The sequence below is a fragment of the Pezoporus wallicus genome, unplaced genomic scaffold, assembly GCF_028554395.1.
Source record: "Pezoporus wallicus isolate ANWC-B61680 ecotype Strahan unplaced genomic scaffold, APGP_CSIRO_Pwel_v1 contig_6814, whole genome shotgun sequence".
NCBI lineage: Eukaryota > Metazoa > Chordata > Aves > Psittaciformes > Psittacidae > Pezoporus > Pezoporus wallicus.
In genome coordinates, this window is record NW_026639755.1 from 851,732 (window position 1) to 966,966 (window position 115,235).

At 40.1% G+C, this 115,235-nt stretch overlaps 1 protein-coding gene across 1 annotated transcript; it reads left to right on the top strand.

Annotated features, from left to right (window-relative positions):
* The first annotated feature begins 12,344 nt into the window (after positions 1 to 12,344).
* Positions 12,345 to 111,223, top strand: SPAG17 (sperm associated antigen 17). The gene is made up of 47 exons (XM_057415889.1): positions 12,345 to 12,444; positions 20,472 to 20,612; positions 21,021 to 21,080; positions 36,509 to 36,640; positions 40,878 to 41,082; positions 45,061 to 45,255; positions 49,359 to 49,540; positions 50,827 to 50,982; positions 51,738 to 51,819; positions 52,170 to 52,279; positions 53,180 to 53,317; positions 53,401 to 53,514; positions 55,015 to 55,165; positions 56,772 to 56,888; positions 60,171 to 60,265; positions 60,891 to 61,007; positions 62,506 to 62,660; positions 67,023 to 67,189; positions 68,729 to 68,823; positions 70,434 to 70,658; positions 71,831 to 71,942; positions 72,492 to 72,620; positions 74,173 to 74,286; positions 78,254 to 78,459; positions 81,329 to 81,449; positions 83,228 to 83,580; positions 84,565 to 84,694; positions 86,173 to 86,396; positions 86,681 to 86,825; positions 87,990 to 88,144; positions 88,560 to 88,736; positions 91,106 to 91,233; positions 91,397 to 91,527; positions 92,742 to 92,872; positions 93,242 to 93,424; positions 95,225 to 95,338; positions 97,460 to 97,505; positions 98,911 to 99,013; positions 99,453 to 99,506; positions 101,184 to 101,286; positions 101,876 to 101,972; positions 103,185 to 103,280; positions 105,182 to 105,333; positions 106,274 to 106,443; positions 108,817 to 108,877; positions 110,080 to 110,224; positions 111,034 to 111,223. The coding sequence occupies exons 1-47, from the start codon at positions 12,349 to 12,351 to the stop codon at positions 111,168 to 111,170; spliced, it is 6,450 nt and encodes a 2,149-aa protein (XP_057271872.1). The 5' UTR covers positions 12,345 to 12,348; the 3' UTR covers positions 111,171 to 111,223.
* The last annotated feature ends 4,012 nt before the right edge of the window (positions 111,224 to 115,235 follow it).

The following is a 115,235-nucleotide window of genomic DNA, read 5'->3' on the forward strand; positions in this document are numbered from 1 at the left end:
TATTTATAGTCTGCTCAACTCCAGGCATGGAATGCAGCCACAGACTTGGCTTGGTTATCTTTGCTTTGGTTGCACCAACACATATAAAAGAAACAAAAACCCCATAAGAGGGTTTCTGATCTTAACCACTGCTGAGCTTTTGCCCAGCTTTGCAACCTCTTGCTTTCCCTCAGATAATTATGGAAGGAGCAGAGGTCTGATCTCCAGTCATATATGAATATCCTCTTCTGCAGAAGGGGGAAAAATCATTCTTAAGATGAGCCAAACAAGACCAGAGGATATGCTGTATGGAACAGCAATGCATGGTGCCCAAGCAGGCATTAGGCAGGGCTGGCTGGCGTTGTTTGCTTATATTACAGATGATAAAGCCAGAAGAAGCCATCTTTTGATCCAGCCTTCTGCATAATACAAGGTATAGGACTTCTCTAAATTAGCTTATCTTCAAGCTACAGCATGTGTTACAGGAGGAAAAAACCTCCAGTCTCGCCTGGAAGCTTTTCAGAGAAGGGCATTCACCACAGTGCTTGCTGATTGTCCCCAGCCATTAGCTGTGTTCCACATTAAATATGTGGGCTTTGTTTCCAGTCTGAACCAGTCTGTCTTCAGCTTTGCCCACTGCATATCATCACGCATTTGCTGTAGTGAAGAGATCCAGCCCCAGGTCTGCCATACCTGTTGTTCTTGAATCACGGGGTGACTCCACTGAGTGGTGTTACCTCAGCAGCACAGCTCTGTGGAAGACCATGGACCAGAACACCAGCCATGAAGGAAAATTCCTGCCTCCTTACCGAGGGTTGCAGCGCATCGCTGGAGCCCCCATTTCTTTTGAAGTCTGTGGGGACTCCTAGTGGGAAAGACACGATGACTTTTCAAAACACTGAAAATTATTTATAATCAAAGTGGTCTCCTATAAATAGCTCTCGCTCGTTGTCATGGGGCCAGCTTAACTGAGTCGTGCAGAGTGTGTGCGGTCACTCACCTCAGATAGCAAAATCTGTGTTGGGCTTTCACCCTGATGTGAATTTCCTGACCTGACAGATGGGGATTGAGTGTCTGTTTATGCCAAGAGGAGTTTGCTAACATTTTTCCTCTAATTACTAATTATACCAGTGAAAGGGGCTTCACGGTCAGAGTCCCGGCAATGTGAAACTCGATCACCAGAGATTTGCAGGAGGGATGGAAGATTGATGGGTGACACCAAACAGCTGACCAGGAGGCCCGGGCAGCCAGACAGACAGCAGCTGCTCCAACATGCTTGCTTTGTGGGGGGACAAGGGCCCTCCAATGGAGGAGCTGGTTGAACAGTTCAGTCCCCCAGATACGAATGGGTCTAATCTCCTTGGGCTCGAGCTGCCTGTGAGCATCCATCCACTAACAGGTGGCAAGGCAAAGCAGCAAGGACGAAGGCAGCTGCTGCCGCAGAGGGGCACCAGCTCCAGCTATGGCAGAGGGCTCCATATGCTGCTGAGAACACTGGGCAGAGAAAGAGGAGGTGGAGGATGTAAATCAGCCAGCTATGCAGTGAGGCCAAGGTCACTGTGAAGAGAGCCCTGGAGGGCAGTTTCCTTCTCTGAAGGAGATAGGAGTTGCATCAGTGGTAATGGGCTCAAACTGAAGGGAACAGGGGAAGTTCGGGTTGGATATAAGGAAGAAGGTCTTTAAACTGTGAGAGTGGTGAGGCACTGACACAGGCTGGCCAAAGAAGTGGTAAATGCTCCATCCCTGGCAGTGTTCAAGGCCAGGATGGACAGAGCCTTGGAGCAACCTGGTCTAGTGGAAGGTGTCCCTGCCCATGGCAGGGGGTTGGAACTGGATGATCTTAAGGTCCTTTCCAGCTCAAACCATTCTGTGATTCTCTCAAGCTGCATTGATTCCTGTTCAGAAGTCCAAACCCCAATAACCCTAGTCGTCTCTGACTTGATAATGGGATCAGCACATTGCCTGATTCTCCGAAAGATGTGTGACCCAGGCTGGGCTGTGGTGTCCCTACCCTAGCAGCACCCAGCAGGCTGGAGACTGGTACTGCGCTGCAGCACTTCTACAGGCTCATTCTGCAGTGGTCTGGTCATGGCGTACTTTGCATGGTCTCTAAACCACTGGGTTCTTTGGGATTCTTGGAAATCACAGGAATCGGCTGCCAGAGCTTCCCCTACATGCTCTCTTGTCTAAACTACAATTACAGCCTTCTGCTAGTGTGACTGTCCACATGGAGACTCCTGTGCCAATGGGAGGCTTCTTCTGCCAGAGGAGTTAAACCACCATCTCGAACAACATTCCCAGAGTGGTCATGAGTCCTGGTGCTGTCACAGCTACTCCAGCTTCCAGCATTACTGCCAGCTCGCTGGTGCCACCCTGAAGGCAATTATCATGCCATAAGCCCACATCACTACACCAGCAAACTGCAGCCCAAACCCACTACTGCAGAGAGTAAGCAGAGTGACCACTGGAAATGCATAAATCGGGAATCTACTGGGAAGCTGAGAGAAAACAGACCTTCACTGTCCCAGAGCAGTAGGAATCTGGTTTATTTGTACAAGATTAATTACAACTTTGTTCTTGAAGAGGGCCAAATGAATGGTGTCTGGTTTTGCACTTCACAAATGCAAAGCATGTCAATCGTTAGTGAGCCATCGTTATGAAAATGGCGTTTTGCTGGATATAAGAGAGTGCCCAGGGGCAGCAGAATATGGATGAGCAGATCTGTGACAGCAGGAACTTGTTCACCAGGACAGTGAGCTGAGTTTCAAACTGTAAAACGTGCACATGTGTATTAATTCAGACATAACATTTACTACCACCTCGCCAGTAACGGAGGTACCTACCACAGGCTCCCTCAGCTCACAAGCCTGCCTTTCACCAGACTGGGCATATTATAATAATCACGAGTGTTTTCCACAGTTCCAAGCAATGAGTGTAAGTCTGAAACAACCAAATAATCATATAGGAAACATGACAGTTTCATGGTTCAGTATGTACATCTCATCCCACTGTTTCTGGTCCAGGTGCGTAGACTTCACCTGAAGTATAGCTGAAGAGATAGCACAGGGGATAACTTTGTAACACACACATTCTCTTCCATGTGGGAGCCTAGTTATCTATTCTACCTAGGAAAGGTTGTAGTTTCCCACACTGATGTTTGCGTATCTATGTCTGTACTTTTCTTCTCATAGACACAAAGTACTGAGCATCTGTCAGCTTAGAGAGCAATCTTGATCTTTCACTTTGTAGAATATTGCTATCGAGAATCTAGCCTGAGTTTTGCACCTCCAGTTTTACAAATGAGTATAGAACCACACTGAAAAAATACAGATATTTAACATTACAACTAGCTTTATATTGTCTTATTCTATCTTTTCTTCCTTGAAATTTTATTTTAGACACACTACTGTACAGAATTGTCTTACATTCCTTGGGGAAAAAAGAAAAACAAAAACAAAGCAACAAAAAAACAGCAAACACAGCCTTTTTGAAGCACCCAACATCAAATAATCATAGAAAGCAGCTGGGCAAGACATCCCCAGCTTGATCCTTATCAGACTGATTAGCTATTCTTTTAAAAAGTCTAATGCAAACGATTTCCAGGCTTCCTTCTAGGTCAGGAGCCTTTCAAAACTCGATTAGAACATTCTCCGTCCCTACTGACTTGAGAATAACAAATGGATGAAAGTCAGCGCATAATGTTTCCTCCCTTCAACAATTCTTTAAATTCCAAATACATAAGTGGAGCCCAGCATGGGAGGATTGGCAAACAAATGGGTTAAGGCAGGTCAAGGTACCTCAGTTTAAAAAGACATGAAACACATAGTGCAGGCTCTAAAGGTAATATTGCCATGCCCCACCAGCAGTGTATTTGCATGGAGAAAACTGGAATTATTTTCTCCCAGCTTCAAATGCCTGCATTTAGTGCCAGCTCACACTTCATCACACTTCCAGCTCCATGGTCTGCTTGTCTGTGTGCAGCAGCAGCGATGCAGTGTGCCCCAGGGTTCTGAGCTCTGCCCCTCCTTGGTTCTCCCCAGGCCTTTGCATCCCCTCCATAGATAGAATCAGGAAAAGGAACGCACTCATTCTTTCAGAAAACCACAGTGTTGCTGGCTAATTGATGAAATATTGACGATGGCATAAATGCAGCTTTGAGGAATGTCTCCCAAAGGCCAAGCTGCATTATCAATAGTTCTTTTTCATGAACACTCAAAGAATGTGGTTTATGGCACTGTGAAGCTTTCCATAATTTTGCCCTATTTCTGAAAAACAAAAAGGATAGAGCTTTCTGCAAGGAACTCTGCTGTGTTTGGCAGTAAAGGTCTCCAAGCCTCTGATTTGAACAGCATCCTAGTACATGATCGACTGACTAATGTTTCATTAAAATCTAATCGAATCACTGGAGGAGAAGTTCTGCCAATCGCATCTGCATGTTGCTAATCTACTCATTTTGGGCAGAAAAGAAGTGTAAGCCAGCTCAGTCTACCCTGCTTTGTCCTATTAGACAGCCTTCTAATTAGATGTGAGTATACCTCCTCTGAGCCAGGATGTGTGGCCAAAGGTGAGTGAGCCAGGTACACAAGCTCAGATGGCTCAAGGTACCTGGGGAGCTAACTGTCTACAGATCTGGGCCTCAGCTTGCTGTTACAAGCAGCTAGAATTACTCACTCCGATGGAAAGGTCTGAATGAGGTAAGTGTTGACCTTCAGTAGTCAGGATTTTCCTTGCTTCAAAACTGATCAGCTTTTCCCACAGCTAACTCACTGCCCCAGAATAACAGCAGTATATTTGCACCAGGTTGGAAACCCAAGTACTAAGCTCTAAAAAGGAACATGAAGCGCTGATTGAACCTTTTGTGCAGAAGCTATGTTATGATCTCTGAAATACAATTCCATCACCTCTGAAATGAAAACTACCTTAGGAGTGATTCAGTTTCAGAGTAGCCTTTTATTACATCCAAACCCTCACACTTCTTGGTGGCATAGCTCTGTCATTCTAGTGTTTTCTAAACATCGTTAGACCAGGAGACAGCCTTTCAATTTCAGTTCATTAATTTTCTGCCCTGGAAAGCAATAGTTGCTGTTGCAAAATCCAAAACCAGTTTAAATAAATCTTGCAACTTGTCAGACTTCTGTATAAGCGGAAACCAGACAAGTTGCACTTCATTGATACCCACTGGTAGTAATGGCACTCCAGGTTTGCTGATGGGAGTTTGCAGTAAAAAGAACTAATTCATCACTGCTTTCTTTAAATTTTTATGGCTTAGTCATCATAGGAGTTTGTGAGATGAAGAAAAGAATTCAAGGCAAACAGAAGCAGACAGACAGGTTCACCAGAAAAAGTTTTTTGTTGGCATTTAACATATTTTAAAGAAAGCCAAGAAATTCTGCTTCCTTTCATTTTGCTGTCTTGCTTTGCCACACCTGATGACGGTCACAATGACTTTATGATGTTTGTGTACTCAGAAAACAGCCATGTAGAAGAGGATGAGGTTTTAGACACCACAGTCAGTACATGGGGCTCAACTGCTGAGCTCAGCTGTTTATTTTAAATCTCTGCACATTATTTTCAAACATTGATGAGTACCTCTCTTAAAATTCACTGCATACAAAACAACATCACAGATGGCATGATCTGAAAACACTGGCACAGGCAGGTCAATATGTTGGGAGTATGGCCAAATTTTAGCTAACTCATGTTCCTTTTCCATTGACGGCCTTCAGCATTTTGCAGCCCTGCCACAGTAAATGTTTTGCTTTGTCTAAATTAATGATGGAAAGAGATGGAGAAAAGCCTGATTTTTCTTTCTGAGCACTGTTAATGGGAATGAAGGAATTTGGCTGATGGGAATTAGTGCTAACACAGTTTGTTAACTAAGGCAAGTGCTAATTAGAAATCCTTTTAAACTTGATCTCACTAATGCTATAATGTAAACATTTGCTGAATTTTATTTTCTTAAAACTTACTGAATCCATCTGAATGGCTGCTCATGGCAGAAGCTGTATAGTGTTGATGATAAGGTGTTACAGATTCTGCTTTGCAAGCTTTATTTATTGCACAATCCCTGCCAGTAGTAAGGGGAGTTTTTACACTAAAGCAGGCGTTAGCATCTGATAGGATTAAAATATCGTTTATCTTTTCTAAAAGGTATCATTTACTCTTTAAAGAATTTGTTTTCTGAGAATTTCAATTAAATCTGCTCTCATTTAAACAAGCTGATTTAAGATATGCAGAATATCAGATAGAGCCTTGGGTTTGCTGTCATTTCCAGAAACAGCACAAAGTCTTTCAACTTACCATATTGTTAAGACTCACTAAGATCTTTCATACAGGATACATATGCAGACTTTGGGGGGCAGTCTTTTTTTTTGTGCTCATCCCCATCACCTGGTTCTCACCGTGTTTCTCCTAATAATAGCTGGAGCTACGGCACTTGCATAGGTTCAGGGCTAGATCCTGATGCCCTCGGGAATAAGTAGATTTCCAAAATCAGCTGTAGGAGTTTCTATAGGATGGCAGGCCCAGTTTTAGGTTGTGAACTCAATTCATTAGCTAGTGCAGCACCCAGCCTTCCCATATTCTTCTATTTTGCATGTCACCTGGGAAATGATGGCAAAGGAGGTGTCACTCCAGCATAGCTGAGGAGGGGGAGGACCACATCTGCAAAAATACTTTTGTTGGGGCAGGCTGGGGTGTGTCACAGATCTCATGGACCAGCTGCATCTAGAAGCAAGGACTGGCAGGAAAGGGGTGCTGGTCCTTTGAATGTGAAAGATCTGCTCCTGCTGGGAGATGTTGGCTTTGAGTCTTCATGGTGCCACAGTCTGCTGGCACAGGCAAGGGGATATGCTGGCCAGAGGGGAGTATTCCAGGGGATTGGAGCCCAGCTTGAATTTTGGGGATGCAGAATAAGAAAAGTTTGTGAATTAAGACTGATGGAAGTAGGAAAGACAGAAGGAGAGGATGCTGTTCTGGTCTCAGTTAAGGAGGTAACGCTTAGACTTCAGATTTATGTAAGAGTATAGGATTTAGCGCATGATAAGGCATGACAGTGTTTTGGGATACAGTCCTAGGATTGAGAAGTTTAATCATGGCTATTCTATAAAGCAGATTTTAGGCACTAGTATGACCGAGAGAGACGGGTGCCAAAATTGAGCAGGAAATAGTCATTATTCCATGTATTCTTTCCAAAACTTACTCATTGAACTAGATCTACTGGGGAGAGTATGTCCTCAGGGAACTCCACTGGAAAAAAAGGAGGGGGAATTAAAGCTGAAGGAACAGTTTCAGTATAATATATATTGTTGCAATTCAGTTATTCTGCAGGTAGACATTACTCTCACAAAATTCAGTTAAAAACTAAGTTACAGATTTAGGATACGAAGGTCAAAGAACAATGGTTCTAGCCATTTAATTACTCCAATTCCATATGAGATTGCATGTAGTTTCACAAATAATCTCTTCTCCTTTAAAAATTAACAAACACACAAGGTCTTTCCCTCACTTATTATCAATATTGCTGGTGCAAACGCTGACATACATCCCATGTGTGTTTACCCTCCATGGTGTTGCACCACTGAGTAAGACTCCCTTTCTCGACAGTGGTAGGAGTGGGGAGTGCTACAGAAGCAGATCTCCCTGGAGGGCCCTCCAACATCAGGGAAAGTACTTTTGTGCCAGAAAAAAGCAGGCAACGATATAGGATTTGAAAGTGCAAGAGAATGCAGTGGAAGTGGGGAATTTGGCTTTCTGTAAGGGTGGGAAAATGTTTTCTTTGGATTTCTTTCTTCAGGGATAAGAATAAAACCCTGTGATCTGTTTTGGAAAGGGGCAGGAATAAAGCTTGAGATAGCTGAAACTGGATTTTTTTGCTGACTGGCAGCACTGAACTGCTTCCAAAATTCAGTTACCTAGAGACAGTAGAACTACAATTCCAAATGCAGAGGGAGTCTTTCTTTCAAGAGGCTGTTGCACAGCATCCAGCTGGAATTTGGAAGTTGTTTTACTGACAGATGATAATGGATTTCATTTTGAGCTTTGCCAGGAATCCTTATACCATTGGCTATTGACAGGAAAAAGCATTTGCCCTGCACATGCATGCACATGGGAGAGCAGACTGTGAAAGCATCTTTTCCAAAATTAAATGCAGGGCCTTGTAAGACTTCCTCCCCTCCCTCACACCCCCTTCCCCCTGTAAAATGAAGTTTGTGGAGACTCTTAAATGTAAACTTATTTGCATGTACAAAGGGAGTTTGATCTGTTCTTCATGTTACGCTTGTGATAAACAACAGAGGTTACACATATTTGTAACTCAGCTTGATGGGAAATATTTGAGTGAAGAAAAAACAGTGAGTGGCCAGGCCAACACTAAATGCTAGATTCAGAGGAAGAAGATACAACTTGCTTTGATTTTTGGCCATGTTATTACACAGACAGGCTTAAATAGGCAAGGTCCATTGATCTGTGCATCAGAGGGAAGGCCTTGCCATGTGGTGGATGGACTTGATTGAATTGTGTTGTCTTCACACTTTAGTTGCTCCCTTTCTCTCTAAGCATCCCTGCCTGTTCTCACAGTTCAGCAAGCGTTTAGCTACCTTATCTTATTAGAATCTGAGGAGAAGAGTTTATTTTATTGTATAATTCTGGTTAGAACTTGGTCTTAACTAAGAAATTATTGACCTTGGTGCTAGGAAAATGACAGGCATAGCATGCCACACTCAGAAGTGGACTACATTAATATATTTACACTCAGCTTAGCCTTTGTCCCTTTCAGGGCACATGCACTTATAATTTGATGATGCAGGAATAAGCTTTCTAGATCATAAAGCTAAGACAGATATTTGGTTTGCATCCACAAGGCCAATGCAGTCCATGTGGGAAGCTTTATGCAAATTATATAACCCAATGTAGAGGCTGAAAAATAAACTATAAGGGATCATTTGGTGGCCAGAGCAGCAACTGCAGGCAAAGACCTCCTACGTTCAAATTGGTATGAGAGAGTTCAGAGAGGCTGTGGAAACACATGGCAGAGCTGCCAAATCTGTGTAACTTGTGAGATGGTTGTAACCTGGGGGGTTGCAAACATCAAGCAAAAGCTGCTCCCAGCCCAGATGCTGCAGTGCTATGAAACAGGAAAGGAAAGTGAGTTTTATGGTCTTCCCCTTCTTCATTTTTGAGGGAAAAGGGACTGAACAGTGTTCTCTCTTCATATTCCTTGTTTCTTTTAGAAATGTATGGAATATGAAGGAGTGTTTTTGTTAGCAGTGCTGAAGGCCATGTTAGCTGCTCTACACAACCTTCTGGAAAGTGTTCTAAAACGGAAACAGCTTTCTGAAGACATAAGTCAGGAAGCCTCCACATTTAAGAAGCATTTAAACCTTATGAAAGCAATATAAAGCAATTAAGCGTGTTCTTAAGGGCTCAAGCAAAGCGGACTCTGCTCACTTCTCAACTGAATGCGAGAAGTTGATGGTTCTTACTGAAAAGTATTTTTTCCAAGTATTTGTCAAGGATTTAAAATAAGCATTTAAAAACCAAAAAGCAAAAGCGCGATTAAAATTAATTCCCCCCTCAGTCAATTAAATACTTAAGATTCAAAGTCTTTACTAGTTCTTTAGTCAAATGCAGCCTTTCAGGAAATATCAAGTGGAGAAGACATGACTTTTACAACTAGTAATGCCTTTCCATCGCCCACACTTTACTGGAGAACAAGTAAGTGTAAATGTTCTCTAAGTCACCTTAAAATAAAAGGTAGCATGTTACTGTGTCTAGCTGCTCCACAGTACTAACCATGCATGCTTTCTTACCCTGCTGTGTAAATTCAGAATACACAGGCTTGTATTCTGCCCAGAGAAAGGCAAGCGACCTTTAGTTTACACAGAGTATTATTCAGACTTGCAAGTGTATTGCAAGCTCATGGCTTTGGCAACTCCACTTACATATTCACAAACAATGGGTTTTTAATAAGCCAGAAAAGCCTGACTTTATGATTTTTAGGTTGCCACTCTCTGAAAATCTCAACATAAATGTTCTTGTCATATGCACAGTCATCACAGATAGGCTTATTAACTCTTGCACTAATGGTAGACCTAATTTTGTTACATGGAAATGTCAGGCTTACATCTGCACACTTCTTTTTTATGCAGGAGGCACACCAAACTGTGTACTGTCTCTCTCGATCCTCAGTTTGCCTATTCCTCTCATCTGCAGCTTATTGGTTGAGTTGAATTACATTCAGTTTTGCCAGTACAAGTTTTAAGATTGCAGCAACTTTATCTTTTAGGTATCAGAAGGAAGCTGAAGGTTTTCAGATGGCCCAGTGACACCTGGGTGTTTTTCAGTCCAGACCATCTGGAAGAAACAAAGGCTGTAGTTTCCCAATATTTGTAATTTGTCTCTTTTGTCTTTTGGAGGATTTAACCAAGAGTGTTTCAGTGATCTAGTTTACAGCTTGGAGTGCAAGCATCTCTGGCAGCACAACTGAACAGACGGACAAGAAGCCAAACAGGAGACGTCTTTAGCTGACTTTACTACTGGAGAGCATATATCAGGACTATACACTAGGACCCTTTGTAATAAAGAATAAATACAATTTCTTTCTCTCCTTTGTTTGGGGGAGTGGTGAAGGTAATTTTAAATGAACTGGTATAAGCTCCTTGTCATTGGCTGCCCTACTTCAGCTCAACTTGCTATCTGCTACAGCATGTCATTATGCAAGTTATCAAGATGCCTTTACTAAGGCAACAAACAGCAGAACAAAGCAATTTCCTTTAAATAATATTTATGCATCCAAGCAAACACACAACAAACAGGCTAGTTCATGGTTCTCACAGCCATTGTTAATGTTCTCACAGCTGTTTGTAGCTGACATCAGTCTTGCTAGTTTTTAAACTAACAGACCCGAGCATACCTATCCAAGTGTGGGCATCATTAAGCAGCTGTCATCTCCCATGGACATCGTGGTAGTGCATATTTCCAGCCATACCATCAGGATATGGGTGCACAACCCTCTACCATTGGTCCTCCTGAAGCTTTCAGCCAGCCCTAAAAGCTGAGCCATGAAAAAGCAGAAGGGTGGTTCACAGTAAGGATATTTCTTTGGCACTATTATCTGTGCCTTCTGCCCTGCACCTCTGCCCTGTTGTGCAGCATCAGCTGGTGATCCTGCCCTGTTCCCGTGCTCTGTTGCTGCATCTCAGCAGGCACAGGCTGCTTATCCAGAACTTCAATGAAGAACAAGGGCATGGTGGGAATGTCGCACTGCCTGTTTCTGTGAACAACTGAAGTCTGATTTTTCTTCTGGACAACAAAAGAAAAACTCAAAAAGAGAAAAATGGACACCAGCCAAGAAACAGGGTGGGGGAAAATGTTTATGGGTGTTGGCAAATCTACTGTGCAGCTTTCCCATGTTATAAACTACATCACTGTCTGCAAACCCAGGGACGATAGCCTTCTGCAAACTAAGATGATGTGAAACTTGCCTGTTACGTCCCATGTGAAATTCCTACTTCTCCACTAAAACCGTGTAACCAAAGGTGTTTTATTCAGCGCATACACTAGGTCGGTTTCATCCCACACTGAAATTGACTAGAGCAACAATGCACTGCACAACAAGGCTTTAAGGCTCCGATGAAATTAAACTAAAGATTTGGAGGCTCCGAGCAACCCCGGTCGGTAGAAGGGGCTGGGGGAAGGGCAGCATGTGGTTTGGGGTATTTTCACCAAATGTTAAATCACACAGAATATTTCACTCGTCTCCAGTGTGAGATCACGACATGACTCCTTCTGTAATGAATTCTTTATCTTGGCAACTCTCCTGCTTTCTCCCAACTGTGCCTCCCTCTCCCCTTCTGGTCCCGGCGCTGTAACATATGGTAATGTTTGGGGAGTGATTTCGGCCTGGGAGCAGGCTGCCTGCCCACACCTGCGTTCGGGTCATGCTCCAGGCCCGCGGCAGCACCTCCCCAGGCACACCGCTAGCCGCCGGTGCCCGGTTTCGTGCAGCCCTTGGGGTGTCACATTTAACTTGGTAACTCCGGGACCCGGGGAGCGGCTCCAGCCCTCCCCGTGCAGCCCCACCGGAGCCTCGCCTTTAGGCATCCATGCAGGAGGCGGCCGCAGCTGCCCGCCCGGGCGGCACACCACGATGCCAATGTCCGAAAACCAGCGCAGCTCCTGCCGCCCCTACAGAAACCCCGGTACCGCTTCGCCGCAGCGGCCCCAAGTCGGGCCCAGGCCCTGCCGCGGAGCTGTTCACCCGCTACCACCCGAGCGGCCCGGCCGGAAGGCGACGCCCTCCGGGAGCCGGTCGCTAGGGCGACGCGTGGGACCTGCTCTGCCGCCCGCACCGCATCGCACCGCACCGCCATGGGACCGAAGCGGCCTAAAACCGATGCGGTCGCCCCGGCAGTGACCGTGGGCAAGAACTGGGAGGCCGCGCTGGTGTCCGCCCACCTCGAGGAGGTGAAGGCGGCCGAGGGGAGGGCGGGCCCTGGGGCTTGAAGGTGGAGGGGGAGGGGGGATGAGGGCGGAGGCAGCTCTCGCCGCTCTGCTGGCGTGGTGGTCGCAGCGTAGCTGCTGGGGGTCCGGTGAGGTGCCTCCGGGGAGCGGAGCAGACCCGACCCGACCCGACCCAGCGTGTTTCTTGCTTTCCCTCCTCGGTGCTTCTCTTCCTGGGGCTCTGGGTGCCAAGTTTCGGCTCGGAGTGAACTTCTCATAAACTGCTGAACAGCGAGGTTTGATGGAGGTGCTGACACAGCATTAACTGTAGCGTTGAAAATGGGAGGCTGTAATTTTCCTGCTTGAGTGTGTGCAGCTAAAAGGCGCTTTTCCCCCTTTTTCTTTATTTTCTTTTACAGCCTGCAAGGATCTCAAGGCATGTTTAGGTTTCCAGGTTCTGTGTAAGCAATGTAACTCTAATAAATCCTGACTTGCAAGAGAGAATTTAGTTTCAAAATAGGGTAGGAGTTTAGCAAACAATAATATTTACCTCGTGTGTGTTTATCTAGGGCTGCTGCTGCAAGTGAGACAAATGACTTCCATGGCTTCCTTGTGCCATGGGTTCTGTTATGCCCTGTTGAAAAAAAGAAAAAAAAAAAGGTTTTTTTTCTTGTTGCTGTGGTTTTGGTTGGTTTTTTTTTTTTCTTTGTGTTTTTTTAACATGCCAGCAGTTTTGATTGATGTACGAGGAGCTCTTGAGTTCAGGAGGAGGCTTTTAAACTGGCTAATTGGTTGCCACAGATGTCCAAAAATCTCTTAAATACTGAGTTGCTTTTACTTTCATTTGGTAGTAACTGTATAGTACAAGTTTAGCCAAAGCAAATCACTTTTTGAAGTAAGCTGCTAAGGCCATTGTTTCCTTTCTTTTCCCTAAAACATAGTTTTTTCAGTAGAGTTCTAAGGTGCTTGAGCTATTTCTTGCTTATGAATCTCTCCCATACCTTAGGAGAGCCTCCCTGAAGCATGAGAAGGGGATGGAGGTTTAGTCTCCATCACCTCCTTAGTTCCTGGCCTTTCTCCCATGCTTACTAGCATAGCGAGGTGCCAATTAGTGATTTTCTTTATGGGGGTGTTTACTGTGGTTGTGGATATTGACCAGTGAATTTGTAGAACAAAGTGCTTTGTTTGCCCTGCTGCTGCTGTGTGAAATTTATTACATTTGGTAAATGCAAGCCATTGTACTGAAGTATTTTAAAAGGTAGGAGATAAATTGTTCAAAATGCCAGAATTAGGATTATTCAGGACCATGCATTGAGGCAGATGGAAAGAAATGTTCAAATGTTCACTGAATAGGGCAAGAATTGTGTAAGGGGGAGGGAGGGGAAATGTGATCACCTAATTCAAGATTATCATAATGCCTGTACCCATGGGGACTGAATTCAGATTCCTTGGTTCCTTAGTTCTCTTATTGTCCCACTGTTTTCTGTTCCAGTTAAGCTAATTCCACTTTCTCTGTCTCGCTGTAGCAGAAGTCTTGGGAGCATGGGCAGAACTGTCTCCCTGCTGCAGTCAGCTTGAACTCAGGTTTCTTTGATGCTGAGCAGCCACTGACATTTCTTACTGCAGGAAAAGTCTTATTCAGCTCTTACAGTCATGGGCAGGAGCTCAGCGCAAAACTGGCAAATGCCAACAAATCTGTTACGAGCAAGGATTCTGTGACTTGAGATTCATCAAGTATGGCCAAATGTGGGTATACTTAATGTAAATAAACATGCTCTGTGAAAGCACATCTTTGAAACGAGTATGGCTGAGCTGCCAAATTTAGTTCCTTCCTCTTGAACATGGAGGGAATTGAATATCTTAATAACTTAATCACATGGGGGGGTTTATTAAAGGATAAATGTGGTTGTTAAAAATCAAATCTCATTCTGCAAATAGTCCAACCATACTATCCCTACCCTACCCTGCCCTGGTACTTGTATAGCGTACAAGATTTAAACGTGAATATATAAAGCTCAGGAACTGAAAGCAGCCTGTAAAAGAGAGTGTTGAGCATCTTTAATTCTAGGTGTCATCAGACACAGTGCACACAATTATTTCTTACTCCTGCTCGATAATTTTATGTGATATACATGATACATGTGTACATGATACAAATCTGAAATTACTTGGGAGATGACAGGAACTCCTATCAATTAAACAAATTTCTCTTTGTGATTCATGTCTAAGGAATTTTAGATCTTTTACTTGTATCAATTTAGAAAATATTCTTTCCCTTTAGTGGAGTCAAACGGAATTTACTAGAACTGGTTTTAAATTGTACCAGATAGACCGAGCAATGAAATTTCACATTTTAATGTGTGTTTATGACTTGCAATATTTTATTAGTCTGATCTATGAAAAGGAGTCATTTTACCAGTGGTGTTAAGATTTTATGGACGGGAATGCTAACTAAAATATGATTTAAATGGTATTTACTAACCAAATAATTGCTTTTACTAAACACACTGTAAAAACTGGCAAACAGACAGCTTAAAACCATGTACAGAGGAAATATGGATTTTGCAGAGCCCCACATTATAGTTTATATAAATTGCGTTGTTTGCAGTGTGCTACACAGAAGAACGTGGGTCTGCAAGCTGTATTTGCCGCCAGATATTAAGATATTTTGATTGGCTTCACTGCAGGATTAAGTTACAAAATATAAATTAAAATTCTTAGTTTGAAACTCTGCATGTTTTAAGTAGTTCAGGGGTGATGTTTGCTAAGGGAAAGTTAAATTCTGGGCAAATACAGCCCTTGATTAAAATAACTGCTATCTATCATGTTCTTATTATCTAGTGTAACTACTCATAGCACCTGGAAGCCACATTCTGCTCAGACCTGCCATCTGCATAGTTTCTCTCAGTTTACTAGCATTTTAGGGCCCTCAAATTGAACTGAAATTCAACCTTGTAAAACCATTAAAAATGTACTAAATGGGGTGGCTTCACTTTTCATAACTATTCATATTGCTGAAATTAATATTCAGCTGAGCTTTGATAGTCTTTAACCTGCCCAGATTATACAGCAAAAGCTCAGTGTCTTAAAATCAGAATCCCTTAGTAATCCAGGTGTATGCCAGTCAGCAGGTAATGAAAATGGACTTGCAGGTTTCTGAGCAGTGATGCCCTACACAGTTACTATGTTAAAGCTACAGAATCCCTGAGGAGCAACCTCTCCCAGCAATGCAGGGGGTTGGAACTAGATGATCTTAAGGTCCTTTCCAGTCCTAACCATTCTATGATTCTATGGTCTACTGATTTGCAAGCTCCCCCCCGCATTGTTACAGTGAAGAGTGCTAGGTGTAATATTGTCCTTAGTGTTCAGAAATCACTAATTAATCTCATGATTTCTAAGGAAACAATCAGATTAAAAAACTCTTGCTGTTTGATGCTCAGATGCTTGGAAATTCAGTTTTCAACTGTTTCTCTTCAGCTGTTACTGTTAGATTTGGAATTGTGCTGCAGTGAAATGGAGCTATTAGTTGTGAGCCTAAGGAAAAAAAAAAACCACCAAAACAAACAGAACAAACTAAGTAAAAACTAACCAACAAAAAGCCGAACAAAACCTCACCATTAAATACTATAAGCATAAATTATGCTGCAAAATGATGGTTACTTAGATTGTTTGGAAATGGCAGTGGGGTGTTTGATGTCTGCTTGATGCTTTTCCTGGGCAGAGGTCTAGGAACTGGTACTGCAGAAATAAACAATAGAGCTGACTTGTTCAAATGCCTTGTCTAGAGCTGCTGCCCTTTTGTGCTAGGAAATGAAGCAGAGAAAACGAGATGTGTTTAAAAAGGAAACAAAATTTTGTAAGCTATTGTTGTGTGGTTTTTTTTATCCAAGCTGGATTTCTTTTTTACCATACCCTTGATATTCCAATAGCTCTGTGGCAAACAAGAGATGTAGGCTATGTGTACTGGTTTTTAACAGTTGGGAAAAATCACGTTACAGAGGAACACAATGAAGCCTTGACAACTAAGTCAGGAGAAGATGAAAAACTCGTTTGTGAAAACGAGGAGTTTGGAAAACTGCTAGCTGCTTACTTGGAGCTTTCAGAGTTAGGGGGGTCTTGCTGGGATTGGAGCCTCTTCACCTGAGGGACATACAAGCTTCCCACATAGGTGGTTATTTCTAACACAGGGGAAGACTTCAGTGCATTTCAACTGTTGCCGTGGCTAAGAGTTTTAAAACGGGGTGGTGACAGTGTCATGTGTGACAGTGATTGTCACTGGATGTTTTACAGTGAGAGCGGTCTGGCCTCCCCTGAAGTGGAGCTTGGTGCAGATGGTTTAAGGAGTATTCGGTTACCAACACCATGTTTCCAGCTTCATTTTTTCTCCCATTGGTGCTTGAATCAGCATTGTTGATTCTGTGGGCTGTCTACTCCCTGCATTTTGGTTGTCATTTTTCACAGTACATAGTGCTTGGGCTATACTCTGGATGGCAGCCTCCTTAGGCTGTTTCCATGCTTTTCAGTAGTTATTTCTATGTACTTTAAGCTGGGAACCTCAGTTGAGGTAGCCTTAGGGTCACTAATCTATCCTCTTTCAGATCCTTTCTCAGGTCTCACTTCTACAATAACATTTGAAAGAATTAAACTAAGTAGAGGAGCAGTTGTATATTGAGGGAGAAAATATTTTTAAAGTAACCGTATACGTTTTACTACTTTTTCTTCTCATTTTTATGTTGTGATTTTAGGTGGTGAGCTGTAGAAGCAGGGTCTGTTTCTTCTCTAGCCTTTCAGTGCCTTGAACATTAAGGATACTGTTACAATATTGATAATATAAGGGCAATATTGCAAAAATAATAATTTTTAAGGTCATAAAAGAGCATAGTCAATTAAACACCTTAAACTATATACTAACGCTGCACATTCACTGTGCTTAGTGACTTCAGTTGCTGTTCCCAATATTCAGCCCTTCTGAAAGGGCTTCATAATCAGTCAGTCTAGAAACAGATGAGTGGGAATTCTGGATTGTTCTCTGGTGTGTAGCTGATTTTGGTATTTCTCTAGCTCCATTTCCCAGGTATTGTACCTTTTTAATAAAAACAATATATTTTTAGTTATTTTGCAGCTAGGGAAATCAGGAAAATTCTCTCTCCATTGCCTGTAATGCCTTTCTAAGGACTGCATAAATAATGTGAAGAAGAGTCTCCTTGCTTAAACAGAACTCTGAAGTGCTTGGGAAGCATTAGAGGGGCTAGAGAATAAAGGTTTGGAGAAGGAACCTGGAGATGGAGGAAGCTGGAAGTGAGATTAGATTCTAAAACTAGGGATTAGCTGGACAAGGAGACTGAGGATGAGAACTAGGGGATCAAGGAATGCACAGATGGCAGGAAGCATTACAAGAAGCCGTGGGACTCAGATGAGGAACAGAGTGGAAATGGAAAGAGAAATGAGATAGGGACAGTTGCGACTAAGGGATAGAAAGATCAAGAAGAGACAGGACTATAGGGAAAGCAGGTTTCACAAACATTGTTGCGGGATAGTGTTAATCAGTACTAGCAGGTTTAATTTGTGGGTACCAAGATACCAGCATGTTTTAAGGAGGAACTGAAGAACGCATAAGGCAGAAGTTTTAGGATGCTCTGAGGGAGATTTCTTTGTATATCTGAAGAACTGCAGGAAGTTGTGGAGGTGGGCTCTATATTGCTGTTGGACCATATTTCTAGCATCTAGATTAGAACCTGACATTCCTGAGTCTTGCTGCTCTTGTGCTGTCAGCATCTGTCTGTGGGACTTCCTGGGCCCAGTTCCCTTCTTGGTGGTCCTCAGCAAAGAGCGTAGTGGTATCAGTTGTTTCATTAGCCCATGTCATGGATGGATGACTGTTCAAAGGTGGTGAGCCCTAGGAACACCATGACACTGCCACACAGGGGCATTTCAATCTCAGTTCTGAAAGTGTGGAGAATTGTGCATTTGTACACAAGTAAGTGCTCTCTGTTCAAAGAATGGCAAAGTTTTCTGTCCAGTTCTTGGCAAATATACAATGACAACTTTTAACATGAATTCATTGTATATGACAACTTTAACTGCAACTCCTGTGCGTGTGTTTTGATGATAATACTATAATACCTAGTTGTTTTGTAGTGCTGTGCACCAGTAGCTGTCTTGGCAACTTTAAGAAGGAGAAGGTATTGTTGTCACTCCCCAAGTAGAAGGAGGGGGAAGAAATTCAATGTGTAGACCCTATACAGGCCATTATCGCTGCCACTTCTCCATTGAGCAGTGCTTGCTGCCTCAGGTCAGTGGGACACTCTCATGAATTCCATCATGTTTGCATGCTTCTAAAGCATCAGCAATCTGCTTGCACTGTCCTGCATTTAAAAAGTTGAAAATTTCTTTTATGCTGCTATAAAACATTAAGGAAGTATATGAGTGGAACTATGGAGCCCTTTTGGGTTAAGTATCTGCCAGTGGCTACTTGCAGTTTCAGAAGATTACCCTTAGCAATGCAGGTGATCTTTTCCTTGTATGTCATGCCATCTGCATATACATCTACAATCATGTCATGCCATCTACACGTGATGTTATGCTTTGATATCTTAAGAGTATGACGGTTTCCCTCCGTGCAAGCATTTACTAGTTTGAAACTTATGCCAACTGTTGCTTTCTCTCATCCCAAGTCATCAGTGACTCAAATTGCAAACATTTAGGAAGGCCTTTTTTTCAGCGAAGAGAAGGAACACATGAAGAAGGGTATAGTAAAACTGGAAAAAGAAATTTCTCCTTCTACCATTTACATCTAACTTTGTTTTGGAACCATCCTTTCCCTCTCTTTACCATCAATTCAGGTTTTGTTCCTCTTTTCCATAAGGACTTTGTACGTAATACACACATATGAAAATATTTCCATCAAAATCCTAGAGTTAGAACCCTCTCTGAAATTTGTCTTTCAAACCTTTCCCTGCTAAAGTAGTATGCGAATCTGTTTAGCCTGGTCCTGATCAGTGTGACACCACCTTGAGACTACCTGGAGCTACTGAAGCTCTTTCCATATTCACCTTTATGCAGTTTTATTGGTAGCTTGCAGTTTACACGTGATTTGATGTAGAGTACAACCCTTGGAAGTGCATATGGTTCAGCTGCCACTGATGCTGATAAAGAAGACTCTGAAGTCAGATGTAGATGTGCTGGAGATAGCCACTCACTTTGTGAAAGGGATTACAGTAGGCTCAAGCACAAGAAATGGGGAAGAAGAGTAGCCAGAAAAGTTGCTGCAATAACATTTGGAAGGTTTTGCAGATGGATACCACTAAATGATGTATTCCAATCTTGTCTTGTTTTGCATTTCTGTAGTGCTAAAATCAGATCATTTTCATTAAAATTTGTCTAATTTACTGCAAATGTTTGACAGTTCCTAGTGGTTTTAACCTGTCAATTCCTGTAGTGAAATATAATTTGCCTTTGAAAAATTATTTTTCTTAGTTCACAATACTTGGTGAAAACGTCCAAGAACTATGTTGTGCATAATTAAAGCTTCATAAAACATCATACAAATAATGCTACAGTCTTTAGGAGTTAGTGTGTGGGCATTGTCTGATTCCCTGCATGAGGGAGCTGGGAAATTATTATTACTACTACTACTATTATTATTACTAGTATTACTATTACTACAGCAAATAATCACAATAATGTTCAATGGCAATAATGCATATTTTGAAAGTTCACTTCTTGTTTGCTTACTGAACTGTCAAATGACATTTAAAAGTTACTTTCTTTTTGCGTGATGGTAATGCAGCCGCTGAGGTTTGTAGAGGTTGTTAGTTGGCGTTTGGGGTTTTCATAGGATAATGCTGCCACCTGATGGCAGAGATAGTTGGGACAATGTAGTGCGTGCTTTCTCGGGTTTTATACATTTTATTTCGATGTGATTAATACAGTGATGTTTAATACGTCTTAAAGGCAGTAACCATCTCTACAGGATTAGTCCTTGAAACTGCAGAGAAGCAGTTTTGTCTGCTTGAGGTTTAACACCTGAAATGTTTTGTTTTGGAAAACAGGATGACTGGAAGCCTAGCATTGCTTTTGTTGTTGGGAGCAGAACTGAGGATGAAATCCACACCAAGGCCCTGTCTCTTGCTGTGCGGGTGCCACAGCGGAAGCTCTTCAGCGTCGTAACACGTGAAGACATTCTCACACAGGTATTCCAAGAAAGGAACTTTTGATAACAAACCAAACCCTGAATCTCACTTCTGTATACTCACTTCTTCAGTCTATGGTAACTATACATTTTGTATTCAATATTCAATTGAAGGTCAATATTCAATGTGGAAGGTTTAAAAGTTACAGTAGTTCATAGGGGTTAAAAAATGGAAAAAGAAAAGTTTACTGTCTAAGTTGGTCTGTTCCTTGTAAGTAGTGAGGTTTTGTTGCAGACTTTTCTCCAAGCTCCTGAACACAAAAACTCCCTCACTAAGGTACAGGGGTACCATAAGATGATTCCTCGTGTTTTGGAGTGTGAGTGTAGTGTTTGTAAGAGAGAATAATGAGTAAAATAATATGTGTAAACTTCCAATCTTCTCACAGTAGAATGCTTTATTTTCTTGCAGATCAGAGATTCAGGGAATCAGAAGGGAAAAAAGGTTACAGATGTGCCTATGTACTATGAGGTAGGTGAAAATATGTATTGCAAAGTCGCTGTTCTTTTACTCTGAAGCACATGCAGCTGTGTGATTGTTATGCACACCTGAGTAAGTGGATATAGCTGGTAAAAGCACTTGACCCTCTAGGTGCTTCAGCTGGTTTCTTTATGTGATACCAGCAATGTTCTTTTGGACTGCTGATCAAGTAAAGGTGAAGATATCTTTCCAGGGGTATGAGTTTTATTATGTAAAGTATGAGAAAGCTGGGGCTGTTCATCCTGGAGAAGAGAAGCTGTGTGGAGACCTCAGAGCAGCTTCCAGTATCTGAAGGGGGCCTACAAGGATGCTGGAGAGGGACTCTTCATCAGGGACTGTAGGAACAGGACAGGGGATAATGGATTCAGACAGAAACAGGGGAAGTTCAGGCTGGATATAAGGAAGAAGTTCTTTACTGTGAGGGTGGTGAGGCAGTGGCACAGGATGCCCAGAGAAGTGGTAAGTGCTCCATCCTTGGCAGTGTTCAAGGCCAGGTTGGACAGAGCCTTGGATGGCATGGTCTAGCGTGAGGCATCCCTGCCAATGGCAGGAGGTTGGAACTGGATGATCTTAAGGTCCTTTTCAACCCAAACCATTCTATGATTCTATATGTTATGTGGTCGTATTTTGATGGTGGTGTCACAAATTACAGAAAAATAATTAGATCCTGCTCAGATACTCCCAGGAATTGAGAGACTTACACCTTTGTTTATAGGAATGAGGTCCTATAAATGAAACCCCATCTCTGTGTGCTTGTATCCATTATAATCTCAGTTTGATGTTAAATTCTACCCAGGTTCATCTAGTGGGGCATGTCAACAGCGTTAGCAACCATGCTTATGCAAAGAGTACTTCCTCCTACTTTGTTAATGTTTTACTTACAGTTTGCGAGAACTTATAAAATCCTGTGATTAATTAGAAGATTGTTTAAAATTTTCTCAGGTAGTTTTATGGCCCTACAGACCTGGAGCATAAAGAATTTTGGATCCCTCTAAAAAGATCTTGTTTGCATTTTAGTCCTGCAATGACTAATAAACTTTTTATGTGTCTCAGGCTTTGGTGGACTGTATAACAGGTCTTTTTAGTTGTAGTCTGTTTTTCAGTAATGCCAGACTACTATCTGAACAAGTCCCTTTGGAATTATTTACCACTGACATGACTGTGAATTTTATGCAATTAACCCTCTTCGTTTAGGACTAGCCTCCCAGGCAAACTCACCCTTATATTACCTGGTATATGAAACCTCTTCAGTCCTACTGACAGAAAGATTTTGAAGTCTAGCTCTGAGCAGCAGCTTTGTATGATACCTGTATTTAATTACTAAGAGCAATTTTGCTTGTGAAGTGGATACCTATTAAATTCCAGCTGTCAGTGCTGTGTCTCATTAGCTACTTACTTTACTCCTCAAGGACATTTTTTTTTCCTTCCCTCCTTTAACAGAGAATATAAAATGCCTGTTCTGACCTTTTGCTTGGACTCAGTTTCCGTTCTGGCTGTAGCGAATTAGAAGATTGATCGTGTTGCCACGAGCATTAAGATCCTGCCTCTCTGGGCAGAATTTGCTCCTGAGCATTCACCTAAAGTACATGTGCAGCTTGTGCTTTCAGAGTTTTCACTACAGCAAGGAGAAACGAATCTGAGGTTAGCAGAGGAAACAAGGTTGTGAAATGTTCTTCTGAGAGCATTTCTGTCTTCACCGCATACCAATTCTTTTCTCTGTGGTAGGATTCAACATGCTGGCATTTCCACAAGAGCATATTCTTTTTTAGGCAGACTGTAAATGAGATTCCCGACATTTAATGATGTTTGAACATATGATGTGTACATGTGTGTCAGTTTGGGGATGATGACATGCACAGTAACGTGGTTATTAGTGGTATTAATAGTAACACTGTTACCCATGTCACTGGACTTGCACATTGAATCTACTGAAATGCAGGGGGTTTTAATACATTTCAGTGCAGAGGTCTGCAGTGCCTGCAAGACAGCAAACTTTAACCGACTGCTCTTGGTATATTGCAGGCTAATTAGATATTATATACCTGTTGCCTACTCTAAATTAATTTACAGTTTCTATCATCTTACTGTGTTGTATTTCATATCACTTCTATTGTACAAAGTGAAGAGGATCAGAGCAGGGTTTATAAACATGTAGCTAAAAGATTTCCAAATCCAGGAGAAAGAGATATGTAACACTTTTTCTGTCTCTTAGGTGACCTGATGGGAGTAGGAGTCCTGAGAGGTAATTTTGTGTGAATTCTAGTGCTAAATTAAATTATTTTAGGCTGATGTTTCTCGTAAAGATGCCATGGAAATGATTTTTTTCCTTTGTCTATGGAAGGGAAAATGGTACATCTCTGTATCAATAAATCTCATAATTAACTTAGCATGGACAGTTTTTCCAACAGACAAAAACTAAAATCAGGGATTGTAGTGATAGGACAAGGGGTGATGGGTTCAAACTGAAACAAGGGAAGTTCAGGTTAGATATAAGGAAGAAGTTCTTTACTGTGAGGGTGCTGAGGCGCTGGCACAGGTTGCCCAGAGAAGTGGTAAATGCTCCATCCCTGGCAGTGTTCAAGGCCAGGTTGGACAGAGCCTTGGGCGAGATGGTTTAGTGTGGCTCTCGGATAAACTGAGATGCTTGGGATGAAGGGTCGTGGAAGGCTGAAGAAGTCCCAAGTGGCAGACACGAGCAGTTTTGTTTGGATGTAGATCCTAGATTGCTGCCTTCAAAATGCGTCCTTGTGCTTGTGAAGCCAGCAAAACTGAAGTCCTGTAATAGCAGTGTCCTTCCATACTGCTCTGACTCATCTCCAGGATAAGCCACGCTGTGTAACCAAAAAGGCTTAATTGCAATCAAAATCATTAATCTGTATTTCACTTCCTGTCAAGGATTAAGATATTAATTCTGGTTTCTCACAGCAAAGCTCCTACCCGTAGCTGTCAAGCTGAAAAATACAATCAAATCAGGTGCCAAATACAAATCATGGCCCATTCTCATCCTGGAATTCTGTGGGACTGGAGCAGAATAAATCATTCTTAATTGTAAATAAATCATAAATATTTTCCGGCTGGGTAGATAGCTAACTACATCTGCATTTTGAGGCTGGGAGGCAGCATGAGCAGCATGCACTGCACTCCTGAGATCCTTGAGAACAGATACAGGTGAACATAAGTTAGAAAAGCTCCTAAGCATGGTAGAATTTTGTATCCATGTATATATGAAAGTATACGCATAAAAACAAATACTTTCTGTGTTCTTCACAGTTGTAGTTGGCAAGGGCTGTGTAAATGCCTGGTATTTTAGGCTTATACTGTTAAGGTTTACACTGTTCTGGCTTACAGGAGGTTTTAAATGGGAGTTACATCACTTCTCTGAGAGCTAACTTTTCTGGTCAGGTAGGAAGATTTCAGACTTGCTTTTCAAGTGTAAATATAATCTACTTTCCCAAGAGACCACAGTGAATGCTGCAGAAGTAAATGTGTATATATAGGGATGGCAGTGCTTTAAAACCTGCCTTTTTGCAAGGTTCTGTTGATACAGTTGAAGATAACAGCTTATGAAGGAAGCTGTACAACCATATTAGCTGTTGGTTTTCCAAATATAAAGCAGAATAATCACTACTTGGCCCTAGTTTTCCTGCATCTTAATTGACTCTTCTGCTGTTTCCATATAATACCAGACCAATGCCATGTTAGTGATATTTTTCTTGCCAATTAAAAGAAAAATAATCTGTTACTGTCCTTATCTCTGCTGGCCCATGCTGGTCTCCTGTCCCAAGGAACAAGGGATAGGGCAAGAGGAAGCAGCCTTAAGCTGTGCCAGGAGAGTTTTAGGCTGGGTATTAGGAATATTTCCTTCCCCCAAAGGGTGGTCAGGCGTTGGAACAGGCTGCCCAGGGCAGTGGTGGAGTCACTGTCCCTGGAAGTGTTCCCAAACTGTGCAGGTGAGGCCCTCAGTGACATCGGTTAGTGGTGGCCTTGGCAGTGCTGTGGAACAGTTGGACTTAATGGTCTTAAAGGCCTTTTCCAACCTGGCTGATTCTGTGACTCCATGACTTGCTCTTATTTTTCTTGCTCTTCTTCCTTACGTATGAAATAGTGATGGCTTTTAAATCAGGCTATCCTGTAACCCATCTGATTTCACTGAATTATCTCTGTTTGATTCTTGCATGTGACAAGCAAGTAAACATTAGCTTGATATAACATGCTGGAACTATTAATATTTAAACAGAATAGAATATAGTATTTTGATTACAAATTGTTCTGCTTCTTGTCATCACTGGCTAAACACAGGACCTGTTTGATTCTCCTGTTGACTTGCTTCCAGATCTGCATGGCAAATGGTTCTCATAAAACCTCCCTTTATTTTACCTCCTCGCTAAAAGGAAGGTAGTGTCATCTCAGATACTTCAAACTTCTGGCCTGATAAAAGCAGGAGAAGTGCCAGTTTTTCTGCCTGAGTCAAGGTACATAACAGCCAACCCGTATCACCAGGCATATTGAGGCACCAATCTGGTTGTGCAGTTTCAACTAACAAAGCAAAGAGACGCCGAAATGAAATCCTTCCACTGCCAAGCATAATATGCACAGTTTTGTCATTAAAATCCAGTTCAGCTGAGTGCTTCCATATAAATCTTAAATTAGTTCATGCTTTGTACAGCTCATTTTGAGAACTAAAAGGTTATTGCCTAGAATAGAATATTGCATGGGTTTATAATTATTTATATGGTACATGGACTTTTTTCCTTGTTTTTTTTTTTCCCAAGGACTGTGACGTCAGAATCCTTGGGAAATTGTGTAATGTTCACAGTACTTCCTGACTTAGTAGGCAATAGGCTGCAGCAGAGACAGAAGGATTCTTGGGTTTTCTAGGTGTAAATGAAACAGATTCCTCGCCTATCACTTCCAACACAAAATACATAAGCCAAGATATTAAGAACTTTTGTGGGATAATAAAACATTACAATGAACAAGTGAAGGAGAGAGAAGTGGAATTAATTTAGCCATGAAGCAGTAAATTTAAAGCAAATTTTAAGCATTTCTGTGAATTAATGCTTTGCTAGAAGTGTGTGGAATGTAGACCTATGAAGTAGGGGTTGTTGCTGGTAAACTACTTGAAGTGCTGATGGTGTCATGATGCAAAGAGAAGGTCCACTTTAAATTGGAACTGTGTGTGTATGTTTATATTGCATTCTATATAATTATATAGATTTATGTCGTATATACTTTTAAATGTGTGTGTGCATGTGCATAATTACTCAAAACTGCCTTCTATTACTCACCCCAATGGCATGAATTTCATTCAAGAAATGAGTTAAGAATAGCTATTCTGTTGCTAAATAACTTTTATGTTATCTCTCAATAGGTCTTGAATACCTTTTACCTTTCTATTATCTTACACCTTTCTACTGTCCCCATTTTAGACTTGCTCATCATTGTCTTCAGGGAAAAGAAAAGACAACAAAGAAAAGAGGGCAGTGCTGGGGACAAGGAGTAGTTGAGGATTATAGTAAATGTGTTAAGGATTATAGTAAATACCTAGGGTAGAAAAATCAGAAGTCTTAGGTTTAGCTTAATGAGAAAACAGAACTGTTAGTGTCACAGACATAATGCTTATGGCAAGGACTGTTTTCACCCAAGAAGTGTACAAGCTACTGGGAGATGTGCAGCATGTGGAGCAAAGGCTTGTTAGTAGTCAGTGCCAATGAAGAAAAAAGGTTCAGAGATAATGCTAATCAGGAGTGTTTTTAAGGAAGCCTTTTGGTTTCTTATGGAAACATACAATTAAAGGTGGTGTTTTTGTGGAGGTGTATAGATTTTGACAAAACACCATCCAAAAGGCTGGTGATCAAAAATAGGCTTTATCAAATCTGGAGATAATCATATTAAAACCCAGCCTTCTCAGTCTAAAAATGCATGTGAATAGAATTCTATTTTGTAATAAAAGATTGTTTTCATTGAACTGTAGAACAAAATTAATTTTAAAAGTTGCTGTAAAATGGAACAGCTCAGGAAACAAAACTTGTCTGGTGTCATTGTTTTGATGAGAGGGTTTGACAGTCAAAACAATTTTGGTAGCCATGCTGAATGGTGAGAAGGATAGAAAGATTTAATCTTATTTTTCATTTTAGTACAGAACAAAACAAATACTGCAGGCTCAAATGGTGTAACAAAATGGAACAATTTTCCAGTCAGTCCTTGTCAAGTGCTGTTGTGTGGATGCAAGTTAAAAGAATTTTACTGCAGAAGGACTTGGCCCTTACACTGTATGAATATGTAGAGGATTAATGCTCAAGAAACAGTTGGGAGTTATTAAATGAAGATGCCTTTTAGGGAGGTACTTGCTCCAGAGAAGGGTAAGGAACTTTATATCCTCCTGTGCGCACTATATACTCATCTGTTTTCAGCTCTGTTGCATCTGTTACCAAGCTCCTACCAGATACATCATAGTACAGAACATAGTCTGTTTTGTAAACAATCCCACTACATGAGCTGGTACATTTACCTGAGATATTTATTGTCTTCTGAGGAAAGTTTAATGACTTTGCCTCCTGGGTCCAAGTATTTAGTTCAGTTTACTTAAAACAATGCAAAGGAAAAAATATGTTAGCACAGGTTTAGCAAGTTTCACGACTCCCGTTGGTCTTCAGCATTTGTGACTATCAGTATGAATGAGAGTTTTGGAAGACTCCCAGTATCAGCTGAGGTTAGATTTACTCTACTCTTTATCTTACAGGAGACCTTTAAAAGCAATTCAGTTTGCTCTGCTGCCAACTGAATAGGAACAGATTATGCTATGCCAAACTGTTCCAAACAGATGCTGTCACATCCCAGGCCACAAATCTTTGGCCTCTTCATATGAACTGCAAACTTGGGCTGTCTGCATTCCTCCTAGATAATGTTAAGATAGTCTAAGATTTTCGATATCTTGAGGATTTCACAAGACCTCACTGAGAAGAAGCTGCACGAGCTTCTACCTTCGTGTTCAGCTTAATTCTTCCTTCATAATGCCTTTCACTGGTAGACTTTGCGCTTGCTAAATTGCTTGCACAGACAATTGCCTTGCTAGTACCAATATCCAAGAGAATAGATTATTGTTGTTAAATGCCTTCTCATAACTTGGCTAAATGGAAAAAAAAAATGTCCTGGTAAAAGAAAAGGCATGCACCTGGATTCACCTGCCTTTCCAGAACAGCTTAGTTCTGTCTTATATATATATATGCCTGTACAGTATCGATGCCTTAATGATATAGGCCATCCTAGTGGCCTGAAAGGTATGTGTAAAGTAAATAATTCTAAGCCTCAGATAAGAGAAAAGGGATTTTTATTTCAAATATAGGAAACCCATGCCACCTAAAAAGAATAAAATATTACCCAGCATGAAGATATACCACCATGTTTTTGCACAAGTCTTTGCCATTGTCAGAGCATCTGATACCGCTGCGTGATCAATAATGGCCTCTGTAGTCCTCTAAATTATCAGATTATATGCCTTCCATTTGGGATTAATATATTCCATGAGACTGAACTGTTGTTGCAATGAACCAGTCAGTCCCAGAAACTGTAGTTTGCAGTCAGTTTCTAAAGGCTATCCAGCTCAGTATCCTTTTACAGGGACCCCTCTAAGGACAATATGCCAAGTTTAGAAGTTCCAGGATTTCTGAATGCTGAAGCTGGGGCTAAAAGTCTCGAGCTCCTGCAGGAGAGCAATCTGTGTCTTCTAGTCTTCTATTTCTTCAAATCTGAGAAGTTGGGTTCTATTATTTACATGAGACAATTGAACATATTAATCTTTCCATTTCATAATAGCAAATTTTCTTTATACTCCTGATTCTAGAAGCAGTGCCTTCTGCATGTATTATTTCACGACTTAGTTGTAATTATTTGGCCTGCAGCCATTCATAACACTCAAAATTGCTGACAATTTATTTTCTAGGAAAGAAACTTGATACCTTTTGAAATTCATCTGTCTATTTAAAACCTGCTTTAGAACACTGGTGGGACTCTGATTTTGCTTCCTAGATGATAAGGTTTCCTGCATGCATGCAGCTTGGTATAAAGTTCTCTGCTTTTCCTGTGGAGGTTTTGTTGAAATCTCTGAATAACTAGAGCAAACAGCAGTTATGTCTGTAAGAATGTCATCCTTAACTGGGTAGAGGGACTTTCTGGAGCAGCCAAAGGAAATGCTGTTCTCGGTTTTGTTGCCTTCAGGAATTTCAGGTGACTAGAACTGCTTAATTAAGGACAATTTTATGTAAGACGTTTTTCTCAAGTAGATCAACTAGTCCCAGAATCCTTTGTCACCAAAGGAAGAAAGTCAAATAAATGTCCAAAGCCCTGTTGCAGAACTGGATCCAGGAGGAAAGATCCTGCCTAGGAGTTCCGTGCTACCAAGCTGGCGCGAGGCCATTGTGGCTTCCTGGCCCACAGGTTCTGAGGTGGCTTTGAAAACTCTGGCATGATGTAGCTTGGTGGGTTCTGCCAGAACAAGGGCTGATGAGACAACTTTGCTGCTTAAATGTTTTTGTTCTGTCTCTGAGTGGGTTCTCTTGCTAGCCAGATGCAATGTTAGAGAAGCATGACTTAAGTCCTTTACTTTTCTGGTGTTCATTGAGTGGATCCAACTGGCTGAAATTACTGGGGACAATTTACTTCTCAGAAGCATAAAATATTCTCCTTAGCATGGATTGTAGTGATAGGACAATAGGTAATGGGTTCAAACTTAGATAGGGAAAGTTCAGGTTAGATATAAGGAAGAAGTTCTTTACTGTGAGGATGGTGAAGCACTGTCACAGCTTGCTCAAGGATGTGGTAGATTCTCCATCCCTGGCAGTGTTCAAGTCCAGGTTGGACAGAGCCTTGTGCGAGATGGTCTAGTGTGGAGCGTTCCTGCCTATGGCGGGGGGGGTTGGAACTGGATAATTTTAAGGTCCTTTCCAACCCAAACTATTGGGGGGGGATTCTGTGATTCTGTTCTGCTCCACAGTGGAAAGACTTGCTGGGCAGTTTCATGCCACTGAAAAGTCAACATGTCCAGATTTGCTCATATTAGTGTACCTGTGCTTCTGAGGTCTGCTGTGACCTGAGCACAGGTCAGAGCAGACTGTTCCAATCTCCCTTTTTAAAGAGGCTTGGGTTCTGTAGTTCTTCAGAAACCACTTCAATGCTATTTAAGCTATTTCCAGACAGTCAGAGTGCTAAATAGAAACACAGTATCATAGAATCATAGAATAGTTAAGGTTGGAAAGGACCTTAAGATCATCTAGTTCCAACCCCCCTGCCATGGGCAGGGACACCTCCCACTAAACCATCTCAAGGCTCTGTCCAACCTGGCCTTGAACACTGCCACGGATGGAGCATTCGCAGCCTCCCTGGGCAACCCATTCCAGTGCCTCACCACCCTTACAGGAAAGAACTTCTTCCTTATATCCAATCTAAACTTCCTCTGTTTTAAGTTTGAACCTGTTACCCCTTGTCCTGTCACTACAGTTCCTAATGAAGAGTCCCTCCCCAGCATCCCTATAGGCCCACTTCAGATACTGGAAGGCTGCTATGAGGTCTCCACGCAGCCTTCTCTTCTCCAGGCTGAACAGCCCCAACTTTCTCAGCCTGTCTTCATATGGGAGGTGCTCCAGTCCCCTGATCATCCTCGTGGCCTCCTCTGGACTTGTTCCAACAGTTCCATGTCCTTTTTTATGTTGAGGACACCAGAACTGCACACAATACTCCAGATGAGGTCTGACAAGAGCAGAGTAGAGGGGCAGGATCACCTCCTTCGACCTGCTGGTCACGCTCCTTTTGATGCAGCCCAGGATACGGTTGCCTTTCTGGGCTGCAAGCGCCTACTGCTGGCGCTCATTGACCAGCACCCCCAAGTCCTTCTCCACAGGGCTGCTCTGGATCTCCTCTTTGCCCAACCTGTAGCTGTGCCTGGAATTGCTCCAACCCAGCTGTAGGACCTTGCACTTGTCATGCTTAAGCTTCATAAGGTTGGCATCAGCCCACCTCACAAGCGTGTCAAGGTCCCTCTGGATGGCATTCCTTCCCTCCAGGGTATCAACCAAACCACACAGCTTGGTGTCATCGGAAAACTTGCTGAGGGCACACTCAATCCCACTGTCCATGTCAGTGACAAAGATGTTGAACAAGACCGGTCCCAACACCGATCCCTGAGGGACACACTCGTTGCTGGTCTCCAGCTGGACATTGAGCCATTGACCACAACTCTTTGCGTGCGGCCATCCAGCCAGTTCTTTATCCACCGAGTGCTCCATCCATCAAATTGATGTCTCTCCAATTTAGAGACAAGGATGTTGTGTGGGACAGTGTTGAACGCTTTGCACAAGTCCAGGTAAATGACATCAACTGCTCTACCCCTGTCCATCAGTTCCATAGCCCCATCGTAGAAGGCCATCAAATCGGTCAGGCAGGACTACCCCTTGGTGAAGCCATGCTGGCTGTCACCAAGCATCCTTGTTGTTTTTCATGTGCCTTAGCATGCCTTCCAGGAGAATCTCCTCCAAGATTTTGCCAGGCACAGAGGTGAGACTGATTGGTCTGTAATTCCCCGGGGCATCCGTTTTCTCCTTCTTGAAAATGGGGGTTATATTTCCCTTTTTCCAGTCGTCGGGAACTTCACCTGACTGCCCTGATTTTTCCAGTATGATGGCCAGTGGCTTAACAACTTCATTTGCCAGCTCCTTCAGGACCCGTGGATGGATTTCATCAGGTCCCATGGACTTGTGCATGTTCAGGTTTTTAAGATGGTCTCGAACCAGATCCTCTCCTACAGCGGGCCCGAGGTCTTCATTATCACAGTCCCTGCATCTACCTTCCAAGACGTGGGTGGTGCAGTCAGAACCTTTGCCAGTGAAGACCAAGGCAAAGAAGTCATTCAGAACCTCAGCCTTCTCCAAATCCTGTGTAGCTAGTTCTCCCGAGAGCTTCCAGAGGGAGCCTGTGTTGTTTCTAGTCTGTTTTTCATTTGCTACGTACCTGTAGAATCCTTTCCTGTTATCCTTAACATCCCTACCCAAGTTTAATTCTAACTGGGCCTTACCTTTCCTAACCTGGTCCCTAGCTTCCCAGACAACATCCCTGTACTCTTCCCAGGCTGCCTGCCCTTGCTTCCACCTTTTATAAACCTCTTTTTCATTTGAATTTTCCTCAGCAGCTCCTTATCCATCCAAGGAGGTTTCCTGGCCCTCCTGCTGCACTTCCTTCTAGCTGGGATGCAACAGTCCTGAGCTTGTAGCAGGTGATCCTTGAATATCAATCAACAATCTTAGGCCCCCCTGCCCTCTAGGGCTATATCCCATGGAACCTTACTAAGCAGGTTCCTGAAGAGGCCAAAGTCTGCTCTTTTGAAGTCCAGGGCAGTGAGCTTGCTGCATGCTCTTCTCACTTTCCTGAGGATCTCAAATTCGACCATCTCGTGATTGCTGCATCCAAGGCTGCCCTGGAGCGTTACATTTCCAACGAGCCCTTCCCTGTTGGTGAGCACGAGGTCAAGCATGGCACCTCTCCTGTCGGCTCCTCTATTACTTGCAGAAGGAAATTATCTTCCACACAATCGAAAAACCTCCTGGATTGCTTGTGCTGGGCCATACCATGATTGATCAAAATGATTGATCATAGCATGCTATAGTCAATGAATCTACAGCAATTCAGAACTGTTTAATAGCATGTGTAAAGAAGTTTTCTTTGAACAAAAGAAATGTATCAGTATGACACATGCAGTTTTTGTTCCCTAGTCTGTGTTGAAAGCTGCCTGTGAGGTTTTCATGATACTGATGGCATATTGTAGTAAATGCAGGTTGCTTCCCACACGCACATATTTTATTTTTGTGCTCAGAAAAATACATTTGAACAGTAAATAAGAACTTGATTGGTGTGTGTAATCCACATAGTCTCTTGACCGAGATCTCTCCTGCTTCAAAGTGACTTTGAACTGTGTTACCTACTAAGGGATTTTAATTACTGAGGAGCTCTTCTAGGAACCATTACATTTCTTTTAGAAAGTGTTACGTGAGTCCGAGGTATATGAGGTGGCTTGGATTTCTTACAGTATCAAGAACAAGAGGGAGCACAGGGGTTTAAAATGTTCACCCTGGATATAGGAAAGCTACACTCTGAAATGGGCTGACCACTATGCATACATAGCAAGTGATGCTACTGCTTCCAGGTAGTGATAAAACTATAAAGTTGATAATGCAATTTATGACTTTGAAAGCTTTTCTGATTATAATTTAGCTGCCACAATGGTTCTGTATATTGAAAAGAAGGCATTTCAAAGAAAGATACCATAAAGATGCTAGCTTTAAATGTTTCCCTAACTTTAAATCCATCTCCTGTCTCAATGGTGCTGCCATCTGCCAACAGTAGTGTCACTTACAAGCATTCATGTAGTGTTTGAATAGCTTGAAATACATGCCCTTTGCACCAGGCGGCTAAATCTCTGCATGGTTCATACTGCCACCATATGAGATCAAATACTGCATCACTGAAGCCTTTCTGCACTTCACAAATGTGACCCCTGCTGTGTGAGGAATGCTAAGTTTCCTCTTCCTTTAAAGGAAAAGAGCCCTGCCTAACTGAGTTTGTCCATCCAAGTTTCCATGGTTCCTCACATAAGAAAAAGGTCGTCACTGGAGGGATGAAGGACAGCCAATCTGAAATGAATCCACTTCATAGTATCCCAAAAAAATTCCTTCTGTTCTCCTACCAAGTCTTTGTCTCAGCTTTTATCTTTCTTTAATTTGAGGCCCTGTGGATTCTTAACTGTTTATGCCAGGTGTCTGAATAAAACTCCCAGGACCACAGATGAAGTAAACATACGTAAGTGTGATACATCTAGTCTCTTTTATCTACTATGCATGGATTGATCTATGTTCTGACTTTAAATTATCAGTGATGAGGGTTTGGTTTTTATTTGCTTATGCATAAAGCAGATTTTACATTGCCGTATGCAAACTATTTGCTTTCTCTGTATTGCCAGATGTAGCGTGTTCATGTTGTCTTTGTCTTATCTGACTTCTCTTCACAGGCATGGAGCATACTTCTGTTAGATAGTTTGGTTTATACTTCTCTAATGCCACACATAAGAAAATTTGTCCTTCCAACCCACTCAGAGTCGTTCAGCTCACTATACACCTTGGACTTGTCTTTTAATTTCTGCATTGTCTACCTACAAAATAGGAATAGTTATGATGCATTGCTTTTGACTGGTGAAATGCTTTGAACTTCTCAGGAAGAATGGGTTGTAAAAGAGTTGAAGCGATTCTTCTTCCACAAACAATAAATCAGCAACTGCCATCAAGCAGGGTTACTATATATACTCTTTTGAGGAATCCTTCCAGAATCCATGTTTCCCCTCTATTGTTTTTCAAGAAATGTGCAACTCATCTAGGTTAGGCAATTGGGAAGCATCCCTTTCCATAGACTGTTAACGCCACTGCTGCAAAAATACCTGTTTGAGATTGGTATTTTTCTCTAAAGGAAATCATTATGTCAGTTCTACCAAAGTCTCTTCCTTTCAGAGCACAGATTTGCGTAGCTAGCTTTGGGGGACTACTTGCTTTTGGAATAGCTACTAATTCCTAGTGTGCCCACAGTCTGTGGGAGTTTTTAAGTTTCTTTGTTACACGGCCTTGATTTTCTGCCATGACTCCAAAGTCAATGGGAATCTTTCCAGAAGCCTTCTATGGATGGCTTGTAGAGATAGTGGCCAGTAAGTAGTCTTACTCTGCATACAAAAGATATAAAGCAGAGCTGATTTTAACCATGATGTATTTTCAGGTTAGATATAAGGAAGATCAGGCTGGATATAGGGAAGAAGTTCCTTACTGTGAGAGTGGTAACACACTGGCACAGGTTGTCCAGAGAAGTGGTAAATGCTCCATCCCTAGTAGCATTCAAGGCCAGATTGGACAGAGTCTTGGGTGATGTGGTCAGTGTGAGGTGTCCTTGCCCATGGCAGGGGATTGGAACTGGATGATCTTAAGGTCCTGTCCAACCCTAACTATTCTGTGATTCTATGTGTATGTTAAGGAGATCATCAGGTTTTTGGTGTTGGAGGGGTGGCATAATTGCTTTGGGAGGTTTTGTTTTGGTTGTTACTGTCCTTGTTATGGGATTTCAGCAAAATCTGAATTTAAAGATATTTCTGTATTTTGCTTTAATTTGTATGAAACAATAATTTGGCATGTAACAGTCTGGATTTTGGCTTTGTTTTATTCAAAGAAGCATTTTTAGTGACTGCATTTGTTTACCTAAGTTTTACTTGAGAAGTGAGAATTTCTGTGCTGAGCAAGAAGCTATGAAAGCTCAAAGCTAATGGTGGTGTTTGCATTAGACAAGACACAGTTCAGTGAGATGCAGTGTGCACCTTCATTGTCTGAATGTTAGCAAGCAAAATTGACACCATATGTGCCCACTGTAATTGCTCCAAGAGGGGGAAAAGAGAAACATGTCAGAACATTTGAGTAACACCTAATTTAGCCCATGGTTATAAAATAAAGCTGATGGTTGCTTAAAAACAAAAGTAGAAAAATATTATGGTTGTATTATTCCTCAACAGCGCTTCCTACATAGGTGAAGTTTATCACGGAGACAACGCAAGTGAAAAGAAACATGTAACAACTTTTTATGGTATTTTTATGTTATTTTATTTTTTTCACAGTAAATAAAGTGGTTATGAGGCTCCAAGGAAAACAGCCCAGATGTTAGTGAGTTGTATGAAATTTAGTGGAAACAAGCTGTAAAAAACATAGTCATAAAACAGCCTGTCAATGCCACACATCTGGACAATGCAGCTGTATGTTCCTGCTGCTGTCATCGCCCGAAGAAAACTCAATAGCCTTATTTCACCCCAATTAGGCTGCATACCAGCAGAATCAGAATTACACAGGGAGGGGGGGATATTTTCATGAAGACAGACCCTCTCAAATTCCCTTCAAGAAGTTTTTATCCTTCATTCAGAGCTAGTGCCTCAGACACTGGTTACTTTGCAAACAGCACTCCAAACGATTCCCCTTCGTTTGCTATCTGTTCAATGTCTTTACGTTTATTACTTTATATTAAATAGTTGCTTGATGTTGCTTCTTTGTTTAAAGCCTGAAAAAAAATGACATTTTTACTGTGAGAAGTGTCTGTTGACCTTTACATAAATTGTAGAAGTTGTCTCTGTTTTATTTTTGGCTCATACTGTAGCAAATATAACTTCATTTGAGGTATTAGGAAACAAAAAATAGGTAGGCATCTTACTGATACAGTGGTTTTCTGAACATGTGCTCATTTTCACCCATACGTTGTACCAATGTGAGAGAGCATTTCCTCATTTCAGCATGCAAGATATGTGTCAAGTGCAATATTAAAATGAGTTATAGTTATTCTGTTTGTTTGTTTTCCTGCAGGTGTTAGAAGTAGCCAAAGCCCTTCTGGATAACGGTGAAGAAATTCCAGTAACACTAACTGGAAAGCTGTTGAAATTTCAACTGCTTTGTCTCAAAGAGAAGGACCTTCAAAGAAGAGAAGCTGAAAAGAAGGTACTATAGTATGCCTTAGGGAAGATGCTTAATTAACTTTAGGGAGACACCTCTATTCTAGTGTCTAGTCCATAAATTCAACTTTCTCCTCATGCCTAGCTTCCTAGATCTGTAATTGAAGAAAGATGTTAATAGAAATGTATCTTTTTTTTAAGTTAATTAGATTTCGGGTAAGAAGCTCTCCATTCCTCAAATGCAGGTGAGACGGGGGGGGAGAAGAAAAGAAAGAAAAAATACACTCCAAGAACCTTGTGCTAGAGGGAGAAGCAGTTTCTTAGCACAGTCTTAGGCCCAGTAGAAAATAAAGCTGAAAACTTACTTCAGCTGAATGTCTCTTCTGAAGAAAAGGTAGGAAAAGTATCAAGGACAGATGCAGAGCAGCGCTATGAAGAAGTTACTATCATGAATCACCTCTCCGGAGGAAATGTGAAGAAGTTATCTTTTACATCCTCTGCACTAAGGCAGGATGAAATTTACATGAACTAATCCTGGCAGATGTTTGTTGAACCAGTTCTTTTAAAACCTTCCACTGCTGTACTTTAGCTTTTCTACAGCAGTCAGTATTACTGCTTGACTACTTCTGCAACATAGCCATTTGGAAAAGGTTTCTAAGCGTATGAACCGTATCCAATTTAAACCTGTTACCTCTTTGTCTCTTGCTGTGTATAAGGACAACAGTTCTTCCCCTCCATTCTCCAGAAATCTATTACATATTTAACTAAACAAACCCAAATATGTGCCATGGTTTCTAGTTTTTGATTATGCTTGTTCCACTCCTCTGAACTCTCTCCAAATAGTTTGTATCTTGAAGTCTGCTTCTCAGAACTGGGTAGCACATTTTCCAGTGTTCCCAAAACTTGCTGCCATGTATTCTCCGAGATCATCACTGCTAGCTCCAAGATTGCCTCAGTCAAATTGCTTATTTCTTCTAGGAGGAATTTCACCAAGTTTGCACAGAATCACAGATCACTTTTCTAACTGCTTTCTAACATCTGTAATTTAGCAAAAAGAAGTTGTCAGTAGTACATTTCAACAACTTACTGAACAGTTGGTCTTTGCTAGATAGTCCTTTTCCAGCAAACATTCATGCAGCTGAAGACTGTTCTTGGGAAGTCATATAGTTGCTGCAATAGTTTTACTCTCTTAATTGAGCAAAAACTATAATGTAAAATGAGTTGACATGTAGGCGTAAGCAGTCTGTGCATGTAAAAGGTACAAGAAGAAAGCAGTTTCATAGATTTTGTGTAGCTGAAAAGTCTGTAAGTTTCTTTAACAATAATTCTACTTGTGGGAGTACTTGATGGATAAAGTATAGTGCACAAGGACAAGAATATTAAATTCTAGGTGATAAACCTGTGTCCTGTTCCCACAGTATTCTATTGCAAAATAGATTAGCAAATTGTAAGGTCAATCATAGAATCATAGAATGGTCTGGGTTCAAAAGGACCTTAAGATCATCCAGTTCCAACCCCCTGCCATGGGCAAGAATGCTTCACACTAGACTATGTCACCCAAGGCTCTGTCCAACCTGACCTTGAGCACTGCCAGGGATGGAGCATTTACCACTTCTCTGGGCAGCCTGTGGCAGCGCCTCACCACCCTCACAGGGAAGAACTTCTTCCTTATGTGTAACTTCTCCTGTTTCAGTTTCACCCCTTGTCCTATCACTGCAGTCCCTGATTAAGAGTACTTCTCCAGTATCCTTCAGATACTGGAAGCTGCTCTGAGGTCTCCACGCAGCCTTCTCTTCTCCAGGCTGAGCAGCCCCAACTTTCTCAGCCTGTCCTCATACGTGAGGTGCTCCAGCCTCTGATCATCGTGGCCTCCTCTGGACTTGCTCCAAAGCTCCAATTACTAGATTATTACTAGATTAGCAAATGATAAGGTAAGCCACAGAAACATATGAAGAATCTGAGAAAAAAAAAAATAAATAATGTTTTCCATCTGAAGAGAAATGAGAAGCTGAAGCTATAGAGCAGATTTTTTTATAGTGAATTGAGAAAAGGTGGTTTTTCTCTTAGATATCAGTCAAGGCTAAGAAATAAACTGCAAAACAAAAATTTGAAGTTTAAAGGTTAGGCACTTCAATATTAAGATGGAGCCTTTAGCTTTGATTTGGCAAGATTACTCCTGTAACTATAATACTATTTCCCTGGAGAATCTGATGATAGTTGGTATTGAAGGTTGAAGAATTTCTGGAACTTGCAGTTTCTCTTCTGATGTAGCCAAGCAATCTGGACAAAGTTGTCACCTCTGGTTTATATCTACATCAGAGCGTGACAAGCAAAGACTAGAGCAGCAGCTGAAGGACAAAGAGTCAAGAATGGGAAGGGCTCATGGCTATTTGTACTGCTATTTGCAGTACAGAATGGGCAGAAACTGGCTTTTCATTTAGAATTCTTGCTCTAAATTGCCTGCCATAAAATTTTTAATCCTTTCCAACTCACTTGTACAAGTTCCATTGCCAACAACTCGGGGTTGAAACCAGGATTTTGCTAGCAGATCAGTTCCCAGAAAGCCAACATAACTGTCTATTGTTTTCTAGAATAGACACCAGTTAATAGAATGAGTTGGCAGAAGTAAACCAGCAAGTGCATAAACAAAAATAAGCCATTATGAAATGTCTGCATTTCATTAGGAGAAGCTTGTGATGCATTGACAGGTGCATGCATTGAAATTAATCTGCAGAAGAGAAGTGCTTCTGAGTTAGTGAACAGGTTCAGGTGGTAAGATTCTGTAATCTGAATCTTAAAATAACAAAATTACAGAATGTGAAGCTAATGGAAGATGAGGAACTCCACAAAAAGCTGCATCTTGTAGGGAAAGACAAATACAACATTGAGTGGAAAGGAAAGAGTCCTAGAAAGGAGAAACCTTTACTTCCTAAGGTATTAAGGTCAACTAGTGTTCTATGTTGGAGTCTTTCCAAGTTCAGAAATGTCTCTGGTTATTTGAGACTGACTTACATAAAACAATGCCGATGCGATAGATAAAGCTGATTGTGAACTTAGTAATCTGATGACTGTATCATTTGTTTTGATGTGTTTCTCAGCCTAGAACTCAAAGCAACAGGATCAAAATATTTGATTTGAAATGTCCAAAGTGGAATAAACTTGAAAGAAAATAATGAAATCATTCAAGTCCCCCATTTCACAGCACAAATTCTTTTTAAGAATCTGTTGAAGGCATTTCTGAATTTACAGAAAGGGAATGCATGAAGAAGGGAGAAGCAGGAAAAGATTTTCTGCTTCGGTTTTGAATTCCAACTAAACACAAGCTCTACAGCTGGAAAGTCTGCTTTTCCAGCGGGATCTAGGAAAAGCAACTGTGTAAACTGCCCTATCTCATTTGCATGGAGAGCTTTTCTCCTTTAATAGCCTTTAAAGTGACACCAGCAGGATAGTAATGGTGCTTTAATATCATTTTACTGTATTTAATTTAGCTTTACAATCCTTAAATGTCATTCTTGCATAGTTAGTGTGTAGTACTGCTGCTGAGTAGATACAAGATGGAGGCTTTCCTGCTCTTCTAGCACCTTTGCCTTAATATATTTTGGATTATTTGAATTTCAGACTAGCTCTGAGCTTTCTGGATTTATAGAGTGAGGCTTTGGGATACTTACAAAACCTTTTTTCATTCTTTACTCTTAAATTACGGAGCAGAACTTAATGTAGGTGGTTTTGTTTGAAAATAATGAGAATGGCTGAGTAATATCCTGTGTGAAATGAGCACAAAGTCTTGGTTCTAGTTTATAGTGGACAGATATTTGGATCAAAGGAAAACAGTGCTGGTACTATTTTACACCATACTCAAGAGTGTTAACAGAGATGCTGAAGTCTTATCAGAAATTGAGGTTTTGTCTTATTTTCCTTCAGTCCAGGGCAGGTTTCTGGCTGATGCAAGTGCTGTAGTGGCAGCAACTAAAGCACAGGGATTCTTTATTCAACTCTTTACTCATCTTTCTACCAGAATGTTTCATTAGTTTTGTAGGTATAATGCCTACCTACACCTCACAGTTCCTTTTTAATGTGAAGACTTAACACTATGATTTAGTAAGAATATAATAAACAATGCTGTGTTTGAGAAGGATAAAGCAGAGTGCTCAAGACAGCTTTACTACATCAACATTATAGTGGCTGAGAGGGAAAAGTATTCAAATAAAAAAGTTAAAGTACTACAATTTTACAGCCCTTTGTTCTTCATGAAGGCTACAACGAGAATTTATTAATCTTGTCAGGCAAAAGAACAACAAAAAGAAAAAGATGGAGGGAAAGAGAAAACTAAACGGCTTGGCAAGAGGGAGAGCCTCCCTAGTGCCAAGGCAGCTGAGAAAGAAAAGAAAGGAAAAAAGACAGAAGGAGGCCCTCAAGCACCAGGCACTGTTAAAAAGAAAACCGAGTTGAAGCGACGGGGAAAAGTGGAAGAGGAAGTCAAATACATTGGTATGTAAAAACCAGATATACTCCTGATAAACTTGTTAGAAATTTTGCAACCTAGCTTCTAACTTTTGTTTTTTAGCTTCTTGAAAAGTCGGGATTTATTTGGCAATATTAAAGCATTACCACTGCATTTGAAAAGGGTACTGTGTTCTGCTCAGCATTAGGATAGATTGTGCAGTCCAAGAAATAAAATACAGATGAAGCATATGTGGCATGTTGACATCAAAATATTTTAGCATGTGTAAGACTAGAAGAAAGTGGCTAAACAAATGCTACGGAAAACCTTTCAGAATACACACTAAATGTGTTTGTGTATCCAAAGGTGGCTTTCTCTTTGTATTATAAAGTATAACAGAGCCGTATACCATTGTCTGGGGATGAAGCCAGGTTCTATACAAAGGACAATATGATTTCATTTCCTGTAAAAACATGTGAATAGAACCCAGACCTAAGAAATCTACTCCAGAAATGAGCTGTACAGAAATGAGGTACTACAGAAATGAGGTAACAAGCGCTAAGAAAATCTTTTATCTTTTGATACATAGCACCCATGGTTACAAATTTCACTGGAACAAAAAATACTGGAGAATATGCATAGCTCTCCTTATTAGATCAGAGTTATGTTTGAGCTACATCAACATAAACAGGATCTCTCTTTCTTAAGAAGCACTTACTGATTTTTGGATGCATTATGTGTACCTGCTATTCCCCAGTTGAACTGCTGCAGTTTTTCCTCCCTTTTGCAGCAGACCTTCACATGCATCTTATTCCAGATCAATGGCACTCTTCAAGCATCTAAGGAGCATCAGTCCAGGTGTTTAGAGCAAGTCTGAACCTTCGTGAAGCTGACAAAACTACAAAAGAACAGAACAGTAGCTATTTTGTGCATAGTTTTTAATTTTTTCATCTTTAAAAATCCAAGCTGAAGTGACGTAGGCAACTCATGTCATCTAACTAAAATTGGTACAGAATGTACAGTAGAGAGTGCCTGTGTGTAGGTATTCATGTGCTTCCACTAAGCCCTGTAGAAACAATTTTACTAGCTCTAGCATTTTACTCCCTACTGCCTTGAGGGATGGGCAGAAAACATCAGCTACCTGCATAAGATACCCATGCTTTGCTGCCTTCCTAGTCACAGTCAATAAAAGACAAAGTAAGGAAAATACAAATTCCCTTCAAAAACTAATAGCCATGAAAAGCATCCTTTGTTTAGTATGCTTAGTATTTTTATATTATGAGCTGCTAGCACTGCTGTTAAACTATGATTTCAATGACTTGGATTTGTCACACTAGTCCCAAGGATATTTACAAAATGGCAATAGTTGCAGATTGCCTCAAAGGAGAAGCTGTTGAGGTATTTTGTGCTTGGTCACTTCTGTATATAATTTTACAGTCACTACTGTACTGAGCTAAAGCCATTCTGAACAATTCATCACATTTGTTGTGCATCCACACAGTTGGACTTAATGATAAACAAATTGATTCTGACTCATACAAAAAACATGCTCAGTGGGTTGATTTCCAGTCTGAAGACAGTAAGGAACTACATCACAAGGAAAAAGATAACCTGACCTTGCTACTTCCTCTAGTTGGGCTGAGGAAGGCAGTGAGGAGGAACCTGTAGCCCTGAGAAGATCAGCATCCCTCAAATCCTTCATCTAGGCTACAGGAAAAACGTAACTATTGTTTTATGGAGAGGTAATTGTTTCTTTATTCATCACAATTCTACTTCAATGCCCATACCAAGAGAAAATTAAGTCAAGTACTGCCAAAATTTCTGGAGGCTATTCTAAATGCGCATTAAGTGTGGTGAAACAACTCTGTCAAGGTTTTCTGTCTTTTCTTGAGAACATGACAGTTAATGTTCTCAAGGACCTCGCAGTAAAGCTTTGATTTGTATCTCGGGACAGGGTGGTGCCAGCTCCATTTCTCAGTGTCAAGAACATACCGATCTATGAAACTTTTCTACTGAGAATGTAGTACTTTAAAAATCTTCATGCATATTTCATACTTCACAAGAGTCTGAGCAGAAGACGTGAAGAACCTTGAATGGTCCTTAAAGCACTCTTCAGCACTTTAGAGAATCATAGAATAATTTAGGTTGGAAAAGCACTTTAAGATCATCGAGTCCAACCATAAACCTAATACTGCCAGGTCCACCACTAAACCATGTCCCCAAGTGCCACATCTACATGTCTTTTAAATACCTCCAGGGATGGTGACTCCAGCGGTTCCCTGAGCAGGCTGTTCCAATGCTTGACAACCCTTTCAGTGAAGATTTTCCCAATATCCAATCTAAACCTTGCCTCTTTATAGTTGTTTTAATATAACTGTAGTAAGCAAAAAAAAAGCCAAAAGAGAGAAATGCCACAATTTGTACTCGAGAGTAGTCTGAGATGTTACTCATATCTGACCATGTCTTGAATTTGGAGACAATCTGTATCTGGTTCTGATGGTTAACAGCCTCTTTATCATTCATCCCTAGTACATTATCACCTTACTGAAACGAATAGTTCTGATTTTGAGTAAACTTGAGTTTACTTATGTTGCTGTCTTTCATCATTTGAATACAAACTAGTCACTGATTATCAGAACTGACTGATTATCATCAATTTGTCATTATTAGCATAATCCTAATTATAGCTGTTTAATGGTAGGCAGTCTTCTCTTTGGCATGTATGCATTGAAATTTTTGGATCTTGAAGTGACTATGCAGCTGGCTGTCTTTTTTGTTAGGAATCATTAATGCTCAGTAATTCCTGTGTTGATGCCCCAGTTACAGCAAAGGAAAAAGCATGAAACTATGTAGTTCAGTTTCAGTGCTAGCAGTGATACAATGTTCTTCTGGTTGTGCTTTTGCTTTGTGAAATGTAAGTACCGGATTGTGGTGGCTGCTTCCTCCGTCAGTCTTCCTCCTAAATCCTAAATTCTTTTATGTTTACCTAATGTTACAAGGAGAGAGACAACCATGCTGCTAGCCTGCTGCTCCAGGTAGTAACAGCATTTGCACAGCTCTGACTCTGTATCTAAGCACAGGTAGATGTCAGTGCCAAGCTACCTTTTTTTCTGCCCTTGTTTTTGTCCCTTGGGTGAATGAGTCCTGTGAGTTTAGGATTGGCTAAATGACTTGAAAGTGTTTTGTGGTAGTAGGCTTCAGAAAAAATCTTAATACTAAATAGAATGTAAAATTACACTAACTCTTATGTGTTCCATAGTTGATGGAAAAATACAGGCGCTTCAGTAGGCAGTTTCTTTTGTCTTAGGGTAAACAACCATGGTAGATGAATTACATCACCTGATCATCTAAGTCTTCTGGACAGCATAGTCTAAGTCTTCTGGAGAAGAGAGGACTCCAGGGAGACCTTATAGTACCTTCCACTGCCTAACAGAGGCTTACAAGAAACATGGAGAGGGACTTCTTACAAGGGCATGCAGTGATAGGACAAAGGGGAACGGCTTCAAGCTGCAAGAGGGGAGATTTAGATTAGATACAGGAAAAAATAATTATTCACTGTGAGGGTGGTGAGACACTGAAACCTGCTGCCCAGAGAAACTGTGGTTGCCCCATCCCTGGCAGTGTTCAAAGCTGGGTTGGACAGAGCCTTGGGTGACATGGTCTCGTGTGAGGTGTTCTTGCCCGTGTCAGGGGTTGGAACCGGATGATCTTAAGGTCCTTTCCAACCCAAAACATTCTGTGATTCTATATTTTGCATAAAATTACGGACTCATTCAGTCCATGGGATCAGTAGTTCTGACCCCTTATCCTTTCACTGCAGTCCTTGATGAAGGGCCCCTCTCCAGCATCCTTGTAGGCCTGCTTCAGATATTTTGAAACTTATATGTAATTATCCTGCTGAGGTTATAAAAGAGCTGCTTCTGTGACCTTAATTTTCAGTATCCCTATATAGTCAAGCAAAACCAGTATTTATTTAGCTATTCCATGTCCTTGTCTTTAATCTGGTTTTATTGCATTTTGAATAGATGATGAACCAGAAGATGGTGCCCATCATTACTTTATAATTTTGGATTTCCACAACCTTCAGTTGTTGCTTGTGATGTTTGAGCTTGGAGTTAACATTTCGAGTGTAATTAGAATTTCTTCTGAGAATTATGAGCCGTTGCAGACATGCTTGGGAGCAACTAAACTTAAAGAAGAATCTTCACAGTCAACTGAAGGTAATCTGGTCATAAGAACAAAGTCTGTATAGGAAAGAGGCTATTACATATCCAAGTAAAGACTGTTCCTGCTGTGTTTTTCTCCCTCTCTGTGCTTTGTGTTTGTGCATGCTAGCTGTGAGCAACTGTGTTTGCCATTGCAAAAATGGTAAAATTTGAAGGTAATGACTTACTAGAAAGTAGTTAGAAGTGCAGAGAGCAGAAAGCATGGGTTTGTTCAATTTCATTGTATTTATAACACCTACTGGGGATGAAGGAACAGGGACAGGTTCCCCCAGATATTTCCAAAGTGATACTATCTTTTCTTTGTCTTGTATGTATAATAGCAGGAAGACTTTAATAAACTCAGATAATTATTAAGTAAAATTTGCAAGGAAATTTTAAAGGGGAAAAAGAGTACATCTATAGTACATCTATAGATGATAGTATCTTGCATAAGCAGTGTTACAGGTAGTAATGCAAGTTTTCCTCATCATTAAGAAAGGACAGGTGGCACAGAATAATAGCTTGGCTGAACCATGCGTTCTTTGTAGACTTCAGATACAAGAAAGCATTTAAGAATTAGGAATAGATCAGGTCACTAGGAATGAGGATATATGTTTATGAGCTTATTAACACAAAATCAGAAATGGCAAGACATAAAATGGAGTGCAGGAGGAGGAACAAGTTAAATGCTTGTTAGCTGGTCATCAGAGAGGAAGAGCTGCCAGGATGTGATCCTGAGAAAATTGGCAGTGGCTAGTGTTTGGGGGTCTTTTTTGTACTTCTTGTTGGTATGTACTTCTTGTTGGAATTAGGTTTGTTTTTGCTATAAGTACCGTTCCAGACAGGTGATACTTTTAAGTAACCACAATTAATGCTAGTAGCAGAAAGATTTATCTTTTGGTTGTGAAGGAAGAGGTAAAATAACAGCTACTTAGGTGAGGTAGAGAACTTTTCAGATCAACTGATTCAGATTAACTTACATGGTATTCTATTTAAAGATTTGCCTGCCATTCTCATTTCTATTTGAGAACTCATAAAAAGCAAGTGAGATAGTGGAAAAAAGAGCTGTGAAGAAGAGAGGAAGGAGCACAAATAGCCAAGGCTCTGTAATCTGCATAACTTCTGTTTCTGGAAAAATACTGGAACAATAATTTATAACCACTTAAAAAAAGAATGAGGAGATGAGTAACACCTAATGTATGCAGTTCAAGAGCAAATCATGTCAGACAAGTTTAATTTCCTTACAAAATGAAGTATTGGCCTTCTGAGCAGAGGAATAGCCAGTGTTGTATAACTGGATTTTAACAAGGCTATTTCACATAGCCCACAGTAAGCAAGGTAGGTCTAGATGAAAATAAATCTATAGTAGGTGCAGTCTCATTCAAAAACTTTGTCCTCTCTAAAGTAACTTTTAAAGCTTTACCCTCAAATAGGATGCATGGTGTGAACTCAAGGGAATTTGTGCTGTGTCTGGTATTATTAGGTATTGTCATGAGTATTAGAATAAGGGAGTGAGGTTAAAATGCAAATCTCCAGATTATAAATTAGAATATATCCTAAAAATACCTGAAGTAATCTGATCAAGCAAATCAATGATGAGGTAAGACCTTGTATGAAATATGTGCCAATCACAAAAACTTCAAATTATGGAAAAGAAGGTTATTAAGGATCTATAAAATTTTACTTATGAGGAAAAAAATGGAATTGTTATCTTTAAGTTTGAGAAGGCTGAATGATGTAGTGGAAAACTGATAAAAGTTTTGAAGTTTGTAAAAGGCTAGGACAGAAAATAAAGTGTTTGAATTGCAGTCAAGGAAATACAATGGAGCAGGTAGAAGCTTTCCATAGGTGAGGTTAGTAAAGTATTGGAGTAGTCTGAGTAGGAATATTATTGAGTCTTTGAGGCTTTTAAAGTTATATTAAGACAAATGTCTGCTTGCATTGATACAGGTACAGTTGATTGTGCCTTGGAGCAGTTATTAACTAAAGTATTTCATAGTTCAGTGACTTAAAAAATAGATCGTGGTTGATCATTTCTGTAATGCACAGAGAAATTTTCAAACAGGAAGCCGTTAACCTGTAAATGCTGTTCTGTTACAGTGTTCCTGTTGTTCTTAGCATGAATAAACATCAGTCATGGATTAGGGACCATAGCTTTCATGTTCCTTTTCCTTCCCAAGTGTTTGCATCCCCTAATGACTTTCATTTTGTGGTTAACAAGTCAAGCACTGTTAGTACCCTTTCCTACTGTTAATTTTCTGTTCCTCTAAACGGTCTAGTAGGTGTACCACTACTAATTCAACTTTTCTGAGAAAACTCGGATCAATCTCTCAGCCTGACAAAATGCAATTAATTTTTTCCCCATTTCTGCTGGAAATGAGTGACCTGACACATCCTAGTGATTCTTGAAGACTTTAATTCATTCTGAGAGTATTTACAGGATGAAAATATACTTAAGGCAGGGACAAGGAGAATGAAGAACTGCCTGTAGGAGAAGATTGGGTTCAAACTCATCTAAAGGAGCCTGAAGGTGCTCAAGTCTATGGAACCTGGTGAGTTGCATCCACAGGCCCTGAGGGAACTGGCAGATGTAGTTGAGAAGCCACTATCCATCATATTTGAGAAGCTGTGGCTGTCTGCTGAAGTTCCTGCTGACTGGAAAAGGAAACATAACTCCCATATTTAAAAAAATGAAAAAATGAAGACCTGGGTTACTACAGGCTGCTCAGTCTCACCATGGTGCCCAGCAAGATCATGGAGCAGATGCCCCTGGAAACTATGCCAAGACACATGGAAAGTAAGGGTGATTGGTGACAGCCAACATGGCTTCACTGAGGGCAAATCGTGCCTGACAAATTTGTTGGCCTTCTAGGATGGGGCTACGGCATTGGTGGATAAGGGAAGAGTGACTGACATCACCTGTCTGGACTTGTGCAAGGCACTTGACTCTGTCCTGCACAGCACCCTTGTGTCTAAACTGGAGAGAGGCATGGATTTGATGGATGGACCACTCGGTGGGTAAGGAATTGGCTAGATGGTTGCACTCAAAAGACTTGTGGTCAATGGCTTAAAGTCCAAGTTGAGATCAGTGGCAAGTGGTTTCCCTCAGGGTCAGTGTTGGGACTGATCCTGTTCAACATCTTTGTCAGCCACATGGGCAGTGGGATTTGATGCATCCTCAGCAAGTTCGCCAACGACGCCAAGTTGTGTGGTGCAGTCAACATCCTGAAGGGAAGGGATACAGAGAGATCTTGACACACTTGAGAGGTGGGCCTATGCAAACCTCATGAAGTTCAACAAGGCCAAGTGCAAGGTCCTGCCCATGGGTCGGGGCAATCTCAAGCACAAATAAAGGCTGGGCAGAAAATGGACTGAGAGCAGCCCTGAGGAAGACTTGGGCTCTCATGAGACCCCACCTGCATTATTGTGTTCAGCTCTGGGACCCTTAACACAAGAGGGATGTGGACCTGCTTGAGTGAGTTCAAAGGAGGTCACAAAGATGATCAGAGGGCTGGAGACAGGCTGAAAGGGTTGGGCTTGTTCAGCCTGAAGAAGAGAAGGCTCCAGGGAGACCTTAGGGCAGCTGCCAATGCTTAAAGGGCCTATAAGAAATCTGGAGAGGGGCTTTTGACAAGGGCCTGTAGGGACAGAACAAGGGGGAATGGCTTCACTGAATTGTTTTGTTTTAAACCCCTGGGGCCACTGGAAATACACAAGTGAGGTATTTGGCCATCATAATTACAGTTTGGAAGTGCTGAGCCCCCATAAATCCAAATGAAAGCAAGTCACTGCAAGTTTGGTGTCTTTATGTCTCTCAAATTAGGCTATAGTAGATTCCAGAGTGTGACTGTAAGGTTGGCGTCAAGAGAGAATTTTCTTTTTTTGCAGTATCTAGAGCATCTTTGATAACTGATCATTACTATGCAGTGAATCAGGAAACCATACAACTTCTAGGTTCTCTGTCCATAGTCATACTGTACCTTAATCTCCAGCTTCCACACCAATAAAATCGTAATAATAAAGCTTGCTTACCCTATACTTAAATATATTAATATAAGATTTGTGCTTTGTGTAAAAGGGCATTGTACTGTGATTTATCTAATAATTGCACTTTTTAGTTATAGAAGCGGAGAAAAGAAAGAACAGTGAAGCTATCAAAGATCTGGAAACATTTTGGAAATACCTGGAACCAGTTCTGAACAGTGGAAAGCCTGGATCAAGTCTCTTTGATGTTGCCAGACTTCATCACATAGTTAAGGAGAGTGCCTTTCCCCCTGATTGGTCTGACAGGGAAATGCTGGTCAGTAGATTCTGCTTTCAGAACACATGGCATGCTTTGGGGTTTGTAACATTTAAGACAGTTTAGAAATTACAGGAATTTTACCTTAGCCTTCTGTGAAACAGAACCAGTGCAATTAATATATTTGTAATCCTGATCAGAAATTATTTTCTTGTATCAAATAAGTTTATTCAGCATGTATTCACAAAGAGTCCTTTGCATAAAAATACCTGACTTGGAGTTTCTTAATATTGTAGGCCACAGCAGCAGAGTTTTAAAACAGTTCAAGATACTTTATTTATTCAGCATCTTTACATAGACCAAATTTGGATATCATTGGAGAGTCAGATGTCTGTATAAAATAACACCAAAATTACAGTTTTGTCCTCATAACAGTAGGTCAATTTACTGTATTTCAGAATATTCACATGAAACCAAACTAAAATGAATGTGAGAACCCTTTTTGACAGAAGATGCTGGTTTAGCATACCCAGTACCTCTTTGCTTTGTCCAACCCAAAACATGGCTCTGGCATATTACTCATTATCACCTGCTGAGTCAGGACTATTACTGGGCACCGCAAGAGAAAGTGAAGCAGTAGGAATTGTTTCCAGCCAGGTTTCCAAGTGTAGTGAGGTAAAGGGTCAAATATTTTTCAATCCACAACGGCAGCAGTAAAAAAATACGAATTGCTAAAGCAGAATAAAGCAATATGCCATAATTCAACCTCCTCTATTTGTGGTCTATGTTATTAGGGTTAAAGGATAGACGATGTCCTCTTAACACTTATTTATTGTACACTAAATCCTGTATATAAACAATCTGGTGAACCAGGAAGTACACTTGATCCCAAGGGGATCAGAACTAAGTCTGGCTAAAGCCAGAATGGTTTCCAAGGCAGACACTAAAAATGCCTCAATTGAGGAAATGTGTAGGCTTGCTACTTACAACATTACTTATCAGCATATTATTGATTTCATGTTAAAATATTCAGCCTATTTTGGAAAAGAAGTTTTTTATCTTCTTTACCTTTCCCATCATCACATCATATCAGACTGTTGCTACTGGTGAATACCCTGCGAGCAGCTATATTATAGCTGAAATAAAATTAAAATGAGGAAGCCTTTTTTTCTTAGAATAACTCTGTAAAACATTTTGAATTAGTGGAGAGAAAAAAAAAAAAATCCCTTGCAAGACTTTTAAACAGTTGTAGATTTGCTGGTTAGAGAGCTAAGGACTTACATGGCTAAGTTACATGATACTTTTGTGTGCAAACTTCATCCTTTGTGTCTGATTTTCTGTCATAGCTTGCATTTGGCACTCTGGTGTTTGAAAGCATTGCTTGTTTAATGTATGACTGCCTGGACTGGAGAAGACAGCATCGTAACTACTTGGAAAACACCAAGTTTACTAATGTGCCTGCATTATCAGAGAGCAAATTGACACAACCACGTGAATTTGAGGCAAGGATCCTTCTCTACTTGTCAAGAATAACTAGTTGTAGGCTAGAAATGCCTGTCTTTAATTCTGCACTTAAAAATTCCCCTTGGACCATCACTTCATATGTAATTTTCTGTTAATAAAATTGGGATTTTTCTACTTCAGCATTTAAAATCGCAAAGAATGGGGAAGAGGGGAAGGAAGAAAAGCATTGGGAAAACAGGAAGAGGGAAATTTAAAGGTTCATACAGGCATAAAATATCACAGGTGTAAAAATTCCTTTAATAGCTTATGATGACACCTTCTTGGGGCTCAAAACTCAACATGCCTGCGCAGAGGTACCATGTCCTGTTGCAGATCTGTGAAGTGTCAAAACAAGATTTAGTTCTGTGCAAGATCAGCTTCCTTATTTTGTTCATGGTAAACAAAAGCTTCAGTGGGCAGAAGAAAGTGGCTTATTAGGACATGTACTAGGGGCACGGAAAAATCGGCTTACTCCGTCTGTAGCGGTACTACTGAAAGCTCATTTAAGGCATTCATAAGACTATATTCTCACTGTCTTGTTCAGCTGAGAGTTAAATGGGATTTCTCTCCCCTAATATTGGCTGTGTAGAAGTTCAGCATCTGGTCTAGGGTTAGTGAAACCATAGCTAAATTAATCAAATAATTTTTAAGTTGGAAAAGACTTTTAAGATCATTGATTTCTCCCATCTATTTGTTCAGTCCTCATTTGTTCTACTCTTTCTGATAGGTTTTATCTTTATTTTTGTTCCTTTAGGTACGATCACCATCACAGTTTACAACTTCAAAGAAAAAAGGGCAAGCGGGAGAAATTCTTCCAACACCAACTTTGTCACAGGGTATGTCTAAAGGATTAAAGCACTCATCTGTAGCTGCTCACTATGTCATTTACCTGAGCACAAATCCTTGGCATGATTTGCACAATAAGCTGAAGACATGACTCAATGTTGTGAAAGTAGTTTCTTGGTGAATACATTGTGAAAGTCTCCAGAAACTGCAGTGGTGATAACTAAGTTTTTTAGAAATCACTTTTTCTATCTGTTCCTAGTCACAGTCAGATAGATAGCTCTATAGGGGTGGATTTTGTTAGCCTTTCCAAGAAAAACTGTCTGAACATTGAACTGGTTGGTAATAAAAATTGGTATTTCTGAAGAAATAGATCATTATATTTTACCTATTATTACAACAGCTTCTTTTTTGGATACTTCTGTGGACATGAGGTATTACAATGACTTGCTGAGTCTGATTCCTGAGGAATACTTTTCTGTACCCTTAATGCTGAACTGCATGTTGGAACAGGTGAGAATATTCTCATTATAATTCCTGTGGGTAATTCTGCTTAGACCTGGTATAATGAATTGATCAGAGATCAATAAATCTATCTGTTTCAGCCAAAAGTATGAGACCGGAGGCACTAACCAAGGTGGTTCAATACAAAGGAATCACAATTCAAAAGTGAAATCTTTGGTTTTCTTTTGTATTGTGTACTTACTGTGTATATCTAGTGTTACTCTAAGATTATTTTCTTCCAAGATTACAGGTCAAATATAACCAAATGAGGAAAAAAAGTAATTTTATTTTTTTTTTTTAGCAAAGTCATTATATTTATTTTTCATGTCCTGATGCCCTGCCACAATGTTGGTGATTGTGAACTTGCACTGTTTTACTCAGTACAAAGGTCTTAGGGAAAGCCTAACATTAAAATGGCATATATTGGTGCTCATGCTAGGCAGAGCTGACTTCTGTTGAGTTTAGGCACAAGCTAGGAGTTAGCAGGGCCCCACAGCATGATTTGGAAATCCTCCTCCATTTAGAAAGAAAATTTCAGTACAATCCTCTATTTTTTTTCATATTTTTTTTTCTACTTTTTCCAATTCAGTCTGAAAATGGACCCAGGTGAAAACACCCCAAATAAGTCCAACACCTGATACGCAACCAGTTTTTCATTGCCTGTATTCATTAACATTTCAAGTTGGAAATACATTTCTTCTTACACTTCCGAAAGCAAGTAATAGGAGAAAATATTCTGTTTTCTATAATCTTTGTTTTGGGCAGGAACTAACACGGAAAGTTGCATTTTGCTACAGTCCTGGCAAAAATTTATGGCTGTCTGTTTGGCTATAAGCAGGTCTACTTGGTGGTTTTAAGTTAAGAAGCAGTCATACTGTAATGAAAGCTAACAACTGTCATCTTTGCCAGGTTATCGCAAGTGAAGAGGGCCTTACGCCACCTAGTCTGGTAGTACCAGAGCCTCGGGCAGATGGGCTACATCATACCATTGCAGAACACATAGCTTCTGTTCTTCCTTCTCTTTCACTTTCTAAAAGTGAAAAAAAGGTTTGTGTTGTCTTTGGTTCATTTCCTCAAATGGCAAATTTCATTATTGGTGTTTAACGCATCTTTCTTTTTTTTTTTAACAGAATCTATATGATTACTTTTCACCTAACTACAGTGAAGAAAAGCCTGTCACCCCAGAGTACCCTCTCTTATTTAACTGCCATGATACCCTGGCTCAGCGGTTGCATCTGCTGAAGGTATGGTCCCACCTGTCATATATAAACAGTTCTAAAATCCACAGGCTGTAAACACTCAATGCACTAAAAAAGATGCTGTTTTTCCAAAGCAGAGCAGTGTAGCCTACATTCTTTCCTCCTGAGATAGACACACTAACATATTTAGCCGGCTTAAGAAGTGATGAGTTACTGCCACTGACAGAGGACACATCACAGACAGAGCATGACAGTGATTTCAGTGATCTGTTGGCATTATTAATAAGAATGTTTAGCTTTTGGCATAGATGAAAGATACTACAGAACTCTGATTTACTGTAGTTAAACACTGGTGAAACTGGAAAATTCGTTACTAACTTTCCAACAGTGATTTAGCATTTGGACTAGATTAAATACTGAGATGTAGAGAAATGTGAGAAAAGACATAAAGGTTGTTAGTGAAGATAAGTGTATTCAGGTTGGCTTAATAGTTGAAGCATAGTGTATAACCAAGATGTTGCCAAATTCTAACAAAGGCAGAAATGTTCAGAGACTGCAAGGTTTGGAATTATTGCAAAGTAACAGTTTCCAGACTTTGTGAACCAAAACAAGCCAAGGTGTAGTTTTGCCATTAAACTTTGACGATACTCTGAAGACAAAACAGTTCTAGATTTCACAGTTAAGGAGCATCTGCTGGCTTCATGAATTACAAATTCTCTGTGAAATACTTTGACAACAATTAATTATAACAGTATTCAGAAACAAATTGAGCTTGATACATTGGAGGAGGCATTCAAGCAGAAGGCAGGACTGAGTAATCACAGAGAGAGATGCTCTTAGCAGGCATATACTTGATGCGTATGATATACTTGCTGAAGAGGAAGTTCAGGATATAGCACAATGAGGAGTGGATAGCACAATAATGAGTGGTGAATAGAGGAAAAAGATTTGGAAGCTACAGTCCAAGAAAAAGGTACTTAAAAAAAGTGTTTAATATTAAAATGTGTTTAATACTAAATTGTTTAATTTTAAAAGTAAAGTGTTTAATACTAAAAAGAATGAAGTTGGAAGATACCAGTGCTTACTGGTATCTATATTTACCTTTTTAGATAAATCCTTAATGTGTAGGGATGATGCTGTCACAGACTTGGTAAATGAGTTTACAGACTTCGTTACCATGAGAAGTTGCACAGACCAGCTGAAAGATACATGGAAGGGACCTGCTGCCTGTCTGAATAGATCAGTATATGTTTTTGTATTCCAGAATTTTTTAGTCTAGGTAGCACAAGCAGATGCCTTCTAACAAATGTCTGTAGTTATGCCGTAAGTTATTCTCTTATGTATCTCCTTTTTTTTCTGCCTAAAACACCTGCCACCATAATTCAAAATCACGCTGTGAGCACATGCTCAAATGTAAGTCCAGCTGATTTAAGCACATGCCTATGTCTTTCACTATAAAAAGAATTCCTTATTCAAACATAATTTTTAGAAATCCACTAGTGTGAAAGTTTACTTTGATTCTGGTAACTTTGGGGTTTGTTCCAGGTCCAGGAGAACTTAAATCCAGAAAAGATTGAGCGGGAAATGATGGATAAACTTCCTCTTATAGAACTTATCCAGTTAAACCTTCCTTCAACTGAAAACAACCCTAAACGCATGGCCAGTCTTCACAAGCTCATGCATTACTGTACCAGTGGTAAAGAGATTATCTTTTGCATTGATAAACATTCCTTTTTTTTTTTTCTCATTTAGTTGATCACCTTATTAAATAGCAGGAATCTGGGGACAAGTTTTTTCACCTCTCTAAAACATTTTGCAGAATTTCCCATTTTCCCATTCTTCCTTATATCTTAACCTACTACCCAAGTTAGGGTTAACTTTAAACCTCAGTTTCGTGGTTAATGGGAAAGGCTATACAAGTATTAAATCTTGCATAAGAGCTGAAAGTCTGTTAGAACTTCTTTATCTATTTATATTCGCAAATATACAAGCACTTACTGAATCTGAGAGGGAAAAATGTTGTATAAATTACAACTGTTATCACTATTTTGATCCTAGGAAGTAAAATGCACATGTATCTCAGAAGATTTTTATTGCACTGAGTATGGCTTTCAGAATGTATTTGGTGGAAGCTGTTGGTGTCAATAATGAAGTTACTTCTGTAATAGTCCCTTTATCAAACCAAGAATACATTCACTTCTTCAAGTGTAATCACTTCTGCAGTCACCTTTTCTTGGAGTGTGCATACCACCATGACTTACGCTGAGAAACAGTCCCGAAGACTACATAAATACCCTTAGGTAGTTTCAGAGGTTTAGGTTATTAAGAAACACAAACATCCAAATCCCTTTGGTTACATTTATGCCATCATATAAGGCATAGGATTTGAAGGTACTTTTCCATCTATTCAGTCCTGAAATCCCTTGTGTTGGATTAATTTGCACTCGCTGCATTGTTTCTAGTTACTGGTGTGTTCATTTTGGATATTGAGCTATTTAGGTAGTCTGTATTGCTGTAGCATGCTAACTGATGGGTATCATATTTGATGGTCATCATTGGACCATAATATATGGCCAAACTCTCCCAACTGTTAATTTAGCTTTTAGCAAGAAGGTGGTTGATCTGAATAGGAGATATCCAACATTTTCAAGATATGTGACATGCTTGGTTGTTTAACTGACCATAAAGGGAAAAGATTTCAAACTGAAGATGCTCTTTGGATGATTTGGGCACTGATCTACCTTCATTAAAACTCAGTGCTTCTCATGATTATCATTGTTATATGGACACCAATGCATACAGCCATAAATAGGATTTATTATTCCTTTTGCACCTTGCATACTTCTGTGTAAATTATTAAAATAAAAATTTATTAAAAATTAAATTAAAATCTTGTCTGAGTACAGAAAAATTATTTGTTTTGAGAGCTGCAGATAATGAAAAACCATATGATAATGGAAAACTTTTCATTAACTGAACCAGTTGTTAACTGGTTCGATAAAGTCTACTCAGTATTTTAAAACCAACATCATTTATAGAAAGTTAATGAGCCAGGAGGTATTCAGACGTAGGTATCTTCATTTAAGATGGATTAAAAGTTAAGCATATCATTTTGCACTTTGGAAGCATTCAACTTTGAATGCAGTGTAAAATGTAGCTCATCTAATTTGATCCAATACTGTTAAGGAAATTATTGTTGGCTTTTGCAGAGTTGCCAAGAACAATACACTTGCATAGTCTTCTATTTATCTTTTGCTGAGCCATAAGGACTTTTTCAGTTAATGGTTGTAATTCTTTTATAGAACTTCTGAGTCGGGCTGAAGTAGAAAGGGCCTTCAGAGTGCTTACTTTTGAAAGCCTGAGGCTGACTGGGCCAAGTGACTCTGGTCTCCTGGAGAGCTCTGGATCTATGATTGGAGGTGACTGTGAAGCGTCTTATAACCCTTGGGATAATACAGCCAGGTTTGCAAGACAGCTGAGGCAACTCTTCCTTATGGAAAAGAAGCTTAATGGGGAATCTCCAAAAGGCTCTGGAAAAAAAAACATCTGTTTACATTACTCCTGAAATATTTGATTCCATTATTTATTTTACCATGTCATTTGCTCTTGCAGGGCAGTGATTATTGTTTGGTTTTGGTTTTTTTCCTAGTACAAATCACCAGGAAAAAACCCCACTTGAATTTTCAAGTATTGTATAGTCTGTACTTTCAGTATCTATGTAGGAATACTAGGTAAAGACTAAAGCTATCTGGTTTATATGACAACATTAACAGTTTGTGTAAGCAACTTTCTAAAATTATATTTGTTGAAAAGTATGTACTAGAAAACTGGTTTATGGTTTATTACATCGAAGATATTTTTTAGACCTGTCATACTGAAGACATGCTTAAATACCTTTCTGAAGAAAGGCTCTTGTGAGTTATGATGGCAGCCCGGTCTTTACAAAGTCAGTAACAAGCACAGAGTGATGTATTAGGAGGCTGAAACACCTCTCATATAAAGACAGGCTAAGGAAGTTGAGGCTGTTCAGCCTGGAGAAGAGAAGCTGCATGGAGAACTCAGAGCAGCTTCCAATGTCTAAAGGCGGCCTTCAGGGATGCTGGGGAAGGACTCTTCATCAGGGACTGTAGCGACAGGACAAGGGGTGATGGGTTCAAACTGAAACAGGGGAAGGTTAGACTGGATATAAGGAAAAAGTTCTTTACTGTGAAGGTGGTGAGGCGCTGGAACCCATTGACCAAAGAAGTGGTAAATGCTCCATCACTGGCAATGTTCAGGCCCAGGTTGGACAGAGCCTTGGACGACATGGTCTAGTGTGAGGTGTCCCTCCCCATGGCAGGGGGTTGGAACTGGATGATCTTAAGGTCCTCTCCAACCCAAGCCATTCTATGATTCTATGTATCAGGTTAATTAGATGATTACTAGTGAATGAGTAGTAAGAAATGCAATGAGCATATAACTTACACATGGGGACTCTAGAGAGGGATATAAGAAGCTGAAAATGACAAAAAAGAAAAAAAAAGAAGGTATGCTATACATTGTAATAACCCATGCATACATACCTTTCCCTTGTAACTTTTTTCTTCCAGGCTTCCCTGTTCTTCCACATGTAGGTTAATCCAGTAAAGTTTTGATATCCAAAATTTGAGGCCAAATTCAGAAGTAACAGGGAAAGAGGAATGTATCTATCAGGTGTTGAAGAAAGTGAGATTAATGAAAAGAAATCAGAATAAGGGTAGCATGGTAGACCAGGTGTTGTAACGTAGAAGTTTAAACATCCGGTTTTCACAGTCACATTAGTCTGTCTGCATTTGGCCAGAAATATCTGAAAACCCGCAAGTTAAAATCATAGAGAACGTCTGAGCTGTGTTTCAACTTCCTCAGCTTCTCTTACTTCATTTCCAGTCTGCGCTGTTGGTATATCTTCAGCATTTGAGCCATTGTAACTACCATTCATGTTAGAATAGGAACATTTTGAACAGCAGGAGCAGAGATGTGGTAAACTTCTTGTATGCAATGAAGGATCAATTTTCTCAGAGTTCTGCATTTTCTCCTGCAGATTCTAACTTAATGAAAAGCTGTTGGCCTGCTTAAAGGAACAGTGTTGGACAAGAAGCAACATTAAAAATAAGTGATTATTTTCCTGGGATGCAAGAAAAGTAGAAATTAGGTTCATTTAAGTGGCTGTACCTTTAGGTTCATTATGTTGCCCATGCTTTCCTAATATAGATGTCTAGGCAACCAGCTTAGATGGGATCCTTTCCTTAGAAGGCTGGAGTAGACAAAAAATAATCCTGCTTATCTGTCTCTCTTCTGAATTTCATGAACTTTTTTTGGGTGTTAGTTTATTTGACTTTTATACTAGTTACAATACTAAATAATTTTAGTTACAAACATAGCCACCAACATTTCAACACTTCTGCAGCACAAAAGCAAATACTAGGAAGAGAAAAGGTTTGCTTTCAGATTTCTTAAATCCTCTAAAGGCAGTCAGTAAATTTCCTAGAAAAGCAGGTATAAGTCTGGAAGCTGAGCTGGTTACAAGCCTATTATGAACAAGTTCTTTCTGGGGTATCTTTTCCCAGGAACATTATTTCTGTTGTATGTGTGAATTTCTGTAGAGTATTAGTAATCTCTGCCCTAAATCAGGGCATAAAGAATTCTACTAAAAGCAAATTATGTTTTTAGAATTATGAGAATAGGAAAGTTAAAGTCTCTATGAGATCCTGTTCATGTCAGGTGCCCATTGGAACTATGGAATGACTGGTCAGATCCTCAGCAGAAACAATATTCGGTCAAGTAGCTTACAGAACAGGATAAATCGAATTAATTGAAAGGTTTAAATTTGCATTTTTCAGAAAGAGGTGAAAATATCAAAGCAGTTGACTTTGCTTTCTTTTATGTCACCTCTGCAAGGGAATGCTTATTACTGCTTCTCAGGTAGTATGTAGAAAAATGGTCCGTCATCTGGAGCACACTTCTCAGGGTATTTTTAATGGTTTTCACTGTGTATGGTGAGCATAAGACAGATAAAGGGAGCGATTTCAGTGGGCTTTATGAAGTGTTGTTTATTATTACTACTACTGTTATTACTAAATTAATTATATTACAATGGTATAATATCACTATATGTTATATATAATTATAATATGCTATATGTAATGATATTTAATATCATAATTAATAGTGGTAATAATAATAATAATGATAATTCATAGCATCACAGAATGGTTTGGGTTGGAAAGGGCCTTAAGATCACACGGTTCCAACCGCCCTGCCATGGGCAGGGACGCCTCACACTAGACCATGTCACCCAAGGCTCTGTCCAGCCAGACCTTGAACACTGCCAAGGATGGAGCATTCACCACTTCTTTGGGCAACCCATTCCAGTGCCTCACCACCCTCACAGTATAGAACTTCTTTATATCTAACCTCCTGTTTCAGTTTGAACCCCTCACCCCTTGTCCTATCACTACAGTCCCTGATGTCTGGCACTTGTTGTTCCTGGGTTTTAAAGCACTCTTTTAGGAAAGAAGCTTAGCAGAGATGATCATGCATTTATAGGGGTAAGTGTCGTAAAAGACGGCTTCAAGTTGATGGCAGTCTCATTACAGAGGCTAGGGAAATTGCATCATTCTGACCTCAGTTTTAAGGACTGAAATTCCTGCAGCACTTCCTAACATTCTGCTTTCAATTTCCAGGACATACAGAAATGAATGGCAAAGATGGAAGAGATAGTCTGGCTGATCCTGTTTTGAAGAAAGAATCGGATTTTCCTCCTTTAGCTATGGCAAGTGTGAGGAATGGAATAAACTGTGTTCTATAGTGTAAGACAACAGAAGATACTGTTCAGTGCCAGGACTGAAGATTCCTTTGCAGTGCTGCATGCAAATGTTAATTTTGTGATGTTTGACAAGTAGTGCCATAGATTTTAAGCACTGTAAAATCACTTTGATTTCTGAGGTGATAGGTCTTGGTGAAGCTACTAATGGCAATTCTGCACTGGTTTCAATGAATACCAGGGATCAAATACTAGCATGAGAGTTTGAGAGATGTATCACACTAGTAAACTCTGTAGTTTGGCATCTTCAGAAACACCTGTCTCCCATACAGCTCTGGATAAATATAGCAATTTCAAGATGACTTCATAGGACATGTTTAAATATTTGTAATTGCTTACAGAACTCAAAAACATATAACCTAATAATAAAAATATTCAGATTATGTTTGCCATAAAAGAAAAAACCAAGACCAAAAACCTTTGGGAGTAATAGTGCCATACAGGTCTACACATGTGTAGCATTATGCAATTAACTGTGATATAATATGGGATGCTGTCTAGTAAGTCTACAAGATTACATTTGTTTTAATACAACTGTCACTGAAATGTTGGTATTCATTTTGTTTTGGTGTATTTTGAGGTGAGTCTGGAAAATTACAGCTTAAAACCAAACTTAGAAGAGATCAAAAAGACACAGAGGCGTTGTTTGACAGACTGGAGTTTTGATGAGCATTTTCAACCACATATTCTTCTTCAGGTATCAGTGAACTGACAATCTTACCCGTACAGTCATCCCTCAGAATGCCATACAAAGAAATCAGTTGTGAAGTACAGGGTATTGTCTTGCTAGATAATTGATCCAGTTTTATCCCTTTTACATTTTACCAGCCCTCATTTTTCCTTTCAGCTTCTTCTGTGAATTTTTGCTTGTAATGGGTTTTATTTCCTGGCCTGGCCAAATGCAGCTGTCCTGTTTGGTAGTGACTCTTTTAGCTAAACATGTGATAGACTCAAAATGATCTTGCCCTTAGGGGTGATCCTCCCTGGCAGTTATGGGACTCATTAGCACAGTGTATGTGAAAGCACACTTTGCAAATACCTATGCAGTGTATGATTTATGGGCAAATAGAAAAGGTTGTTATAATGGTGCTTCAGCCTTTCAGGGCTACAAAAGTTTCACTTATAGAAATCTTTCAAGCTAAAGACTAAAACTCATCTTTCAGAAAGAATGAAATGTATGAAAGATAAGTTCAAGTGTAAATGGCTTAAGTTGGAAGCATTCTCTTGAGAGGAGTGGAGTTCTTGTGCTGCCATGAGCTTTATATGCTGCAATTTTTATTTGATCCTGACCCATGCTATAGATGGGTGAAAGAAAGGCTGCTTGGACATTTTCAGTACCACGTTAGTATCACAAATTTGAAGTCTTGCCATGTCTTTCAGTACATGGGGAATTCCTTCTTATGCAACATAAATATCTAATACTAACTGAACTGTCAATAATTAGGGAATCTAGTCAAAAGATTCTGATGGAAAATAACTGCAACAGAAAAAAACATTGCAACAGAAAATAACATTTTATAAGAATATTTCCTTATACTACATCAGATCTGAACATATTTTTTTCCATCAGCTGCTGTTAAAGTTTTCATGTTTAAAAAGAATATTAACTGATATGGAGTTATTTACATTTTATTGGAGTTACATGGTTCTGTAAAAATACTAGTTTAAAAGGCAGCTTTCTTCTAGCTATAGAATAAGTTTCAGCCTGCAGACAAAGTAAACATTGCAAATGATGGGGCAGTACAGAGCAGAGTGAAACACCGATTTTGAACACAGTAAATCTCAGAGCTAGGCAGGTTAGAGTATAGCAAATTGAATAGCAAGTAAGCTTAACCAAGCTAAGAAAAAAGTAAATTTGTTTTCATTTTACCTGGTATATGTTAGCTTTGTTTTAATTTAGTAGTTATTATTTAAGCACTTTATTATTGAAATTTAAGCATTTCTTTAATACTTAAATGTATTTGTTTATTTTTAGCCAAACTTCCTCATTCATAGGCAGTCTCAGAAGGTGGACCATAGTGACTGCCCCTTCTCAATATGAATAGCAGAGTTTCAGTTCCACCTACCTGAACACTTTGGATTGCTGGAATACAAATGCTTTGCATGCATCTTATAGGAAGGCAGAGTTCTGAAACACTTTTTGCTGAAAGCTACTGTGTGCAGGGAGGAAGTACCTTTATTTCTTTCCTTTCCAGGTTCTTCATACTGCATCCCAAGAATATAGATGTATTGATTCCTTTTATTATACCCAAGATAATTCTTTGTTAATGGTTCTTCACAATCCCATGAATCAATATCGTTTGTGCCAAGAGACTTGGGATATTGCATTGCATTCTAATGTTGGATTCAGGTAATTTATTGTATTTGTTTTTACTTACCTCATTCTCAGTCATTTTTAGTTAAAGCTTCCATGGCTATGCTTGGGGCGAAGCTGGGGTAGTAAAAGATATCACAATGTAACACATTTATGAGAAAACATGTGAAATGTCATGCAGTGTTATACCAAAAAAGTGTTCTGTTGAGACAAAGCTTTTCTGAGTGAGGAGGTCCATGCAGTAACTGCATGTGACGCATTATTGCAAACTATAAAAAGAGAGGTAATGCACACATACACGCAGAGTCATAGCAGGGATATCCTGTCATGGTTTGAACAAAACATCAAGAAAATTATGATGAGGACACTTCAGGTGAAGGAGGTTGAAAAGAAAACTCTGTCTAAGAATATACTTAACAGTTTTTTTATCTCTGTATACACAAACTGGGTGTGCGTACTGGGAAAATGTTTCGAGAAATGCTAGAAGCCCTTTTTTCACAGAATACCACATTCTTCTTAATCCCTGGTCATCAGTTGGAAGGATGTGAGTGGTTGATGTCTCTGCTTAGACCTTTTGTCAGTGGACCTATTCATTTTGCACTGAAACAGCAATATAAATGGTGATGTGGATCTGAAACAATGATAAGTGATGAGGCACCTAGATGTTTGAACAGGTTTGAGTGCTAAACAGGCAAAGCGTGACTTTCTGAAGACATATTTTGTATTAGATTTCATGTCTTGTCTTTCAGTCAGGGAACATTATGTGAGTCCATCTTAGCTTTCTAGGCACTTGGACTTAAATTATTTGCCATGAAAAGAGATACTGTGATTAGCATTGTCTGGGACCAGGGCCAGAAGAGATTTGCCAGCAGAAACACAAAGTTCCTTGGAGAAAATGCTGACTATTTTGTGATTGTTGGGCAAATCAACAGTGGTCTTAAAGTCTGTTATACAAAACTCTGAAGCTGAGAGCTTTTTACTTTGCCAGCTATTCTTACTGGGTTTGGGAGCATTGAACAAGTTGCCAGGTTAAATACCTGGTGTATCTGAGATATGTGCACAGGGCTGACACAGATGGTATGAGACCCACAGGAAATCCATACCCTTTTGGGACAGACATTGGAGGCCAGATCACATACTCCAGTGTATCTAACATGTCACTCAGCATTTACATACACTGAGTAACTTGTCATCCGGAGGGCATATTGCTGTTGTGTTGTCTGTAGGAGCAGATAGTGAGGACCCAGACTTCCTCAGGAAGCATTTCTCTTCAAAACACAATTCTTCATCTGTGGAGTCTTAGAACAATTTGGCTGGTTACCTTGAAAGGGAATTGAAATAGCCAGTTAAAGGCCAATTGAGAAATGGGAAGAGCTCTTGATACCTGCAAAACAAACGTTGCTAATTTACATCCAGAAAAGGAATGAAGCATGCACTTTGGTAGATGCATTATAATTCAGTTGAGGATGAAATAGCTCTATGCTTTTTCCTTCTTACTCTTCCACATACAGTAGAAACAAGGCTTAAACTTCTGCTTTGGGCACACCATCTTTGTTCAGTGACGCTTTGTCAAATTCTGTTTCAAAGCAGCAAGGAGTTCCTGAAGCTTCTAAACTGGCATGAAAGCTTACAAGAAGGTTACACTTTGCTCTTTTGTCATAGAAATATTCAGTGTCACTGCTCTATATGCTGCTTAGTATCTTTGAAGAGCTGTGGGATCTCCTGCTGATCTGTTATGTGGCATCTATACCTGTCTTTCCTCTCAAAAATAATCAGCACATTTTCTGACCTTAGTCAACCTTTTTGCTAAAGATCATTTCAGATTTCCAAAGTATCATAAATATTTGCTAGCATATGTTTCCAAGCAACGTAACACTTCTGTGCAAGACAGTCTTTACATACCTGGAGTGCTTCAAGCTGTTGCATGCAAGTAGCTTCCAGATCCTGCTGAGTTGCCAGAAACAGGCACAAACCCTATTTCTCGATTAAGCAGTAGTATTACTAGTTTCCATCTTTGTATGAAATAACTGGCTCTCGATGAGTTTAGTAACAATTTACTGATTTTTCCTTTTATTAAAATTACTGTAATTCTAATTTTGGGGATATATTTAAGAGTTACACTTCCACCACAACAGAATTACAGATACACAACAAACACTGCTTGACTGTCTCTCTGTTAGGAGTTCTCTGCCTGTGTTTATTTGTTTCTTACCTATTCTGACATCTTATAGACCACAGACCCACTCTGTGGGGTTGTTCTGAAGTTGCTGTCTAGAATATACTTCTGTTACCTGTTAATCAGTTGGTTACAGTGGGTCCTTTACAGCAAATCTTCATGCAAGGGGAGAATTAAGTATCTTGGTTTAAGATATTTATCTTATGCAAAAGTAGCAGCTTTTGCTCCTGGTGATCTCAGTTACCCTTCCCTATGGATATCATGCCCCATAGTTCATGTAGAACTCAGGAACTGTACTGTTAAAAGAGCAGGCAGCAGGAGTCTGCATGTGAAATCCAGTTATACTACTAAGAGGATCCAAACACATGAACACATGTACCTGCAGTGGTACGTGTGTATAGAACATTTCAACTCTGGTTAGGATAAGTGGCCCCTCCATCAGGAACCCAAATGAATTCAGACATTATCAAAACTATTCTTTTGCTCAAAGTTAATCTTAATGACATTTGTTTACTGTTTCATAGTAAACATATTACACAAGTTACTGGAAAAGAATCATCCTTTCTGAGAAATGATTCTGAGTCAGATATTGGCAGTAGTGACATCAGAACACATATTAATAGAACATGTATTTTTGACTTTGAATGACTGTTTCATTGCCCTAAAATATTTTCCATGCGAATAATCACTTTTTTATTTATAACCTATATTCATCTTCAAGTTATTCCAGTACTGGCAACTCTAGGTTGCAGCCTAGTTTTGCTTTTTCTTTTCAACACCTTTGTTTTTAGAGCTTGTACTTTTTTCTTGAGATACAAGCAGGGTCACCTTGGCCCCAACAATTTCTTCATGTAAGTCTGGCAGAACAGGTTCCACCTGTATTGCAGAAGCTGGGATGGACTTGTGTGTCTTGAAGCTGTACACAAACTATATACATCTCCACTCTGTGCATATCCTCTTAAACAACATAATGCTGCAATAAATGCTTTGAAACTGTCATGAGGTCCAGAACTGGTTGCGCTGCCTACATGTTCACAACCAAAAACTGTAATGAGTACAGAGCTTTTGAATACAATTGAATCATCTTGAATTTATAAGTGCAAACCATTATGAAGACACAACAACTGCATCTGACACATTCTTTAAAAGCCCCTTCTATTTTTTCACAAATGAAGAATTTTACTTGAAAGAATTATGGTAACACTCCAAACCAAGGGGTTGAGCAGCAACTGCATAGGAGACTTCTAGGCTTCATTGTACCTTAGGAGCAGTTGTTCACCATGAACTATTTTAGCAGTCATTTCAGACGCCGTTGGCTGATGACACAGTGCAACTACAGATACCAGCTGCAAACTGGATCTGTTTTGTATTCAGTGCTCTCTTTAGCTTAACTGTTAAGAGTGAATATTCTTCATTTACACCAGGCGACAGCGCTCTGATTCTCTAATCTGCATTTGGATGACAATTTCCAAACACCTTTCTTGTCACACAGATAAAGAAGAACTAGAAATTAAATAGAATTATACCTCAGTTGCTGAACAAATTTAAGTGTGTTCTAAAAGACAGTATCAATTAAGGCATCATATCAAACAGAGGAAGTTCAGGTTAGATATAAGGAAGAAGTTTTTCCTTGTGAAGGTGGTGAGGCACTTGAACGGGTTTCCCAAAGAAGTGGTGAATGCTCCATCCCTGGCAGTGTTCAAAGCTGGGTTGGACAGAGACTTGGGTGACATGGTCTAGTGTGAGGCATCCCTTCCTCACAGGGGTGTTAGAATTGGATGATCTTAAGGTCCTTTCCAACCCAAACCATTCTATGATTCTGTGATTTTAAGAGTAACTAAGAAAATAAGTTACCCTGGTGGTAAAGCAGAGGGGAGCAGAATGAGTCTGAACTTTTCTTTAACTGAAGGTCTGCATGTTTTCTGACTTCCTGGATTTTCTCTGGGAGCAGGCATTCTTTGGAAGACAAGTTTCTAATACCTCTTTGCAAAAGGATAACCAAAAACCCAAACAGTAAGATATACTAAGCAAAGCAGGCAAAAGTACCAGTTCTCAAGTAAAACAGAAACCCCCTCAAACACAAGCCTTCTCTCAAAGATTATAGAGTAATATTTGTATAAGAAGCTGAGAAGCCAAGTGATCTTGCTTGACCTAAAATCATATGAGTCAAAATTGTATTATAGTGTATTATTATATAAATAGAGGAATGTTGTGCTTTTCAGGAACTATCTCGAGCTGGTGGTCAACTCAGTTGAAGAATGGGTGAAAGAGGAAGAAGTCAAATACCAAGAAGAGAAGATGGCTAAGAAAACAGAGTCTCCTAAACCCATGGCAGAAGGACCTCCTGAATTGACAGTCAAAAAACCTGGCTTCCTTATGAAAGCTGAAAGTGAGTGTCCTTTTGTTTTATCCTAGAAAATTCATTTTTCATGTTGACTGCTGAGCCACAAAGTTCTTCAGAGCAGAACTGAATGTATTTTTTCATAGGGTAACCTTGTTTTGTCATCTGTATAGACATAACTATGTTTTGAAATTAATTAAATACACTAATTTAAATAGTCTGCATCATCCTCTCTTCTGAAAACCGAGACCTTTAATGTCAATGTACATTTATGATAGCTGGGTTTATTTAGTGGACTTACTTTAAGAATTGCATACAAGTATGAATTTCTGTTTAGATGGCTGAAGAGATGAGCAGTAGTTAAAGCTGGCAACATGGCTCAGGAAAATTCCTTTTTAAAAGGGCACAATAAAGCTTAGGTCAGGAGCTGTAGGCTAGAAGCTAAAACTGGAAACTGGAATTGACTAGACTGCAAACTCCTTCTGACGAAAGAGAACTTCTGTCCAAATTGTCTACTTGCATATTTAAATGGTATTAACAATGATTTGTTGATATTTAGCCTTTGCTTTGTTTGCCTTTTTTGAGAATGCTTTTTGAAACCTTCTAGTACTAGTAATTAGCATTTACAAAAATGGGAATGCTATTCCTCAACCCAGTTAACACATCAGATTACAGTTTGGAAACAGAAACTACAGTTGTGAGTTCTAAATCATATCTATCAATTTCTCACAGGAGCTAGAATGAATCTCGCCCATCTGATGCCTCCTGAAACATATGATTCATAGAGAAGTTCACTTCCTGAAAGAAGTAAACTTCTAGGTGGGACATGCAGATGGGCAAGAATGTCTTTAAGTGATGTCAAGAACACTGACTCTCCTGTAACCCACACTGCAATTTCTACTTTGTAATACAAAGTAATTTAACTACAAGTTTCTGGTAGCATACTTCATCTTTTCTAGCGGGTAAATATTGGGTTTCCAGGCATGATAGAAAAACCACACACCTAGAAAGATACCCTTTTCATAAGTCAAGGTGCTATAAAGACCTAATAGTAAACAGGGGATATGGTGTTTCTTTAGTTAAGATTTGAAGGTTCAGGAAGCATTTGTTCACTTATTATTTTGTCTGACTCCAGTATTGTGCTTGTTCAGGGTGAGCTGGTTGAAGCCCTGGATCTGGATTCTGAAACAATGGTAGCAGCACAAATAATAAATATAGCTTCCTGTTTATTGCACATTGCTTCTCTACTAAAAAACCACAAACTTGTTTCAGGAGCAAAGCTTTCAACAGCAAGAAGCAGAGAGTCAGTCTTTAAACATGTTGATATATTGTTTAGCAAATTTGGACACCAGTTGTGACTATCTAGTAATACTAGTTGTGAGAGAAGCTTCTTCTAACCTGAACAGGCTTTTTATTTCATTTTAAAAAAAATAAAAACCCTTATTCTACTTTTATGCTTTTACTATTTTCAAATATATATCATTTAAATATAATTTACTTGCACTTCCTTTTTATTTTTCCATTTTTAAAAATTATTCAATTTTCCTATTTTTGTAACCTCATTTATTCCCCTTTCATTTCTCAAAGGCAACGCATCAATACTTGAGGGTATAATGAGGACCATTCCAGAATTTCAGTCCAACAATGAAAGAAGTCCTTTTATCAGAGAAGATTCTCTAAAGGTGAGGCAAAAATAAGTATGTTTCTGAAACGGACTAAATAACACTTCTTTCTTAGGAACGTAAGCCTTCATTCTTGCATAGGCTTGACTCCTCTTAGTTTTTCTGCTCTTGGCTATGTTTTGTATACTTGTTTTCTTTAGTTTATTCCTTATTGATTCAGTTATATTATTTTCTGAAGAGAAGGCTGTTTGAAGTTAGACTATAGTTTCAGAAGGCAATTCATAATTGCAATATTGGGAAATGAGAGTTACGGATAATATCCTATGTCTTGTTGGAGGTTTCTGGTTATAAAGCTATGGAAACATAGATCCAGATTCATAAAAGTTCTTATGTACCCGATTTCTACTTTTGCTTTCTAGAGCTCTTTGAAATTAAGGAATGTAAGTATGACCTCAGAGTTCCCTTCTGGCAGAGAATCACGTTTTATAGATGTAGTCCATGGTCATAGGCTACAGATTTTTGACTTACCTAGGTCAACACAGTCAGTTTCTGGCTGAGGTAGGAGTTAAACACACATTTTTCAACTCATCCTTGGCACTATCCATTAACTGGCAAAAATCTAGATCAATTAATGTTGTGCTCCCTTATTCTGTACTTCATTTTTTTGAGTTTTCACAGACATAGTATGTCTTATCTTTCTCATAGTGTGTAATTCTCTGCACTTAAAGTACTGATATTGGAATGTAGATGTGAAATGATATTAACCAGTTCCTGGGTACTCAGCTTGAACTGTAATGGTGCAAGTTAGACTAATGCCTAACATATAACTGTGAATGCTTACCATTTCTTCCACAGAAATGGTTTGTGCTATGGTATGCTTAGAATAAAAAATATTGCAAATCCCTAAATACTCTGAAAAATCTCAGATATTCCTGGTACGAGTTGATAATTCTGGCATTGATACCTCATTCTTTATGTAAAAGAATAAGATCATTTTGTCTCAGTTGCATTTTGGGAATAAGCTAATACCAGTGATGCATTCTGATTCTGTGATGAACATTGTGGAAAAGTGCACAACAAAGTAATTCTTTTGTGACTGAATGCATAAAATACTAATAATCATCTGATAGTTATTCTTCACCACAGGAGACCTGATCCCGTGTATTGAATGAGTCAGTAATTTTATGCAAAATCATAGAATGGTTTGGATTGGAAAGGACCTTAAGATCCTCAAGTTCCAATCCCCTCCTATGGACAGATACACCTCGCACTAGACCATGTCACCCAAGGCTCTGTCCAGCCTGGCCTTGAACACTGCCAAGGATGGAGCATTTACCACTTCTCTGGGCAATGGGTTCTAGTGCCTCACAATCCTCACAGTTAAAGAACTTCTTCATCTAACCTGAACTTCCCCTGTTTCAGTTTGAACCCATCACCCCTTGTCCTATCACAACAGTCCCTGACGAAGAGTCCCTCTCCAGCATCCTTGTAGGCCACAATATAGTGGGTATTATTGTAAACCTTTCGACATGTTTGGAAGGCATGTCTTAGGGTGACTCTGAACTTTGATTCCTCTGAGTTTGCATACTTGTACTTTCAGCATGCACATATGAAGTATCTTGTAATACAAGGAGGACCACAGTCTTTGGAATTCCTAATGTTTAATGTAGGCTTGGAAACAGGAGCAGGAGCAATTACGAGAGCAAGAACAACTTACGGATGAAAAGAAAAGAAGAAAAGAAACTCTGGGAGGTAAAAAGAAAGGGCAGGAGATAATACATGAAGAAAGTAAAGGTTCCAACAAGAAGTTTTTGCAAGAGAAGTTTAAAGAAGAGTCAGCAAAGGCTAAGGAGGATCCCAGCATCCCAGAACCACATTCTGAGAAAGTTTATAAGGTAAGGAGTGCACTATGTTAGGAAATTGCTAACTATTTATATATATAGTCAAGATTACAGCAAAGCTATTATCCATTGGGACATTGGAGTTCAGGGCAAATTAAGCCTTCTAGGTCTTGTTTAACTCCATTGTTGCAGCAGCTCCTTTCCTAAAATTTTTGGAAAGCAGTTTCCGATGCTCAAGATTATACTACACAAGATTATTTAATTAACTTTCATGGGTTTTAGTGTATATGATACGAACACAGAGAAAAGTTGATCATGTTTATGGGCCCATGGAAAATATATGTATGGGATGAATTTTGCCTAAAAATGTGACTTCCATGGGAGCGGGTGAGAAGGGGGAGCATAAAGTCCTGTTCTAACACCCATATTCTTCGGAGACTGATAGACTTAGTTGAAGTTTTGGCTGTTCATATTGGAAGTCAAGGAGGAGGGGTTAACTGTTTCTTCCATTTCCTGTTTCAAAATTCATTCTTGGAGTGACCTAATACAAAGTATTCCACCTGCTATACTAGCAGAGGCGTATTTTTTACAGAGGGAGCTCTTCACTAGTTTTGTCCAGGTTTTAAGCTGTTTGCACTGCTTTTTAATTGCAGAGTCTACGCCTTGCATCCAATACTTATGTGTGTCACTATGTTTTAGTCTTAACTTCAGACTCAGAGGTACATAATATTTCAATCTGAACTTGGGTACACTCCCCTAATTTTTGCCAATTTGTGGCTCTTTAGAAGGCACATCAATCTCAGGATCAGATTTACAGTGTCTGAATTCCCAGATCTAGAAGGTGGAAAGTTGAATCTTTATCTGCCCTTTATCTGATCCTATTGTACTTTGTCTCTTTGTACTTAGCCAGAATTTTGCTTTCCTTTCTATTATGTGTTAGCCAACAGACTACTTGCTAGTCTTCAGCTTCCATGAAGGCACCATACCACTGAAGGACCAAATTCTGCTCTCATGTGGAACAAGTTACTTCATCTAGTAACTGAGAAAGTGTTTGGGTATGAGAATAGCATGCTATATATTTGCTAAAGTCATTATTACATTAGTTAAATATCTAAGCAAAAAAATGTTAATCAGAACAGCGGGATCCTGATGATCTGACCTTCATTTACCTCTTTCATGGTTTCTGCCTTTCTCATTTACGCATAATTGAAAACTTGGTTTTCCAGTTTCTTGGCTACAATATGGGGGAAGATGTCATTCAAGTATCAGGGACCACTCAGTATCTTTTCCCATCTGATGGAGGACAGATTCAAGTAGAGAAGATAGAGTTTGTAAAAGGTGACTTGTTAATTCTTTATGCTTTGCTTTGACTCAGTTACTGACTGATGGTATAGTTTCTTAATCCATAAAAGCTTTTTCATGTCCCAGTAGTAGAAATTCAGTAAAGACATTGTGAGGGTACCAGTAATTCCATTTCAGCCTCTCATCACTACTAGTGTTTACGTTTTTTGTAGTATCTTAGCAACTGATAGATAAATAAAGTATCAGAAAATTGGAAATGGAGAAAAAAAAATCAGTTTGTATTTGTCTGTTCAGTGGCAGCCAATGCATGATATTTCAAGAATGCATGTTCCAATAATTTGTCCAGTCAAATGCAGTGTACCTAAGCAAGAGGGTTGTTCTGCTGTCTCTCAGATCTAATTGTCAGGAAGCTTTTGAATTTTTAGGCTAAGCTCAGCGTTAACATTTATTTTGTCTTCTTGGTCTGCTGCTGGGCAATGCAGTCCACTTCTGAGCAATTATTTTTCTTTGTGTGCTTTAGAGTTGCAGGTGCAGGGCTGTTCTGAAGCCTGGTGGGAGCGATAACAGGATTCTGTTGCTTTGCAGGTCTAACCTTGGTAAAGGTGAGAGTGATGAAAGACAACCACAATTTCTTCATTCATATCACAGATCCCAAGAAAGACTTAAAAGAAATCAAAATGCAAGAAATTAATGAAGAACAGAAAATGAGATCAGGTTAGTGGATTGGCATTACTGCTACAAATAATTTAATAGTCTGACATATTTTGTAATTGGATGCAAACCTTATCAACTAATAGAAAATAAATTTCTACTAATGGCAGAGGGTAAATAAGATCAGTATTGTGTAAATAGAAGTAGAAATCCAGTTGGCTGAATTAAGCGCCATGTAGAGGGATCTTGCCAAGAAAAGAAGCACAGTACGTCAATAGGCACAAACCAGCCTCTTTTACAAAGCAAGGAAATCAATGAAAAGAGTCACCATTCCTTTAGAAAAGAGTTTTCTTCTTTAGTGGAAGTCTCCTTCAGATCTTAATATGGCCTGGGAAAGCCTAAGAAGATGCAAACTGAATCATGTCCTTTGTGACCAAAATAAATGTCTGCCCTTTAAAGGGAAGACTTCCCTCTTTGAACATGACCTCCTTTTGTGGGTCAGATGAGCATAGCATTAGTGCCTCCTGAAGACCTGTGCTGTGGAAACAGATCTTTCTGCAGTTCAGCAGCTTCTGCTGCTGGTTCATATTTTGCTAAAGCTCCAAAAGCATTGAATCCAAATCCTTTCTGAAACCAGGTGTTTCCAAGAAGGAGGCAAGTCTGTAACAACTTATATATTTGCCAAAAGCACTATGGAATTGCTTTCACTGCACTGAAGAGTATTGGAAAAGCATAACTTTTCAGTAGGTGTTCAATCTTCAACAGTGTTAGAGAGTATCCTGTTCTTGCTCCTCTCATTGGCTTCAGCTACCACCAGTGATGTAATTACAGGTCATCTGAATAGAAAATTTGCATCCCTTCCACAGGTGGGATGTTTCATGTCTGCCTTTCTGAAAGTAGACCTGTATCATTCTGGGGAATGCCAAATGGTACTTCCAGTCACCAGTGTGCTAGCATATGAGGCAAGTTGTATTCCCTTGCCATGAGTGGGAGGCTTTCCTCCTCTGTAAACAGAAGTACCTCATAGAAAGGCAGTAGGGCAGAGAAGAATCAATCCACTGTGGCACTTGGCAGTGGCTGAATGGTGACATGGTAGGTTTTTAATGCAGTCAAAATACCAATACAGCATTCCACAGGTGAAGTCACCAATGAATATTGCAATGACAGACAGTAAGTAGGAGCAGGCAAGGTCTAAACGTGTGTCTTGTTGATGAAAGACCTTGGGGATGGCTAAGTGTTGAGTACCTTCCTTAACTTTCTTTTGTAGGCTTCTCTGCTGCTCCTCACAGTTTTAAGAAGCTGTTCCCCATATTGGAAATCCCTAGCTAATTAAACTGCAATTTCTAGATGGAAGGTCACGGTTGTATTACACAAAACTGACTTATATACTACTCTATATTATATATACATACACACACACACATATATATATGTGTGTGTGTGTATATATATAAACATAAAGCTTTCCCATCCTACATTAGGCTATTGTACGGGCTAATCATCCACATGGAGGTGCCCCTGTTCACACCAGTCCACACCAGTCACTGGTTTGCAGGTCAGGTGGTTCTGGTATGTGTTGCTATCTATAAAATTAATTTCAATTTTTCTTTAAAAGGAAAATTGAAAAATCAGAAGCAAGCTGTGAGCAAGTTTGGATCTTTTTCAGCCACCTTGGAAAATGGAATCCAGCTGTCCCTGAGCTATTACGGACCTACAGGGAAGACAGCAGGTAAAGTAAGCAAATAAAAGTGGATATTTGAGAACCATAGAGGGAAATCTTTTCTTTTTATTTGCTTAATTTTTTTTTCTTCATCCACTCCTTCCTTACCCCAGTAATTTGTCGCGTGCAATTGTGCCTTTCTCAGCAGCTGTTACTACATGGTGGGGAGTTTTTAGCAAGGCTCAAGGTGAGATGACATTGTCAAGAATATTCTGTGATTTGAATTTCAAAACAGAGAGAGGTCTCAATGATTTTTTGCTTCCTGTGAAAACAGAGCAGTGCAGGGAGAAAGTTGCAAGTATTGTTATTAAGTAGCCCAGCAAAATCAGCCAATTCATTTGAGCCAAAGCAAATGTGAATTGGCGAGGTGTCTCCTTGGTTTTCCAAGAAATAATATTTTTGTAAAGTTACAGAGGTGATTATGGAACTTTCATTTGACATGAGGAGTTAGACATTAGGTTACAGTTGTGCAGACATAAGGAGGGATTTCTTTCAGCTCTTCAATAAACACATTCACCAACTGGAAGCAATTGCTTCACAAAACCACAGTGAAAATAGCATCTTCTTTTACCAAGAGCTTTTTGTTTCCATTATATTTGAAAGACTACTGAAACCATCGTAAGGATAAAAATGAAACTTTCCTCTGATTAGAAAATAATCCCAGCTTTTTTCAGCTCTTAAAATCTGAAAACATTTAGTTGGCTGCATCTTTGTGTGGGCTGTGGCAAACCATTCAACTGTACACTCAGTTTTAATTCTTAAAACGCATTTTACAAACTAATGACTAAAAAATAACTTTTAAAACTTGGGCCAAGAGAGCATTTACAAGGTAGTGGACCGTGAAAACTTGTATTTTTGCATGAAAGTGAGATGTGTCTAATTAAAAATGTCAGCTGGAATGTTCTGGCTTTCTCACATCTACCATGTGCATCCTGTTCTACATCAGAATAATCCTTGCCATGTTGAGCTTTAGTGCAGCGCTGCTGACATTTTTTGATTGCAGATTTATTACAATCACTTGCTTATGCCTAATTCCTTTTGTGGGTATTTGTATCATAGAATAGTTAGGGTTGGAAAGGGCTTTAAGGTCATGTAGTTCCAACCATAAGTGTTCAAAAAAATTCTGACCAGAAATACTCTGGTTTAGACCATTCTCATATGCCATCCATCCCTAATGTAGAACAGTATGCCATGTAATCCACAGTTTCTCTCCACCGAGTGGTTACATTGGGTGCAAATTGCTTCTTTTCCCTGCATTGCAAAAGTAAGTTTCTGGAACCTCTTTAATGCTCATTTTTCTTCCTGCTTTTCTCATTTTTTTCTCTTACATCTTCCTTTAGGGAAGCTAAGATGAAACGTCTTAGACTGTTTGCAGCTTCATGTATCTTTTATTTCTTGGTTAAATGTTAATATTTGTTGAAGTTTTGAATGAGCATTTGTTTTCTCTAGCATGACCAGTATCTAACTTCAGACCACCTTACAGCCAGCTTTATAAGTGAGCTTCTCACTGCTTTGTGAAACAGGCACTGCTTGAGCACCTGCAGGGCTTTCACCCCTGGGTACTACAGCACCTTTGCACTTGCTCTTCGTGCTTTGATAAAATTATGAGAGTACAATTCCAAGTGTTAGAAACCTGCATGTCTGTGCAGGAAGAAGGAAACCTTCAGATTCCTGAAGACACTTTTCCTCAGTTTCAACAATACACTTTTTCACTGTTATCCTCTGACACTGTGTTCTCTTTTTTCAGGGCAATCAGAGTAAAGGGGTAGGTGAAATTTCCTTAGGGGTCAAGAGCTTATAATAGCTTCTGTTCTTTAATTCAGCACTCTGGGAAGTAGTGTCATCTGAACCTGAGAATGCTCCATTTCACAGCATGGGTACCTGTGCATGGTAACTCCGTTGCTACATGTAGGACCATGCTTATACACAGTTTGTAGTGTTCACATGGATATTTATACTCATCTGACAAGATGGACTACATTCAGTAATGATTTTATTGTATATTTGCCTCAGAATCCTTCATTTAAGATATCTTACTTCTCTGTGGAGTACTAGCTCTGTCAAAGCTTATTAGTCAGCTGATTCTTCCCACCATTCACCTGGAGATGGGTACTACTGCTTGTTTCTTGCATGGCCATGCTGTCTCAAAATGCACATGTATCAGAACAGACTCCATGGATAATTTTAAACTTTCCTATTTTATACAATTAGCTGAGACTTTATCTCTAGATTATTATTAAAGAAACAGATTTGTTCTCCTTTCCTCAGACTTCCAATAAGCCATAAAAGCCACACAGCATAATTTCAGTACAGGAAAGCAGAGTCACCTAACAAAGCACCAGACGCTCACGCACGAGCTAATGAAAATGGGGATTTCAAAAATCTTTGTGGTGATGTAAATTTCCCTTTCACACTAAAGGTCATGGATATATTCAGATATCTCTGTGTTTCCCTAATGCTGGCACCTAGACAAATACTGAGATTGAAGGCTTAAATACTGAGGTGGAAGGCTTGTTATCCAAGTCAAAAATAGGAGTTTATCACCAGATGATAATAGTTTCTTCTAGCCTTAGAATCTTAGGTTTTGGGTCACTTTTTTCAGTTGCCAGAAATGTAGAATCATCCATAAGGAAAATGTGCAGAGCTAAAACCATCTATGTCAAAACCTTTCTGGAAACACTAGACATAGTAGCACTCAGGCCTACCTTCTAAGTTTTTTAGCCAAAAATATACTAACACTTCATCTACATTCGAGAAAATGCTATTATGTCACACCAGAATGGTTCCATTGTCATGCTTCCAGATGCATTTCTTTCTTTCTTTGCCTGAATGTGAGATCTGGATGGCAATTTGTCAATGAGTTATTTAACTTTTCCCTGCCTGATGCAACACTTTTCATATTAAATAATACTGTTCATGGGAAGAAGCAGAATTAAAATGTAATTTTACCAAAACAAACAAAACCAAGTGTTTTTGGAAGTCTTCTTAAGGACATTGTTAAAATGACTGACTTGTTAAACTTCATAGTTCACAGCAACTACTAAGCGAATCAAGCTTGCTTTACTTATTTTAAAAAGGTTTTCAAAAGTGGTTTCTGAGATCACTGTGTTTTTCTCACTGTTGTTTCCAGTTCTTACCTGTATAAGTATGGTTAAGATGTGGGTAATAAGTTGCTCCATCTGCAGTAACATGTTCTCCAAAACAAACAAGAATTCAGTTGTTCAGATTGTGTGGATGGGAGACAAGGTGCTATTTTGTGATTTGTTGGTTTGGGACTGAGGTTGCCTTGAAGCAAGAAAAGATGACTCAAAAAAGTTCTTTCAGAAAAGCATGCAGGTGAGAGCTGGCTGGGTTCTTTGATAGAAGAGAAATGTCGGCTCATTGAAACAAAAATGGTTTACAGAATACCTTTGTATTCATTTCATTTTCAAGAAACTATTTTGGAAAGCAACATCGCTACATCCGGTCATGCTTAGCAGGCTGCCCTATGCTTTGCCTTTTAAGAACTGGGAAAGTCTTACCAAGTCTACATCATCAGAATTTTTCTGAATGGCTATAGCAAAATAGAGCTACGTAGTGCAAGACTGCTGGAATCAGTCTGTTCTGAATCAGCCCATGATAAAGCATAACATCAGTGACTGCTGCCTAGATACTAGACTCAGAATGTCTCCACCTGTGTTAGAATTCTGGAGGTAAAAGAGAGTCTTAGATGCTGTCTTCTATTTTTGAGAGACAAGTGATGACCTGTGGGACACAGTAATTTCAAGATGTTTTTTAGGCTGACAAGTAGTCAGTCTATAGAATAATGAATAATTTAATATAGTCAGTCCCTCTATCTAAAATAATAAACACCCTCACTGAGGTTATTATTTCTAAGGTAAAATTTAGTGTACAAAATATTGTTAAAAAATAAACTGTGGCCATCTATATTTATGAAACTTACTTGCATTAAAAATATCGTCTTTCTCTTCCTTAGATGATGAAATGGATCCTGTCTTAGCAAGAATTCTGAACATCCCTTCTATTCATATTCCAACCATAGTTTCTCCTGTTACTTCACCTGCAGGAAAAAAAGATAAGCCCATCAAACAAAAATCAGGAAAATCTCAGCCATCTGCAAAAGCAAATAGCAAAACAGGCCCTCCACCTCCTGGGGACCTGGTGAAGCATGAAGAAGAAAAGGTGAGAGATGACACATGATCCAACAAAAACAGAAAAGATACGACAAAAAATCAAATACATAAACTTAAAAAACAGAAACATAGATTCTTCTCAGAGGGACTTGAACTGTCCCTTCACAAATTCCTAATTATTTATGGTGCTTCTAAGGATATGTTTTACTCATCCAGTTGTTCTCAGATATACATATTGGCAGCTCGCTTTTATGACTGTATGTGTAAATGATAGAATCACAGACTGGTTTGGGTTGAAGGGACCTTAAGACCATCCCGTTCCAACCCCCTCCCATGGGCAGGGATGCCTCACACTATACCATCTCATGCAAGACTCTGTCCACCCTGGCCTTGAACACTGCCAGGGATGGAGCATTTACCACTTCTCTGGGCAACCTGTTCCAGTGCCTCACCACCCTCAGAGTAAAGAACTTCTTCCTTGTATCTAACCTGAACTAGGGTTAAAGGCAGTACAGGTTTATTAGAAAAAAGAGGTAGCTTCCATTACAAAGCAAATGAGAGGAGAGAGTAATAAGATAAGAATGAATACAAACTGAGAGTTGTAAGAATAGACTTGGAAGACTCTAAACACAATGTACCTACGCTACTTCCTTGATACCTAGTGGATGAAGTAAGGTTTCAACATATATTCTGTCCATATCCACAGAAAGACCTGCTTGCCTAATTTCAACAAGTTTAGTTAGGTATTTAAAGAGCGTGAGCATGGAAAGTGAGCAGGGGGTTGCCAAACAGCACTCAGCATAATATACAGCAATTGTGTGGCACAAATGAACCCTATACAAGCAAATACCCCTGCCATTAGAATTCTGTCTGGAGAACATCTGAGTTCCTCCTCTTCTTCCAAAAAGCTTTTTACTATTTGGTTTAGAATGTCTTTGACAGAGACTATCATTAGTGCGTGCAGCACCCTCTGTGTGAGTATCGTGCAAGTATTTTGGAGGACAGAATTAGAATCTAAAGCAAGCTAGAGAAATTCACATGGACATGGTCTGTAAAATAGGATGCAATTCAATATATCTACAGAATGGGTAACAGCTCTATCAATAACAGGTCCGAGAGTGGGAAGGGATCACAAGCTGTACCTAAGTCAACAATGCCATCTTGCTGTGAGAAGGGCAAAGACCACATTGAGGTGAATAAACAGGAGTACAGCATGCTAAATACATGAAGTTATTTTCCATTCAGGGCTGGTAGGGCTTCAGGTGAGGTATTGTGTCCAGTTACGGATATTGCACTGCAAGAAGAATGAGCCACACTGAAGAGTTTTCAGAAAAGCACCAAGAAAAAGCAGAGGTCTAGAAAAACTTGATGGGTAGAGAAAGATTAAAAGACTTAGTTTGGGTTTGTTTGATCAAGAGTAGAAAGAATAGCCTCCTGTAAAGAGCTAAAGGGACACCATCATTTCTTCTGCTAGCCCATGTCATCAGAAGAAATTGTCAGAAGTAAACTAATTTTCTGCAAGAGAGATTCAGGCTAATCTGTAAGAAAATGTCAATAAGGTTAACCAAGGTAAAGCACCGGAATAGTTTGCTGGGAGAGCTTCAGCCCTAGAAATTTTTAGGATAGGTGGCAAAACATCTGCCAATTTTTCCCTATATTCCTAAAAATGAAGAATATGGGGTAATCCCAGGACAAGTTCTCTCTGTTACTTCTGTCTGCAGCCCTGAACCATTTTCACCTGATGACTACTGGCGCAGTGTCATAGGTTTTGAGGGGGATGGCATCAAAGGGTCCATTGTATGTTCTAGGGTCTTCATGTGTTCCTTAGGTCAGCCTCATCTTTTCTAGTCACCAAAAGTTTCCACTATGGAGTAATGCCAAGAGCATTCCATGTTTTGACTGCCAAACATTCCTTTCTGTTCCTTTCTCAAGTCAGTGCTGTATTTGCAGCAGACTGAAGTAGTGCTCTGCTTACCTTTTGTGCTCTTTTAATGATTATAGGTAAAATAATGGATGTGCAACTTCAAAATTATTTCTCTTCTGCTTCACATTATCCATTTATTGTCATCTCAACACTGTGCATAAGATAACACAGTGACTCAGCAAAATGAATAAAGTTAGTAAGGGTTGCTCTTCAAGGGTTAGTGAAGAGGAATGAAAGAAGATAGCACAAATAAGCAAATAAGCTAGTGTTTCCACTTCAGAAGCCATAAACTCTCAAAATGTTAAAAATGAGTGGTGGAAAGCACTTTAATATTTTGTAACAACTGCAATCTGTAGTCTGTTCTTTTTCTTCATTCTTTTAAAATATGGAATTGTCCTGAGTTCAGCAGTAGCAGTGATTTTTCTCCTTCTTAGTAGCCAGTGCAGTGCTGTGTTTTTGACTTTCAGCCTGGGAGCAATGCTGGTGACGCTGTTGTTTTCAATTATTGCTAAGTAATGTTTATTCCGACCAAGGACTTTGAGTCTCATGCTCTGTCAGGGAGGGGAGGGGAAGCCAGGAGGAAGGAGAGACAGGACACCTGACCCAGACTTGCCAAAGGGGTATTCCATACCACAGCATGTCATGCCCAGTATATAAACTGGGGGCAGTTACCTGGAAGGGCTAGATCACTACTGGGGTTGGGCTGGGTATTGGTTGGCAGGTGGTGAGCGGTTGTATTCTCTTCCCTTGCTATTTCCCTTATCATCATTATTATTATTATTGGTGGTAGCAGCAGTGGTTTTGTGTTATATCTTAGTTACTGGATTGCTCCTATCTCAACCTGCGGGAGTTACATTCTTTCGATTCTCCTCCCCATCCCTCCAGGAGCCGGAGGGGAGGAAGAAAGGGGGGAGTGAGCAAGTGGCTGCATGGCTCTAAGTTACTGACTGGGCTTAAACCGTGACAGGAATAAAACTAATTCATGTTTCTGTAGACAGAAGTGGAAGAATCTGTTTCTCCAGCACAAGCGACGTCCGATGCTCCTGCTTTCTCAGGTTTGAACGTCTCCTGTCCCAATGGACTAGTAGTAACTTTCCTTGGTGAAAGTTCTGGAGGTTAGTATTCTGAGCCACTGCAGAGTAAGGAATTTAAACCAAGTTAAAATTACAGAAGAAAATAGTTTCTGCCTTGGTGGGTTTAGATGTAATAGTATGACCAGTTTAATGTCTCGGATTGCTAAGTCTCTCATAATGTCTATTTAATGGTATTTGCAACATAAATAATATGTTTCAATTCAAACAAAATTGAAATCTAGAATTGCAAGTTATTGCACATAAAAACAGCAATCCTAAAAAGCACATGGGAGTCATGTCGAATAATCAGTTGAATTTGCATGTATATTGGAATATAGAAAAATACACAAATTCAATTCATATTTCATAAATGCATATATATACACATATATATATGAATGGATGCCAGATGTCTTTTAATACAAATCTGTCCTGCCCAGGCTGTATTGGACATGTTGACTATGTGAAAATAGATCAGCACAACTTCAGAGGTAGCCATATCCAGGAATAAAACAGATTTATCACACACACCCCAAGTAGATGCCAGTAGTAATTCCTATTACCTATAATATCCTATGTGTGAGCTGTTGCATAAAACTTGACAGAGTCATTTGTCTTCCTGGCAACTGATGAAACAACATACCTCTTAAGAATCAGCCAAGCGGTAAGAGCAGTGCTTATAAATTAACAAAAAATAAGACATTTATATTAAATAGCATTCATAAATATAATATGGTACACAAGGATCCAGCACAAATTTATAATCGTGTGAGAGAGGAATGTCTGGATTATATTTGGAGGGCCACATTGATCTGAACTGCTAATAAAATCTTCCCTCATTTTTCTTCTCAGACATCTTTTCCCTTTTTATGTCAAAATCATAGAAACGTAGAACAGCTCAACTTGGAAGATCATCTAGTCCAACTTCTTGTAGAAAAGGGAGCCTAGATGAGATTATGTAGCACCCTGTCCAGTAGCATCTTGAAAACCTATGGCAGTGAGGTCTCTACCACATCCCCAGGGAGATTGATCCAGGGAATTGTTGTTCTCACTGTGAAAAATTTTGTTCTTATATCATGGTGAGACATCTCCTGGTGCAACTTGTACCCCTTGTCCTTTGTCTTCTCCGTGTGGCTCCTTATGAAGAGAGAGCCTCCATCCTCTTTGTAGCTACCCTTTAAGTACTAGAATACTGTGAAGAGGTCCTGTCTGAGCCTTCTCCAGGAAGAAGGGACCCAACTCCTTCACCTTTTCCTCATAGGATGGGTTCTCCAGCCCTTCTGTCATCTCTGTGGCCCTCTCTTGGACCCCGTCCAGTCTCTGCATCTTTCTTGAATTGTGGAGGCCAGAATTGGACACAGTACTTCAAGTGCAGCTTGACAAGTGCTGGATAGAGTGGGATGATCACATTTCTGTCTCCGCCAGTAAAGTTCCTACAGATGCAGCCAGCTTGCCAGATTTTTCCAGTTTAGTATAAATATGTTCTAATGAGTCTGGTATGAAGTAAAAAGGTGCAGAGGGTTTTCAAGCGTACATAGTTTGGCAAGGAGCATAAGTTGAAATGTTGAATAGATGAGGTGAACAGCAAATACGGACTCATCCATGTCATCTTGTGGCACACCTACCATAATTGTGCTCATTCATATACCCAACACACAGTCTGTCACTTACTCTGTGGATTAGAGAGGAAGCCAAGGAGGGTTAATCTTACTTGCCTAAAGTTGCATCATTTATGTAGAAGCCATGATGCTGGGTGTTTAGCACTGTTTGAATGTGCTGTGCAGTATTAAGTATTTCAGAATTTGATTTCATTTTGAAAGGTGAAGCCACTGCAGCTGGAGTTGACAAAGAGGTGGTAAAGGAAAGGGGGGCCAAAGCAAATGAAGACAAGGAAGAGGAGGCCGAGGCAAACAAAGCAAAGGAGAGAGAGGTTATGAATACTGGAGAGGAGGAGGAACATGAAGTTACAAAGGGTGAAATAAAGCATGAAGACACTGAAAGAGAACAGGACAAGGAGACCACTTGGGAAATTCTGGTTAGGCAGAGTTATCCCCAAAAAGTAAAGAACTCTCATCTATATACATCTGTGGCAAGGCAAGCAGAACAAGAGGTGTCAAGAGTCATCACCAGTCAAGGAACTGTCATAAAGTACCTGATGGATGGATCTACCCAGGTAGGTTTAATAGAATTAATTGAAAGCAGGCTGCGTGCAATTACCCTTAAACTTGCGCTTGTCGACTGAGATAGAGAATTGACCAGTTTGTAGGTGAAGGACTTAAGTAACCACTGAGTTATGCAGCCATGTCAAGACATGCTTTTGGCTTTGTTCAGAATAAGAACTTAAGGCACATAGGGAATTCCAATGATGAAAATTTTAGGCATGTGAAGGTTTTAGGCAACTTTGGGATTGGGAAATACCTAAATATGGTTTTGAGGACTACGTTCCTGATCAGTAAATGTAACTCTTGAGATGTTTCTTTATGTTGTCTGTTTTGTACATTGTACTTTCTCCCTAGAACATCTATATTGATTTGTAAATGAGTTCAGAGGCAGTTGGGGCAATTCTAGGCTTTGTCTACCACACAGGAGCATGCATATCAAGATTTGAGTATAATGGACAATAGATGTCAGAAAACAGTTGTAATAGAAAGTACTATGACTTCTTTTTGTTAGCTGTCTTGATGGCTAAAAAGTTAACAGTAATCCCAAACATGTGGAATACCTGAATATAGATCAGTATGGTGATACATATGCATTACCACTGCTACAAAGAAAAAAGTCAACTTTTGACCACTTAAATAGTCAAAGAATAATCTTTACTACTTGGTTTTATATTTGTCACTATAAAAGTAAGACACTATATACGTGAACTGCAGCAATTAGCAGTCCTTTGGGCAATGATTAATGGGATTAATTCCTCTTCTCTGCCCTCTCCCATTCCCTTCCCCTCCCTTCCCCTCCCTCTCCCTCTTCTCCCCTCCTCTCTTTTTTTTAGGGAGCTTCTTTATTCTTGTATTCATTTTGAGAGTTTTTACTTTTTTTCCCCTCTGACACCCATAATATTGCAGTGGCTATTGCATTTGCAGCAGATTCTTTTGAGACTTCCTGTTGGTGTTTGCAGTGATATTAACCTCTAGTATATCCTTGATTTCTGCAGATTCTGTTTGCTGATGGCACAGTGAGTAGGAGTCCTGATTCTGGCCCTGTCCTCCCAGCACCTGCTGTTCCAGATGTCATGCAACTGTTACCAGAATCTGATCTTTTACCTGAGACCAGCACTAAGAAAGGTAATAATTCCATTGTTTTGGATAGATTTAAAGTTAGAAAGGCTGATGATACTTAATAAAGGGCATCTTTCTTTAGTCTGAAAATTCTGCTAGTACAAATCTATCTGTACTCCACTGCTGATTTGATACCTTCATAGCAAATAATTTTTCTTCTAATCTAGATTTATTTTTCTTTTAACATGCTAGGACTCTAATAAGTAAAAGTTTGTGTAAGAAGTACATTGGTACCAAAACAATTCAACACAAAGCCTTTTAAAAGAAATCCTTGTAACTACAATCTTGTCAAATCCTTACTTAAGTGTTACAGTTTTTTAGCCTTGGTGTTGAGAAATGCTTTTTCACAGAGGACTTTTAGTGTATTTTTCCTTCTCATTGTATTTCAAGGCAACTACTATTATAAGGCAATTTAGCAGTTGGTTGTATAGACTTGTTATCTGTGCCAGTATAACCATTCTTACCTTATTTTGTTTGACTGAGAAAGAACCTAATAAAAGTGTACTTCATACCTCAGAGTGTAGTTCAAAAACACCATCAGTGCTACTCGGTGCACAGAATAATTATGACCCATCATAATACTAACTTAGAATCTATTGGAAGTATGTGAATAAAAATTGCTGACAAAGAGAAAGGTCTCTCAGAAAGAGACTTTCTGAGTTATCAAATCCAGCCCTTGTTCTTAGGATATTCCTTAGGGTAAGTGGTTGGATGTTTGAGAACATCTCTGATGAACCATCTTCTAAGTCTCGTTGTCTGTGGCCAGTGTATATCCTTTAATCATGATTGCTTTCCCCCACACACTTTTAATCTCCACTTGTCAAATTTATAGTAAACGCTATACCCTTAATCTAAGTTTCGTATTTCAAAATATGGGAGACTGGAGTTCTCCATCACATTCTTAATATGATCACTATACTGTCCAGTTCCCTTTCACAATGGAGTCTCCCCTCGTTTTCTTCTGATGTACCACAAGATTGTGTTTGCCTTTTTTTTGTTAGCATATTTTCACACTGATAACTTGTAATCATTCTGTATGGATGATTCCTCCAGGTCTTTCTTTTATTCTACTGTTGCAAACATGTCTAAAGTAGATGTTTATTCTTTTTTGCATTAAATATTGTTTTAATAAGCTGTATCAAATTCCTCTTAGTTTTATCTTCAAGCTCATGGGACACTTTTGGAAGCTTTTTTTCTCTGTAATCCATTAAGATTTCCTTCTGCATTAATAGTTCCTGTCCAAAGTCAGGTCACAATCAGATGTCAGTAGCACTGACATCTTCACTCTTTCTGTGTCATTAATGAACACATTAAATAAGGTTAGTTCAGGGGCACACCTTTGAATAACAGGACTTGTAATTTCCTTCCAGCCTGATACATAGTTGTTCTTTCAACTCTGTCAAAACCAGTACTCACAGAATCTTTGCACTTCATTGTTTTTCTTTTGCCTTAGAGAATACCAATACAGAAATTTTTTGTTTCAGCAGGGAAAGCCAATGACAAAACCAACAAATTACACCCAGCCAAGGATGAGTTGTTTGAAAATACTATACAGGATGTGGTTAATTCTGAGCAAGGTGAGGTGAAACAGGCAGGAACCTGGATAACAACAACTCCATCAGGCATTCAAGTGGGCACTGAGGAAGGAAAAAGAATGGATCTGAAACCACTCTTAATCTATCAGGCAACTGACCCAGCTGATGGAACGGTATTACTATATTTGTGTTATTATAGCACTGTCTACTAAGCTAAGAGGGCTGCCATCATACAAGTTGTTTTTGGTTTTTGAGCACATAGGCTATAGGTTGTGTTATTACACTGTTACTAATACAGAGGCTTTAAATTTTGTTGAAAATGTGATTCCTCAGTCTCTGAAGTAGATAAAGCAGCAGTAGCTTCTTCAGAATGTTATTACATGATGCCTTGTATTACTCTTGTTGCTGTTTCAACTATCACAGGGCTAAATAAATGAGTATCCCTTCATTCTTTCAGGTTATGACTGTACGAGATGATGAAGTGATAATTGTTGAGAAGCTCGATGGAAGCAGAGTAGTAGATCATGCTGACGGCACTAGGATCATGACATCATATAAAAACTGTGAAGAACTTTTTGAACCCAAGCATAGTGAGGAAACAGGTAAAATCAATAGGAGAACACTTGTCTTTGATCTGTCTTGTGAAGCAGATAATTGTCAAAATATATACTAAAGAAAGCTTATGCTAGTAGCCTAAATAACAATTCACTAGTGCAGTCAAGGTTTAGTTTGTCTGCTTGGTCTTTTTGTCAGCAGTATTCAGTGCAAAAATGACATAGCTTCAAACAAACAAATTTCCTTCTTTCATGGCCCACCTTCACCATGAGACCACAGTGCTGGAGTTCTAGTATGTTCATTGCCCTCTTTTCAGCAAGCAAGCTGATTTGAGTTTTATCTGAAGTAGAACTTCTGTTTGCCTGTAATAATTGGGGCTAATGTTTTTTTGTGTTTCTTCTGGCTGGCAGTATATTCACAGGAAGTGTTCAGGAACATCTCTCTGTGGGATTTGTACAGCCTGGAAAGCCAGCCATACCCTGGGCTGCATAAAAGAAGTGTGACCAGCAGGTTGAAGGAGGTGATCCTGCCCTGTACTCTGCTCTCATGCAGTTGTAGTGTCCTCAGCATAAGAAGGACGTGGAACTGTTGGAGCAAGTCCAGAGGAAGGCATGAGAATGATCAGGGGCTAGAGCCCATATAAAGACAGGCTGAGAAAGTTGGGGCTGTTCAGCCTGGAGAAGAGAATCTGCATGGAGACCTCAGAGCAGCTTCCAGTGTCTGAAGGATGCTGGAGAGGGACTCTTCATTAGGGACTGCAGTGACAGCACAAGGGGTGAAGGGTTTAAACTGAAAAAGGAGAAGTTCAGGTTAGATATAAGGAAGAAGTTCTTTAGTGTGAGGGTGGTGAGGCACTGGAATGGGTTGCCCGAAGAAGTTGTAAATGCCCCATCCCTGGCAGTGTTCAAGGCCAGGTTGGACAGAGCCTTGGGAAAGATGGTCTAGTGTGAGGTGTCCCTGCCCATGGGAGGAGTGTGGAACTGGATGATCTTAAGGTCCTTTCCAACCCAAACCATTCTATGATTTCAAAAATCAAAACACTGACCTCGAACTGATCTGCTTATTCAACAGGAAGGCAATGGCCAGATTAACGTACCAATGTGATTGTTTTCCAAGATTTGTGATGCTGAATAGGAATTTCTTTACATCTTAGAGCTCGTATTACGAGCATTAACAATTTCAGTGTCTCATTGTTCTGTATTATTTCTTAGATAAACCCTCAGGAGCCACCATGAAGAAGGTGAAATATATGCAAGTAGAGAATCCCGAGTTCGCTACTGTTATAATAAACTGTGAGGATGGTACCTGTTGTACCATCTTTGGAGATGGGACACGTCTTATTGCAAAGCCACAGGGAACATATCAGGTGGGAATTATTTTCAGTTTGCGACAATGATATTCATCTTTGTGTTACAAGTTCCCTGCCATCAGCAACTCTGACCTTGACTGTTTTAACTCCCTTTTCTATAGCCTTCACAAATCCTGTGATTCTATCTCTTTCATATCCTGCCAATATTTAGATACTTGCTCACAACTGTATAGTATAGTTAAATCACAATCTTAAATTTCCCTAAGTCAAAGAAAAATATTACAAAGACTAACATCAGCCTGCCTCCTGGACCTTATCTTCTTTCCCTTCAGTCCTTCAAAACTGGATAACTCGGTGATGAAGGTCTGAAAGCTCTCCTCTTGATTTACATCTGTTCTTCATTTTCATGGTACCTCTGGGCTGAAGATTTCACCTTCCAGGACTGAACCTCTTCCCTTTTTCACTCTCATAGGTTTTACCCACGAAGACAGGATCCCTTTTCATTGATGAAGATTGCTCAGCAGTTTATACCCATGAAGTTGTCAATTTCATCAGCAAGGAAGAAGAAAAACAGCCAGGGAGATACACTATGAAACACACTTCCAGCACTGTTTGTGAAATGATGGATACTGAAGGAAATATTTTCAAGGTAAAATAAATGGAAGGGAACAAGTAATTTTAAGTAATTTTTTCTCATAAACATCTCTCATAGTCAGCTTTAAGCCTTGTAATACTTAAAGTAGCCTAGCTAGCCAGAAGGGATCAGCTTCTGAATCAGGTCTCTGAAATTTTCTTGAGTATGTGATAGGTTTCCCTTTTTTGGGATTTTCCCCTTTTTAGGGATTTTCCCCTTTTTAGAGAGACTGAAATAAAACACATGGTCTTCAGTTCACCTCACCTGTAAGCAAACCTTAATTAGCATGACTTGGATTAGAGTAAAAAATCAGCTCTGCAAATGAAGACATTTGCTTTTCAGAAAGTCCATAGAAATACCCTAATCTGTCTGGTAAGGCAAATGTTGTAAAAGGAATGATTCAGTCTTTAAAGTCATACTCTTTGTCCTGTGATCCTTTCACATCTAAGAGATACTTTTGAGCTAGGTTAGTGCTTAGTTTTGAGTTCCAGGAACTTAATCTAAGTGTCTGTGACCTGCACACTGTTTTCTAAGTAAGGTTCTCATTAAAGCTTCTAGGTGTGACATCCTTAGAGTATCCTTTCTGTTGCTGCAACTGTAATCATTACCAGTTTCCCATATTCCTGTAAAACAGCACTAAGGTTCCTCTGGACATACTCATTGTAACAGTGTTTAACTTGGCTGAAGAAGCAGTGCTTGTATAATCTATGATATATGTCAATCTCTCCCTAATAAATTTTGAATTGATCAACCAGAGGGATAGAAATTTCAAAGATACCAAGTTCCTATAAAATCAGTGCAATTCAAAGCAGCATGGAAGTTGCTTTGGCATCAGCATCAGCACATCCTGCTTTTTCTCAGCTGATACTTAAGGAACAAAGGAAGGGGGTTGAGGAGGCTGTGGAAGCAGTTGAAGGCATCATGGGAGCAGTAATCATAGGGGATATGGGTGGTAGTAAGAAAAATGAGATCTAATGCAGTATGAGAGGATGCAGACATGAAGAACAACTGTAGGGAAAACAAGTTTCATTGGGTTTGCCATTAATGGAGTATATTTTATTTACATCATCCCACCACTTTATTTTCAGGACCCCATTTTCATTGGGTAAGTGTTCATGTGATGGGGAGGGTAATCATGTGGATAAAATACGTGTAACAGCTCATGGATCTAAGCTTCTCATTGTGCACAGATATGATAGGCATCCAGCTTTTGGATCCTGCCTTGCCTGCTGTTACAATCAGCTATTATCCAGTTCTCACCTTCTGCATGCTTGGTAGAGATAGCAACCAGGCATTGGTGTAGTAGGGTCAGTTTTCCTCTGTCCTAGTCACACCTGAGACTACAGTAAAAAAGGTGTGGGGTGGGTATGTCAGATTCAGTTAGTTCATTGGCTGCCCTTTGAATCACCCTGGTTTAAACTGTATCTTCCAAAGGCATTATTATTCCTGGTTAGGTTATTATTCATTGTTAGCTACCTTATTTGTATGTTAATGACATGTTAGTTAATAATCACATAGTATTTTCAAGAAGGAATATACTGTAGAAATTCACTCAGTATTATCAGAAGATAATCTGAGACCATATTTTTAAAGTGAATGAATGCCTGAAAAGGGCTCCCTCTATAAATATATATATATATCTATAGGTAGACAGATACAAATATATAATCTGTATCTATATCATCTATATCTCTTCATATATCCACATGCATACAGATGTGTATACATATTTATTCACATTTGCCTATATACCTATATATACAGCCACGCCTGTACGTATGTATATACACATATTTATATATACACATTTATATTTGTATATAAATCTATGTATAGTTATATATGTATGTGCTGTGTGGTCATTAACTAATATATTAGCATATAGACATATATACAATTACATATATATTTGTTTATATCTCTCTGTGTGTTGCTGTATATACATGGATACATATATACCTCACAGAGATACATCAGTGGCTGAGTATACTGTTACCTGACTTGACCAGCAAGTGAGTATTTTTGTGTGAAGTTGCCTGCTGATGCCTGCAGATACGTATGATGAATGTGGAATGTAAACATGGATGGCCCTGTTTGACAACTAACAGTCCTTGAGCCTTGTTAAATGTCAGCATGTGATTTTAGTGTTTATGATATGGCACATCTTCCTAGAAGTGTTTGGTTTGCCTTTTTCACTGTGTTTTCAGTTTTCTTTTTCATTTCTTTTTCAGGTTGTTCAGCATGAAATATGGTTTTTCTGGCTCTTTCACTTAGCTAGGTCATATTAAAGTTCAGCAGCAAGTTACTGCAAGTATCTGCAAGTGACTGCAAGATACAAGCAAATATCATATAACTCAAGTAATTTTATATAATTTCTATTATAGGTCATGGCTGATGGCAGCACAAATGTGTGTGTTCCTAGCATTGACTCCAATGACAAGGAGGACAGAACTTCAGCAGCAGCACTCCAAGAAGTTAACAAACCCATCATTTATGATGAGCATGTCCCCAGGTAACCTGCAGTGGATTCCTAGATTTACACTTCCTTCACTACTCTGTATTTGTGCAGCGTTCATAAATTTGTGCTTCCTTTGTTCAGTACTCTCTGTTTCCACATTTGATATCATCATGTGGGAGTCCCATTTTCTTGATACAGTCTGTGGCTGGCTGTGTAGGTTCTTCATCATCAAAGCAGATGGTTCTGGAACTGAGATCCTACGGAACAGGGATGTACAAGAGTATCTGGCCAAGGTCTATAGTGATCCTGCTGCTGCTGTCTTGCAGGATCCTGTAGAAGAGCTTCCAGGTAGGAAACTTTTCTGACAAACTAATAACAGAAATAATTGCAAAAGTGGAGTCAGAAGTTTCAAAACTCTTTATTTGGGCAGGAAATCCCAAAATGGTTTTCCCCAGGTAGGCAAGTGCCCATGCTTCTGTTGGTGAAGCATGAGAAAGGAGCTCGTGGGAAAACACAACAGTACATAGCACCAACCACCTTGTAGTAGCAGTACAAGAGCTTACATCCAATATGATTGCTAATCAATGCAAAGTTAGTTGGAGATACTGTATTTCTATGAAATGCACTGTGGTGGTGTAAGGTCCTAAGAAAACAAACAAAAAAGACAAGAAGATATGCTTCCTCTGCTTATGATGCGGGGAGATGATAGTTTGCTTCAAGCCATAAAGTATTTTCTTCTCAAAGGTTTATAACATAAGCTTGGGGAACATCTTTCCCACCTACTGCTCTTACCAGGTCTTGTACACTTCTAAATGCTACTTCTATTCACAGTAATGACTGGTTCCCCATTGTAAAAACTTAATGAAATAATTTTGCCATGGGTAAAGAGAAAAGGGCACTGAGATAGTCAGAAAGATCCAGAAGGTGGGGAGATCGGGAGGATGGAGAAGATGCCTTCCCAGTGAAAATCCCAGTCAAGAAAACTTGCTCACAACTGCCTGTCATTTTTCATAGTAGCACATCTGCTTTTCCAGACTTCACACTCTGCCTCTCACAGTACTGGCTCTATTTGCCTTGAGAGCAAGCTTCACAATTTTGTATCATTGTGATAAGGTACCTCAATGGCAATAGCCATTTTGAAGGCTACCTCTGAGATAGATAATAGTAGATTAAATAGATTTTTGGGCTGGGTTGGAAAAAATATTTTTATGAACATTAAAATTAATCAGAACAATAAAACCAAATCATCTTCTAATGGAATCCATCCAGTAATTAGACTGTGAAGTACACACACTATACAACACCCAAGAGTCAAATCAAGAAGTGTAGGCAGTCTGTTGTTAAAGAGTCAGAGTGTCTGAACTAGTTCCAAGTATTCTGTAATCACCTCAGCGATCCAATAGTATCTGTAGCCACAAGGATCACATTTTCACATGGACTTTTACTACATGATGGTAAGAGCTTTTTACACTTAGGTGAGTACATTTTTCTGGAGGTCGGAGACTCTTGTCCATCATTTTTTGATTTGAACTGATTCTTGGAAAAATCTGCCTTTAAACCAGGTGTTTTATGTATTACCATCCTCCACCCTTTGGCTGAAGCTTCCCCCTGGGAAATGAAGAAAGAACCAGAGAGTATTGTTCCTCCAAATCTTCAGCCAAGGACCCGAGAGGACACATATTCTCCTCCTGAGGTATAATTTTTCCAAAATTGTCTTTTCCTGCTTAAGCAATAGATGTTTGTCACTGTGAAATGGAGCTCTAAACAACGTGACATTGTTAAGTTTAGTTTCTTAAGCAGACCAAGCAAGGGGTAGGCTGTGTCAGGGAAAATGCGGTCTTCTTGGGCTTCTTTTACACTCAGTGAGGGAATATAGTCATTTTCAGGGGAGTTCATCTTGCCAGATAAATTGTGGCCAGGAATCTACTGGCTTTATTGTCTAGAGCTGTGATGCTATAAGGAGAGCATGTGCTTTTCAGATGAGACACACATTGCTGTATGTGCATTTAGCCAGTAATATAAGTAGCCTCTTGCTCTTTTGCTTGTTCTTGTCTATGTTCAGAGGAAGATCACAGATCCCTCAGCCAGAACATGTCTTTGGAGGGGTCTCTGCGTTGAATCCAAAGAGCAGACACACTTGTCAGTACCTGTGCGAAAATGTCCTCATAAACTGCAAATCCGTCAGCTGTTCCAGTATAAGCCACTCAATGATGAACTAAGAGAAAAGCTGCAGCTTTCCCTCAAGGTAGTACAATCATATTTATTTATTCTTCCAAAGTGGGTGACACGCATTTGCAGTATATACCTGAGGCAAAGAAAAAAGTTTTCTACATTTGAACAATCAACATTTCATACATAGAGAAGTGCTCTAAGAAAAGTGTATTTCTGAAGCAGCTCAACTGTTCTACTTATCTCTTGTGAAACCTATTCTCTGTGTAAGCACATGGGATCCAGTCCAGTACACATCAAAGATAGTACACTAACAATAGCATCCATGTTGTCAATATTGATATGTTACTTTGCTTAAGTTTTGTTTCCCTTCACAAAGCCTTACAAACTGAAATCTATAAAGTTGTATAAGAATTTCTTGCCCACCATAATTCTACAGTTAATTTGGTCACTGAGACACACTGTAGTCTTGGCTGTGTAATTGTTTTCATAAATCAGTAGAGAAAATTTCCAAGTTCAAGTCTTAGTTCTGTCAATCTCTCCATGTCTAGAAAACAGCTATGTAGCCTTCCTGACAAAGTGTGTGTCCATCCCTCATTAGTGACTTGTTCAAACAAGGTGGAAGCTCTACCTCATCTGCAAGTGTTCAGAGGTGGAATCTGAAAGTTCTGCAGTTGATCCTTATCAGAAGGTTTACAGTGTTGGTATAAAACATTGATTTCTTTAATTCAGACTGAGAGGATGCTCTTAGAAGAGATTTTAGAACAAAAACCTCATTATTACTTACCAATTAGAGCAAATTACACGTGTTCTATAATTTATTAATTTAACACCACAATCCCAAGCTGAGTCTCTCCATTGACCAGATCTGTTGAAAGAAGAACGCCATTGGGTTACCTTGGGAAGGAAGAACTGCAATTACTGACACCAAGAACACTGTTGTAATAATGCTGTTAACGTGCAATGGAAATATTCTCATTGCTCATATATTAGTATTTAAGTAATGGGTTTTTTTCCAGAAAGAGGTATCTTAAATTTTTAGCCAAATACTCACTTTTTCAGAAATAAATCAAGATCTAAAGAAAAAGGTATTCTTCCTTCCTCTGTCTCCTTCAAGACATAAGAGGTATAAAGGAATGAAAAAGAACTGGAAACAGATTGGTTCTGCAGACCTTGTCTGTCATAAAGTTTGGCACTGCATGTAGCTTCCTAGCAGAGTGGTGTATTAGGACAACATTTTTTTAAGGACCCTTTTTTTCCATCCAACTGAGCTTCTACAGCATTCCTTTCTGTAGCACTTGGTGTGATTCTGGCAAAGTAAGACCCTGTCTGAAAAACTTGTCTCTTTGACCTAAAAACTATTTCTCTGTGCAGACTGTTAAATATCTGTATAATCCATTCACAAAAATTGATAGATGGGACCTTTATGACATTGAGAAATAGCATGCAAAGACATGCCGAGAGAGTTGGGGCTGTTCAGCCTAGAGAAGAGAAGTCTCCAAGGAGACCAGTACCTAAAGGGGACCTACAAGGAAGTTGAAGAGAGGCTTCTTACAAGGCTGTGTAGTGACAGGACATGTGGCAATGGCTTTAAGATGAAAGAGGGGAGATTTAGATTAGATATTAGGAAGAAATTCTTCACTCTGAGTGTGGTGTGGCACTGGAATGGGTTTCCCTGTGAAGTCGTGGATGCCCCATCCCTGGAAACATTCAAGGCCAGGTTGGATGGGGCTTTGAAGAGCCCGCCACTGCAGAGGGTTAACTAGATAATGTTTAAGGTCACTTCCAACTCTTTTCCCTATGTATGTGCCCTTAAGCCTACCTATGCAAAGAAAACGTCTGCATCGTTCTTGTTCTTTTTTCATTGTTCCACCAGGAATATACAGACAACATTTTAAAGCAGGAAAAAGAGCTAGAAGAAATGAACGTAAAAGAACCACGAACTGAAGAGGAAAAGGAGAATGCCACAAGTCTCCTTGAACTGGTTACAGTGAGAAAAATTACATTTTTAACTTCCTTTTCCAACAAAACCATTGTATTGTATTGGAAGTGTCAGTCTTAAAACACATCATTGTCTACTAATAGCAAATGTCAGGAAAGCATAGTGCTGTCTCTGCTGTAGTTTAATGGTAAAGCAAGAGCCACATTCAGCATTCAGCTGGGCTGCTGCATGGCACTACTACCATTTTGGGGTAGCAGCCCTCAAAACAGTTCAGAAGTTTGGCTCTATGGAATGAATCATTCTGAAACACAAAGGCCAAAATTACTGAAATGTGCATATTCCCCCACGTTAAGATGGGAATGTTTCCAGTCTGTTGTCATTGCAGCTGGGTATTTCAACCACAGCCACCTCCACGGTAAGAGCTTAAGCCCTGCTTTTGAGATAATCTGAAAACAATTTGAAAGAATATTGTTATTACTGCTGAGAAGCATTTCTATTTTGGGGTAAAGGTGCTCTGCTCATTTGCACAGATTACTAGAGCATGAAAAGAAAAGGAGGAGAATAAGTAATGGGAAAAGTAGCTAAATAGGGGAAGAGGGACTTGGAGTAGCAGTCAGGAAACAGTGAGGTTAGTGAGAGATGAGTGGTAAAAGAAACAGAAGTGGGTGGAATGAATTAGTATGGATGAGAGAAACACTGCTTACATCTTACGGAAAGAGTGATCAGTTTGCTTTCTTTCAGTTCTTTAAATAATTTGTTTCCTACAGCTTCCTTCAAATTTGGCAACTTTCATGCTGTGAATTCACATCCTAAATCTTTAGTAGTTAATAAGCATCATTTTCTTTTTTAGACTCAAATACTTTTATTTCCACTTAATCAAATAACCTGCATGTAGTGAATTCAGACATACTGAAATAAAAAATCTGGCACTTGAAAAATGCAATCTAGCCATGTTAGTTGAAATATTCACTTCCATTGACCTTTCAAATGTGAGTGTATTCTAGCAAACACATCTTACCCTTACAGTCTACCTTTTAAACCTTGTCTCAACATGAAAAAAATACTAGGAATGAAATCTTTCCACTTTTAAATGCTGTTAATTTCCTTTTCCTGGCTTTCTGGATAGATCTTAACTTTATTCTAGAATGTTATAATGCTATTTTAACTTTGTTCTAGAATCTGTCTCTGAACTTTTTAGCCAAGATAGCATTTTCATTTGCTGAAATTAAAGCCTATTTTTTGATTTTAAAAGCCTTGGTATTTATTTTTTTGCTCATTATTGTCAAATGACATACAAGTCTTAAAAAGAGAGTAGAGAAAAGAAGTATCTAGCAAAAGAACCTGGAAGGAGCTCACAAATCCTCTGGAAAGAGGAACGTAGAGAAGAGATGTGTCAGTAACTACATCTGCCTCTTTCTATTTGTTTTGATGAGATCCAAGTGCTGAATCTCACATGCTGCTTGGTTCCAATGAACTTATCTAGTGACTTAATTATTGTTGGTTGTCCTGGCTACCATAAGCACATTTCCAGGTACAGATTTCACACTGGACAACTCTTTTCTGAGCAGTAGAGTCTCATTGTGGACCTTCTTGTGACCTAGGAATCTGTGTCACACTCCTCACAAGTCTTGGTTTTTCCCTATCTCTGTTACAACCTAGACTGCCTGGTCATAGGATCTCTGGTTTTCAGGGATAGCATGAGAATAAAGGAAACAGCTTAGTTTAGAGTTGCTTACCCCTCAAAGACTTTACTGTAAGCCAACTACAAGATTGCTCCTCAGTAATGAAGCCTACAAATTGCTGGACACTTTTTCCATTTGACTTCCTGTTGTGACCATGAGTTTTAGATCTGGTTCAAATCCCTTGCAGACAGATTCAAGTTTGATTATGAACTGGTTTAGTTGATTTAATAAACAGCAACCATATAAAATACAAAGCCATCTGTGAAGTAGGTCATCAAGAAGGAAATTAATACCTCTTTAGACCAGGGAAATTGTACTTCATTTCCTTTTTTGCCAACTCATGTTTTCTAACACACTGAAATACCTCCAGTCTTGTAGTCACATTCTCAGGTAACAACACTTGTTTAGGATGGAAATCCTTTGAGCAGGATGCTGTTGTTGTGAAGTCTGTTTCTCAAATGGTCACAGTTATTCCATTTCATTGCAGTCCTTTCCTAACTGGGAGAAGTCAATTGAAAATCTCAGTGATAGAGGTAATAAAACTTGAATATCTTTCTAAATTGTAAAATATCATAGTAAGTTTTAAAGTACTGTAGTATTATTTTTAAAGGAGGAACATAAAGGTGAATTTGTCTGTGTGCTAGATAATTCTGTGTGATTTTCACAGGTGATTAAAACTTATTAGCATTAATGTTTCAGTACCTCTAAAAAACAATTCCTATGTTTAGGCATGTGTGTTTGGCATTTTGACTCATATTTCCAGAGCAAAAGTTATAGTATTCAATCCCATAGTGATGCCAGCCTTCAAAGGGTTATTTTTCTGTCCTTCCTGTGTTGTCAAGAATATTTATGCTTGTTAAAAAAGGCATCCTGTGCAAAGTAAATGAAAACTGCTGCAACAAATGCTTGCTCCCCAGTTTCCTGATTTAAATGGAGGTGCGATTTTAACATAACGTTATTAATGAAGATGATACTGGGAAAGAAAAATTCTTTAAAAGGTAAAAATAGAAGAAGCATAGAAATTAAAGTCTTCTGTGGTGAAAAAGCTGCCCAAATCCCCTGAAACGCTGAGATACATTGTCATAGTCAAATTGGATTGTATCATTCAAATACTTTAATCTCCTCAATTTTGCCACAGAAATTTGTTTTCAACCAAGGAAATTTCTTTAGGTTCAAAGCATCAAGTATACAACACATTTTGTAAAAGACGGTGTCAGAGGATAGGGAAGCTCCTTATTAAAGCCCCAGAACTGGTCACAGTCTTAAATAAGGAAAGACTGGCTTTTCTCCATTCTACATATTGAACTAGTAATTCCTTCCATAAGTGTTGATTATGGCTGCTTCAGAGATGTAATTAAGCACAACTTAAGTAAGCTGAGAGTAATAAATGTTCCTGAAAGCCCACATTACTTTCTTCAGTAAGAGATAGAGACATAAACGTTGCTCCCCTGGCAGAAAGTGACTGAATATCAGCAATTTTTCCTATTGACAGATGTTTGATTTGTGTCTTATGGTGATATTTCTTATGATAAGATATATCTTATTATATATGATTCTTATCACAGTATCACAGTATGCTAGAGATTGGAAGGGACCTCAAAAGATCATCTAGTCCAATCCCCCTGCCGGAGCAGGAACACCTAGATAGTGTTATGATATATGATTCTTATGATAAAGAGATTTCAGGAAATACAGGGGGTATGAACTTAATCTGCCTCTTGTGCTTGGTACATTGATTTGATTTCCTGTCTGTTAATGTTCAGAATTTGATTTTGAAGTTCTTTCTGCCCCTTCCCTCACGGTGGTACAGAATCTGTTAGGTTTTCATCAAGTGACAGAAAGATGCATTTAAAAATATATCCTTCTAAGGTTTTTATTCATAACACTTAGCAGTGATTAGCAGAACACACACATTCAATAATACTCTTCACCTTGCAGCTCACATAACTGAGCTGTATGAACAGGCAGTGGCTTCTCCTCGACAGAATCACACAGCGAAGACAATCACCACGCAAGGAGAGGACCAGCAGCAGAGGTGCAGGTAGGACAGACCAGTGAGAACTGATGCACATGTGAGTAACACGAGGATGGAACCAAGCACATGGGCAAGGCAATGTTCTTAACTGGCTGTCATTAAGGACTGGCACCTACATCTCTAGACATACCACAACATTACACTACCTTTTCCTATGATTATTTTGTCTCTCTGTGCCTCTTTATCTGAAAGATGCTTCAAAGTTTGTTGGAAAAAGATTTTGAAGGTTACTTTGAATAATATAATAAAAATTATATATGATATATATAGAGATAGATATGAGTGAACAATTTTGTACCAACTATCAAAGTCCAAGTCACCGGAGATGTTAACAAAACATACTCTCATAATTTTCCAGGCTTATCCTGTAAGTATGTTTGTGCTTAAAAAACATAATACTGGTTTTCTCATTTTCACTCCTTTATTCGCTTCCCTGATCAACCAGCCTGAAAGGACTAAGACCAGTGTCCAAGTGGCAGAGGAGAAAAGAAGAGCACAGGTAATAGCATTAATAGGACAGAAAGTTATTTATTTTATGAGCTAACTTAAGTCTGCCTTTGGCAAGACTGTTATTGATTTCACTGGGTGTTGGGTAATGGTCCACTAGCATTGCTGGCAAATAATGGGTGTTCTCTGTAACAGAAATACTGAATGGATGGATGAAGTCTCTCTTTTTTTTTTTCAAAACCTAGCAGTGTTACTGATAACTTACACTATCCAAACAGGGCTGAAGTCAGAAGCTCTGTGTTCTGTTTTCTGGTTCTGCCACCAGGATGGAAAATGATTTATGGGAACATTTTCAAATGCTGATACATTAAGTTAAGATTTGGGTATTGCACTGGGTAAGCCCAGCTGTTAAAATAGAATCCCAGGCACGTCTGTCACACGGGGGTGCTTCACAGCTTCTCAAGGGAAAACTCACAGCTCTCTTTTGTAGACTCTCTGTAGTTGAAAGATCCTCCAAGCACTTAAATCAGCTTTGTAGCCCTTTTGTGTATCAGGTTGGTCAGAAAGGGGCACAGAATTCCATGTGTGATTTCAGCAGGGCTGAGCAGAAGGGAAGGGTACATGTCCCTGGGCCTGGCAACACTCCCCCTCAAGCAGCCCAGGATTCTGCTTTTCATCTTTGCCACAAGGTTGAAGTAGAAATTATGGTACATGAATGAGGATTAACATAGAGAAAGTTACCAGTAATGCACATTAATTCACAACAAAATGAAAATCATCTTGACATCTATTTAGGTCATTTAGTCTTTCTTAAATTAAACACAACTTGAAATGGTGATGAACTAATGTGATCAGAAACTTGCTTTTTCATACTTTTGCGAAAGGTTGAATAACAATTGAAAATGTTCCCTTTCATACTACTTCTTAATTACTTTCTGACTTGCATGAGATAAAAAACTCTTATAATTTCAGATTTATATTCTGATACAGTATTTTACACTGATTTGCATACTATTTAAAGAACTGCTTTAAGTGTGTCTGTCTGAGTCGGCACCTAAGAACACCATGTGCAATTCTGGCTCTAAAGCCAGTGTCAAAACTTTCAATATCATTAAGGGTGATGATTTCATAGCTGATGTTAGACCTTGCAAGTCAGTGTAACTATAGCATTGTAAAACTGGACTAAATCAAGCTGAAACCATAACTGGTCTTTACTCTGGTGAATCTTATCTTCAGAAGTTTGAACAGCTTTTTCTGTATCCAGAGACATCAAAGTTTTTTGTGATAAAATAAAGAAACCAGATTAATTTAGTGTTACGTGTTTTAGCAATGCATCTGAAATACCAATTCTCATGTAAATGGTTGGTGGAAGGTTGGAAAAAATGCTATTGTCAGTCTCAGATGTGTTCCACAAGACTTAGACAACTAGAGCATGTTTCGAGGAGGAGCTCTCCTTAACAGCCAACCACTGTCCATATGCATTTTGGTCAGCTCCTCCATAAATCATCTCCACCACAGCTGAGGAGGTCAATGTCTGGGCATGACAGACCAGCCTGTTGTGTGATCTATCACTGAGATAATTGCAAATAAAAAGAATATAATTTGATATTGCTTGCCTTTACCAGCTCCATTCCTCAGTGTTCTCAATGTAACACTGAAAATCGGTGTGAACTCAGTTCTAACGCGTTTTTCTTTCTTTTCCTTACCAAAAATGCTACAACTTGCTTAGGAAAGAACTTGAGGAAGAAAAGAAGTCCTTGATGGCAATAAGATACAAAATAATTCCTCCGTATTTTGAATCAGAATTTAGCAAGGAGTTTTTCCTAGCAAAGGTAATGTAGCTGAAAAGTGGGGGAGTTTGTGCTAGGCCAGGTAGTTAGTGCCCTGCTCCCACAAAAATAGTTTTGGGTTTGTATCTCAGCCTCAATTTATCTCAAGAAACCATTACAGAGAGAACAGTTGTGGCAGAATTAATGGTGAGAATTATATGCCGTTGTCCAAGGGAACGTATCTTGGAGATGCTGTATGTTTATTGAGTACAAACTCTGTAGATTCCTTACATGCACTCTGGGAAGAGTCCGATTTGGAGCAAAAGCTGAACCTCATGTCTTTTCACTTACCCGTCTTAAACCTCTTGCTCATAACTAGAAAGGGAATTAATAAGACTCACCCTCCTGGGTTAAAAGCGGCCTTGGGAACTTTCCTAGTGTAGTCTCACTTGATAACTGCTGTAAGTGCATAAAGCATACTCACAAATGTACTTTGGAATCTGAGGTTTACTTATGTCTATCTTTTTTATAGTCACCACTTTGGTTCTGCTTATTTGTTTCATTTGCACCCATTGGTTTGGTTTTGTTTTTTTTTTTTTTCCCCTGAGTGTTTAGTTGGGAGATCTAAACCCTCTTTCTTACTTTCCTCTAGTTTCCTGATGTGGAAGCACTGTCTAGGAAACTTCCTCCGGTTCAAAAACAGGAAAATGGCAATTTCCCTGTGGAGACAGTTGAGAAACCCAGTACAGGTAATCTGCTGTCTGGCAACATCTCAGTGTCTTCTTCATTGTTTTGTCCATTGTCTCACTGACCCTATGGATTCCCAGTCATTTTGACACATAACTACTTGAACCACAATGGCTGTATCTATTCTGATACATGAAACTTATCCAGCAGCACTCCCTGACATTGAGATCCACCAGTACCGAGTGAGCTGCCTAAATTCAGTCTCCCAGATCAAGGTGGGCTTTTCCCTGACCAAAACTTATGTAACCCATGTTTTTGGGGAGATCGCTAAGTTCCACGGTCAACATCATACCAGTGTTCTGACAAGTTAAAAGTATAGATTAGCATATTCTAGTAACTGGGAATGTTCCTCATTAATCCACTAATATAAATGTGGTCTATGAAACTTTTACATTTAATGTGTTGAAGCCTTTGCCAACAACACTGAGGTGGAAGCACCATAGGTTTAAGATGCAAAGCTGAGGGCCTGTGCTATGAATGAGTGGTGGATGGATGCAAAGTGCTCAAGAAAAACTTCAGTGGAATAAACAATAATTCTTGATGAGCAAGAACTGAGGAGTTTAGAAAAGCACTAGTCTGACTGTAGGGAAAAAAAAGAAAGGAAGATGGAATTCTGAAACTCAGTGGTAAAAGGGGCAGCTTGGGGACTGGGGCAAAAGTGATGTGGAATAGGAAACATGCAGGATAAAGTTAGTTTGGATGATACAGGAAGAAATCAGTGACTGGATGGTGGGAAGCAGTGAAAGAGTGAACCATCATCTTAGGTTTGAGCTTTACAGCATTGAGAGGAACACTTCAGTTCTGTTTGAAAAGTAGCCCTGAAAAATGACTGAAATCACATAGCGACATTAAAACTCATACACAGCAAAGAGTCCTATCAGGAAGCAGTCCTCCACAGGGCCTTCTCAGCCCCCCACTAATTCCCATATTTCCTCATTTTGAATCACCGTATTGCAATCGCCAGCAGACGTGTGTTAAATTGCCCATTAGCCCTTTAAGGTTTATTGCTCGGTTAGAAAGAGAACAAGAAATGACTAATCACAAGATATGTATTTTTGATCCCCATTGCCCAGTGAAGCAGTGTGTCACATGCAGACAGCTTTCAAAGGTTGTCTAAAGTGCCAAAGACTTTGTGAATTGTTTTTCGTATGTTTATGAAAATGGTGAGTATAAAAAACACTTTTCTTAGTATTCCATTATTTTCCCTTTGGCAGCTGAATGTCTCAGTACCATGAGTGATCGCTCATCTTCGCCTGACCACCTGCTGCAGGCTCATTCCAAAGAAAATAAAGGTTCCAGCAGCACAACAGGTAAAGCCGACTTCCAGAATGTAGTTTGGAGCAGGCTAATACCTATCTTCTTATAACTTTTGACAAAATATTTACAATAGAAACTTAAATTTACCTACCTCTATTCAGCATCCTGAATACATCTAAATGCAAGACTGGCAGAAGAGGCGTGTAAAACTAATGGCAGAGATTTTCTCCTTCACCCTAGGACACTGCTGTAACAACATGGGGGTGACGGATAGAACTGCAGACAAATCCAAGAAGTAATTTCTCTCCTAAAACAAAAATTGCACAAGCTGAATTTTCCTGCTCATGAAGATCTGTAACAGAACACTCCAGAACAGAGTTTGCTGTGATTAAATGGTCTTTGCCATTGAAACATCCCAGTTCAGTTTTGCTTTCGTTGCTATGTTTATTGTTGTTCCCTCTATTTATGCATCTGCGTGTGGTGGCAGCTTTGGATGATCAGCACTGGAGAGATACTAGTTTGCTTTAATTGTTCCCAACCTTTGGTGCTCACATAATGCCAAACACCAGCTGAACTTTGGCAGTGCATGCTTGCAAAATCTGTCTTTGCATCTCATAGTTGGTTTCCCTTCACCCTTTCCTTACACTCGTTCTGGTACACTTTCTTAGGAGTGGGAATGTTTGCCCACTACTGCCAACAAGCTGTTGCCTTCAAACCTCCCAAATTACCTCTGTTATTTATGCATAATCCACAGACCTTGGGGCGTATGTACTCACCTGTACTTCCAGAGCCAGAGGGTAAGTGATGAAAGGAGCAGCACCTTGGGAGGGACAAGAAAGCAAGAAGAGAGGGTGTGAGTGTAGAGAGAGATGCCAAAACTACACTAACTTCTAATGTCAATGCATAAATGTTGCTCACCTTTAGGCAAAACAAGAAATGCTGATGTTTTTTTCCCTAATGTCCATGCTTAGGTTTTTTTTGTTGTATGCTGTGGGCCATTAGCTGTGTAGATGGGAAGCCCTTCTCAACCACCTGCAGTTCTGTTGTCTGGAAATTAGAGGGGAATCTAGAGAAGATGCTATTCTCAAGTAACACTTCTGCTTCCTCGAAATGGCTAACTGACCGGACTTGGCATTCCAGCTAGACAGATCCTTGCAGTCCAAACAGAAAAACAATCCTCTTCCATGCAAAATATTCAGCTGTTCATCTCCTGAGAAGGCAGCCACCATAATTGTCATGTGTTTTCTCTCCAGAGGTTATCAGACTTTACCATAAACTACATGAGTCTTAGGCTGTCAAGCAAAAAAAGCTGTATTTAGATCTAAGTTGCTCTGGTCATCCCTATGCTCATACTCTCCATTATGGAGGAGAGCACAGTTCAAAGATTAAAAGACAGCAAAGATCATCTTAACCCCAGAGTCAGACACATACAAGTCATACATCTGAATGAACTGTTGCATTCAAGACAATAAATCCTGCTCAGAGACAGTGCTTCCTACCTGATTATGCTGATGAAGCTGTACTGCTTTGGGACCTGGACTGGAATTTGTTGTTATATGAACAGACAGATCTGACTTGAGCAGCCTGTTTCTGTACAGCTGATGGCAGAGGCAGCATTGCCTCTGGAATAGCAATGGCTTTGATGTTAATTTTTGTGCTTAAAGTTTTGTACTGACACTTCTGTTTTTAATCATTTCCACAGGTGTTTGTATCTTCATTGCAAATTTCCACTGATTAGTTCTAATAAATACAGTACAACTTGGCTTACTATTACATTAATTACATACTACTATTTGTAGATTTCTTGACCGCTGAAATGAGACCAGTTCTTCTGTCCTTGTGCTGATCAGATGCTTTCATAGAAAATAAAGCTCTTATCTAAAGAAGACTTTCAGGATTATGCTTAATATGATGCTTAGTTTTTTTTGTGCTTTTGGAAATCTTCCTTGTCCAGGCCTAAACCAGGCTGCAAGATCGCAAGAGACACCTTTACAACATAAAGTTCAGAGTCTGCTGGTGAATGTTGCAGGACAGCCAAGAACAGAGAAAGTTAAATTACCGTTATCCCTTCAGGGGAGAAAACCAAACTCCATACCAAATAAAAAGGTAAAATAACATTTTTTTGTTAATATTAATATCCTCTCAGTCATCTCTTTTGCATAAAATCTTTACTCTGGGGCAATACTGGAAGGTATTTTGGATTTATTTACTTGTATCAGAAAAACCATGGCCAGCAGCACTGGGGAGGCTGCACCTCGAATCCTGTGTTTGGTTCTGGGCCCCTCACTACAAGAGACATTGAGGTGCTGGAGCAGGTCCAGAGGAGTGCTCCAGACCCTTCACCTGTGTTGCCCAAGTGTGATGAGGAACAGCTGAGGGACCTGGGGGGTTTAGGCTGGAGAAGAGGAGGCTCAGGAGGGACCTTATCAGTGGGTGTTGGTCTCTTCTTCCAAGGAACAAGCGGTAGAACAAGAGGAAACGGCCTCAGACTGCACCAGGGGAGGTTTAGACTGGAGATAAGAAACAATTCTTCCCCAAAAAGCTTGGCAAGCACTGAAATAGGCTGCCCAGGGCAGTGGTGGAATCACCATCCCTGGAAGTTCTCACAAGCCATTTAGATGTTGCGCTTAAGGACATAGTTCAGTGAGACTTGGCAGTGCAAGGGTAGTGGTTGGACTCAGTCATCTTAAAGGTCCTAAATGATTCTATGCTATACGTAAGTTTACTGGCAATTCTAAAAGTACCTTTCCTCTCAGCTGTTAGGCCAAACTTTGCACCAGGCATCCACATGAAAACTCCAGAAGAGCAGAACTTCTCCCATTTCCCCTGAGACATCTCAATGGCTTAATAGTCTGAAAACTCAAACCAGTATAAGTTTGCAGACAATACTCAAAGTGCCTCTTCAGTTCTTACTCAAATTAGAATGTCTTTTTGTAGTTCTTCAGGATGAGTGACCAGAGGTCAAATGTAGGCTAAGTAACTCCAAACTTACCTTGATGGCCATCAACTTTCTCTGTTATCTAACATTTTAATTCTGTTTGCAAAGATAGAAGATCCTGTCGCGGGAAAGGTCAACACGTCTTCTCTTGCAACAGCAGGACAGCAGCTTAGTGGTTTCCACCTCATTCCACCCAGCGTGACATTTGGGGTACTAAAGGAAGGCTGCACCTATGCCGCCACAGCGATCCTGAAGAACGTTGGTGTGAACTTCTCAAGGTTAGTTTGATTTTTTTAGTACCTTGGGTTTTAACTGTCCAAATATGCATTGCTTGTTGTCAACCTTCTGATCTGATTAATGTGAGATAACAAATGCTATTCTTATATTTGGAATCATTTAATAATGACTAACTGGGTAGAAGAAATAATGTTAGAAATACTTCAGCAGTAGTTGCATATGAATGTTATTAGGAAGATGGAAAGCAGTAAGGGCCAGCAGGCCCTGGATGCATAGTCCTGGCCCATACAGATGATTTACTCATTCTCACTGAAGTTCTCAGGTTCTGGGACCAAAGTTTTTCACGGAAACCAGTGTTAACATTTGGCTTTGGGAAATGGTGCTGGATGCTGCAAGTCAGTTGAAATGAGCAGAGCTGTATTCAGGCAGACACAGGTCTTTTTAGCTGCATTGAGAAACAGCTCCAGTGATGGCAGAATACATGGCAAATAAAGCATTGATTTGTGCACACGCTTCCCTTATTCAGTGCATGGCTCAAACCAGCACTGTACTTGTGTTCCAGCGGGGTGGGGAGAAGTGAGTCCATTTCTAGGCCTGCAGTCCAGCAGATTGTCTCTTGCTTTGCATGACAAATCACAGGAAATGATCCTATTTACCCAGCTGCAGCTTAAAGAATATATAAATACAGTAAGAAAATACTTATGATTGCTCTTCTGTTCTAGAATTCCCCTTTGGAGTCACACTGCACACATGTTCATTCCATTACTCTTGCACCAGCACAACTCCAGTGGTTTTACTTTAGGCTTATGAGCCCTGTCCTCCCCCATGACAAGAAAAGAGGGCAAAATCTTTTTCTCACCCTCAGTTTGCTCAACTGGACTTGCCTTAGCTGTGCTATGTGTATCTTGCTTTTTAGCTGAAAGGAGAGCCTGCAACAACAGGTTTCTTATGTCCTTACAGCTTCTGGGCTTCCACCTAAGCTCTGTCACTTCAAAAGAGCCACATTTGAATTGTTATAATCCCACCAGCTGGTTTCAGGAATTTCAGTACTTGGTGGGAGGCTTTCATTTCAGATGGCTCAAAAGTCCCAAAGCCAAAACCAAGCTTTTTAAATTGCTGTGTTCCACGACAGCTGTGCCCACCAAAGTTCTCTGTTGTCAGCCTCTCATGCCTCCCTACCCTCAGTTACCTCCTGCAGGTTGAGAGAGTCTGATTTTATTTAGCAGCTAACTAAAAGCTGCTATTCAGGCCAAACTCACCCATTTGTCTATTTTCTGAGACCAGTCCAGGTCACTCAGAAGCTGGTTCCGTTTAGCACGGGTGATAAATAGTCTTTGCTTTTTTCCTGCAACATTAGCATTGGTTAAGGACAGCAGTAAGGAGAGTCAAGGAAAATACCACCATGATTCTGGTAAGTCCAGCCTAGCTTTTAAGCTTTTTAGTTGATGCTTTGACAGGAAAGCTGAACTGCAAGCTCCTGAATGGCAATTCTGCCCTATGTGTGCCTCGTGCTGCAGCCAGAGCTTTTCAATGACAGGGACAGTAGCTAACTATTGCTTTCCACATTGTTCATATAATAGTCTAAACTTGGGACATCCTGATGAAAATTAGTCCAGCTTCTCATAACAGTCCAGGCTCCAGAGAAAGAACAGGAATTCTGGCAGCCAGTTTAGAAGTCTGACAGAGCCTTCCATAAGATGGAGCCATATACTAGCAATGGCTCTTCTACTGCCTTTCCTTTAACAGCCTCTGGTGCAAGCACAGGCTGGTAACTGTTCTTCGGGTAGAGATGAAAACCAGAGGATAAAGTCCAGAGCCTTACAAAAGTAGAGGTCATATCTGCTATAGTGACCTTCAGAGACCTTGACAGTGGAAGTTGTGTGCACAAAAGGGCTGCAGAGATGTGAAACCATCAGTGAGAAATGAAGAAGTGAAACCACTGCCTTAGTGGGTACTGTGAAATTATTTACACACAATTTACACTGGTATCTGTCTGCAATAGAATCATATAAAAGGGCATTAAATAAAGATCGTGTAGGACTTCTGGGTGTGCAACACGCAGATGTTTGCCAAGGAGATGTAATGTGCATTTCAGCTTCCCTTGTGTATGCAGGCTGAGCACGCTGACGTTTCACATGCTGCTGTAAGGTCCAGTCAGTGTAAAGAGGTCTCTGGAGTCTGACTTTAGCCCATTCATCTGTTCCTTTGGGTGCTTCTGTTAGAAACCTGAGTCCTGAGGAGAGGCCCAGGAATACTGCTGCAGCCCAAGTTGTACACTGTGACAGGAAGGATGAGCTAACACATTCTGCTGTTGGCTGCACAAGCAGAGGAAGAGCAGGCTGGCTTCTTTCCAGCAATGCCTCCTACCTGCCTGAAACAGCTGCTCCAAACTGATTCTCTTCTCTCTCTGACAGGTTTCGGGTGAAGCAGCCACCTCCACACACGGGACTGAGAGTGATGTACACACCAGGACCTGTAGGTTACACAAACAATCCTTGGCTTTTTATTACCCTCGGGCCATCTTGGGTTCCTCTCCCACCAGCTGACTGGGAATAAAGCTGGCAAGGAACACATGATTTGTTTAAAGTGATGCTGCCTTCCACTGTCTCTCTCCTGCCTTCAACCAAGCATTCCATGCACTCCCAGTCTCAGCCTGTGCCAGAATGCGAAGGGGTAAACATGTAAAGTTCAGTGGAAAGCAGCAGGTGAAACACTGAGATTCAAGAGAGCTTTTCTAGAAGTAAATGGGATACGCTACTACTGCCTGAGTTTTCCCATCATTCAGAACAAACATCTGCTCTGTCCTACACCTAGACTTCATCTCCTGTCCCAATAGCTTTAAGAACTAAACTCTTCCCTCAACTATTTCTTCTGTTTGCAACTATTCTCCACCTCAAGTCTTACCTAGCAAAGCACCAGAGCATTCTAAATTGTCACATTTCTGCTTTTGTTCAGTCTCTCTCTTCACCTGTGTGTGGATAAATACTGTGCTGCTCAGTATCCCCACAGCATCCAGGTCATACCAGACAATGATGTTCTTGACAATGCCTTTACAGGCATGGAATCAAGAAACAATGACTTGTGTAAGAACATAGTGCCAGAAGGCACGTGAAACCTCCTAGTCCAGAGCCCTAGCCACAAATCAGTACTTCAAATCATAGCATGGTTTGGGTTGAAAGAAACATTAGAGCTCATCCAGTTCCAACCCCCTGCCAAGGGCAGAGACACCTTCCACTAGAGCAGGTTGCTCCAAGCCCTGTCCAACCTGGCCTCGAACACTGCCAGGGATGGGGCAGCCACAGCTTCTTGGGGCACCCTGTGGCAGTGCCTCAGCACCCTCCCAGTAAAAAGAAATTCTTCTTTATATCCAACCTAAATCTCACCCTCCTTTAGTTTATAACCATTCCTATTGCAGCAGGCCCCCTCTTCTTGATTCTCAGCTGCCCCAATTCCCTTTTCCCTTCTGCAACCTAAAAAGGAAGTTTAAGGGAAAAAAATACAAACCCCTGGCAGTTTTCTCTCAAGCTGCCATGTTTTGTGCTGACCTTTCTAGTGAAACAGATACTGGGTGACTGGCAATCACAAACCCGTGTGCTGGGCACTAAGTCTTTAATGTCATCAGAAACAAGTATATGAAACATGCACCTTACCTGTGAGTAACCCTCTGTCTCTGCTAGGTGGCTGCAGGCTTGCAGGTTGAACTGGAGATTGAGATTTTTGCCATGGTAACTGGAGGGGAAGATACTGGTGGCCTTGAAGAAATTGCCCACGATATTGAAATACTAACAGAAACAGAGACTCTTCTTCTGCCCGTGAGAGCAAATATCCTTTGTTGTCTTACTTCGCACACAAACACCATCTAGCACCAACCCTGGGGACCCTTTACCTGTCAGGAGCCTTAAGCATCATTCCCAGTGCAGGCTGCTGAGGTAGCAAGAAGCTTTACTGTCCTTTCAGAAACACAAAAATGGGCGTTCTCAAAAGCACAACAAATGAACAGGTTAAGATTCTGACACCAAAAGCGGCTTACATCACAGATACAAGGTTTTGGGAAGTGGGGAAGGAAGAACAGTAAGCTCAGAAAGATGTGGCTTTTTAAAAAGAAAGGGAAATAATAGGAAATCTTTCCCATCATCCCTGACTGAAACTCCACCCCCAGGGAAGAGCCACCCTTACCAAAGGAGAGAGAACTTCAGGGTCCTCTGAGACTGACCAGAGAAACACCACCGAGTCTTTAATATGCTGTGGAAGTGACATTGAAACCCCCAGATTTACTTCATAGTGACCCCAGGAAGTCCGTCATGCCTGTTATTGTGGAACTGAGCTAGACATGACTGGTGGCATACCAGCAAAAGCAGCTCCTGCCCTGTTCCCACTTACCCAGTCCTCGGACACACAGTTGCAGACAAGCTGTGTGGATGTGGCACTTAAGGACATAAGTTAGTGGGACTTGGCAGTGTGAGGGTAGTGGTTGGACCTTCTCCAGCATTTTGCCTGGTCTTTAATCTTTGAGCTGAAGGCAGTAGTGGAGATTCAAGTTGTTTCACAGCCTTATTTCCAGAGTTCATTACAGCCTCCACATGTACTATGTCAGTCAGAGAAATGGTTTGATCCTTAACATGTTATTCCACCTGTGCTGACCAGTGACACTTACGAGTGTCGCCCACAAGGATACCCCCAGGGTGGGATGGCAGCAAAAGTCCGGGCACTGCCTGCAAGCCCCAAGCCACAGCTTCGGATTACACTACCCTGGAAGCTTTCTAGTTAACAGAAGTACTGGATGCAGCGGTACCAGTCACAAATAAAATTACAGCTGTTTTACCTCCTCTTGGCTTCTGTCATCAAACCACCTCACACAACTGCCATCACACACACATGATGACTTGAGACAAGGAAAGGAAAGGAAGCACTGGATGACATTAACCAAAGGACGAGTGCAAGAGGTTTACAGATTACTGCAGGTGCTCAGCTCAGTGGAGGCACTCGCAGCAGAGCCTCCCCAAGCCTGTCCCAAACCCTTCACTTGGCTGTCTCCACATTAAAGGAGTCACTGAGCCTCCTGGCAGCCAGTTGAGCTCTAATAAATCAGCCTCTCTTTATTGCTTTTCATGCAAACCAAGTCCTACTGTTGACCCTTTGACATTGACAGCAAGTCCAATAGGAGAAAGGAGTCTTGCAGATACAGAGGGCAACCTTAAGTAAGAAGTTCAAGCACACACAACCCTCTGCACACATGGTTTCATGCAACGCATTTCTGTAGCCTTGGAGTCAGAGTAGATGGAGAACAGGTAGTCATAAACGGCAAGTCTGTGGATGTTTCTTCTCGGCTCAAAAGTCCCCATTTGCCTCATATGTTTAACACTGACATCCTCTTTTAACTTCAGCATCTGTCAGGCTGCTGATTTATCCAACAAGTCAGTAAGGAAATCGCAGCTGTAGCTCACTTCCTCCAGAGTAAAAGCAACCATATCAGTCAGTTCTCAACAGAAACCACAGAGACATGCATCTCTGACTGCTGCATCTGCTCTAGGACTGCCCAGAGTACAGCAAACAGCTCCTTCCCATTTAAATATCCTCTTACCTTTTCCGGTGTGGAATTTTACCTCCGGATTAACATGCGGTTATAGTCTAGAACAGCAAATGTAGGGCCTCATCATAGCTGCCATTGCCATGGCCCAATCTCCCTTCTGTTCTGACAGTCTTTTTGCGACTTGATAGCTACTCTATGCTACCCAAGTAACTGTACCAAATGCCTCCTGGAACACTCCTCTCCACAAAATCCCCTGGACTCAAAACCATATCCATCTCAAACGTGTCAAGGGACTCCGGACTGGATGGTTTAGTCTCACAAAACATGAAACCATGACACTCCAAACGTAAGTCTTGGTTAAACAGTCATGTTCAACCATCCACAACAGAAAGAGTTTAGTCATTGCAGAGGCACAGTGACAACTTCTTAAGTTGGTATCACCTCTTCCAGGTGGCTGTCAGCAGAGCCAGTGATTCTCTCCACTGAGATCTAGAAACTTCCCTGCAATGTTTGACTTGTTGACAAATTTACCACACCTCCTAGTAGAGACCAACAAGCAAAACTCCCTGAAGCATCATCTGACCCAACTTAATCATACCTCATTTATGTTTTCTTAGGTATTTATAACAGTTCATAAAGATTCTCTTTATATACTCAAAATCAAATACTGCACAGGAAGCTGCCCACAAAAGCCTTCAGCATTCCCAAGTAGACTGCAAATCCTGAACTCAACAGGCATGGTATTTATCCCACTCAATTTGTGAAAGAAAAAGCAAACCCTTAATCTAGTTGAAGCCCATGTGAGAACCCTTTCTCACGTTGTTCCCTTCCAACAGCAGAGAGGCCAGTTCTACTGAAGCCAGGCTGTAGCCATCATGGTACTCGCACACCACTTGTGCATAATCTTATGGAAACATCTTAACGTCGACTTGTTCATTTATTTAATCAGATTAACATAGGTGGTTGGAAAGGACCTTAAGATCATCCAGGTCCAACCCCCTGCCATGGGCAGGGATGCCTCACAGTAGACCAGGTTGCTTAAGGCCCTGCCCAACCTGGCCTTGAACACTGCCAGGGATGGAGGACAGGCTTAACTTTCTGGGTGTTCACTTACTTTTAGTTAGCTGCAGCCACCAGATGCAGATTATGAGTACACAAAGTGACACTTGCTGTGTCTGGGACTGACAGGGATTATTCTTGTCATAGCTCATTTATTCTCAGCTCTGATAGTTTTCAGATGCTTTCTGCACATCTCTTTGTAGTGGAAGACTGAGCCACTTAGAGATGGCCTTTCCTCCCTCCTTTGTTCCCACTGACACAGTAGTGACTAAAAGAAACATCTCAGTCTCTTTGTGAGACACTGTATTTGTATATCCAAGTTCAGTTCTGCTTTCTATTCGTTTCCAATGAGGTGCTTTCCTGTGCTTTTCCCAGCATGTGACATGAGATGGGGAATTTTCCTTACAGTGACCAAGAACCCCATGATCAGGGATTAAATAATAGCTTTCAGTGTGAAATATGAATGCCAGTTTTGGACTCTGCCATCCACGCTGGTGAGACACAAATTCTAATTCAGGTTTGTAAATCCAGGGGCCTGCACCTAAGAAAAGGCAAGCTGAGGTACCCAAGGATATCAGGATTCTAGAATACCAGTGGACTGCTGGCACAGGACAGACCTCTTGCATTTAAAGCATGTGCTGAGCTCCCACAGCAGCTGAGCGAGTCCTTTACTGGTGTTTTGCACTGCTTCACCAGACATAGGCTATTTGTCTATCAGCCCTTTGAGTCAGATTTGACCTATAAACCAAGGCTGAAAGCCAGCTCAGGAATGTGCTAAACCAGATATATACCCAGCTGGCTCTGCTGATTTCTGCCCTGATGTTTTTCAGGTTTCTACAGGCTGCCAGGAGTGCATTCTGGGCACTGAGGCCACTGCTGCTGGGGCAGACTGGTCACAAGCTCAATGGGGAAGCCTGTGTTAGCACCAGTGGAGAGAGGACAACTAACGTCTACCACCTCAAAGACTTTTTCTTCCAAGGATTCTGCCCAAATCCCAGTAACAGCACAAAGGTGAAGAAATTCCACCTCAGGTCAGAGGAGACGCCCGTCATCATCATGAGATGACTCTGCATCCCAAGTGTCTCTTCTATACCACCATCTACATTCTTGTCATTGGTTCCTCAGTTTGCGTGCACTTCTGGCCATCTTTTTCCTCCCAGAGGATCATCCCACAGCAGCTCTTTACATAGGTTCTGTAACATTTATAGCCCTGACATGAAGGTAAACAGAGCACATCACACAGAAGCATAGAGTCAGCCTTTTGGTACCTGGTTTGGTATCTCTTTCCTCAGTCACCACTGCTGAAATGTCCCCTGCTGAAGCCACCCCTCCATCTGTAACCCTTTTGTTTCCTAGTGGACTAGCACATTTCAGCAGCAGCTGAAGATGTCAACTGAAGTTACCAACACAATTCATCATCCTACAGAGTCTCCTCTCCCTCCCACTGCCGAGGGTCTCCTTTGGGAGAAACACATAGAACAGAATACAGTGGAATAGAACAGAATAGGTCAGGATGGAGACATGTCTGAATGGAACTGTTTTATGACAAGTTTCATCCATATCTGGACAAATACAAAATCTTAGAGGCATCCAGAAACGTGTCAGAGAGCTGTATGGAGACTGCTATTCCCATAAAGACTGTGGGACCCATATCCTGGTGCTGCTGCAAGTTACCCAGGCTCTGAAGTAGCAAGTGAACCATCAGCCCCCTGACACAGTTATTTACTAACAACAGTTATTCTAATAGGCATGGTTATTACACCTGAGGTGCTGCCAAGAGACCGACCAAGTGAACTGTTTGCCTTGTGTGTAATTGCTACTAACAGAAAACCAAAGTCAAAGACAGGAACAACTGGGATGCGATTAGAAGTCCACATAAAGCTCAAGTTAGAAAGAGGTCCTGCTCTGAGTGCCCAACTCAGACACACAAGTCCAAAAGTCAGAAAACTACTCAGCCCCTACGATATCCACCAAACCAGTGATTACTGGGTAAAAAAAGACAGCATGTACTACAGACTAGTAACTTACAGGCAGCAGCAGAGCCTTGCTCACTCTATCCTGCCCCACCACCCCTGCTGTGAAAATAAATCCTTTTATCTGATACAGGACAGGTACAACACTGCAACAATTCACTGCAATTTCTGACAACTGGAGCAAGTACGATGCAAACAACCCAGGCTTCTCATACTCAGCCTGCCAACTGTAAGGAATACCACAAGCCTGGATGGCAACCCTTTCATTTGC

Coding starts and splice junctions, on each gene's coding strand:
- SPAG17 (XM_057415889.1), top strand. CDS start 12,349: ATGGGACCGAAGCGGCCTAAAACCGATGCGGTCGCCCCGGCAGTGACC. Junction 21,081..36,508: donor ATGTGCCTATGTACTATGAG/GTAGGTGAAAAT, acceptor GTTTTCCTGCAG/GTGTTAGAAGTAGCCAAAGC. Junction 41,083..45,060: donor AGAGGAAGTCAAATACATTG/GTATGTAAAAAC, acceptor CATTTTGAATAG/ATGATGAACCAGAAGATGGT.